The sequence below is a fragment of the Budorcas taxicolor genome, chromosome 4 (assembly GCF_023091745.1).
Source record: "Budorcas taxicolor isolate Tak-1 chromosome 4, Takin1.1, whole genome shotgun sequence".
NCBI lineage: Eukaryota > Metazoa > Chordata > Mammalia > Artiodactyla > Bovidae > Budorcas > Budorcas taxicolor.
In genome coordinates this window covers 72795013-72916908 of record NC_068913.1, presented here as the reverse complement: position 1 = coordinate 72916908, position 121896 = coordinate 72795013, and the positions used below count along the sequence as shown (strand labels likewise).

At 41.6% G+C, this 121896-nt stretch overlaps 1 protein-coding gene and 1 non-coding gene across 2 annotated transcripts; both read right to left on the bottom strand.

Annotated features, from left to right (window-relative positions):
• Nucleotides 1–11719: 11719 nt before the first annotated feature.
• On the bottom strand, nt 11720–107231 carry OSBPL3 (oxysterol binding protein like 3). Its single transcript, XM_052638651.1, has 22 exons — nt 107139–107231; nt 86562–86678; nt 86352–86405; nt 84442–84555; nt 81097–81264; nt 80392–80515; nt 78926–79029; nt 78629–78721; nt 77420–77576; nt 65009–65139; nt 61747–61854; nt 54166–54300; nt 51212–51305; nt 46803–47053; nt 42756–42893; nt 32632–32695; nt 28844–28922; nt 27177–27321; nt 24024–24168; nt 19990–20116; nt 18209–18331; nt 11720–11816 (listed from the first exon to the last, which is right to left on the bottom strand). The coding sequence occupies exons 1-22, from the start codon at nt 107229–107231 to the stop codon at nt 11720–11722; spliced, it is 2661 nt and encodes an 886-aa protein (XP_052494611.1).
• LOC128047097 (U6atac minor spliceosomal RNA) lies at nt 86176–86301 on the bottom strand. The gene has a single exon (XR_008199289.1). It is a non-coding gene; the product is annotated as a U6atac minor spliceosomal RNA (small nuclear RNA).
• Nucleotides 107232–121896: the final 14665 nt, after the last annotated feature.

Below are 121896 nucleotides of genomic sequence, written 5' to 3'. Positions count from 1 at the left end.
TACTCAACCATAAAAAAGAATGAAATAATGACATTTGCAGCAACATGGATGGTGCCAGAGATTATCATACTAAGTGAAGTTAAAGACAAATATCATATGATATTACTCATACACGGAGTCTAATTTTTAAAATGATACACATGAACTTACTTATGAAACAGAAATAGACTCATAGATTAAAAAAAAACCTTATGGTTACCAAAGGGGAAATGTGGTGGGGTGTGGAGAATAAATTAGGAGCTTGGTGTTAGCATGTACACAGTACCATATATACCAACAGGAACCCAGTGTATAGCATAGGGAAGTATACTCAATATTCTGTAATAACCTATGTGGGTAAAGAATCTGAAAATGAATGAATATATGTATAACAGAATCACTTTGCCATATACCTGAAACTATCAACATTATAAATCAACTATACTCCAATAAAATTTTAAAACAAATACAGAGAAAGAAAAAAAGTTTAACAAAAAATCGTATTCTCAGGGAGTGTGATTCAGTAGGTCATGGATGGGGGAAGGAATCTGCATGTTGATATGCACCTCAGCAGGGGATTTGGGCCACGTTTGGGGAAGCATTGGCCTAGGCCATGATCTTTGCAATTATCGTTCTGGTGATGGGAAATGGCTATGTTCCAGGAAGAAGGCCTCTTCCTCAACTGCAGTGAATGGGCAGTAACAAAAATCTTCCTCTTCCAAGGAAATCAGCAAAGTCCCCATGACTTTCTGCTCTAGTCAGTATGTATATTGAAAGGTCCTGGACTGAGAGTTAGGGGTGTAGAACCCAGCTCTAGAACCCAGCTCCAGGCACTTTCTAAAAGGTAGAGATGCCTAAGCTGAGGTTTGAAGGGGAGAAGGTGAGTTTGGTAGATGTGGTGGGAGAGATCCTTCTCAAAGAGGGACAGATTGTGCAAAGCTTGGGAATCTGAGAATATAGGCAATTCAATAAAACAGGGGAGAGGAATGCATGAGGGGAAGTGAAGCACAGAGTAGTCCTGGGCCAGTACACATATTATTCATTTACAGCACCATATAAAATAGTAAAAACAACTTATTGAGCCCTCATTCTCCATCAGACACTATAATTTATATATATTATGTACAGCATACTACTGTGTTTCTTACACTATTTGGTCACAGGTTTAAATATCCTCTTAAAGACTGTATGCTCTTAAAAGACCTTCATGCTCTTAAAAATTAGAGAGAACCCCAGAGAGCTTTTATTTATGTAGGTTATATATATCTATTGATATTTACAGTATTAGTAGTTCAAACTGAGAAACTGAGAAATATTAATTCTGAAAACTATGGATAATATACCATTATATGTTAACATAAAAACATACTTTTAAATACAACCAGAATCTCTAGCACAAAAAATATTAGAGGGAAGAATAGCATTGTTTTATATTTTTCCAAATATCCTGACTGTCTGGCTTAAAAGAAGACAGCTGACTTCTCATCTGCTTCTGCATTAACCTTGCACATTCACATGTCATATAGCCTCTGGAAAATCCCTCTGTACATTCAAGAGGGAAAGTGGAAAGGGAAAATAGTGTCTTAAGGGGATTATGAAAATATTTTAGCCCTTGTGCACCTTGAATGGGTACTGAGAGGTTGCAGGGGCGCCAGATCACTTTCTGGGAACTGCTGTTTTAGAGGCTGAGAACACCTGAACCATGGCTTTTTCAAGTCTGAGACTGCGATTGTAAGCAAGCTCCTCAGCCTAGGTCTCCATTTCCTCCTTAGTGACATGGGGACACTTAGGGAACCTTAAGGGTGGTGATTGGCATGGTGTAAGCCATCAGTAAATGGCAGCAGCGGGTGATCCTTGTAACACCCCTTGGGGGTGAGCTCCAGGGCAGAACAGAGGAAACAGGAGAGCCAGGGGACAAACCCAAGTCTCTGACTTCAAAGGCTGGACTTGTGACCACTGTGTTACACACATGCCATGTTGAGATGTTCTGAGCAAAGATGTACTTTAAAGAGATTAATGTTGTGACCAGAGCTTAGGAAAACCACTCTGGTTGTGGCTTAGAGGATGGGGAGGTGGCGCTGGGACTGCAGACAGGGGCTCCATTAGGCCAGGCAGGAACCATCAAGTTTCCTTTGGGCCATGCTGTATCAGTTTGACCTCTGGGAGGGCTGGCCAGAGACAGTGCTGTCAGTAAGGAAGAGGAACTTCTCAGGTGGTGGACTGGGCAGGACTCAGGCCCATGAATGTGGGCATGAGGGAGGTGGAGGAGTCTTAAATCTCCCTGGTATTTCTCACTTGAGCAATGCTATCAAAAATGTGTGACCACATATTCAGAGTATCGTCAACCAGGGAAGCCTTGGTGTCCAGGGCCAGTCACTTTGGCATGGAGCACCAATGTGGCTGATGATAGTTTCCAGCTCTTCCAGAGGTCAGACTGATACAGTGTGGCCCAAAGTCCCCACCATAACCCCATTTTACCACAAACTATTTAGCATGGTCCAAAGTCCCAGGGATATTCCAAGGGCTTAGAGGGTATCTCACAAGAGATGGTTGAGGTCCAGTCTTTTGTCAAATGTACAGGGTGTCAACAACTCAAGCCTGATGCATTACCCTTTACCGCACTTGTATCCAGCTGCCTACTTAAAAGGACTCTCGAAAAAAGTTACCACCTAATTTTTTCATCAGAGCACCCAAATCTGCTCTGCTCATAGTCTTCCTTATCTCAGTTCACAGAAACTTCATCCTTCTAGTGGCTCAGGCCACAGACCTTGGAGTCATCTTTGACTTCTTTCCTCCCACATCCCAAACTTAACTCTGGCCAATCCTGTTGATTCCATCTTCAGAGCATTTCATTTCTTTCTGCTTCCCTCCCCCTCCACTACTTTCACCCTGGTCCAAACCTTCACTATTTCTCTCTGAATGAGCCCAACAACCTCCAAACTGGCTCCTGTGTTCACCTATGGCCCCTGCAATCTCCGCCACGCAGCCAGATGACCCTTTAAAATTATAAGTCAAATCATATCATTCCTCTTCTCAAAACCCTTTATTGACTTTTAATCCCACTTGGCAGAAAACAAAATCTTCTGACCCCAAGTACCTCCCTGCCCTAATTTGGATTTGCATCCTCTCCCCAGCTCACACTGCTCCACCTGCACTGGCTTCCTTCCTCTCACCAGACACATCCCTGCTTTAGACTTGTATTTGCATTGAAATATTCATCTTCCTTCTCGACTCTTTTTGAGTATTTTCCTCCATAGCACTTTTACATCCGTCACACCACTCATCTGCCTGTTTATGAGCTCAATGTCTCCACCTCCAGCCACCACTCTCTGCCCCCACCAGACTCTATGCTCCACAAGAACAGAAAACTTAATTTTCAAAACCTCTCCTGTATTCCCTGTATTGTTGACTGGATGAATGTGTAGGCAAAGGACCATGTCAATAGACTTTGCAGCCCATTATTCACTCTTGGATTATTTTGATTCTACAAAAGTTTGACGATTCAGAATCTGACAGTTTTCTAAATAAGCAATGTAATTCTTCCACGTGGCCAAATACTTTCCATTTTTAGGATAAAATAGAAAAGAGTAATTTAGGGCAGATTCTCCAATGTGTAGGTAAGTTCCATGAGGGCAGGGGTTATGTCAGGCATGTGTTTGGTGCTCGTGAATATTTATTGATTGACCAAGAACATTCCTACCTATTCTTAAGATCACTATCTGGCAGCACAGAGAGAAATTTAGTAATAATTTGTCCATTTGACGTTGGGGCCATGTGAGATTTGTGGATAAGTGACCTACTCAAGTTTTACCATTAACTAGAATTAAGTTCCCAAGTCTCATCCCAGAGTTCTTTTCCTGTTCAATGAGCTCCCTATGTCAGCTTCAAAGACCTTTGGGACTAAAATTAGAGAATAATGACTTGGAAGGGAAAAGGGTGTTGGGATCTCCCTGTTTCCCTCTTTCTGTAGCAAGAGGAGCTGGATTTTGAAACATGCCAGACAGGCACTCATATCCCCTCACTGCTATTAAGAAGTTGGGAGAGTTTGGTCAAATTGCTTAACTTCTGGTTCTCAATAAACACTTCCATTAAATGGGGATTGCCTAAATAGGGCTGTGGTAATGCTTCCATTGGAGAAGGCAATGGCACCCCACTCCAGTACTCTTGCCTGGAAAATCCCATGGACGGAGGAGGAGCCTGGTGGGCTGCAGTCCATGGGGTTGCTAAGAGTCAGACACGACTGAGCGACTTCCCTTTCACTTTTCACTTTCATGCATTGGAGAAGGAAATGGCAACCCACTCCAGTGTTCTTGCCTGGAGAATCCCAGGGACGGGGGAGCCTGGTGGGCTGCCGTCTATGGGGTCGCACAGAGTCAGACACGACTGAAGCGACTTAGCAGCAGCAGCTGCAGCAGCAGCAATGCTTCCATAGTGAGTCTGCAAAACTGCAACACTATAACTCAGAAGTGAGAAAAATTAATTCTTTCACCTTGTGGGTAACTGATGTGGTCTTCCTCATGAGCCCCTCACCTATTGGTTAGCAAGAAAAACAACTCAAGGTTTAATTTTGTTCAGTCTAGATAGATACAGAATCTCAGTAGGAGATGATGAAAAAGATTCTGGAGATGGAGAATGGTGATGGTCACACAACAGCGTGAATGCACTTAATGCCACTGACTTTTACACTTAAAAATGTACAAACTTTGAGCTGTAACTACTGGAAGTGTAATATCTAACATGACTAGACCCAGCTCTGCTGTATGGTAAACTTGCAAGTTTTTGAGAGAGTAGATCCCAAGAGGTCTCTATCATAAGGAAAAAAACATTTTTTTTTTTTTTGTCTTTTTTTGTACCTATATGAGAAGATGGATGCCAACTAAACTTATGGTAATGATCATGTCACAAGATATGTAAGTCAAGCCATTATGCTCTACACCTTAAACTTACAAGGTGCCATACATCTAACAAAGCTCAGTAAAACTGGGGGAAAATGGTGAAAATGTTAAAACGTTATGTATCAATATGTGTGTGTGCACGTGTGTTGGTCACTCAGCCGTGTCTGACCCTCTGTGACTCCATGAACTGTAGCCAGCCAGGTTTCTCTGTCCACAGGATTCTCCAGGCGAAAATACAGGGATGGGGAACCATTCCCTTCTCCAGGGGATCTTACCGACCCAGGGATTGAACCCAGGTCTCCTGCATTTCAACTGGATTCTTTATCATCTGAACCACCAGGGAAGCCCACGTATCAGTATATTTTACCACAGTAAAAAATTACGGAAAGAAATTAGTCTGATAATTTGGATAGTCTTTTCTGGCAATTCTCAGTCACTTCTGGAAAGATGGTGAAACTCTCAGGTTTCCCAGGCTTGGCCTCCCTTTTCTTCACTAAACTGTGTTTGGATATATATGGCGAGGGGGACATGGAGGCTTATGTGGAAATCCTCTGGGGGGATTTCCTTGGCCCACTCGGGCGCCTAAGCACGGCCTGCCTCCTTCCAACCCTTGTCCCATGGCTCCAGGCTGAGGAAACACCACGTACTGTGACACCTCAAAAATTTCACTGTGACGCTGGTTGGGGAGCGGCGCTGCAGTTCAGCTGGCAGAGAGAGCAGCTGTGAGTCACTCGCGGTTCCTCATCCCCCTGCCCCTGACTTTCGGGCCACCAAGCCCACTCCTTCCTTCACCGGCTCTGAGGTCCGCCCTCCTCTCCATCCACCGCACCACTCCCCTCATTTGGGCGTCTTCTTACCACACCCAGGGGCGTGCTTAAACTCTGTGATTAATCACTGACCACTGGCCTCCCAGCAGACTGGAAGCTTCTCAAGGAGGAAGGCTGTGTATTACCAGTGTCTGGGGCCATTCCTGGATCAGAAAATGTTTTTCAGAGAAAACATCCATCTCAGTGGCTGCCCGCTCCCTGTCTGCAGGCCTTTGCTATAGTACCTGGGAGGTGTCAGGGCCCCTAACATTACATCCCAAAGACAGTACAAAAGGAGTGCAGGAAATGCTGTGAAAAGAAACACACAGTTCTTACCAACGTGCCATTTTCTAACTCCTGGAACAGTCATGACATTAGAAAGTGATGTTCCTGCTTTGTGGTGAGCAAATGCTGGTCAACAGACTATGTGAGGTCTGAACCCTCAGAGGAAGAGGAAAAGAAAGAGAAAGAGAGAGAGAGAGAGAGAGAGAGAGAGAGAGAGAGAGAGAGAGAGAGAGAGTGTGTGTGTGTTTAAAGAAATCACTGCTTTAGCTGACACGTCTTTCCCAGGTTGCTGTTTAAACTATGGCATTTAATAAAGAAGAGAGGCTGCCCTTAACTCATTTTAAGTGTGACAACAACAGTAATATCATGGAGAACCAGTTTTTAAAAAGCACAGTTAATCATAATTCATCCTTGGAAGATAACTGGGAGCCACAACAAATTATATTTTAAAAAAAAAAGAAAGGCTCCAAAGCCTATTTACTTACTGAAAATTCCTCCAAAATCTCATATGAGAAGATGGCGGTAAACATAAGGTCCAGGTGCTTGTTTTTTGTTGGTCCAGGGCCACCTCCTGTCCTGGGCCTGAGCACTGCACTCTGGGGCTCCCTGCCCTGTTGGGTTCAGCCACCAGGGAGAACGGCGGCCGGAGAAGACCACGGTTGGGAGGGTTCTTCCCGACTCTCAGCTGGATTTTCTGGCAGAGACAGAATGCCCCTCCACTACAGCTCCCCCTCTCCTCAGAGCTCCAACTTCTGCAGGGGCGGCTACAACTCTCCAGTGTTGCTAATATGCTTTAATCCTGCAGTCGGACACGACTGAGCGACTGCACTTTCGCTTTTCACTTTCATGCATTGAAGGAAATGGCAACCCATTTCAGTGTTCTTGCCTGGAGAATCCCAGGGATGGGGGAGCCTGGTGGGCAGCCGTCTATGGGGTCGCACAGAGTCGGACACGACTGAAGCGACTTAGCAGCAGCAGCAGCAGCAAACCCTTCATTAAAATCTCCTGAGCTAGAGTTGGCTTCTCTTTCCCGAAGGAACTCCAACTAATTAGTCTGTAATAAGAAACTCCTGACTGGCACCAGCTAGGGCCCTGATGTCCTGATTTGCCCGTCACTGAAGGAAATGGCAACCCACTCCAGTATTCTTGCCTGGAGAATCCCAGGGACAGGGGAGCCTGGTGGGCTGCTGTCCATTGGGTCGCACAGAGTCAGACACGACTGAAGCAACTTAGCAGCAGCAGCAGTAGCAGATGGACATTAATTATGTTAATGCAGATATTTCATCAGTTCTACTAGATAATACAGCTGAGTTCATAAACTAAAGGCCAAGAACTTGTACCTTCAAATTTCATTGCCTTCTTCAAGTTGAAAACTTAGGACACTTTCATGTCTACTCCAACAATGGCCAATGTTAAAATAGTCTAAAGCTGCCTTTTAAGATTTCCTTTAGTGTTGTTATTTGGAATAATGTTGATCCTTCTTTAATGGCAGGTTTGATACAGATCAACAGGCAAATGCCATATACATATATGAAAGTTAGCAATAATTTCATGATGCTTAGATGCAAATGTCACTTACTGTCCTTTAAGCCAGGATCCAATCAAGGTTCACAAGTGGCTTCTGGTTTTCTCTTTAGTGTTTTGGGGGAGGCAAAGACTTTATGTGTGTAACTCCGCGATCCAGTGTATGTGTGACACTGTAAACGTGAACTAAATCAAATGGAACTTCAGGGAAAGCTAAGTGTTCAGGGTATTGCAGAGGATACAACTTGGGTGTAGGAGGAGATGAGTCAGCCATTCATCAGGGCCATTAAATTAGTATAGGTAGTCAGCATTTTCCTTTTTCATGTTAGGACACACAAAAAATAATCATATTTCCATAACATGCTGGGTTGAACAGAGGGGGCTTCTTGGGGGCTGTCTGGAGCTCCAGCTGCCCCCCTCAGGTTCTTGTCCCAGTGGTGGGGGACCTACATTTGCAGTATATCTTGGAAATGTTCAGATCAAAAATATGGCAACTTTTGCCAAAGTTTCCAGGCTTCTTTGGGTCCTGGGGTATTTGTTTATTTCCAACCCCATCACTTTAGTGAATCTTGTGTGTTTCTCCCTCAAGAGTCTCAGCTAGAGTCTTGCTCTGTCCCATCAGCAGCCACATATGCCCATTAACCTGGAAACACAACGACAGGGGCAGCCTTTTTCCATGTTATTTATTCAGTTAACTAGCTACACGTGGGGGAAAAGCAAATTAGTCCAAGCTTTTGGGGGAGGCCTGGGCGGATGGGTGGAAGGCTGGAATTTTAAACAGAAAATAATCTTATAAACAATTAGATGAAAGATTTACAAAATCCATTAAAAAAAATAGTATCCTCTGAGGGTAAGAGACAAAGATAAAATCATCACAAATAAATTAACAACCTCTGATCATTGCATTCCTCAAAACCAAAGTTCCTGAAAATGGTTTGCATTTCAGACTGCTGCAATTTGCAGATACTTATATGGTCTATATTTCCAAAAAAGAAAAATGGAGACAAACACCAAGCAACAGATTAATACAATGTAGGGAAAATTGAGCACATGAAAATAGCTATCATTTGGTAGCAAAAATAGAGTTATGCCAATGTTAATATCAAAATTAAAGACATTTAAATAAATTATGTCAATACAACTGCTTATTGCTCCTATTCATAACTAAAAGGTCTGAGGAAATTCTATGATAGCTGGAAGGCATAATATAACTTACAGAATAAGTATTAGACCTATAACAAGGCTCAACAACCAAACAGAACCTTTATCATTTTTCTTTTAGTGTTCCCATTATTAATGGTAGGACAAGGTCACTCATCATAAATCTGGAAAACACAGGACAGTGCTTGAAGCCCAAGTCAATGATTTACTGGAAGTAATTAAAAATAGTATGTGAGAAAAGCAGCAGCCCAAATGAAGTAAATATTTTTTTTAATAAATGGTTTGTCTATTTTATTCTCCCATAGAGTCCATAGGAAGCACATGAGGCCGTGGGGGCTGTCTGGGCATTCTGTAGGGATAATGACAGTTGTCCTAAGGTGAACTCCGTCTGTTTAGTTAATACCAGAACTAGCCTGGCTTCTAGGAGGTGAATGGCATGGAGAAAGAATCTGCACTGAGACTTCGATTATTACATTTGACTCCAGGAAATACCATCATAGGCTTTGGGACCTGGGGAGGGAGTGATCTGCCTGGCTACACAGGAGACTGTGGCCCCTTCCTGAAAAGCATCTCTTGCAGCTTGGGATGACCAGCAGCACCACATTACCTGCGGTGTAATGTGGGAAACTGGACTGCACACAGTCCCGTTTCCAAGAACAGCAGTGCGGTTCACCAGACATTTGGGATGGGACGACCAGGAATAAAACAGAGGTTACAAGTACCTTCAGTGATGAAGTGACTGGCATTATGTAATTGGGAGATTCAAAGTCCGAAGAGTCAGTTCTGCCTCAGTTCTCAAAACAATGCCATGTTTCTGCTTCCTTCATCTTAAGAATATAAAATGTTTGAGATACAAACTAGTTTGAGAAGGTGCTTTTGAGAGTAGAGACTGAAGGAAAAAAGAAGCTGTTTCCCCCTCAAGAGAATTTGAGGATTATAATAGGATGTATCACCAAGCCATTTAAATGTCAGAAAAACCCTTTATAGAGGTGGGTACTAATAGGTTTTAAAATTGGCATACATATTCAAATTCATCCACACTCCCACCTCAAATGACTACAAAGGTGATGTTTGGTCCCTTGATCCTTGTGATTATAAAATGAAACATAAGATCAATAGAAATAGCAACTGGGCCAATTAAAGACTTGCCAAAGACCTCAAGACAAAGCTACATCCATTCAGGCTGCAAGTTTTGTTCTTGTTTTGAGCCACCCTCTGCCACAGTCAGTGTTACCCAAGTTCTACATTTACCTACACACTGTGAAAATGAGATTTGTTTTCCCCTGGAGTACCCTTAAAATCCACAGGCCTCTTCTTCCTGTCTGTGAGCAGAATGCAGATACAAGCTTGAAAAGAAAAGAACAAAGCCCATACCAAAGAATTTGATCAATTTCATTAGAAATGGAAATGATATTCTCACTGTGTTCATCTTGACGTCTTGATAAAATGGAATGGATGAAAGCAATATTTAATGAATCACATATTATTTTAAAATGCTAGTCACTTGCAGATTCCACAAGGCTACCGATCCACTTTAACTCTATTTTGAAAATGGAACACTCTCTAACTAGTTGTTTGTGTCACGCTGAAAACCAGTGCATCCTTTTTTTGTTACTTATTTGATTTTTCACTCATAGCATTCTTTGATGTTATTTAAATATATAAAAATGTTTTCTGGAGAAATTTTTTTTACCACATCATTTTACTTGATATCCCATAGGATTGTTATGGACTTTAGAGGAAAATGCTTAAAACTCAAGCTTTGGTTTTAAAGTAATATGGGCAGAAATTGGAACTGCTTTGATTACAGAATTCAACTAGTGCACATATTCTATTATTGTAATCAGCACTAACACATTTAAAAAGGCAAAGTTTCTCCTTTTGGTAGTTATAATCTGTATCATTCAAGACTGCTGCAAAACTCACAAATGAGTGATATGAGTTAAGAAGAAAGTGTAGGAAGGGGATAAGAAGACATTTAAAGCTTTATCAGAACACAGCACAAAGGAAGAACTCAATTCTCTACATTTTTTTATAAGGCAGATGGTCAAAATTTTTAATACAAGATCTAATATACATTGCTTATTAAGAGGTAGAAAATACCAAAACAGTATTTAAGGAAAATGTGTTGAGTTACTTAAAACAATCAGCTACTTTATTAAACTTCTGGAAAGTCAAACTGCCATGTGGAATGCCCTGTGTATTTTAACACTAAATTGGGTCATTCCACACTCAACAGAGATGTGGGCAAATAGTGGGGGAGGTTGGGGTAGAGTAGGAAGAGAAAACAGTTTTTTTAACTTGCAATGAATTTAACTCTAAGGAGAAATTTCCTACTGTCTGCCTGGGAATTCATTATGATATTTAATAAATAGGGATTTCTCAAATTATCAACACTTTCTCTGTATGATTTTGCACACAGGCAATGAAACTTTAGGGAGGGATGACTTCAAATGTTTTCCTCTTCGAGAAGGTACCACACCCATCTTATACAAAAACATATCTCACTAATCTTATACCATTCTCTCCAGTCACTGAAATGCAAATACGACTATTCTTCAGACTCCAGCACCAGCAGAATTGTTCTGTGTGAGCAATTTGAAAGCTGTCTGAGGCAAAAAGATACCTGAGCTACCAAAATAAACCTGGGTAGCTTATGCATGGGTGAGTAACCCTAGGTATTCTTTTTTCTTAATGCACCTGGGAGAGATGGATTTTCTTTACAACCTCATTTTATAAGGCATAAATTTAATTAGAATTTTCCTAACCTTTGGAAAATTAAAGTTTCTTTTTTAACCCACACATTAACATTCAATCTTTTATTTTTATTAAATAATTTATATACAAAAAGAAATATCAAGGTGTTCTACATTCATATAAACAATCATGATAACATTTGAAATTGTAAAGAAACCTACTGAAGAAAATATATACTTAAATACTTACAACGCTAAGCTAAGAAACACAAGTGATCATTTTAGATAATATTGTTTAAATATACAGACACAAGATGGTGGCTTCAGAAAGCAAATGTGGGAGAAGCACAAAGATGTCTTGCTCTTTCCTCTTTCACCACAAGACAGGATGGTCCAGTTTGGAAAAACCAAAATCTTTCCTAAGTTCCAAATAGGTGCCGTTGCTCACCCAAGAGTCATCAATGGATTTCCTGTGGAAGTGAAAGAATTTCTTGAAGGCTCCTGCCGAGATTGTCAGAGTCTCTATTTCCCTTTTCAGTTCCTCTCTGCCCCGCCCAGCCCTCCACCCCTCCCCCGCTGCTGCCCGTCCAGATCATCATTTGCATCTGCACACCCTGCCCCTATGGCACAGAACTGGACTGTTCAGCTACTTCTGATTTCGGCTTCTCGAACTTAGGGGCTGTGAGAAATGGTATTTCTGAGACAAATGGGTGAGGGAAGAGTCTGTGGTACAGAAAATATGGCTGGGATGACAGTTACCACCTTGAGTATGACTATGTAAATGCTGCAAGTTAATCAGATTGTTCAAATCAAGTAATAAATTAACAGTGAAAAGGAAAGGAATTGGAAATCATCACAGTCTAGAGTTAACAGCCTTGGTTCACTATTTGACTAGATGTTCAGTTCAGTTCAATTGCTCAGTCGTGTCCGACCTTTTGCAACCCCATGGACTGCAGCATGCCAGGCCTCCCTGTCCATCACCAACTCCCAGAGCTTGCTCAAACTCATGTCCATAGAGTCGATGATGCCATCCAACCATCTCATCCTCTGTCGTTCCCTCCTGCCTTCAATCCTTGCCCAACATCAGCGTCTCTTCTAATAAGGTAGTTCTTCACATCAGGTGGCCAGAGTATTGGAGTTTCAGCCTCAACATCAGTCCTTCCAAAGAATGTTCAGGACTGATCTCCTTTCAGATGGACTGGTTGGATCTCCTTGCAGTCCAAGGGACTCTCAACAGTCTTCTCCAACACCACGGTTCAAAAGCATCAACTCTTCTGCACTCAGCTTTCTTTATAGTCCAATTCACATCCATACATGACCACTGGAAAAACCATAGCCTCGACTAGACGGACCTTTGTTGACAAAATAATGTCTCTGCCTTTTAATATTCTGTCTAGGTTGGTCATAACTTTTCTTCCAAGGAGTAAGTGTCTTTTAATTTCATGGCTGCAATCACCATCTGCAGTGATTTTGAAGCCCAGAAAAATAAAGTCAGCCACTGTTTCCCCATCTATTTGCCATGAAGTGATGGGACCAGATGCCATGATCTTCGTTTTCTGAATGTTGAGCTTTAAGCCAACTTTTTCACTCTCCTCTTTCACTTTCATCAAGAAGCACTTTAGTTCTTCTTTACTTTCTGCCATAAGGGTGGTGTCATCTGCATTTCTGAGGATATCGATATTTCGCCCAGTAATCTTGATTCCACCTTGTGCTTCATCCAGACCAGCATTTCTCATGATGTAGTCTGCATATAAGTTAAATAAGCAGGGTGACAATATACAGCCTTGACGTACTCCTTTCTCGATTTGGAACCAGTCTGTTGTTCCACGTCCAGTTCTAACTGTTGCTTCCTGACCTGCATACAGATTTCTCAAGAGGCAGGTCAGGTGGTCTGGTATTCCCATCTCTTTAAGAACTTTCTACAGTTTATTGTGATCCATACAGTTAAAGGCTTTGATATAGTCAACAAAGCAGAAGTAGATGTTTTTCTGGAATTCTCTTGCTTTTTCCATGATCCAATGGATGTTGGCATTTTGATCTCTGGTTCCTCTGCCTTTTCTAAATCTAGCTTGAGCATCTGGAAGTTCTTGGTTCACATACTGCTAAAGTCTGGCTTGGAGAATTTTGAGAATTACTTTGCTAGTTATGAAATGAATACAATTGTACAAATGCACTAGTTTGAACGTTCTTTGGCATTGCCTTTCTTTGGGATTGGAGTGAAAACTGACCTTTTCCAGTCCTGTGGCCACTGCTGAGTTTTCCACATTGGCTAACATATTGAGTGCAGCACTTTCACAGCATCATCTTTTAGGATTTGAAATAGTTCAACTGGAATTCTATCACCTCCGCTAGTTTTGTTCGTAGTGATGCTTTCTAAGGTCCATTTGACTTCTCATTCCAGGATATCTGGCTCTAAGCGAGTGATCACTCCTTCATGGTTATCTGAGTCATGAAGATCATTTTTTGTATAGGTCTTCTGAGTATTGTTGCACCTCTTAATATATTCTGCTTCTGTTAGGTCCATATTGTTTTTATCCTTTATTGGGCCCATCTTTGCATGAAATGTTCCCTTGGTGTCTCTAATTTTCTTGAAGAGATTTCTAGTCTTTCCCATTCTACTGTTTTCTTTGCACTGATTTCTTTTATTTCTTTGCCTTGACCACTAGGGAAGTCTCTCTTATCTCTTCTTGCTATTCTTTGGAACTCTGCATTCAGATGGATATATATTTCCTTTTCTCCTTTGCCTTTTGACTCTTTTTTTTCCTCAGATATTTGTAAGGCCTCCTCAGACAACCATTTTGCCTTTTTCGTATTTCTTTTTCTTGGGGATGGTCCTGATCACTGCCTCCTGTACAATGTCACAAACCTCTGCCCATAGTTCTTTAGACACTCTCTCAAATCTAATTCCTTTGACTCTATTTGTCACTTTCACTGTATAATCGTATAATACCAAATATTACATAGACCCAAATTCAAAAGGTTCAAAAGAGTGGAGAGCTGAATTTTCCCACCCTACTCCCAGTCTCCTGGTTCTCCTCAGAGACAATAAACTTAGCAGCTTCACTCCTCCAGAGAAATTCCATGTGGGCGAGCTTCCATGCATGCACATGCGTGCTCCACTCCTTTCCTTTTTTTCATACAGTGGTAGCCCTGGATGGTGTCCTACCCCTGAAGTTTTTGCATAACATATACACTTGTAATCCTTTTCCATTGTCAAAATAAGGTCAGCAAACTATAGCTTAATAGCCAAATCCAGCAGTTGGCTTATCTTTGCAATTCCATTTAATCGGAACATACCATGCCTGTTCATTCAAGTATTGACTATTGCTGCGTTTGCATTGCACAGCAGGGTTGAGTCATCACTATTGAGGCCTCACACCCTGCAAAGTTAATATTCACCATTTGTCTTCTGCAGGGAAAGTTTGGTTTCTCTGGCAAAAAGGAATTCCTCATTTCCTTTTTAAACAGTTGCATGATATTCCATTGTGGGGATGGACCACAATTTAACAGGTACTTGACTGGTGGACACTGTGTTGTCAACCTCTAGCTATTATAAACAAAACATATGTTATTTTGTATGTGTGGGAGATTTATTGTATTAAAAATTCCTGTAAATTAAAGCATCTGGGTTAAAGAGTAGGTGCGCTTGTAATGTTGTCACATGTTTTAGAAAAAGTGAGGAGTGCATATTTATCCACATTCTTAGGAACACAGTTTCTGGTTTTTTTTTTTAATTTTGTATTGGGGTATAGCCAATTAACAATGTTGTGATAGTTTCAGGTGGACAGCTAATGGACTCAGGTGACTGAGTCCATTATACACCTATAATCGATTATAGGTGTATAATGGAGCCATATACATGTATCCATTTTCTCTCAAACCCCCCTCCCATCCCATCCAGGCTGCCACAAAACATTGAGCAGAGTTCCCTGTGTTATACAGTAGGTCCTTATTGGTTACCCATTTTAAATATATGTCGATCCCAAACCCCCTAACTATCTCTTTCCCCCAGTCTTATCCCGGCAACCATAAAAGGAACATGGATTTTTATCACAATTGTTTCCCTATTCCAATCAAGGGATGTGTTTAAAATTAGTCAATCTGCATATCAGATATTTTTCTTTGAAACAAAGATGACTAATGCTGCCAGAGCTGTAGTTTCCACTTAGAATTTCCACTGATACTTTGGTGACTTAGTGTCAACAGAAACTTCTAAGTGCCCATACCCCTCCTCTCTGTCATTTCTGCTGCTTCTAACTGGAACAGTTCCAGGACTGCTACTGCTGAACAATTCCCACCTTTTCTCACATTTTCACCTGCCACATCCAATACTCTGATAATTTTATAGACAATCAAAACGAAAAAAAGCTGCCACTGTGTTTGGTCCTTCTCTGTTCCAGACAGAATTCTTACATGGTTGAAGTGACAGCCTAGGTAACATATTATATTTTGCATTTAAATGTTAGTTCATTTCCCATAGAGCTCCATAGACTGCATGAAGATTTTTCAGGTTTTCATATCAGGTCAAGTTGATCAATCTCCTTACCTAGTTCTTGAGACAGGTTGGTTACCCATAATATTTAATGATCTTAAAAATGCTGTAACAAACCTCTTTAACAAATATTAGTAAAATCAATTGATCAGTCTGTTAAGTCTATCCATTTACCTATCCATTGCCTTTCTGAAAAAAATAATTCAAGGAAACTTGAGCCGGCCCGCAGCCGCCTGCGCTTAGGGAGCCGGCCCGCAGCTGCCTGCGCTTAGGGAGCTGGCCCGCAGCCGCCTTCACTTCATGGGAAATAGATGGGGAAACAGTAGAAACAGCGTCAGACTTTATTTTTGGGGGGCTCCAAAATCACTGCAGATGGTGACTACAGCCATGAAATTAAAAAACGCTTACTCCTTGGAAGAAAAGTTATGACCAACCTAGATAGTATATTCAAAAACAGAGACATTACTTTACCGACTAAGGTCCGTCTAGTCAAGGCTATGGTTTTTCCTGTGGTCATGTATGGATGTGAGAGTTGGACTGTGAAGAAGGCTGAGTGCCGAAGAATTGATGCATTTGAACTGTGGTGTTGGAGAAGACTCTTGAGGGTCCCTTGGACTTCAAGGAGAGCCATCCAGTCCATTCTGAAGGAGATCAACCCTGGGATTTCTTTGGAAGGAATGAGGCTAAAGCTGAAGCTCCAGTACTTTGGACACCTCATGTGAAGAATTGACTCATTGGAAAAGACTCTGATGCTGGGAGGGATTGGGGGCAGGAGGAGAAGGGGACGACCCAGGATGAGATGGCTGGATGGCATCACAGACTCGATGGACGTGAGTCTGAGTGAACTCGGGGAGATGGTGATAGACAGGGAGGACTGGCGTGCTGCGATTCATGGGGTTGCAAAGAGTCGGACACGACTGAGCGACTGAACTGAACTGATTCATTACATGTTTAAACTCTACTATCCTGATCTTCAATCACTCATATCCTTAGTGTGTGATCAAAATCCACACCAACTTGAGGGAAAAGAGCATTATATTGGGGGGATAAAACATAACTTGTTGCTATTTTCTGGTTTTGGAAATATATTATTTTATTGCTGCAGCTGATAGATTAGTTGCTAAATCCTCCTAACAGTGTTTCTGTTGCCCATTAGAAAATCATTAACAACAAAAAATTCCTGTGAACAACAACAAAATCAAGACTGAAATGAAAAATGAAAATGAAACCAAGACTGGGGGTAATAGGCAGGGCAGAAATGGCTGCTTTGCTATATGTGCTTGTTTTAATGTTGATATTTAAATAAATTAAAAAATCAAAAAACCCCAGAACCATATTGAGCCCTAGCCTGTAGTCAAGAGAGCCAGAGTCCTGTCTGGGACAGTCCACTGGGTCCCTCCACAGATCACCAGTCCCCTGGCCCTTCACCTCTTCTCAGTTAAAATAAAAGAAGAGGTGAAGGGTGGATGATCTTGGATGTCCCTTCTAAACTTTCAGCCTATTTTTAATAAGAGCCTTCTAGCCAGTTATTTTTAAAATGATAGTAAATGTTCCAAATCTAAGCCCTAGGATATTGGAACTTCTGCAATTCAAGAATTAGTTCTTAGAATTTCTAGTCTGATGATGGCTAATTATCTCCATCACTGTACAGAATATACTTATAAGAAAGTGAAAGTCGCTCAGTCGTGTCTGAGTCTTTGCGACCCCAAGGATTATACAGTCCATGGAATTCTCTAGGTCAGAAGAATTCTCTAGGTCGAGTGGATAGCTGTTCCTTCTCCAGGGGATCTTTCCAACCCAGGGGTCGAACCCAGATCTCCTGCATTGCAGGCCGATTCTTTACCAACTGAGCCACAAGGGAAGCCCATGAATACTGGAGTGGGTAGCCTATCCTTTCTCCAGGGGATCTTCCCAACCCAGGAGATTGAACTGAGGTCTCCTGCACTGCAGTGGATTCTTTACCAACTGAGCTATCAGGGAAGCCCTATACTCATGAGAGGGGATGCAGAGAAACCAATCTTAGACCCAGTCTGAACAAACTTGCCTGGTATTGGGAGCTGGGTTTGGTTGGTCTCTTTGCTTCTCCCATAAACTCTTACTGAGCACCTCTCTGCAAAGTCCTGTGGGAGGTGCTGAGAGGCATAGGGAAAGAGCAAGGGATGCAAAAAAAGCAGGACGACTGAGGGTGGAGGCAGTGTCCACACAAAGACCGGCCCTTGCAAAGGAGAGACGTCACCACTGTGAAACAGGGAAAGTGCTGAGAACACTCTCATGGGGAGGGGATACCCCATCCACTCTCCTCAGTCTAGAAGCAAGAAGTGTCGCCAGTACCTGCCATCAGTAACCCATAGGAGCCCACCACTCACACACCTGAAAAACCTCGGCTGGTGTTCCACCTTATTTTCTTCTAAGACCCGCCGCCTTTCTCTCTGCAGCTGTTCAATCCTCTGCTTTTGTATTTCAGCTTCTTCTACGTTCCCTTCTTCTAGAAACCTGAGACATTAAGGGAAAAGATGAAGGAATACAAATGCCAAGGAAATGGAACCATCATTACTACCAGAACTGCACATGTGCAGACCAGACATTCAGAATACCCTCCTATAAAATAAGATGCCTCCCAATCCTTAAACATCACTTGGAAGTAGTGAGGGATGGCATTGTATTATGAACTGGTGATACAGACATGGTTCAAAAAATTATATCTATAAAAAGGAATTTGGGACAAAATCTCCCTCTCATTCCTGTCTTCAATTCTGTTTCCTTCCTACCCCACCCACCATGGGTAACCCACCATGACTAGTTTCTTGTGCATCCGTCCAGAGATTTCTTATTCATATATAAACAAACATTAACATATATTTTCACCTCCCTTTTAGAATATAAATGGAAGCAGGCGACACATACTGTACATACTTTCTTGGTTTGGTTTCTTTTTTCCTGCATTGTTTTACTTAACAATATATCTTGGAGATCTTTCTTGGTAGTACATAGATCTCTTCATTTTTTAATAGATATATAATATTCAGTTATGTGGATATACCTGAATTTATTTAAACAGTTCTCCATTGATAGATATTTGAGGTGGTCTCAATCTTTTTTACGTTATAATTAATGCTGCAGTGAAGGACTATGTACAATTGCCATTTTGCACATATGTTAGTTTATCTATAAGGAGATGATTCTAGAATTGGAATTGCTGGGTAAAAAGGTGAGTTTGCAATATGTCTATTACTAACTGCCCTTTCCAGGGATTCTAGCAATTTACATTCCCACCAGCAGTGGTACTGGAATGCCTCTTCCCTGTACCCTCAAGAGTGCATCAAACCTTTGAGTCTTTGCCATCTGATGGGTAAAGAAATGGTATAACGGCATGGTTTTTAAATTTTTGCATTTCTCTGAGCAAGAATGAGCATCATTTCGTTTTATAGTTAGGAGATATCTGCACTTCCTAGTTTGTAAAGTGTTCATTTTCCTATGTCTATTTTTTTTTCCCCCAAATGGATTGATCTTGATTTCTAGAACCAAATCATGAAGTAAGCTGCTCAGTCATAAATCTGTTGATTCTGGGTATACATTTTATTTATTTTACCATGAAGAAGGGTGCTGGGTTTTTTTAAAATAAAGTGAAATGTTATCTTTTTTCCCCTTGGTTTTGAGTCTTAAAGAGATAGGCCTTAGGGGAGACATTATGCTTTCCATTTTACAGAGTTGGAAACTGAGACTGAGAAAGGTTAAAAGCCTTAGCATATGTCATACAGCTTGTCAGCCTCAAACCTAGGATCAGAAGTTAGATTTCAATGCACCAAAATAGTTTAAATTCAAGGGCCAAGGAAGTGAATGCTTTTATTCTTTCAAGTACAGAGTAAGTATATTTTTTATTACTATATGTAATAAAACTCTTTAAAAAAAACTTTAAAAAAATGTATTTCAATAGAAATGGGAATCTACTGGTGAATAAAGGTCATGCCACACACTGCTCTAAGCTGGGCTCTGCCCCTTCCACAAGGTTGCTTACAGTCCCCCTAGACTTCTACTCTTGACGACAGAATCTCTCTCTTTTAGGCTCCATCGGTGGCCCAGAAGATGTTACTAAGCCTTTTTATAAAGAGTTTCACACCTCTGGAGGATAAAGACCTGAAAAATATCCTTACCTTTGATCTGGCCTGAATCGAGTGTCGGTAGGTGGTAATAAAGACTTTAACAATGGATCCATTTCATTTAATTCTAGTGCAAACTGTGTGAAGCCATAATATTGCTCATAGCCTTTTGGCATGGGATCTAAAAGAAAGAGAGATTGTTCATCTCTAACTTGAATTGCATTCACATCACATCTTAATTCTTTCACCTTTTTCATCTCAGACCTGCTACAATTTTTCTCTCTCAGCTCTAAACTCTTCCATTTCTGTTAAAACATTCTGGCTTACAAAGAGGTTCTGAATTTTCCTCTATAAATTTTCTTTTCTGTAAGTTTCCTTCTGCCTACAAGGCTAAGGCCTTCTTTGTGCAATCCAAATTTGTTAAATATCAAAATGTTTCTATAGAATTTTAAGTTATAAAAAAATTTGTTACAAAAATAAGCATGCTGCAAAGAACTCCAGGTCCATTTTTACTAATAAGACTCTTACTCTAGATAATCCATGTTTCATTTAAGAGAGGTCAAATTCTTCGGAAACTGTCTAGTACCTGGAATAGTGTTGGATCCATAGCAAGAGGTCAATAAATGTTATACTTTACTTTCATCTCTGCTCCTCCTTTCCTCAATGCGGGGCCTCTCCAAATCTTACATATTTTAATTTTAAACCATCTCAGGAGAAGCCAGGAATAGACATGGGATTACACCAGCAGAAACACTGTCAGCTGGAACCAAAGGGGACAGAGAAAATGGGACTAAATGAAGCAAGGCTGTTGGACTATTGTTATTTTACAGATGGAACCAGAGAGCTGCCCAGCTGCAAACATGCACCACCTTCAAGCAAAGGGAGGAATGACTCTGAAGGTGATTCAGAGACATTAGGCTGCCCCTCCCTCCACAGGCCCAGACTACACAGGCCCAGGGCACAAGGCTGCTTCCGCTTCTCAAAGGGCTGGGCCATTATGCAGCTTCAACATGCCCAGCTGCCACTACCCAGAACCCTGGGGGTCTTGGGAGCTGGGCACTGTCCCAGTGCGCCCAGAGGGTGGGGCTTCAAGCCAAAGAGGAGGTTCCCCAGTATTAAGACCTAATGGCATTTGCCCTGCTAGGTCTTGGACTAACTTAAAACCCATCATCCCTTTCTTCTTTCTTCTATGCCCCTTTGGAATGGGAATGTCTATCCTATGCTCATCCTGTCACTGTATTTTGGAAGCGTATTTTGGTTTCACAGGTTCATAGCTGGAGAGGATGAATCACACCTCCAATCTCACCCATGCCTGATTTAGATGATATTTAAATGAGCCTCTAGAGTTGATGCAGGAATGAGTTAAAATTCTGGGGGCTGTTGAGGTGGAAAACATACATTTTGCACCTAAGAAGGATATGAGTTTGGGGGCCAGAATGTTAGACTTGATGTTTACGTTCTCTCAAAATTCATATGTTAAAGTGCCACCTCCAACATGGCTATATTTGGAAATGAGATCTCTAAGAAACTGATGAAGGTAAAATGAGGTCAGATGGGTGGGCCCTCACCTGCAGTCAAGCCACGAGACTCTGATCAGAGCCCAAATTTGCCTGTACCCAGCCTTCGGAACTGTGAGAAAATGAATTTCCACTGTTTAAACCACCCAGTCTGTGGTTTGTTATAGCAGCCAAAGCAGATCAATGCAGTCATGCTGCCCTAATTTTAATTCCAGCTAAGAATCAAGCTAAATATACCTAAATTTATGCCTTGGATAAATCAAATATAGACTAATCAAATATAGTCTACTCCACGCCTTAGCTCTAGTTATCCACACATACAAATGCTTTCCGTGAACTTTTCTGCAGATCCATTTTTTGAGGCTTCAGAAGTCCATTTTGTCTAATTCTAGTTCTCTGGATCCTAAGCATAAAAATAATAGCAAAGCTTCCTACTGTGCCTTAAAAAACCCATCCTAGTCTCCAGAGTGGAGACAGTGGGTTTGTTTTCTTGCAGACAGGCCAGGGATGCTCACAACCATAAACAGAGACATAAAGTCAATAAATAACAAGAATACCAGCTCACACAGTGTTCTTTTGTCAAGGTACTGCTTTAACACCTGAACCAGGTGGTAACTCTCATCTGTAATACATTCTTTAAGCAAAGGAGAATGAATGTTTCACTCAAAAAACGTCATGTGTGCCTCTGAACCTTTGAAGCCAGGGAGGTGGCGAGTGGTGCCAATTCATTCTAGCTTCATGGCAATCTCTCTAACGGTGGAAGGTGTGGATACTACCCATTGAAAGAGACATTGTTGGCTGCCCACTCTACAGTCATCTCTTTTTCTTGCTAATGGCCAACTCATCTGTTCAGGTGTCCTTGTGCCCTTTCTAGGGGATTAATCTAAGGTCATCGGAATCTCTCCTGCTGACCCAGTTGCACAGGATCAGTTAAGGGATGAATCTCGTTCCACTTCAGGTTGACAAGTTATAAACATACATTTGGGGACTTCCCTGGTGGCACAGCGGATAAGAATCCACCTGCCAATGCAGGGCCTGATCCCGGAAGATCCCACCTGCCTCGGAGCAACTAAGCCCGTGCTCCACAACTACTGAGACTGTGCTCTAGAGCCGACGGGCTGCAACTGCTGAAGCCTGCGGACCCTAGAACCCATGCTCTGCAACAAGGGAAGCCGCCATGATGAGGAGCTGGCCCACCACAATGAACAGTCCCCGCTCGCCACGACTAGAGCAAGCCCACGCAAAGCAGAGAAGACCCAGCGCAGCCAAAAATGAATAACATAATAAATAAATAAATAAATTTTAAAAAAGAGCAGAGCCTTGCGGGAAACTCTGAATCCAGAAGACTAAGATGGAGTAACAAGGACCACATCTGGCCTCCCACGTAAACCACCACCAACAGAAAGGAGACATACAAAGTAGAAAGATACATATGCTGGGGGACACTAGGAAATTCTTCATTCCTGAGAAGAAAAGAGTCACAGCAGAAGAAAGCTCTTCCATCCTGACTTCTCTGCTTACATGAGAACATGATATTGAGCTGAAACAATCATATCGCATCCAGGAGAAGAAATATCACCGCCATATAGGGAGTGGCAGGTGGTGTTATTGGTAAAGAACTCACCTGCCAATGCAGGAGACGTAAGAGATGCAGGTTCAATCCCTGGGTTGGGAAGATACCCTGGAGAAGGGCATGGCAACCCACTCCAGTATTCTTGCCTGGAGAATCCCATGGACAGAGGAGCCTGATGGGCTATGGTCCATAGGGTCGTAGAGTCAGACACGACTGAATCGGCTTAGCATGCACAATGTGTTCTCAATGATCTACGTTCTTGAGACAGGTAAGTTGCCTGTGTAACAAGCCTGGGGCCACCCCCTCCACACTTGTTAAGTAATAGTACATATCCTAATGGTTTAAGCCACTATTAGAATGGCTTTCCTTTTTAGATTTTCTTTTTATTTTGATCAGCCTAAAGCATCTTAAGGGTACTCTCTAAGAGCAATGGTTCTAGAGTATAACCATGCCTCAGGAAGATATTTATCAGATGAAAAGATGGGTAAACTCTTAAAATGTTTTAGGGGACGTGTTATGAAGTTTTGGCCTCCTTACCCTTTCTCCCCCCATTTGCTTAATGCACTTAGCATCTTTCTAGAATTATCGGAAAGATTAGAGTGGCTTATGGTATTGGGAAAATCTAGGGGACCCCCTAACTCTTGTAGGTCACTCTGCTTTTCCAGCAAGTTTTCCCTATCTCTAGAATGACTTCTTGAACTTCACTAATATTATTTCTTGTGTGCCTGGTATAGGCCAGGGAATGATGTGTGACCATGGATAAGCAATGGCTTTGTTCTGGGATTAAGAACCCAGGACTTGACCAGCCCAACAGAGGTACTGTTGATAAGCATGAGGATGAGTCTGAGATATAACTAGGTGAATGACAGAAGAGCCAGTAGCTCTAGCATGGTTCAAAGAGAGGCTGGATATGTTAAACGGACGCTGACGTTCACCCGCAGCGGGGTTCTTCTGGCCTCGCCCTCCCTTTGCTCCGCCTGGCGAACCCAGATACTAACTTGCTCTCCAGATGCAAGCGGATGAGGAGGAGCCGCCACAGTAGATGCTCTCGTGCCATTTCCCAAAGAGCCGATGTACTGCTTTTCCACTCTGGTCAAACACTGTACCTTCAATCTCATGGGCGTTAGTGCTCCAGTATTTCGCCTAGGATTAAAAGGAGAGTCATCTGTTAGTGTTTTGGGGTCAATTTATTATGAATGTTAAGAGAAAAAAGGAAGAGGAAAGAAACCCGCAAGAATGATTCTATGCTGCATATGGTTTCTTGGTTCTGGCTTTTTAAAAAACCATACTTTTAATTATTTAATAAAAATTAGAAGCTAGTAAGCTAGTCCTTTATTTATATTTTGTAACTCAGCCGTCAACATTCGTGTAAGACATAATTGTCTATCTACTTTCATATCATGCACTGCAGGAAGGAAGGGTTCATCCACCAGGTGGGGGTTGACCCTTAAGCCCCCTCCGGAACAGCTGTTCCCTGCCTGTCACTGTGGCTTTATTGCAATTAAAAAGAAATGTAACTCACACAACTTATTCTCTCAAGGAACTAGACAATCCTTTGTAAACAACCAAATTTTTTTTTACCAAGTTTGTAAACCAATCAACTTTCAGTTTCTACTATTAATTTTTTTTCCCCCAAACCAGACCTGCTCATCTAACTTATAGGAACCTTATGCAATCCACATTCCCACTGAGTTGGTCCTGGACTGAGAACAGCTCAGCTAGGCTCAGCCTTGTGGATTTTACATATACAGTACCACAGTGCAGTCAGCAGAGGGAGCGCTAAGTCCCTAGAGTTGAGTTTTTCAATTTGCCTTGCCTGCCTTAAAAATCTGCAAAAGACCAGAAGGCATTACTCCATAAATCAAAAAATTCTACCACTATTTTCAGCCAAAACAGAATCCATATTTGGAAACCAATAAAATAGAGTGAAATTTCCAGGCCATATCTGATGGGCAGGCTTCCGCATTCCAAGTCCAAAGTAAAAATGGGAGGAAGGGCAGAATATAGCAGTACCCCAAAGATTAATCAGAAATGTAACAGTGAGTTCTCTAGTCAGGTAAAAAGGAAAGCAAACACTGTCCAGACTTTTAAGTTTATTCTAAAGCAGGAGTCATATTTTCTCTGTAGAGATATTTGTCAGTAAGTTCAATTTCTTACTAGGAAGCCACAGAAAGGGGCAGTCATGCCCCACATAAAACTGCTGCTTTCAAATTCTTTTTCAACATCAGAGGCACATCCGGTGTTCTAATTCTTTTCATCTCTCATAGCTATGAAAATACGTTCCCTGGTCCTCAGTAGATGAATACCACATGGATGGTATAAACGGGAGTGAAGGACATTTCTTTGGGCAAATTTCTGAGAGCAGGGTACCTTGCACCTGGATCAATCAATCAATCAACCTACTATCTGTCAGTCTCCCAGGTATATATATCCCTTACTCAAGCTTCCTTTGCTTCTGTTTGGAAAGACCTTAGATGAAGCTTTTAAGGCAGGGTCATCTTTGTATGCTGCGTTGCTTCAGTCATGTCCAGCTCTTTTCAACTCCATAGACTATAGCTTGCCAGGCTCCTCTGTCCATGGGATTCTCCAGGCAAGAATACTGGAATGGGTTGCCACGTCCTCCTCCAGGGGATCTTCCCAACCCAGGGATCGAACCTGCATCTGTTACATCTCCTTCATTCACAGGCTGATTCTTTACCACCAGCGCCAGCTTATTTTATGCCAAATCACTACTAATTCTATCTACAACCCAGTTTGACCTACAGGATAATAATAAAGCTTCCAAGCCATCTCTCCATAATGCCCCTCAGTTGCTACAGGTGGTACAGAGAGGTACTGTGCAAAATTCCACAGTTAGAACCTAATCTCTTGGCTTATGATTTTGACCTTAATTAGATGCAAATACTCCTTGAGGAGGGTAATCCTTTAAGGCCACTTGGTATATGTGAGATTTTTACAGGCAAGAGGGAATTTCAGGAGGGAGAGAAGGTGGGGAAACGGACTCAAATCAAGGCAGATGGAAAGCTGGATAGGTAAGCAGATGATTCCAGGCTCTTTGCCTGAGGAAAAGCTGTTCATTTATCCTTGAATGTGCACGAGACTCCGCTGTGTGCTAGGCAAAACTGCCAGGCATTGGCCACAGCAGTGGGCAAGACAGATCCGGCTTCTGCTTTGCTGGAGTCAGGAATAGCAAGGAGGGTGTGGGAAGCAGAAAATAAGCAAGTAAAGCAACAGCGAGCAAGCTACCTGCAGGTGTTAATAAACACTCTGAAGAAAACAGGATATGAAAGAGGGTGACTAACAAGGCTGATGGAAGGATCTGGAGAAAGGATCCCAAGCAGAAGGAAATGGAGAGAGAGAAAGAAGGACAGTGCAGCTAGAGGACGGTGAGGAAGGAAGGGGATGAGGGGTGGCAGGAGTCGAGGTGGGAGAGGAAAGGGGTATGTGTGTGTGAGTGTGTGTGATGGGGGTGGGGAATGCAGACTCTACTAGGTCTCATGGGCAATTGTAAGGATGTAAGCGTTTGTTCTGAAAAAGATGGGACTTGTCAGAGGATTTTGGTCAAATATGATGTGACTTTCATTTTTTAACCTGGGCTAAAACATACATAATATTTACTGTTTCAACCATTTTTTAATGTAAAATTGAGTGGCACTATGTACATTCACAAAGTTGCATAATGATTGCCTTATATATCTCCAGAACTTTTCATTTCCCAAACAGAAACTCCGTGCCCATTAAATAATGACTCCCTATTCCTTCCTCTTCCCAGTCCCTGGAAATCACCGTCCTACTTTCTGTCTTTATGAATCTGGCTGCTGCTCCAGGTATCTCATATAAATGGAATCATTTTTGTCCTTTTGTGTCTGGCTTATTTCACTTAGCATAATGCCTTCCAGGCTCATCCATACTGTATCATGATGACTTGTTTCAACAGGGTCCCTCTGGCAGACTCACTGGAGAGAGACCATAGAGGGGTAAAGGAAGGAAGGAGGCTAGGAGGGACTGTGACCCTGGTCCAAGTGAGACAGGTAAGGCTGAGACCAGGGGGCCCTGGCACAAAAGTGAAGGTGAAAAGTTCCCCAAGACACCCTGTGCCCTGAGGCCCAGTTCTGCCAAGGCCGGTCTGGGGCCACAGGCACCGAGGTTACCTTTATAAAGTTCACTTTGCAGTGGCAGGAATCGTCATTCAGGTTCTTGACGACGATCTCTCCATAGTGCTCGATCCACCTCTGCCCACTTAAGATGTTGTGGATGCAAGAGGTCACTTTGTTCCACTCAAAATGATCTCCAAAACTAAAGGGAGAGAAAGGCAAAGTTACAGCTCCCAGAGGAGTCAGCAGCAAAAGCAAACAAGCATTTCAAAAACAAGTCCTGTGATGAATTTCTTATTCCTTCATTTACAGACCTAACACCAAGAAAGCCATGCTGGATGGTCTAAGAGCCTTCACTCTCCTCCCCATGGGCGCCTCGGGGGTGGCAGCAGTCAGATCCCGGAGCTGCAGAGGCTCCACTGGAAGTGGGGGGCCTCCTGAAACAACCCACTCCGTCCTTTGACAGAGGAAGAAACTGAACCAGAGGAGGTGTGTCTAAAATCATCAAACTATGAAAGGAGAGTAACAAGGGGAGGGTGGAGAGGTTGTCCACAGTGTGCCCCATCTACACACACACACACACACACATACACACGCATATGTACACACAGGCAGACACATGCACTATATATTTATGTATATACATGTGTGGGTACATATATGTAGGCACATATGTATACAGGAAAGACTTTGATCTATTGTAGTTTTTACAGGCTGAAGGTTTGGGGCAATCCTGTGTAGAGCAAGACTATTGGCATTTTTCCAACAGCATTTCCTCACTTCATGTCTCTGAAGTATATAAAAAGTAACTTTCATTAAGCAATAGGAAGCCCCAAAATTCATATTGTAATATTTACTTTATTGCAGTGATCTAAAACCAAATCTGCAATGTCTCTGAGATGTGCCTGTACACACACACACATATATTTTATATATAAATCTTAAGATACAAATATCTTAAATCTTTTACAATGAGAAAGTATTCCAGGTATGACTTACAGAATGAAATAATAATTATGAGGATAATGATATTAAGACCCAAACCAAACACTTCATGGCACATACTATGTGCCGAGTATTATTATTTTTAATTAATTTATTTTAATTGGAGGCTAATAACTTTAGAACATTGTCGTGGTTTTTCCCATTCACTGACATGAATGTGACTATTTTAAGTGTTATTTCAAGTGCTTTCCATATCTGTTTAATCATCACAACAGTCTTATGAAGTAGATGGTTTATTATCCCTATTTCACAGATGAGGGAACTGGTGATCAGAAAGGTTAAGTACCTGCCCAAGGATTTGCAATTAGTAAGTAGCAGTGTGAGCATATGAGCTCCAGCACCAGAGACCACAACCATGACCACTTTGCTTTATGAATAAGTATCAATCATCCCTGAAAGATCAAAGTCATGGCTTTCTTTAAAAAAAAAGTTTTGACAGTGAGGCAGGACAACAATGTTAAAGAAAACTTATCATTCCTAATTGTGTTAGAAAGTAGAAATGAAAATTCTAAAAACTCTATTCAGGGAACTTTGGTGTCCAGGAAGCATTTCCATTAGAGAGAATGAAAATGTGAGACTGTCCAAATGAGGAACCTTTGAAGCCACTGTCAAACGTAGAAAAACACACACTCTCAGCACCACGGGGGACAGTGGGCATCCTGTTTCCAAACCCTGGCCCTAAATTCTATAAAGTTCCTAACCACAGAAGGGGAACTTACACTGGCAGAGTCACATGGGTTGTGCCAATCGGAACGATTTCCATGGATTTGCCCCAGAATTTGTTTTTCCATCTCACATCTGAAATGAAATAATACTGAATATTACATATTTAGCGGGAGAGCTAGGTAGATCAAAGGTTTCTTAGGCTGGATAAATGGTTAATCACAATATAGGATAGTCTCTTCACAATAAAATCTATCATTATTCAATATAAACAGCAAATGAGTACCTGGAACAGAATTAGAGAAACCCTAAATCTACAAAGTATATCACTGCCCCCCAACCCCCTGGAAGAACTCCCAGCATGAAAGGCATACAGAAGTAAGGCCCCCATGAGAGGCTATCATTGAATAAGTTGAAATAAGGTGAAATGGAACCAGAGAAGAAGGAATGAGCACCATGCTTGGGGAAGGCATCAGAAGAGGCTTGTCTGAAAGGGCCACTTAAATTGGGCTTGGAAGAGTAAGTAGGAGTTCACCCGGCAGAGAAAAGGCAGTTTAAGGCCGAAGACATGAGCGATGTGAGAGAACAGGGTGTGGTTCTGTTCTATGGGTCTCAGGTTGTTTAGAGAGAAGAGCAGAAATACAGCTTGAGTACAACAAACAGCAGGCTTGATAAGCTTGGCTAAGAAGCTGATTTGGGTGCACTGGGGGAAACAAGGTGTTTGTTCAGACAGAGAATTGATGTGATTAGATACAGACTTTGCCAAGGTAATTGGCAGCAATGTGGAAAATGGAACAAAAGCAGGTGAGATGAGAAGCAGGTGATCTGTATTTACTCAAAGGATCAATGAGGATGAAGTGAACCAAGACAGTAGTAGTGGATGCAAGGGAAGAAAGTGGTCCCAGAACCATTAAGGAAACAAAAATAGAACTTGGTGACATTATTAGATGCAGGCTGTGACAGCCAGGGAGAATTTGTGGATGATTTCAGATTTCTACAGCAGGCACGAGCGGTGGTGCCATCAGGGAAACAGGGAATAGAAAAAGAAGAGCAGGGACAGATGATCCCTCTGGCTGCCAGGTGACAATACACAGACCACGGGGGAGCAAAGGTGAATGCATGGAGGCCAGCAGCGGGGCAAGGCCTGGTCTAGGAGAGAGACGGGCTGGGACCAGGAAGGCCCTGAGCACATCCTGCAGGATTCTATTTATATGACATGTCCAGAACAGGCATACCTATAGGGACAGAAAGAAGATCAGTGCTCGCATAAGGATGCAAGAGGCTGACAGAAACTGGAAGGTAGGGGGACGGGGGCAGGAGGGTGTGGTGCTGGGGAGCCATTAAAAGGTGGGTACTGGCTGAAGAAGTTTCTTTTTGGAGTGCTGAAAATGTTCTAAAGTTCCTGTAGTGATGATTGTACAACTATGTGAATAAATTAAAAACCACTGACTTGTACCTTTAATTAGGTAAGTTGTACAGTATATATCTCGGCTTCCCTGGTGGTCCAGATGGTAAAGTGTCTGCCTGCAATGCAGGAGACCGGGGTTCGATCCCTGGGTGGGGAAGATCCTCTGGAGAAGGAAATGGCAACCCACTCCAGTATTCTTGCCTAGAGAATTCCATGGACATAGGAGCCTGGTAGGCTATAGTCCATGGGATCACAAAGAGTCGGACATGACTGAGTGACTTCACTTCACATCACTTCACAGTATATATCTTCCAAGTTGTTATCCCCCAAAAGATAACTGGTTGTATAAAGCAAAGTAGTAATAATGTATGACAGGGTTTATAACATTATACGTGAAATGTTTGTCCACAATAGGAAAGGTTGGGGAAGGGAAAATAGAAGTACACTTTTTAAAGTTTCTTTTGCTATAGGTTAATTAGCAAAATATCACTTGAAAAGAGACTGTGGTATGTTAAAGATATATGAATCCTAAAGCAACAACTAAAAAATGGAACAAAGACATATAGCTAATAAAGCAACAAAAAATACACAACGGAATCACATATAACAATACAAAAGAAAGTTAAAAAAAAAGAGAGAGAGAGAGAAAAGGGGAACAAAAAACTGATGCGACAGGCAGAAAACATACAAGAGACCAGATCTAAACCCAACTATGTCGATAATCACAAGATCCCCTGGAGAAGAGCATGGCAAACCACTCCAGTATTCTTGCCTGGAGAATCCCATGGACAGCCTAGCAGGTTATAGTCCATGGGGTCACAAAGAGTCGGACACGACTGAAGTGACCTAGCAGGCATGCATGCACATGTCAATAATCATAATAAGTGTAAATGATCTAAAAAATCTAATTAAGAGGTAGAAAAATGTCAAAATGGATTTTTTTAAAAAAAGCAAGATTTGGACTTATGGAGAGGTGGAATTGCCCAGGAAGAAGCTAATGAGGAAGAAGCAAATGGAGCTGAAGAGAAAACTGTGATTGATTTAAGACCCCTTCCATTAAATAACATATAACTAAAGTAATAATGTGAGAGTTGGACTATAAAGAAAGCTGAGCACTGAAGAATTGATGCTTTTGAACTGTGGTGTTGGAGAAGACTCTTAAGAGTCCCTTGGACTGTAAGGAGATCCAACCAGTCCATCCTAAAGGAGATCAGTCCTGGGTGTTCATTGGAAGGATTGATGTTAAAGCTGAAACTCCAATACTTTGGCCACCTCATGGGAAGAGCTGACTCATTGGAAAAGACCCTGATACTGGGAAAGATTGAGGGCAGGAGGAGAAGGAGACGAGAGAGGATGAGATGGTTGGATGACATCACCGACTCGATGGACATGGGTTTGGGTGGACTCTGGGAGTTGGTGATGGACAGGGAGGCCTGGCGTGCTGTGGTTAATGGGGTCGCAAAGAGTCGGACATGACTGAGCGACTGAACTGAACTGAAAGTAATAATAACAATATAGTCCTTACAAGGTCAATGTCACTGCAATTAGGAGGTTAGAGACATTATGGGAAATTTTTCCAAAGTATTTTAATGAAAAAGAAGTCTTCAGTCAAGCTTCAATTCTAAATTTTAGTAGCAAAGATTCAAAAAGGAAACCATAGTAGTTGTAATCTAAACTAGCAATACCACCTCCAGAGAGAGAAAATGGATGGCTGGGAACTAGGATGGGGGAGGGAAATTTTTCACAAAATACTCTTATCTTTTAAATTATAGATACATTAAAAAAAAAAAAAGGCCATGTGGCAAATCAGGTGTTAACCAGTTAGAATAATCTTTTAAAAAACTGACATGTGCTCATGGTTCAAAACACTGGGATGCTCAAATTTTCTTTTTCATAGCACACTGACTATGGAATAAATAAGTTAACAAAATTAATTAATCCACTTAGGAAATATTAGCAGCAATATTTTGTCTTCAGAGCAACCATCCCTCCCAAATTAAAAGCATAATAAACTGAACATAGGAATAACCACCCCAAATTGAAAAAAAATTGGCAATGTAAAATTTCAGACATAAAATTTAAAGTTTTCAAAAGCAAAAGAACCCTCTGCAGTCTAGAGTCTAATAACTGTAAATATTTAATGTCTCTTGAAATACACGAGGCATTTCAAATGGATGCAGAATAAGATACAGGGAAAAGTTACAGGAATAAACAATGGTGATGGGCCAGACAAAGACTGAGAATTTTTAAAGAAGGAGACAATCAAATTATCCTCCAGAAACTTTAATTATGAAGTCAACAAATGGCAGTTATTGTTCAATGATGAGAGGCAAGAACATCAAATGGTACAGATTGTTCCAATGAGATCCAAGTCCAGGGCCCACTTAACATTTACAGTAAATGATAATGTTACACAAAATGATAGAGGCACATTACCTTGCCAGAAAACAAAATTTGCAGACTCAGCGTGACATGCAGAGATAGGTGGATGGTGGCTGACCTGATGGAAACAAAGGTGAAAAAAAAACAAAAAATTAACTTTTGTGTCTCACAAAATCCTTTCTTTCTCCCTTGCACTGAGATGTAACACAATTGCAGTGTCTAAATGAACGGAAACTTGTTAAGTTTCCCTTCAAAAGTCTGTCCTCAAGAGGGAGCTCCTGACACAGTCAGCTCTGTCTTGTCAGGAAAGAACCTGTGAATGGAAGCCTCCGGAAGCCTGGGGAAAAAGCAGCCAAGTGGTGAGTGATGAGGGTGGAGATATGTTTTGAAAGATGTGAAAATAAAAGCAGAGACACAGGGCTGCCCACTTACAAATCAGCTAACCTGACATTAGCTTCCAAGGTCAAAATCAATGCTATTCTGAAAGTACCTGCAAATGTTTTAATTAAGATGTCAAATAGTACATATTTTAAATGTTAAGTATTTCTAAGCAACACAAAAAAACTCTGGTTCAGCAGATTTTAATCTGCTGAGCCCACTCAGTGAAACAATGCAAGGTATCTTTTTGAAAACTCTGCATCACAAATGTCCAGCTACTTTTTAGATCACTGACAAGAAGACCAATCAACGGCTGAGAAAAAGTTTTTGTTCATTTTTTGTTCATAAAAATATCTTCAGTAAATATGCAATTACATTACAGAAAAGAGAGTCCCCTGTAACAGGGACTGTAGATCATTTCCCTGCCTTTTAGAAGCTAAAGAGAAAATGGCTCCTCAGTTAGATTTCTTCATTATCTCAGTAACATTCAAGGCACAGGAGCAGTACGTGTGCTGTTATCATGATAGCACTATCATGCAATACTAGTAAATGAGTAATAAGCCTGGCATGCTTGCTTGGGATTGCAGAGTCGGACACAACTTAGCAACTAAATAGCTACAATAAAAGAGTAATGCTGCTAGTGATGTTTCCAGAAATTTCTATGACATAGCTGGTTCTTGACTTCCCTGGTGGCTTAGACGGTAAAGCGTCTGCCTACAATGCAGGAGACCCAGGTTCGATCCCTGGATGGTAAGCTGGTTCTAAGCAAACATTATCTTACATTTAGGACATTTACAGATGAGAAAACTGAAACCAGAAAGATTATCTAACAATAACATTTCCCAAACACACCGAGAGGAGTGGAAGTAAAACCCAGCATTTTTGGTTTACAGGTGGCTTTCAAAGTTTCAAAAAAAAAAAAAAAAAGTCCTTTAAGTAGACACACCCTGTTTTCAAACATATCAAGAACTCAGAATACTCAGAGGCCTGCTTCAGGTGAACAGGTGTGGCGGGAAGTTGGGGTGACCAATCTATAACCAGTGGCCTTGCTCTGAACCCTGGACTGCAGAGAGGAACATGTTTGAGAACCTCTTCTGTGGCCCTCTTCCAGGTGGAAAACAGCCGGGATAGGACGGGAGTGCAATGGTATCCACTTGGCTTGAAGAAAAGTAGGGACAAAGATGTCAACAGCATACCTATCTTTCAGGTCTCAATGAACATATAAATCCCAGATCCACTATGAGGTGGGAGGTGCACACGTGCTGTCCCTTGGAGGGTTTTAATTCTCACTGGCCTCTTGAGAACGTGAGCTCCTCTCCATGCTTATGTGCATTTCATCTCAAACACTAAGAAACCTAACTTCTAAAATGCTTTGCTTCACTGTCTTTCAACCCAACCCCCTGAAGATACATTATATCACACAAACTGCTAAATTCTTGCCTTCTCTTCTTTCCCCATTAGGAGAACAGTGGAGTTACTTTTTAAACCTTGGGATCATACAGAAGGGGGCTTCCCTGGTGGCTCAGTGGTAAAGAATTTGCTCGCCAATGCAGGAGACGCAGGTTCTGTCCCTGGACTGGGAAGATTCCCCTGGAGGAGGGCAACCCACTCCAGTATTCTTGCCTCGGGAATCCCATGGACAGAGAGGAGCTTGGCAGGCTACAGTCCACAGGGGTGCAAAGCGTCGGATATGATGTAGCAACTAAACAACAGCATCATATAAAACTAACCCAGGGCAAGACAATACTGACCCCTCACTTCTCCACTCCACTTGCCTCATCCACCCCCAGTGGAGCGGACAGGAGCTGTGGAATAGCCCCGTGCCCCATAACGTAGGCAGATTTTAAGTAGATTATTACAAAGCAGATCATAGTCATTCCCACAGAAATAATGCAGTAAAAAATGTGAAGATCACAGTCTTGGTCAAGAATTTGGCATTTTATAAGTCTGGCAAATATAAGCATCACAGCAAAATACAACACATAAAAACTATAAACTCTTCTGTAATAATTTAAAATCCTATGAAACAAGGATATAAATATACTGTCCATATGAATTAAAAAAGTAACTCTATCATATCATAAAGTATACATATGTGCCATAAAATGCAAAGTTGACCTTTTTAAAATAGTTGTGTCAGATTAATGAATCACTGCATAGCAAAGTGCCTTTAGATGGAGTTGAAGGGCTGTTTTCTGAATGCATAAATCCCATCACTGACATATCAATGATTTGGTTTCTTTCTTTCTGGCTTAAAAACCCCTTTGGGAGTGATTTATTTGATGTACATGACTTTTAAGAAGTTTACAAAGCTTTCCAGGGAAACTAAATTGATGCCTTATTTTTGTTTGATATGTTTCCTTCCTACAGGTATTTATTCATGAAACGTATCTGAAGCCTCTGCCATGTGCTGCATGAGTGTCAGGGAATGAGAGATTGCTCCTGGAGTCCCCCAGATCTAGAAGCTAACTGTGCAGTATCATCAATATCATCTACTGGCTGAGTGACCCTGAGGGTGTTTTTAAACCCTCTGGGCCTCCATTACTTCATCTGTAAAACAGGACTAGTACCACTGACTCTGCAAACTGAAAAAAGATCGCCCAGGGAAAGTGCCAGGATCATCTGCTACTACAGAGTCAGCAGAGATTAAATTTTAATTTTTTGTCATGAGTGGTATTTCCACTTAGCTCTCACAGTAACCTTGTGTCTTCATTACCCTTATCTTATGAATTAGGAAACGGGTTTTTTCCCCAGTCAAGAGCCTGCCCAGTGCTACACAGTTCATCACTGACGAGGGCGGCCCTCTAAATTCGTGAGGGCAGCACTCTAAATTCAGGTCTTCTGACTTCAAATCTAACACTGTTTCCTGAGATGCCCTAGCTGCTCCTTGATGGTTGCTCTCAAAGCTGGGCCCTGGCTCCTGCCCAAAGCCTCGGCACACTGTTAAGTTCCCATCATGGATATTTAGAAAATGAACCTGCTGAGTCTGACCTTTCCAACCCCTCTGAGTCTCACTTACTTCTTTGTAAAATGAGGTCTGAGAATCCCTCTGGCTTCAAGATACTATTGTTCTAACATCTGTTTTCTTTGAATCTCAGTATCAGAGGCAGCAGTGGATGCCAGGCAATTGGAAAAGATTCTATTAAGGCTTTAATTAATTTAAAAACCCATGGTGAGGTGAAGTCTCTCAGTCGTGTCCGACTCTTTGCAACCCCATGTACTGTAGCCTACCAGGCTCTTCCATCCATGGGATTTTCCAGGCAAGAGTACTGGAGTGGGTTGCCATTTCCTTCTCCAGAGGATCTTCCAGACCCAGGGATTGAACCCAGGTCTCCCAGATTGTAGGCAGATGCTTTACCATCTGAGCCACCAGGGAAGTCTAAAACCCATGAAAAGGGGGTAATTACCAGTTAATCGTTTAATTTTTGTTGATGGTAATCTCTCTACTATCTACTGGAGTAAAGAATAATGGGCACCATCTAACCTGTCTTTGCTAGTACAGGATTTAGTTGAGTTTCTCTTTTTATTACATCTTAACCCAGGGACAGAAAGGTATTAGATTTTGAGTTTGAGTCTGAACTGATTTAGCCTCAAAGCAAACACTGTTAACCTGCTGGCTAAACCCACTCTGGACTGTTTTTAGTATCTTTCTCCATCACTTCCTCTCCCCCTTGATCAAAGAGGAGCGACTTTTTACTGGTAAGGACCAAACATTCAGGAAATTAGTATATATGGTTTTTTATTGTGCAAATATTTATATGTATCTTTCTTTCTACAATCTCAAAATCAATGAGTTTCTCTGGCAGTTAAGAATTCTTGTGATTTATTTGTATAGCTGAGGTCTTTCTTCACCATGACCTGATGATTTTTGATTTATGCTTTCAGAATGCACTTTATGTAAGAGGTGGGTGGTAAGGAGACAAGAATATGAGTGTTTCAATATTTGTGTATTATGTAGATTTTCCTTCTTCATATTGAGAAAAATAAAACCTTAAATACATCAGTCCTGCAGCTGTCCAGAACCGTAAAGAGTCCTCCTAGTCTGGACGCATCTCCCACCACGAAGGGATGCTTGTGGAAAAGAGAACAAGCGACCAGTCAAAAATCACCCAGGGAGGGGACCAAGGCATTCATCAAACATTTCCCGATTGTCTGCGATGTGTCAGGCACTGTCTTAGTCACTGTGGATACAATGAGAAACAAAAGAGACAAAAATCTTTACCCTCCCGGAATTTACATTTTAGTGCAGAAATGCAATGGGTGGGACAGATATAAGCACATAATTTGCCAGCGGTAACATGGGAAGGAGAATAAGCAAGAATGAAAATGGGAGATGGTGAGTGGGAACGCCATCCTGGACAGGGTGGTTGGGGCAGGACTCTGTGATGGAAATCCCTGAGGCTAAGAGAAGTAAGACAGCCAATCACATAGATAGCCAGGGGAAGTATGTCCAGGTCAGAGGACGCAGCCACCACACAGGGCTGACAGATGCTCAGAATGTTTTAGGAGGAGCAAAAAAAGGTCAGTGTGGCTGAAGCTGAATGAGTCAAAAGTGGGAAGAGGCATGATATCTAGGGGTGCCATCTTAGAGGGCTCTGTGGGCCACAGCCAGAACTTGGGGTTTGATTCCAAGTGACCACAGAAGTCATTAGAGACATCACTGGTTGCTGAGTGCAGAACTGGCTGTGGGAACAAGGGACCAGATAGTGAGTCTACTGCAACAAGCCCAGTCATTGATGCCGATGGCCTGGGCTTGGCGACCAGCACCAGTGGGGTGGCAGTGAAAACGGCTTTAGAAGGAAGACCCTGGGATTTGCTGATGAACAGGATGTGGATTTTAAAAGAAAGCTACTAAGGAGGCGGCCACGAATACTGGTCTGATTTGGGGGGTGGGGAACAGTTGCCAATTATTTTCTCTTCCCCTGAGTTCAGAGTTAAGTACTTATTTGATAAACACATGGTTTCTTTAAAAAAGAAAAATACAGTAAGTAATAACCTAGAAATGCAGAAGCACTGGTTTGGTCACCTTACAGTTGATTTATTGCTTGTTTTACTTGAACAGCTTTGAATTTACCCTGATAATGACTTTAAATGAGATGCCATTTTAATCAGAAGTAAATAACCCTGCCTACGAGTAGATAAAAGAACCACTCAGATGGGTGATGTGACTGTGCACAGTGGGAAGTGACAGGTATGGTATTTTTAAAGTCCAGCCAAGAATGGTTTTTTTTTCAGAATCTGATGAGTAATAGAAAAGGAAGAAGAGCTGTGTCTGTGAAGCAAAGGAGAAAAGACTCCATCTGAATCTCTTACAGTTTAGTAACTTTCAATAACTCTGCTCAGCTCTTCAATCAAAAATTCAACAGTCATGTCTGGACGTGTAAATGCTGAAAATGACTTGACCTGACAGCTGAAGTTCCTGGTAATCAGGAAAAGCCACATTCAGACAATAGCTTAACTGCATATCCTTTATGGACACCAAACTGTCTCCAAAGGTACAGAAAAAAGAAGCAAAGTGAACTGAAATGACTTTTCTGACCAGTCTAGTCCCTGATGAAACTCCAACCAGGCTGCCCGAGAACCAATGAGGAAGAACCTGCTGGCCGGACCCTTAGTCCCTGAGAAGGGAAAGGAAGTCCTTTCCTCCTGGATTCTCCCTTTTCTGGGCTTATTTAGAAAACCAAAGCTGAATCAGATTTCTTGGCAGAAAGGAAACCGCTCCCCTGAGAAGGTGGAACAGTCAGAGGTTAGCACATGTGACAGGAATGTTTATGACTGATTCCTGAATGTTCCTTGTTCACAAAGGCCACTGCCCAGCCCGCAATGGGAGCTGACAACACACTCCTATGTGAGTTTGCAGGATGAAAGGTTTACTTGACAATGACAGGCAAATCCGACAGTCTGAACAGAGTACAAAAGGCTGTTTTCACATGGGCAACTGATGACTCTGGCAGCTCTGAGCACAGTCACTAAATTTACACAAGGCATACCAAAAAAAGGTCAGGGAGAGAGGATGCTGGAATAGACACAGAGGGTTTCAGCTGAGGACCACTGAAAGGCTCTGATGGGCCAGGCCTTGGTTTTCTCATCTGTAATTGATCCTTGCCTCACTGGCCACACAGGGTTATTGCGAAGATCAAACAAGATCCTGATCAAGTTTGAAAAGCATAAAGTACTTTGCAAGCACCATACTAGTTAATTGTTAGGAAAATTTGAACAGCAAGTGCCTTCTCTCGTTTCTGACTGCATGAGTCATTTTGATACTGCATTTTTGGGCCTTTTACGTGAGAGATGATATAAAGAGGGCAAGCTTCCATGTAGCTGAACTCTGTGAAGTAGCACTTACTTCAACTTCCTTAGCCACTGACAACTCCAAACACTTCCCCATCCCCACCAAAACCACAAGCAAATGAAATCCCAGGGCTTGGAGGAAATGGATAAAAATCACTTTCCAAATCACCCAACTCTGTTGTCTAGAAAACTCAGTAGAAAAGCTGAGTGATCTGTTTTATTCTAGGTCCTTTCACCTGGAGATATCTCCATCAGTGTCCTCCTTAGACTAGAGTTCCACCCCAAAATATTAATTCAGGGGTTCTGTTCAGTTTATTACATCAGTCATTCAGCACCTCTACTCATTGTAGAGAAGTACAAGAAAGCAAAGCAGCCCCCAAACTCCGAAAGCTGCAGTCCATCACCTACAGATACAGACACGGGTGGAGTCATGCTGTCTCCAAAACAGAGCGTCTTCTGGGCTAGAAGCAGAAGGAGCCAGACCGGCAGGTACCAGCATAAAACAGAATAAATGCTCGGGCACTCTCTTTAGATGTGTTAAATTAGAAAGCCTTCACACACAACAGTAGGCTGGTCAATGTAACCAACAAGGGCAAGAGAGGGAATAGAGGAGGCTAAATTGACATATTGCCTGCTGGCTGGGAAAGGAGGACCCTGGTCAAAACCCTTTCCACTCCTGGGGCAGCAGACAGCCTGGCAGATTGAATTAATCAGTTATCTCTCCATCTCACTGTACACTTATGTGATGACCACAATTTTGTCTTCCTTAAGAAATCTGTCTATGGGAAAACATCCCTGGTCAGGCTGACCAAAGCCATCTGGTCCCCATGGCAAGTCTATTTTATATTCTAAAGGCACAGGGTAGTATTCTGATTTATAGAACAGTCTCTTATAAATTTAGCTAGTGTGATTCTGTCCCTGAGAGACTCATTCACACTCAGATGTATTAAAAGACTCAACTACCTATGCTATAAGGCTAAATTCCAGACAGACGAACTGTCTCCCTCGTGATCGGGATGGTGGTATTCCCATGGTGAAGCCAGCTGTTAGGACTCCTGGCAGCCTCCTGGATGGCTTTCTGTCAGAGACTCAGCAGTGACATTATGCTACTTTTGAACCATCTGAATCAGTAGAGTAGATATAGGATATATTACTTCAACAATCTTCTAGCTGTTCATAACACTGGGTATTAAAAAGCATTTTAAAAGTTGCCTTGCCTCTCAGTATAAGAGCAATAATCAAGTACTGAATGTGCTTCACATCAGTTCAGTTCAGTCGCTCAGTCGTGTCTTACTCTTTGCGACCCCATGAACCGCAGCACGCCAGGCCTCCCTGTCCATCTCCAACTCCCGGAGTCCATCCAAACCCATGTCCATCGAGTCAGCGATGTCATCCAACCATCTCATCCTCTGTCGTCCCCTTCTCCTTCTGCCCTCAATCTTTCCCAGCATCAGGGTCTTTTCAAATGAGTCAGCTCTTCGCATCAGGTGGCCAAAGTACTGGAGCTTCAGTTTCAGTGCGTTATTTCACTTATCCTTCCTGCAGCTTATGAACTAAGCATGATCATCCCTATTTCACAGAAAAATAACTGAGGTTTAGAAAGTTTAAGTAGCTTATACAAGGCCACACAGTGGTGGGGTTAGGATGAATACGGTCCATATCACTCCTAGCACGCCCTATGCTACTAAAAATGACCAGATCTCTTTCTTATTTATTTCCTTGGGATCCATTTCATGGAACTAAAGACTAAGCTATGTAACTCTTTCCATCTCTGTGCACACACGTCCAGGGGCTCCCTTTTCTTTCTCCCTGCCACCACAGGGGAGCCACAGATCCCAAATCAGCCCTGCCCTGTCAGGGGCTCGTGGAATTGAAGCTCAGTGTTACACAAGCGTGTGTTACTACTCTTTTCTTCTGCCTATTCATCCTGTCTTGATTGTCTGCTGTAGTCTGGAGCTATTTTTGGCCTTTGTTTTATTCACATGAGCGCACAGAATACCATGGTAACCAAATTATATTTTCATGTATTCACATTCCATTTTAGGTTTAGTGTTTAAATAACCCAGTTGAATTTGAATCACATTATCTTACCCTTTAACTACTGATTTAAACCCCTACTGTTTGAATATCAGTGTTTAAATTCTTGTTTTAACTGCTAACCAGAAAACAATTGACAATGTGCTTTGGGATTGTTGACTAATCATTTTCATTTGAGTTTCAGAGAACGCTGCTCATAATTCACAGTTAAGACCAGCACCATCTTCATAAGACTCTCAGTCACACCACCCTCCCCTTCTTACTTCCATAATACCAGTCCACTTATAAAGAAGCCCACTTATAAAGAAGGCACCAAGATAATAGGAGGAAAATCATGTTTTAGCAACTCATCCTTTTATCCTCAGTTTTCTACGAATTGGGAGGGAACCAATGATGTTTCATGTTCCCAGGATAACATTTAGGGATACACCTGTTGAGGTGCTGCCTTAACGCGATGGGAGAGAAGTGGTCTTTATTTTCAGTCAAGTTGCACTCTATTTCAGCTAAACAATTCCTTATTGACAGATATTGTGGATGTTCCCAACATTCCACTACTGCAAGTTATGCTGTCATACATAGGTCAATAAGGATAGCAAACCCTCATGTAACAATTCCTACTTCAAGGATAAGTGCTCTAAACTTTGTAGAGAATAACTCATTTTATCATTGCAAAACCATCTGAGTCTGCACCATTATCCTCATCGCCACTTTAAAGAGGAAACTGAAGTACAGACAGGTTAAGGAACTTGCCCTGGGTTGCAAACCTAGTGAGAGAGAGAGCTGAGATTGGAATCTAGGCTGGCTGAGTCCAGAGATACAATTCTTGAATATTACCCACTGCTAACAGGTGGGAAGGGTCTTGTGGAACCTCAGGGAACTCGGGCTGTGTGAGCATAAGGTTTGTCCCTCTATTAGCTGAGGGACAGATGTTCTTGTCTGCCTCTGGCCCATCACCCAGTGCAGTACCCCAGCACCTAAAACAATGCTAGGCATGTGGTATAATCTTGAGAAGTATTTATGGATAGAATGAACAAATATATGAATGAATGATTTCTCTTAAATCAAAACCAAGAATAATGCATTTATTTGGTGCTCCTGCTTCTGATGGCAGTGCTCCTGTTTTAGAATGGTGATGTCAGCGAGCTAGGCTGCACACTTTAAATCTCTTAACTTGCAGTTTGGGCAAATGCTTCGTGCTTTAAAAATTCCTCTCTGCTACACGTTTAAACAGAAAAGACTGTGGTGATGCACACAGCCAAGCGAGCCCCAGCCTGGCTAGCACCTTTAAGCCCATGGGTGGTGGCAAGGTTTCAGCGGAAGGAAACCGATCTCTCTCTTTATGTGTAGAAGCACTGTAATTATCTCTGTTACTGGGAAGCCAGTGACAGGTGGGAAATAAATATTCCAAAAGCATGCTTAATGGGAGACATGAGCAACTTCTCCCAACAAACAAAAAAAGGGTGTATACGTACCTGTTCTGAAAAAAACCGGAAGCCCTTGTCCTCACGAATACATTCATATGTTTCTCCAAGGACCGGATTAAAAGGCTTACTCCCGGCACGGAAGTAGCTAGATGCATATGCGGACACGGCAAAGGCTGCCACGTACACCTAGGGAAAGGGCAAGAACCTGGTTATTCCTCCATCACAAAGAAATTTATTTTCACAAAGACATGAACAAAATATAGCTTCTCTTTCTCTCTTTCCTGTTTATTTCAAAAAAAGGCAAAGATTTGTCCCTGGTTTAATGACACCCAAATGGACTTTGGTTTCAAGTTGTGGGTTTAAATAGTGTTCATTTTGGCCCCAGAGGCAAATGAATCAGATTGTCCCTTTGGTTTGATGCCTGCAGGTGGATAAAGGCTTTCAAGATGGTGAGTCAGTCCCTCGAAATCTGCCACTATCTGACAATCCTGACGTTGTCCTAAGGCTCTGGAGGAGGAGAGGGACAAAGAGCATTAAAGCCTAACTTCCCTCAAGATTCAGGAGTAAGTCACAGGGAAATCTGCTCAATACTCTGTAATAACCTAAATGGGCAAAGAACTTGAAAAAGAATCAATACATATACTACGCATATAACTGATTCACTTTGGGGTACACCTGAGACTGACAACACCGTTAATCAACTATACTCCAAGATAAAAAAAAATTTAAGAATAAGCATCCTAAGTTTAACCATTCGCAATTTGGTATTGCAAAAACAAAAAAAAACTCATCTGACCAAAGAAAATCTGTGCAAGTCATTTCCTGAGCCTGGGTAATGAGTCACAGGACAGAACACATTAGCTTTCAAGAAGTTTTGTTTTTCTTGGAGGAAAAATGAGAACTCAAAAAGCAAAAGAAAGGACTTCCCTGGTGGCCCACTGGATAAGACTCCATGCTTCCAATGCATGGGTCATGGGTTCAATCCCTGGTTGGGGGAACTAAGATCTGAAATGCCACATGGCATGGTCCAAAAAAAGTTTTTTTTAAAGGAAAATTATAGGTGAATATGAAATGAAAAGAATCTTATTAGTTCTGGCTGTGAGAGTCTCAGTGTTTTGCACAGCTCCCCTTTCAGGACACTGAAGAGCCACAGTAAAGGCCCACCTCATTTTACTGTGCTTTATTGTGCTTTGCAGAAACTGCGATGTTTATAAATTGAAGGTTTATGGCAACTTTGCAGCAAGTAAGTCTGTTGGTGCCATTTTTCCAACAGCATTTGCCACTTCATGCCTTTGTGTCACATTTTGGCAATTCTCACGATATTTCAAATTTTTCCTTTAGCAGTGAAGCATTTTTAAAACTAAGGTATGTAAGTGAAAGTCGCTCAGTTGTGTCTGACTCTTTGCAACCTCATGGACTATAAAGTTCATGGAATTCTCCAGGCTAAAATACTGGAGTGGGTAGTCTTTTCCTTCTCCAAGGGATCTTCCCAACCCAGGGATCAAACCAGGGTCTCCCACATTGCAGGCAGATTCTTTACCAGCTGAGCCACCAGAGAAGTCCAAGAACATTGGAATGGGCAGCCTATCTCTTCTTCAGAGGATCTTCCCAATCTAAGAATCGAACCGGGGTCTCCTGCATGGGTTAAGAATTTGCCTGCAATGCAGGAGACCCTGGTTTGATTCCTGGGTCGGAAAGATACCCTGGAGAGGGGATAGGCTACCCACTCCAGTATTCTGGCCTGGAGAATTCCGTGGACTGTATAGTCCATCGGGTTGCAAAAAGTTGGACACGACTGGGCAACTTTCACTTCGCTTGATGTTAAAAATTAAGGTATATATATTGTTTTTTAGATACAAAGTTATTGCATACTTAACAGACTAAGTATAGTGTAAACATAAGTTTTATATGCACTGGGAAACCAAAAAACTTATGCAACTCACTTTATTGTGATACTTGCTTTATTGAAGCAGTCTGGAACCAAATACACAATATCTCTGAGGTGTGTCTGAATTCTTTTGGTCTTTTGAGAGGGAGGAGGGCAAAAAAATTAAACCTAAGTAGCAATAGCAAATTTTCCTTTCTAATACTGAGTAATAATCTCAATGTTTCCTCTTCTCTGCCTATTTCATAAAGTTTCTTATATTGGGGAAAAAAGCTGGGTATCTTTCATAAATGTTCACTAGTCATATAATTTTCAATGCCTTTTACAAGCTGGACCCACCTTACCACCTCATACTAGAGTGTATAAACACTCTAGAGTAGCTGGAGAGCTTCTTAAAATCAACTTGTGCTCAGTTCAGTCTGTTCTTGAAACCTGGGTATCTGTTCCTCTCTCTGCTTTCTCAGATGTCTGTTTTCTGATTAGCAGCAAGGTCACATGTCTAAATGGAATGTTGAGTCAACCCTGAATCACCTTCACAATTTAATAGAACACATGTTGAAAAGAACCTGGAATCATTCATGATGCAGGAGGAGAAGGAAGGGAGGAAGCAGGCAAAACAAGGCATCTTCCTTGTGGGCTGCCGACATGAGAGAGAATCTCTGCAGGGGTAGAGTTGACCCTCATACTTGGAGCAGCAAACCTATTACATGGGCTAGGTTTCTCCCTAATGCTTTTCTGAATTTTCCTTTCTTAATGTATTGGCGCCTTTCCTCAAACTACTTCTCAAGGTCAAATGACTCCAATCAATCAGCTGACATCCTAAGGGTCTCTAAATCACTACAAAAATGAAACACCTTTAAAAATGCTTTCATCTTCAAAGTCAACCATGCTCTTTAATGAAAAGCACTGTCCACAAATGATAACTTTTAACGCTTTCCTTGGAATCTATTTACCTCCCTTTGTTCACAGAAATTCTCTGGGGGAAGAGTAACAAAGAAGACAGAAAATAAACAGCTTGTTTTTCTCTGCTACTCCTATTATCATTAGTATCAAGATACAAAATCTCTTTGATGGGCGAAGTCCCTGGAGACAGTATGGGATGAGACGGGATGTCTCTTTCAACCAGAAATTAAGATTTTCCCTTAATCCTCAAATTACTGAAGAAATTTAAGTTTTAACGAGAGTTTAAACTGCAGAATGTGCACAATTTAGAAAACAAAGGCATCCTCCACCAGTAAGAGGGTGATGTCTGGCTGGGTCCCTGGGGCTGGAGGTGAGCCCTCCGATTCAGCCAATCAGCAAATGCCCAGGGCAGAGATGCTGAATGTGGGGGAGGACACTGATGTGCCAGCATCCCACACAATGAGCTTTCTGTTGAGCAGGTAACATATCAGAAGGCAAAAAGAGGAAGAGGCACTCAGTTTTGAAGAGCAAATAGCCACAGTCACAGAAAGGGTTGAGTTGGCCACAGTCTTATCACCAAGGTACCCCTGTCCTCTGTCTCCATAAGACAGGGGAAGAATGAGAAATTCTTGGAGGCCCCTTTATTGGAAGCCCCATTACCCGATTAGAACTGATACTAAGTAAAGGACAGAAGATTAATTTTTCTAGCATGATTTTTATCCTTTAACTTATTCTATAGAAGAAGAAGTGGGGAAGGGGAATCAACTATACTCTGATAAAAACTGATTTTAAAGTAGTGGCAGGGGGAGAAGAATCTTTCTGATGTGAAAACCTCTTCTGTGACTGAATGATATTTTCTAAAAATTCAGGGGCTGACAGGACAATTTCAAAAATAAACCAAAACTTTCTCATGGGAAATTTACCCTGGACAACAAAACAAAAAAGAGCTCAAAAAATTAAATTCTCCCCACTCAGGGTAGTAAAGACAAACACTCAGACAGCCCTCAAGACATGTTTTCCAGCCAGGCAATATCAGAACAATCACATGGAAGGTTCTGGAGAAAGAGGAAGCCCAAAACCACAGAGCAGAACTATCCTCAGGCAGCAGCTGTTACAGGGAAGCTGCTCTCAATGGCCATTCCTGACCAGGTGACTGAAAACAGCCAGGCAGAGATGGGAAGCGGAGGTGGCTGGGAAATGAGCCTCTCTGATGAGCAATCCAGGTGGAAAGCGGAGGGACAGGAGCCCTGCTGTGCCCGCAGCTCAGCTGCGAAGGCAGGTCAGTGAGTGGCAGGATGTGTGCTCACCATCCTCTCCAGGGCGTTGGGCAGCTGGGCGGCCTTGTCCAGGAGCTCGCTGTACTCCAGCTCCTCGCAGAGCCTCTGCAGCGTGTTGAGGGGCTCATTGAGCTCCACCGGCATGGCCACCTTAGACAGGTCCTTCCCGATGTTGTTTCTCAGGATGTTCCATAAGCTGATGTTACTGGACTTGGGGCACGGTGCCGGCAAACACGTCCTTCTTTTGGATTTGGCCTCCCCACCACTATCGATCACTGGCCCTGAAAGGGAAATCAGCCTGGTTGCCTTATACAGATTTTCATTTTAATTTACTACTGAAAAGGAAAAAGAAATCCTCCTTACTGAGCAAGTACACAACGATACTGTTAATCTCAATTGTCCAGATTATAACTGAAAGTCAGACAATAAAAAGAATCTTGAGCAGCTAAATGGAGCACCTGAAACTATAAACACTTTAAAACTCACCGACTTTCTTTGCAGGGAACTCTTCATGCTACTGCTCAAAAGCTAGTTCTTCAGAGTTTATATGCACTGAGGATAATATTGGAAACTGCTATGCCCAGAGTAGGTTACTTCTAATCTCCTTAACTCTGTTTAAAAGCACTTCAAGTTTTGATAAAATTTTTAAAAAATCTTTTAAAAGATCATTTCAAATTCTGATAAAACAATTGCACATATTACAGGAAAATTATAAAGGAAATAAAAGTCATCTATTATCCCACCACCTAGAAATAGTAGCCATTTATATTGGAGTATTTTCATTTATTATTTTCTCCATACAGTTCACAACGTTTGTAGAGTTTAATGCTTTGCTTAATCAGTTAAAATAAATATTTTTCTATGCTACCCAGAATTCTTCTAAAACAGTTTTAATGAATGTAAAACAATTCCATGCTATGAATAAGTCCTAATTTTTTTAATCATTCATCTACTGTTGGACTTCTAGATTTGTTTCAATGTTTTGTTATGATGAAAAAAAAGTAGTTAATGTACATATCCTTATATATTTGATCGCATCTGATTATTTTCTGGGGACATATAGAAGTGGGATTATTATGTCTAAGAACTCAAACATTTCTAGACCTTTGATTCATGTGAGCCTGTGTGTGCTTAGTCGCTCAGTCGTGTCTGACTCTTGCGACTCATAGACTGCCAGGCTCCACTGTCCAGGAGATTCTCCAGGCAAGAATACTGGAGCGGGTTGCCACTTCCTTCTCCAGGGGATCTTCCCGACCCAGGAATCAAACCCAGGTCTCCTGCATTGCAGTCAGACTCGTTACCAACTGAGCTACAAGGAAAGCCCTCATGTGAGCATACTGCTCTTCAAAATTTCCCATTTATCAGCAAGCATGTACCAGTGTCCATGTTCTGAGGTCATTCTAGGCTTGTCAGCATTCATTTTGAATTCTTAAAAAATCATTAGGTGGACAGTGCTATCTCCTTGTTTTAACTTACATTAAAAAAATTCCTATTGTGACTTGGAATGTTTTCATGAATATTCTTTTCTGAATTGTCTGCTTTCCTAATCATATATTAAGACATAATCTTTTGTTTCTATATTTGCTTTACAATTTAATTGCCACTTGACATTTATCTTTAACATTTGGCCTACACAGCTTTTTAAATGAGTGAAACATTTACGTCTTAGATATTTACACCCATCAATTTTTTCATTTCTGATAACTTCCATTGCTTTTTGCTCTGAAATTCTTTTTCCACCCCCATCACAACCTATTTTAAAAAGAAACCTTTTGCATTATACCAACATATGAGAAAATGGTATTTTAAAGTCAACCACTCTGAATATTGAGGCTGCTTTGATGAACAGGAGAATATGAAAGTGAGGTCATACTTTGAAGTCTCATGTTAATCTAAACATGCAATTAAATTCTGAATTTGTTTCAGTTGCTCAACATGGGGAAAAATCAAGTAAACAGCTGCTAACGATAAGAGTCTTTAAAAACTGTGTTCCCTGTAATCTCAAAATACTTTGTTTTAAAGAAAGATTACACTACTACTGGAGAAGACTCTTTGAGAGTCCTTTGGACAGCAAAAAGGTCAAACCATTCAATCCTAAAGGAAATCAACCCTGAATATTCATTGGAAGGACTGATGCTGAAGCTCTAATAGTTTGACCACCTGATGCAAAGCACCTACTTATTGGAAAAGACCCTGAGTCTGGGAAAGATTGAGAGCAGGAGGAGAAGGAGGTGACAGAGGATGAGATGGTTAGATGGCATCACAATCAACAGACATGAGTTTGAGAAAACCCTGGGAGACAGTGAAGGAAAGAGAAGCCTGGCATGCTGCAGTCCATGGGATTGCAAAGAGTCAAACACGACTTAGCAACTGAACAACAATACTACTACTAATAATAATGGCTAATACATGCCTAGCTTTTTACTCTGTGACAGTCTTTCAACCACTTTACATATACTGTTTCACTCAAGCACTTTACATATATTGTTTCACTTATCCTTTGCAACAACCTCTTGAGATAAACAATATTATTAGCCCCATTTTACAGGTGAAGAAAACTGAGGCACAGAGAACTTGAGAAAGTTGCCCTAGAATACATAACCAGTGAGTGGCGGAGCTGGGATTAACTGAGGAAATCCAGTTCCTAAATCTATATTCCTAACCATTGAACCCCCACATAGCACCCAATGCAGTGACAGAACTGAATATGTGCATACTGATTTGGGCAGGTCGGGGAGGGGTATAAATTAATAGGAAACACTCTAAATACCTAGCTTTTACTAAGGATTCAAAGAAATTTTAGTGTGGTAATTTTTCAAGACCTGGATCCAATCCTATTTCCTTCTGTAGGAAATATGTGTCCTAAGATGCAAAGGTTATTTCTACATATAATCCTTTCAGTAGAGTACTGATATGTAGAGATCTAATCTTCCAATTATTGCCGAAGAAGAAAGTTGGGTTTGGACCAGTGTTTGTTCAAGCTAAGAAAACACTGGTCAGTAATCTAGCAACATGGCTGTGGAAAAGAGAGAGAACTGGTCTTCACCTCTTACATGCTTTTCCTGGCTGGTGCCAACTCAGCACAGGTGTGGTCTTAGGTCCCTGGGCAAGTCCTCTGTTCTAACTTTGAGCTCTGAACTGTCTAATCCCTCGGTTCCCCTTGGGATCCTCCTTAAGGCCTCAAATAGAAGGAGACTTTGGTGTTTGTCTGTCTTCGTCATTAACAACGAGGGTTCCCATTTAGTGCGGGTGTTGTTTGCTAAAGAAATAACTGATGCTTTCTCATTTCTCTTTCAGTTCACCTTTTTGTTTTTTTTTCTTTTTTTTACAAAAAACAGCATTATGAACTTGCTTCTATATGACTGGTCTTTACCTTTGAATCACTGGTTCTCAGACTTTTCCACCAAAGGGTTAACCTCTCCAAAAACAATTCAGGAATGACAGAGCATAATGAGCTTCTGACTTCTAGCAGGTATGATGCTGGAAGGATGTTCTTCCAGAAGACAGCAAAATTACCTGTCTTTTTTGTAATCTTCAAAGAGCAGGCTCTTTGGCTTACAGATCACAACTCATCATCATATTTAACATGCACTTACTGAGCTGGGAAACACTGAAACATCAAAACGGACCTGACATGGTCCTTGTCTTCTGTGTAGATATGAAAAGAGGTGGTGTTCTGGCATAGATAAGCCTTCAGACCCCAGGCACACTGAGTACCAAAACTGGGAGTATTTGATGCTACAGGACTCATATAGAAGCCTGTTTTGTGGGCAGATTCTTCTTAAGATAGGTCAGCTTCCTAAACAAGCTTTAGTCTACTTACTCCTAAATCAGAGCTGTTTGGAGACAGCAGACACTCCAGGTACCCCGTGGTTCCAACTCACATTTTCTGGGCATCATTTTCACTCTTGAGAGTAACCAGAAATAAAGGGACATCTTAGGGTACCTGAAGCCCTACCCCCAAGGACATAGCAGTTTGTTACTCTCAAATGAGTTATCTTGAAGAATCTGAAACTAAATTAGCACTCAGACCAGACCTTTTACAATACAAGTCCGACAGCATGCCTAGACTATGAAAGCCACCAGATACCTGAAGGCAAAAAGTTATATTCTAATATGCTTGCAGAAAGTTTAACCACACAAGGAGCATCTGGTATATTAATTTTTGATATTCATACGATGATTCATATGCCCTTACTTTATAAAATAGAAACCTGCATGAGCGGACAAATTTATGTGAATGAATACATTTCTCACACGAGTGCCATGTTTCTACCTAGATTATAAAAAAGTTGAGGGTGGCAACCACGTCTTAAGTTTCTGATGGAGAATTTGCTCCATTCTCTGTCTGCAGCGGGTACTCCATATATACTTATTAGTATTCTGCAAAGATCCAAACACTCAAATAATAGTTTGAGATCAAATAATTTAAATCTTACCCAACGTTTGTCTCTCATTATCCAAGTCATTACTGAGATTGTCCAAGGAAAGGTTGTCACTTATGTCACTGACATATGAATCATCTTCAGAAATCTGTGGGGAAAAAGGAAACAATATACATGAGAGTAAACAAGCCAGATTTCATAAAACCTTCACTTCAAATAATCAAATATCTTTAACCATACATTATAAACCTACAGAAATAATTTTGGGTGCTGTTTTCATTAAGCCCCATACACCAGTCTGCCTAGGAGGTGTTGACAGAAAATATGTTATTAAAATTCGTACACATTCTTGATTCATTCTGACAAGGGCAACACAAGTAAATTCCAGATTTTAGTCATTATAAAAATTCTTATTAATTCAGCCTGCTTTTACAGAATTTGTTAGCATTTGAGTAGAATGAGTTACAATTTGTCTTTTAACTATTTGTGAATAAGAGAATCTTCTATGGATATGAATAGATAAACAATATTAGTACTTATAGTGGTTTTCCCCACTTTTTTAAGTTTAAACCACTAGGCCATTCAGGTATGACCTAAATCAAATCCCTTATGATTTGGAAGTGACAAACAGATTCAAGGGAAGAGGTTTGTAACACTGTACAGGAGGCAGTGACCAAAACCATCACAAAGAAAAAGAAATGCAAGAAGGGAAAATGTCAGAATGGTTTACAAATAGCTGAGAAAAGAAGAGAAGTGAAAAGCAAGGGAGAAAGACAAAGATATACCCAACTGAATGCAGAGTTCCAGGGAACAGCAAGGAGAGATAAGAAGGACTTCTTCAATAAACAATGCAAACAAATAGAGGAAACCAGTAGAATCGGAAAAACTAGAGATCTCTTCAAGAAAACTGGAGGTATCAAAGGAGCATTTCATGCAAGGATGGACACGATAAAGAACAGAAATGGTAAGGACCTCACAGAGATTAAGAAGAGGTAGCAAGAATACACAGAACTATACAAAAGAGGTCTTAATGACTCAGATAACCATCATGGTGTGATCGCTCACCTAGTGCCACACATCTCAGACTATGAAGTCAAGTGGGCCTTAAGAAGCATTACTACGAACAAAGCTAGTGGAGGTGATGGAATTCCAGCTGAACTATTCAAAATCCTAAAAGATGATGCTATTAGAGTGTCACACTCAATAGGTCAGCAAGTTTGGAAAACCCAGCAGTTTCCACAGGACTGGAAAAGGTCTGTCTTCACGCCAATTCCAAAGAAGGCAAGTGCTAAAGAATGTTCAAACTACCAGACACTTCCCATGCTGGTAAGGTTATGCTAAAAACCCTTTAAGCTAGCCTTCAGCAGTACTTGAACTGAGAAATTTCAGATATACAAGCTGCTTTAGAAAAGGCAGAGGAACCAGGAATCAAATTGCCAATATTTGTTAGATCACAGAGAAGGCAAAGGAATTCCAGAAAAACATCTACTTCTGTTTCATTGACTATGCAAAAGCTTTAGATTGTGTGGATCACAACAAACTGTGGAAAATTCTTAAAGAGATGGGAATACCAGACCATCTTACCTGTCTCCTGAGAAACCTGTATGTGGGTCAAGAAGCAACAAGAACCTTACGTGGAACAAATGACTGGTTCAAAATTGGGAAAAGAGTACATCAAGGCTGTATATTGTCACCTTGCTTATTTAACTTATATGCATCGTACATCAATGCAAGATGCAGGGGTTAATGAGTTACAAGCTGAAATCAAGATTGTTGGGAGAAATTATCAATAACTTCTAAAATGCAGATGATACAGTGAAGAGGAACTAAAGAGCCTCTTGATGAGGGTGAAAGAAGACAGTGGAAAAACTGGCTTAAACCTCAACATTCAAAAACCTAAGATAATGGCATCTGGTTATATCACTTCATGGCAAACAGAAGGGGGAAAAGTGGAAACAGTGACAGATTTTCTCTTCTTGGACTCCAAAATCACTGTGGATGGTAACTGAAGCCATGAAATTAGAAGACACTTGCTTCTTGGAAGGAAAGCTACAACAAACCTAGACACTGTATTAAAAAGCAAACACAGCACTTGGCCAACAAAGCTCTGTATAGTCAAAGCTATGGTCTTGCCAGGAGTCATGTATAGATGTGAAAGTTGGACAATAAACAAGGCTGAGCACCAAAGAACCGATGCTTTGGAATTGTGGTGCTTGAGAGTCCCCTGGCCTGCAAAGAGATCAAACCAGTCAATCTTTAGGGAAATAAACCCTGAATATTCATCGGAAGGACTGATGCTGAAGCTGAACTCCAATACTTTGGCCACCTGTTGCGAACAGCTGACTCATTGGAAAAGACACTGATTCTGGGGAAGACTGAAGGCAAAACAAGAATAGGGCAGCAGAGGATGAGATGGTTGGATATCATCACCAAATCAATGAACATGAGCTTAGTCAAACTCTGAGAGATACTGAGGGATAGGGAGGCCTTGCTGCAGACCACGGAATCGCAAAAAGTTGGACACAACTTAGCAACTGGACAACAACAACAAATTAGTCCTCCTATACTGAAGAGCTAAAATGACCAGTACACTCACTCAAAATATAATTATAAATTAATTATAACAATACTTATATATTATAAATTACTATAGATCAAATTCAATACTGAAAAAATATATAAGGGGCTAACTTCTGGCCCTGTATTGCAAATAATACATTATCAAACAGCTTATAATCAAAATCATTAAACTACAATTGAAAAGAGGTATAACAAATCAAGTATCAATAACAGAAACCAGGGTGTGCCCAATACTTCCTTTCACAACCTTTTCCCCCTAAGATTTTTTATCTTTTTATGACTTTTGTGGTGTAACTTATAAGAAGATCCTTAGAAAGTAATGATAAAAAGGGGCCATTGAGTTCAGTGTTTCTAAATTTTGGCTATTTCCCGAATGAGTAAAGCAGCAGGAGATATGGAGGGCAACTAACTGAAAACAGTGCTCGTACCTCATTTTCTGAAGAGCTTGGAGACAACAGAACTTCCTGGGCATCAAAAAACTCTGAGAGAGAGTCAGTGATGGACAGTCTGCTCTCATTGGAAAGCTGATGGACCAGAGCCCGACTGTCATCTCCGGAGTTTTCCTATTGGAAACACAAAACCAAAAATGCACATATTTAGAAACAGTTTCAAGAAAAGCAAAATAAACAATTGATTTTTTACATGATGCACAAGGTCACAGGCCCAGGCTAATAAGCAGCTATAAGCAGAGGGCAGCTTCAGAGCTGAAGAGAGGCAAAGCTCACCAAAACACGGTGAGAAGTGAAGTTCTCCCCCCAAAGGGCCCCTTGTTTACAGGCACCATTACAGCTCAGACACACACAACAAACCTCAAAGCCAAAAAAAAAGACTGTTCAGGCCAGTTTTTATTCCACTTATCTGATTATAGACCAAGGGATCTTTGCAGAAACTAACGCCTGTGGCTGGTGACTTGTTAACGTAAGTGATATTGATATGTCCCCCATTAATAACATTTAGGTAACAAAAGATGTATGAACACATCTCTGGTCAATAATGTGTTAAGAGGGGAAAAATTCCAGTGCTCTCTGAATCCTCTTATTCTCTACCACTGCAGGACGTTTCTTTTCATCCTAAAATTTCCTCTGAATTGTACTAAATGCATGTCCTTGCATGGCTGGTTCAGACCAACACAGCTTTCTCTTGCCCCCATTCTCTCCCAGAGACCAAAGTGCTGCTTCTGAGGCATCCTTTGACAAATAAGCAGTGTGTTTCAGTCCAGAAGTTCCCCTGGTGGCAGATCATCCATTATACATGGATGAATGAGATAAATTCTCTTTGTGTCTTTCCAACCACACTGACTCTGTGGGGGAAGGAAGTCCCCAATCCCATTTATAAGCTTCTCCCTGAACAACATGATAGAATATCAGCATTTTCTCCTCCTGCGTCACTGAGCCTAGACGTTTCCTATGGGAAGTACCTAAATACTTTGGGAATGTGTTTTCTATGCTATTTGCAAGTGAAAATTTAACTCAAGAAATTGAGCAACTGCACTGTGCTGGTCATGGAGGGATACGATGATGAATAAAACAAGGTTTCTGGCCTGAGTGAGCCAGGGTGCACTCAACACAAAAGCGCTAAGGACATGGGCAGGAAGGAGAGACGAGTCCATGAAGGGGCTTTGGTTGGGGAGGGCCTCACAGAAGAGGTGAGGCCTGATACCTTGAGAAAGGAGAATGGATTGACGATGAGATGCTCTGATTCCTTTGAAGCAGAGAAGATTGCTGTCTGAACATCCCAATAGCTCACATTTCTCACAGGGCTGACAAAGGGGCTGCTTCTACATCAAGTATCTGATAAAAGAGTCCCAGAATAACTTGGGAAAGAAATGTTAACACGTAATATATCTTTCCAGAAGTTTTATGAGAGCAGGACACACTCCTCAGTCTCCTAAGATGAGGGTGCTATGACCAGAGGGCCCCCAGCATTTGTTCACAATTGATAATATCAAGTGGGCAAGTGGTTGCTTAATGGAATGTTTACCTCAGGAACACATTTCAACATATATCCCTTTCTCTTTTAGCGGAGGCATTTATTGAAAGAGCCTGCCCATTTTAACATCCCTACAACCTTCCATCCCAACAAAGACTTAAATCACGTGAAGATCTATAAATAAGCATCACGGCTGCCCCCTTTAGAGTACAGGTCTCTCCGCAAAAGAGGAGACACAGTAATGAATAACTGAGCTCCCTTAACATTCACTGAAACAACAGAACTGCCCTCTGCCACCTAAGACTCTAATGATTTATTTACTTGTTCTCATTAATTTATTAACAGTCACTCTGGCTCTTTCTGTATCTCCTTCCTCCTAGGCTGATGGGTCAGAAGGATTTCTTGGCTGGATCAACACTGAAAATAGCACAGCTGGCCCTCGCCCTTTCTGCTGTTCCATTACTCCAGCACCTTCCTGTTGATACCCACCTAAAACGCACAGGACTGCGGGGGGCCCTGCCTGCAAAGCCCAGTACCTCGTGGATTAAAATACTGACCTAGCCAGTGTAACGCCCGCATATCCCCTTAAGCTGGGGAGGCCTGAGTGGTTATCTATTTTTACATCACAAAAAGAGAAATAAACAGAGAAAAGAGAAGGAAAGGAACACATAATTCCACCACACTAAATCAACCACTATAGGCATTTTGATAAATTTCTCTCCAATCCTTTTAATACATATATCTTTGTTGTGAAATAATTATCATCTATCTAATGTTATAAACTTCTCCAAACTACGCTGCACCAGAACTTTTACAATTAACATTTTTTTGGATGTTAAAGGTAGTATGTGTTTAAAACAGCAAATACCAAAAGATGTAAATAAATATCACTTAAAATTCATCACCCAGGGACTTCCTTGGTGGTCCTGTGGTTAAATTCCTGCACTTTCAATGCAAGGAACATGAGTTCAATCCCTGGTTGTGGAATTAAGGTTGCATAAGCCACATGGTGTATGTAACCAAAAATAAATTTTAAAAAATTTTTAAATTTATCACCCAGATGTGGCCCCTATTTAGCCAAACAGTGTACTTTCTGTATTAAAATATTTGTGTATAGATTGTTTTTAAGTTTGAAAACCTGGGGTCACACTGTACATAGTCTTCCAGGTTCCTCTGTCTCTGGAATTCTCCAGGCAAGAATATTGGAATGGGTAGCCCTTCCTGCCCTGCAGAAAGATTCTTTATCATCTGAGCCACCAAGATGATGAACAGGTTTGCAGATGTGTCTTTGCTTGTATGTCATTAGTTCTTAGAATCAGTTCTCAGAGTAGAATTATTAAAAAATGTTTAAGGCAAAATATATATTACCTAATTATATCAAGAAAGAGACACTCTATTTTCTTTCTATCTATATAGCCACCGAATACTATAACTTAGAAAAATGTTGTTTTATTCTTACTGCTTTAATTTGTATTTTTTTGTTAAGAATCAGGTTGAATAGATTTTTTCTTTAAAAAAATAAACAAACTAGCTTTATATGTATAAATGAATCACTGGGCTGTATACCTAGAACTAACAAGATATTGTAAATCAACTGTGTGTGTGTGTGTGTGTGTGTGTGTGTGTGTGTGTGTATGTATACTCAGTCCTAGTCCAACTCTTTGCAACCCTATGAACTGTAGCCACCAGGCTCCTCTGTTCATGAGATTTTCCAGGCAAAAATATTGGAGTGGGTTGCCATTTCCTCCTCTAAGGAATTTTCCCAACCCAGGACTCAAACCCACGCCTCTTGCAGCTCCTGCATTGGCAGGCAGATTCTTTTCCCCTAGTACCACCTGGGAAGCCTGTAAATCAATTATGTGCATGTCATTGTTCAGTTGCCCAGTCATGTCTGGCTGTTTGTGACCCCATGGACTGCTGCACGCCAGACCTCCCTGTCCCTCACCATCTGCCAGAGTTTGCACAAGTTGATGTCCACTCTGTGTGGTAAATCACTAAATCAACTGTGCACTTAGTTGCTCAGTCATGTCCGACTTTTTGCCACCCCATGGACTGTAACCCACCAGTCTCCTCTGTCCATGGGGATTCTCTAGGCGAGAATACTGGAGTGGGTTGCCATGCCCTCCTACAGGGCATCTTCCCAACCCAGGGATCGAACCCAGGTCTCCCACACTGCAAGCAGATTCTTTACTGACTAAGCCACCAGGGAAGCCCAAATCAACTATAATTCAATTAAGAAACAACAACAACAACTAGCAGTAGAGTTGTTTAACACTGGAGGTTAGGTCAGGATACACAGGACCCTCCCTCTGCATTTCTTTGCACCTTCCAGTGAGCTGATAAATATCACAAAATAAAAAAAAATTTTTTTAATTTTCCTTTTGGTATTTTTTTGTGAATAAGGTCTTTTTTCTCATATATTTGAGGACTTAAATTACCTGCTCTTACCTGTTAATTATTTACATATGAAAGTCATTACCACCTATTTAGTATTATCTGTCATTTTTCACTGAAAACATTTGTTCCTAGACTATTATTTGACTAATTTTTTCACACACACAACTTCTTTTCCTTAAAAAAAAAATCCAAATCTCATCAACATGTCTTTTGTAATTTTTTCAGTTGCTCCCACATTTAGGACATCCTCCCTACTCCAGCCATTTGATAAACATTTAAATCAATATTTTTCAGTTTGAATTTAACTCTGATTCACTAGTGATTTATTTTAGAGTGCAATGGAAAGATTTAAACTGCTTTCAAGTTGTGTCAGCCTACTTATTGAAAAATTCATCTCTTTCCTATTGATTTTTGAGCCTTTTCTATCATAGATTTCATTCTTTTTTTATATAAAATTGGTGCTATGCCTGAAATAGTTATTCTGTCCCACTCTTACTCCATCACCACCATATTTTCACTACTGGAGCTTTACCATGTGTTTTACTTGGGGGCTTGGCCTGTCTTTCCTTGCCACACAGCAGTATGGTGCTGGTAAGGAGACAAGTGCTTGGGACACAATAGAACTGGACTTAAATCCCAGCTCTACCCTTTATTCGCTGTGTACCCTGGAAGAAGTCATTTAACCTCTCTGGGCTTTAGTTTCCCTGTCTCTAAAATGAAACCACCATCACCTGTCTCACAGAGTCATGATTAAGATTTTATGAGATAATGCGCTCAAGTGCATGTGGAATACAGGAAGTAGGTGGTTAAAAGAATCGCGTTTCCTCTTGTTTTACATTTTTCTTTCAAGTTCTTGTTTATTTGGTCTCTTAAATAGACTTTAGATATAGTAGGTTATTATCCCCAAAGTCACTTGGCCTTTCATTTGGAATTCAAAATAACATAAAATAACCCAAGAATTCATAACCTGGTAATAGTAAACGTTCACATTCAGAAATTTAAAATAGAAGTACTTGATAGGATATGAGAGCAATTTTTGATAGGAGGGGAGAGTTTAGAATCCAAGTAGATTTTAGAACACCAAAGATGAATAATTTGTGCAGCAAAAAGGTAACAGAAGGGAAGCAAAGAAAGAAAGAGGGCCTAAAAACAGAGTACCCTGGGCTGACCCCACTGTGGGGACTGTCATTCCCATAGTGTTTCAGAAGTGTTTGAGAAGCTACCCAAGAAAAGGACACTGGAGTCTGGCTTTCGGGCTTTGGGCAGCTACTTCTACTCATTCTCTTATTTCCTGAAGGCAACAATGGCTTTTCCTTTACTGGGCAAGTCAGCCTGAGTCACTCTGTGAAAAGCAGGAAAAAACATGGACCACAGAAAATCACTGAAAGAGAACTAGATCAATGAGACAACTGCACCATCAATTCAAGACTCCAGAAGGTCACTGTGGAAGGCATGAGTTTGCGGATGTCATGGCTCCTCCTCAAAGGCAATGAAGAGTGTTTAACCTTTGGATATGTTACTTGTGAGATCAACTTAAAAATAAGCATTTAAAAAGACCTTTGATTCTGGTTTCCTTTCCCAAATGCAAATAGCCCCAGGTGTATACATGGAATATAAATTAATAAAGCCATAAATTAAGGGTCAACTTGCCATTTATCTCTTTAACAGCTTGTTAAATAAATTAATGTATCCAATCCCATCACTTCGTGGCAAATAGATGGGGAAACAGTGGACACATTGGCTGACTTTATTTTTTTGGGCTCCAAAATCACTGCAGATGGTGATTGCAGCCATGAAATTAAAAGACGCTTACTCCTTGGAAGGAAACTTATGACCGACTTGGATAGCATATTAAAAAGCAGAGACATTACTTTGTCCGCAATGGTCCGTCTAGTCAAGGCTATGGTTTTTTCAGTGGTCATGTATGGATGTGAGAGTTGGACTATAAAGAAAGCTGTGTGCCGAAGAATTGATGCTTTTAACTGTGGTGTTGGAGAAGACTCTTGAGAGTCCCTTAGACTGCAAGGAGATCCAACCTGTCCATCCTAAAGGAGATCAGTCCTGGGTGTTCATCGGAAGGACTGATGTTGAAGCTGAAACTCCAGTACTTCGGCCACCTGATGCGAAGAGCTGACTCATTTGAAAAGACCCTGATGCTGGGAGGGATTGGGGGCAGAAGGAGAGGGGACGACAGAGGATGAGATGGTTGGATGGTATCACTGACTCAATGGACATGGGTTTGGGTAGATTCCAGCAGTTGGTAATGAACAGGGAGGCCTGGCGTGCTGCGGTTCATGGGGTCACAAAGAGTTGGACACGACTGAGCAACTGAACTGAACTGAACTGAACTGATGCTGCCTGGAAACAGGCACCAACCACCAGAGTGCCATGGTGTTTGGCAGCAAGCCACGTGCAGTGACAGTGAGCCACCATCACTGAGCCCTGCTTCAGCCAATCCACAGATTCATTCAGAAGAGAACCTAACTGGTGAGCATGTTTCTTTGCCCAGGCCTGAAATGAAGGTCCCTGCAGATAACATTTCAGTGCTCTGTCCTGCCGGGGACTCAATTTAGGCCTGGGCTAAAAAGTGATTGAAAAGATCTCTTGGGGGCAGTGAAGATGTAGAGGAATTTCATGGTCAATCACTGATGTGTATCTCAGAAGATTTGTAACTCAGAAGTAATAAGAAGCCTGCCAGCCCTGAGGAGAGAGGGTACCACCCTCATGAGAAGGGGTTCCCATTAGGTCAGGGCATAGCCTGTGCTTCACATGGAGGTAGATGTCTGAGCTTCTTGGTCTGATTGATTCCAGCATCTTATCTGCCCATCACCCAACTCAACAACGTTGCAAGAAGTAAAGGTATTGTGTCAGGGTTTGTTTTCTTTGAGAACAGAAAAAGGAGGAAGATATATTAAACATAGAAACTCCTTTAAAAAAATTTACAACCCTTGTATCTGAACTTCCTTATTTTTTATGGGCTCAGTCTAATCCACTTGTTAATGAAAAATTTAGCACAACTGAGGCAGGCATATGAGAGATGGCGAAAAACTATTTTGACTTTCACTACCCTTTCGTACTAATTTTTTTTTCAAGTCATCCACTTGGATTTTTCTGAACTTTCTCATTTTAAGCATATTCAAAGAATATTTTGGATAAACATCCCGAGACTTGAGAAAACATATTTTTAACATACTATAAACTGACCAAGACACTTCAATTGTAATATTTCCCCTCACCAAAGGGTACAGCTATATTAAAAAAAAAAAAAAAACCACAGGAAATGGAGAAGGAAACAGTCATAAAGAAAGCAGAGAGAGATTCTCAGAGGGGGCGCTAGGATTCTATCGTAGGAGAAAGTGAGGCTTATTCAGAAGTAACAGGAGAAAATAAATATTTGTCTCTTAGTCCCCACTCCAGGGGGACTCCCACTCCCACCCCTATCAAGAGAAAACGGTGACCCTGAGGAGGATAACGGGGTAAAGAAATAGAAAGGGAAGAAACATCCTGGGGGAAAAGCAGTTTAGAAATGCAGTTTGCAGCATACGTTCAAGGAGGCCTTGGGAACTGCAGCTGTCATGGTGAGGGGAGCACCCTCCCAGGGCAGCAGGGAGGCTTCAAGGAGAGACAGATGGCATTGTGTGGGAGCAGGGCGGGCAACATTACCGGAGGAGAACCTTACCCACCTCTGCCAGACCGTCACCCGACTTGGCAGCAGCAGGGAGGTCGAGGAGCAGAGACTCGGCATGGATTCTGCATAAGCGTTCTTTAAGATCAGTGTTTTGTGCTAGGGCCTGGAACACGTTAAAAATAGTGGGGCTCTGTTAATCAATGGATGTTTCCAAAAGCACAGCGGTAAGCCCAGTGTGGAGGAGCCCTCAGGGGGGCACCTCCTCGACTTCTTTCTTGAACGTTATCCAACAGGATACTGGTGCTTGGCAAATACAAGCTATTAAACACTGGGAATGCAGACCCTTCTCGACTCTCATTTCCAGGGACGAAAGTAAGGGTTAGTAAGGCTTTCCCTTAGTGGGGAAGGAAATCACACACACCTATAAGCCCTCATTGTTCTTGGTTTCTTGGCCCCTCCTCCTCCTCAGCTGCCTTCAGTCTCTTTGAACAGCTCCCCAAAGATTCCAAGCTCCTTTCTCATCTGTAATAAAAACACTGCTCTCACCTCCATGTGACTGGCTATATTTTAATGTTCTGTCACACTGGTGGAATAGGGTCTTAGAAAGTATGCTGAGAAATAAGATTCTGCAGAGGATTAACTTTACTGTTTTACAACAGTAAAACTGTATTGATTGTTTTATGTTCATTCTTCATGACTAAGATTGTCTATTCAAAAAAAAAATAAAAGAGAGAGAGCTCACTTACCTGGATAGGGGCTAAGCACCAGGGCCCTGGGGAGGGGTTGTGAGCTCCTGTCAGCCCACCTGGACCTCTTTACTTTTTCTCCCTGGGCAGGTCTGAGCCCCCTGCCCATGCTCCCAACTAGGAGGGTAAAGAAAGGTGTTTGCCTTCATGCTGGTTTCCCCTGTGCTTCATGACCAGCGTCCTTCAAATGATCTTTGAAAGGGACAACGTCACCTGACTGTCTCCTACCCACTCCCACAATCAGTATCCCAGGTGCATCCCAGGTGCCTGTACACAGATCCATCCTGTCCGTCGGTCTTCCTGACTTTCTTCTGAGAAGCTCAGAGCCTTTTCCCATCCATCAGGGCCCATAGGTTACACCTATGAGAGCACAGAAGGATGTTCATATCTCACCCACTGCCTGGATCTCAAAAAAGAGTTTTGGCTTTATTTTTTAGTATCCACAGTTGGAATGAACTATTTGGAAATTCTGAAGGGTCATTTAAGAAACACTGAGTAAATGTGCCTTAAAGCACACAACTACATTTAAAAACCTCTATGGGGCACTCACTTTGGCCAATATATTGCTGGCATCTTACACAGTGGCTAGAATCTCCAGATAGCCTGAAAAACATGCTATTTTAGTAGCTTCTCTTTCCTTTGTGAGCCACAGGCAGGAAAAACAAAAAACAAAAAACACAAAGGTTGTACATTCAACACAGATTCATTCTGATAGCCCTGAGATAACTCTCCAATTTTTATTTTTAAAAAACAAGCCTTGAATCTAACCAGGAATCCAAGACAAAAAAGAAGTAGATGATCATTCCATTTTATCTCAACTTTCTAATGACTGCGGCCAGGGACACCATGGCCAAGTGGGTCTCATGGCCTCTACCAGGACAGCAGATTAACAAAATGAAGCTGGACCTCACACAGGAGGAGGGCAGGGATGAGGAAGACCACAGTGAAAGGGACGTTGGGAAGCCCGTCAGCGGTACCTTCTAAATGCACTAAAAGCCAACCTGCTTGGAACAATAAGAAATGCTTTCCCTCCTGCCCTGGCAACCAGTAATCTGTTTATTATCTCTGTATGTTTGCTTTTCCAGAATATCCTATGAATGGATCAGTATACAGTCTTTTCAGGCTGGCTTATTCCAGTGAGCAATATCCATTTATGATTCACCCATATCTTGCATGGCTTGAGAGCTCATTTCTTTTTATTGATGAATAATATTCCATTGGGTGGCTGGGCCACAAAGAAATTACACAAATGAATAAAGAAATGCTTTTTACCACTAAAAAATAAACTTAAAAAAAAAGTAAAGAACCACCCTGCTTCTCTCAAACCAAAGTAGCAGACTGTGTGTGACTGACTGTCCATTACAATCCAAAAGGGGATGTTTCTACCTCTCAGCTGACAACATTAAGACTCTTAACATGGAGTCAATCCATGTTATTTTCTATTTCTTTCAAAGATAACATACTGGGAATGTTCAACTGAGTGAATATAGCTTTAAGTACCTTACAATGACAGTATGTATCAATGTTAATGTATTAACAATTAACATTATACCAAAAGCATCACTTTACTTCTCTCGGTAACATGATGAGTAGAAAGCATTAGTGGTTAGCTTCTTGAGTTAGCTTCTGAAAACAAGACCCTAAAATTCATCTCCCCTACCTGACTCTACATAGAAAGGTCAGTATCACTTCAGAAGGTAATTGTGTATGCACACACTCTCTCTTTTCATAGTAAGGATTCTACATAGAAGTAAAGCATAGAAGCAAATAAGTATGTTCTTTTAAAAGTTCTCCAGCTTTTGAAAGATTTAGAGTGAACAATCAGATACTGTCAGCTATTCAAAATAGAATACTAGGACACTGCACTGCAGTGGAGCCCAGTTCTGAGGAATAAAACTGCAACTAATGGGGAAAAAAGGAGAGAGCGTGAATGACAGGCTGGCTCACTGAAAAACATGTGAGGCAGTGATTTTTCTGTTATTAAGAAGGCACAGTGACTGCCTGATACTCCTTATGACTCATCTCTTTGTGCCCAAGGCAGGGGGGGAGAAGGTGGGAGCTAAATGTTTGTACTATCAAATCAAATCACTTGCCTGTCTTTGAAAGAGATAGGCTGTAAATAGGTAAACAGGATTAACCCTGGGCGGTAGAGAAGAGTGTGAATTCAAAGTTTCACTCTGCTGCCTGTATCTATCAATTTGGAAAATCAGTCAAAGCTTGTGAAATCTTAGGTATGGAAATCTGCAAACCATCAGACTTCGTAAGCATTGACAAACAAATGTCTGTAAGACAAACACGTAACAAAAGCTTTACAAAAACATAAAATTCAAGATAAATAGGAGGAAACCAAACAGAGTATCTAATGCTCTATGAAATATTTGCTACTAAGATTTGAGGTAGGCTCAGCTTTGTTTAGAATAGGCAGAGCTGATGAAAGGTTAGAATATAATTTGGATAATGTATTTGGTTTTCTCATGAATTTTCAACACAACCATGTTGATGGAAAACATAAAAAGTTCATGAGCCCAGACACACTGTCAGGCATTGCTGTGACTCAGAGATGTAACTTACGGATGACAAGGCATGCTTCAGACCAAGGACTTGGGCAGAGGGGGAGGCAGAAACATCTTGCTCCATCAGTTGCTTCAGTTTCTCTCTCTCCGTTGATATGGTATTAAAAGCTGACCTTAAAGTGAAGTAGACTATAAAGATATAATCATTATAAAAAAGAACAGAGGAAGAGGCATAATTAAAAACAAGAAACAGAGAATTCTTATAAAAGAATTTAGAAAAGTGACAATCATGAATATTTCCCATTCAGCAAATGTACCCTACTGTGACTTTAAAAAATATATCTGAAATGTACAACACCAAACGTGAACCCTAATGTAAACCATGGGCTTATGGTGATAATGATGTTTCAGTGCAGGTTTACTGATGCTCAAGAAATGGGCAGCTCTGGTGGGATGTTGATAGTGGACAAGGTTGTGTATGTGTGTATGGGGGAGTGGGTATGGGAACACCAAACTTCTTGCTCAGTTTGCTGTGAACCTAAAACTACTCTAGAAAATACAATCTATTAAAATTTTGAAAATTACACACATTTGTAAATCCCAAAGTCCCTATGCACTATAAAATTCCATTATGACCTGTTACCAATATATTTTGACACTTGAAAGGACTATACTTTTCAATTATCAACATTTAGTTTTGTTTGTATCCCTAATGACTGGACATGTCTGCAAACACAACTTACTGGGATGTCAGAAGGAATATAGTAACAAGGCACAGGAGAAACTAGATAGCACCTTAATTTGCTGTCCAAAATTAATCACTAGTGACAGTCAGATAGACTTTGTGTACCTTGGGACTTTCTGTGAAAGTCACACACCGTATTAACAGTAAACTGCAGGGTCTTGTTTTCAGAAGCGAAAAAGACACACTATTATTTTTGTTGAACACCAGCCAAGGATAGGCCATCTGAATCTGATCATGAGGAAACATCAGACAACCCTAGAATGAGGACCATTCTATTTTTAAAAATTGGCCTGTATTCTTCAAAAGTGTCATTTCATCAGAGAAAAGACAGACTCAGGAACTGTTCCCAATTAAAGAAGCCTAAAGAGGTGTGATAGTTAAATGCAATCTGTGACTACAGACTAGATTCTGTACTGAAGGGGAAAGGGATATTGCTATAATTGACATTTGAATATGAAAGGCAGAATAGGAAAAAGTACTATTTCGATGCTAAATTTCCTGAGTTTCATAACTAAACTGTGGTTAAGGAACAGAATATCCTTATTCTTATGAAATATACATGATAGTATAAATGTATAAAAAGAGACGACGTATGAATCCTATTTTCACATGGATCAAAAAAATAAACAAACACACACATATCTGCAAGTGTATGCATGTATGTGTATGTTTGTGTGTGTGTGTGCATGTGTGTGTAGAAAGAGATGAACATGGCACAATATTAAAAATGGTGAACTTGGGTAAAGACACCTGAGTTTTTAAATTATTCTTGCACCTTGTCTGTAAGTTTGAGATTATTTCCCAAAAGGTGTTAACTACTCTCTTCCTTATTAGTCTTTTCACCTGCCTGACCCAGAATTCCCTGCCTCTCAACCTGGCAGTCGGCACTTGGTTCACCTGAGTGAGCGTTTAGGTCCAATGAGAGCTCAGTGTCATTAGGCACTAAGATGCCTGAACTAAAGTTTTAAAAACTGTTCTCAGGTACAGTAAAAAATACATCAAGTTTTGATCATATAATATACAAGTTACCTCCAAGGAATAACGCAACTGTCATCTGAATTATTGATCATGGAAATCACATTTGAATATTATCTTTCCAATCTCCTTTATTCTATACTGTTTTAGAAAGGCAGGAAGAGGGAAGAGGCTGATATATACTTCTTCTCTAATGGCCTGGCATACTACTGAATTCCCCAGGGGCTGCATTTTTAGAGGCACTGCTATTTAGGAGTGGCCAATTCAGTATCACAGAAATTAAACATGCATGACTGACTTGCTCCCTTCACTCCACAGCCACGCAGACAAGTGAACCTCTCTCAGTAGGCCATCCCTGAACTTATCTGAGGTTGTGGTGTTTACCCAGACTCAGAACTTCTTCACAAAATCACAGGACAAATAAGGAATTTACTTAAATGCAAACATATTATTAATATGATGCTTCTGGTGACCAAAGATGGGGTCAATAGGTACTGATTTTTCTAATAGTGTCTATGGAACAAGTTTAAATCTCCGATTTATACAATTCCATGGAGCAAAATAATGGCCAGCACAATAGAGCCACCAATAGTGTGGGCGCCAGCAGCAGCACTGGGTTCTTCCCAGCTCCAACACTTATTCACTGTAAGCCTTCAGACAAGGATATGATGCACCTGAACCCCAGTTTTTTTTTTTGTAAATAGGGACAATAATTGCATTTACTTCATAAGATCATTATGGGGATTAAGTAAGCTAAAGCACTGAACCTAAAGCATCAGATATAATACATAATAAATGCTATTGAAATAATAATAGTGATGGTAATAAAAGAAACATACACAGATGAAAGTGATGATGACTGCAGTCTTTTGAAGTAAGGGCAGCAGTTTTCAGATATCTGAGTCTCTTGCTGGGACATCATTTATAAATAAATGCACACAGGATATAAGTTCTATGAATGAGAGACTGACTAGAATTGGTTGAGCATTAGGAGCAGTGGACGCTCTTAGCTGGCGAGCAACCAGCCCAGCAGCTAACTCACAAACTGCACTTTGGGTTCTATTAGATGGGCATCCCATCCCTGGCAACCCCACAGGATCCCCATGACCATCTGAGTGGGTCCTTGGGGAAACATCTCTTCACTGTTATTTCTTGGTAAGTTTCCTTAGTTTATTATCATAATTCTTTTCATAAAACATTATACTGGTTTCAGTATACAACATAATGATTCAATATTTGTATACATTTCTAAATGATCAACAGAATTGTTAACATCTATCACTTTACATAAGTACAAAAAAAATTTTTTTTCACCATTATGTTTATTGGATAGACGTGGCACTCAGATGGTTGCCACTTTAACAAATCAATTTCTCTGGCTTTCAGATGGCCTGCATAAAGCAAGGTATTCAACCAAGCTAGAAGATTGGGGCTTCCCTGGTGGCTCAGATGGTAAAGAATCTGCCTGCAATGCAGGAGACCCAGGTTGAATCCCTGGGTGGGAAGATCCCCTGGAGAAGGGAATGACTACCCACTCCAGTATTCTTGCCTGCAGAATCCCATGGACAGATGAGCCTGGTGGGCTACACTCCGTGGGGTTGCAGAATCAGACATGATCGAGTGACTTTCACTTACTTACAGAAGATTACTATTAAAAATTTTAAATCAGAATATACACTTTGGCTCAAAATGTACAGCTGACAAGACTGTTGAGGGCATAAGACAAGTAGAAAATAACTCACAAAGTCACTATATTTAAAGTATTAAGTGCTTTCTAAACCACCTGAAAAGGGGCCTCAGGGGACCAAACCAGGCACTAAATTTCTTAAATGACTGTTTAGACCCACTCAGAGGACAATAAAATAGTCCTTTACAGAAGTCTAATGATCCACCACACACAGAGCAACGGTTAGAGGCTGATCATGGGAGACCATATTTACATTAACTACTAATGACACAGGATCCCAGAGGTCAGAAATATCTTCTGTGGCAGAAGTGTTAATTTCTAACATGATACTATAGAAAAATCAAGAGTTAAAAAAAATAGATCTAATGAGTGGATCATATCCATGGGTATCTGATCATAAACAAAGCCATATATAAAGTTTTAGATGCTCAGAGCTACAAAGAACCTCAAAGAACACTAAGGCCACCTGCTGCATAGAAGGACCAGCTCCTCTCACCTCTAAACCTTCTTGCCAAATAGCCTTTGGGCTCATGTTTAGAGCATCTGCTGTCCCCTAAAGCCATCCACTTTTTTGTTTTTAGACTCTTCTTGTGTTAAGAAAGTCCATCCTTTTCCTAAGTTAATGTTCACCTCAGTGTCTCTTTGGCAAACAGAACTAGTTCCTCTTTCATGGAGTGTCTGAATGTCGAAAGGAATTATGATACCTCTTTTCCAGACTGTCTTTAGCCATTTTCTCAAACACTCTCTCTGTACTAAGAGAGCGGGACATAGGCTGAGCTTTGGACAGATTGGAGCACCATAAGCATCATATGATCGTCACGTCCGACTCTTTGCAACCCTATGGACTTCAGCCCACCAGGCTCCTCTGTCCATGGAATTCTCCAGGCAAGAATACCAGAGTGGGTGGCCATGCCTTCCTCCAGGGGTTCTTCCCAACCCAGGGATCGAACCCAGGTCTCCTGCATTGCAGGCGGATTCTTTACCATCCAAGCTACCAGGGAAGCCCCCTATGATTGCTCTCTTTCCCATTTCCACGGGCTTCCATGCGGTTCTTTTATTGACTTGGACAATGAGACCAGAGCTGGCATGTTTGGATGGTGAAAGGTGGTGCTAAAGGACCCCTATACTCCTAATTGCCCATGCTCTATTTAATATGCTCCAGTTTCTCTACACTAGAAAAGAAAATGCTCTCGAAGAAGACAGTTATGAATACCATGGACATGGCTCTATGGAAGCAGTGTGGTACAAGGGAAAGATATTGTGCAATGAAAGAAAGGTGAACTGAAATCCTACCACTTATCACATAGTTGTTATTTAGAGTTTGGACAAATCCTTGGTTTGCACATCTGTGTGTGTAGATAATGCCCGTATCTCAAAAGGGCTTTGAGGAAAATGAGAAAACACATTATTATATAGCACCCAACCTATAGTAGGACTCCTCCTTTTTCTTTCTTTCTAAAGAAAACTACATTTTGGTGACTTCCTCTTTGTTTTTCTTTTGGCTGCATCATGTAGCATGTGGGAGATGTTAACATCTAAAATATCTAAGATGATCTCATCTGTAATCTTGTTGCTCTTAATTCTCAAACTACACAGGACATCTATAGTTTTAAAACACTTCCGAGTCCATATTCTACACAAATAGTTCTTTCATTTAGTTATATTAGGTAATTTGATTACTTATTTGCTGATAATTTACATGACTGCAGTTGCTTGGCAGATTTTTATGCTAAATTCTAAATTATGCTTGATAAGTGACCTGGCTTCGTGCATACTTTTTAGCTTTTAATCTTTGAAAATTATATCATTTTGACATATTTGGCTTTTAGTCAATGCTTCCATAAGCTCAAAGCAGTTAACAAATGACCTCTCAATGAAAACTCAACACAGGAAAAGAATTCAGGAACAAAAGAACAGCAAATAATCTAACAGAGTTTCATTTTGTTCTACTTTTAGCCTTTATATTTGTAAATGAAGATTTCTCTCATTGCAAACACCTTTCACAGGTTTCAAGAGACATATTTTAAAAATCTCATTTTTTTTCCTTGCCAAAGCAGAATGTGATTACCTTCTTCTGTTTGGAGCACCCTGACCCCAGTCCTATACTAGTTTTTACTTTCCCATCCTAAATCTGCTCACCATTTCTGCTTCTGCTGCTAGTAGAACACTTTTTCATAAAATCCCATTGTAACAATAAGCAATAATAGTAAGAATAATTTCCATTCAGTGAAAAACAATTATTCATAGAAGACAATTATAGAATTTTTGAGAGCCCAAAGAGTCAGGATGACTATTTCAGGACATTTAACAAATGAGGCAACTGAGACCCAGAGAGGTTAATCAGTGAGGTGAAAGTCCCATAGCTAGTCAGTAACAGAGGTGGCTTAGTCTAATACAAGTTTTCTGACTTAGCTGGTATAGAGGGTTAGCTCCAAAGAGGCTTACTATTTGCATTGTTTGCTGATGTATGTCTCCCAGGAAGTTTAGTTCCACACTGGCAATAGCTGATAGCAGTTTGGGGAGGAGGGAGAATTTCCATAATAACATTGAAAATCTTTAAACCATTAAGTTAAACAAAGCTGACCGATTTCCCTGCTGCAGGACTTATCAGACTCTTTAATATTTACTGTTTCTGGTGTAAATGCAAAGCAGATTATAGTCAGCAATGTTTTGCAAATATTTTAAACCATGGAATTTTGTTTTTTAAAGTGTTTTATGAGCAATGTGTTCCATGATATACATTTTGGTATATGTAAAATTCCAAGGACAGAGAAGCCTGGTGGGCTACAGTCCATGGAATCACAAAGAGTCAGACACAACTGAGTGCGTATGCACACACACACACACACAAGCTAATATTAGTAAGGCAAATTATTTACACTTTTAGATTTTAGTACATTTTGTTCTCTGTTTGCTTGTGTGTGTGTGAACACAGACACAAAGCCAGACACATGAACCAATGACACAGCATAAAATCAAACTTATAGTCTACAATATACTACAAACACTTTTTAGGATGGGTGTATATTGATTTTCTACCACCTGATCCAACTTCTATGAAACAGGGAGAATTCAGATGTATTTAACATGTTGCAGAAAAAGTAGGTAATACAGACTATTTACAATACCAGTGGAATTCTTGCCTTGAGTTCAGCTGTTTTGAAATCACAGTCAATAGATTAGTGATACAGTTTAAAAAGTACAATAAAAACTGTCAGTAACAAAACCAGGCTTACAAAGGAAGAAAGGTCAAGATGCTTCAAAAGTATGAATGGAAGTGAGAAAGAAAGCAAGGTCACAGGACATAGAGGGAACCTGAGAACTGTCTTTATTTTGTGAGGCCTCTGAGTTACAACCTGTGTAAATGTAACTCCCTGAGATCTTCCAGTCTGGGCAAGAACACGAAAACCACAGGAATGAAACCACACTTGCTGGGCTGCTTGTAGAATTTGCTATCTGCAAGGCTGGGGGGCTCAGGTTGAAGTTGAAAAGGTGCTCCTGGACCTTTTCTCGGAACAGAAATCGTGCAGCCAGCTGGTTTTCACAAAGCCCGAAAGACAGAGCAGCTGGCTGATGCCCATGACCTTGCATGAGGTCGGGCCCATGGGTCGGAGGATGGGACCAGTGTATCCAGTCAGTATAGCAACCGCTGTCCTGCTGAGGAAACAGCTTCTTCAAGGTAGGTAAAATTAAGCTAGTTCTCTTCTGCAGGGAGGCATTATCCTCATTTTTAAAAGGACAGCTCATATTAGTAAAAAGTAACGGCATTATGTATACAAATTCCCTCCCACACAACCTAAAATGAAACAACCTGATTACAAGGAGTCCAGAGAACAAAAAGTGGGATGTATGAGGATCTTTAAAGGGGTTGGGGCAGGTAATTCTTCCCATTTTATAGATAAATCGTACAACTGCACCGCAAAACATGGATAAAGTTCTAATGGTCGCATGGACAAGAGTTTGAGGTGGGAATTTGTAAAGAGCATAAAATGGTTTCCTCATAACCAACACATTTTAGATTTAGAAGGTAAGGAAAGAGGGAAAGGAATCAGCGATATAAAGGGAGGAAAATTCTGGGCGATAAGAGGAAACAGGAAATGTCTTCTCTTATTTCAAGCACTGTCCTCCCATTTAATTAATTTTTAACTCATTTTCTCCTTTAAAAAATGATAATACATGAAAAAATTTTTAAAAAGCAGAAAGAAGATAATACAAAGAATGCTCAAACTACTGCACAATTGCACTCATCTCACACGCTAGTAAAGTAATGCTCAAAATTCTCCAATTCCAAAATTCTCCACAGTTCACAATACATGAACTGTGAACTTCCAGATGTTCAAGCTGGTTTTAAAAAAGGCAGAGGAACCAGAGATCAAATTGCCAACATCTGCTAGATCATCGAAAAACCAAGAGAGTTCCAGAAAAACATCTATTTCTGCTTCACTGACTATGCCAAAGCCTTTGACTGTGTGGATCACAATAAACTGTGGAAAATTCTGAAAGAGATGGGAATACCAGACCACCTGACCTGCCTCGTGAGAAACCTATACGTAGGTCAGGAAGCAATAGTTAGAGCTGGACATAGAACAACAGACTGGTTCCAAATAGGAAAAGGAGTACATCAAGGCTGTATATTGTCACCCTGCTTATTTAACTGATATGCAGAGTACATCATGAGAAATGCTGGGCTGGAAGAAGCACAAGCTGGAATTGAGATTGCCGGGAGAAATATCAATAACCTCAGATATGCAGATGACACCACCCTTATGGCAGAAAGTGAAGAGGAACTAAAAGGCCTCTTGATGAAAGTAAAAGGAGAGTGAAAAAGTTGGCTTACAGTTCAACATTCAGAAAACTAAGGTCATGGCATCTGATCCCATCACTTCATGGCAGATAGATGGGGAAACAGTGGAAACAGTGTCAGACTTTATTTTGAGGGGCTCCAAAATCACTGCAGATGGTGACTGCAGCCATGAAATTAAAAGACGCTCACTCCTTGGAAGGAAAGTTATGATCAACCCAAATAGCATATTCAAAAGCAGAGACATTACTTTGCCAACAAAGGTCCATCTAGTCAAGGCTATGGTTTTTCCAGTGGTCGTGTATGGATGTGAGAGTTGGACTGTGAAGAAAGCTTAGCACCGAAGAATTGATGCTTTTGAACTGTGGTGTTGGAGAAGACTCTTGAGAGTCCCTTGGACTGCAAGGAGATCCAACCAGTCCATCCTAAAGGACATCAGTTCTGGGTATTCTTTGGAAGGACTGATGCTAAAGCTGAAACTCCAATACTTTGGCCACCTCATGTGAAGAGTTGATTCATTGGAAAAGACTCTGATGCTGGGAGGGATTGGGGGCAGGAGGAGATGGCCACCTGACCTGCCTCTTGAGAAACCTATATGCAGGTCAGGAAGCAACAGTTAGAACTGGACATGGAACATCACCGACTCGATGGACATGAGTCTGAGTGAACTCTGGGAGTTGGTGAAGGACAGGGAGGCTTGGCGTGCTGCAATTCATGGGGTCGCAAAGAGTTGGACACGACTGAGCAACTGAACTAAACTGAGTCTCCATCACTAAAACACTGGTATATATCCTTCTAGATTTTTTAATATGCCTATATATATATCAGATTAATATATTTTCCCCAAAAAACAGGATCATGCCTTGTATCTTTTGCTACTGTAGTCCATGGGGTCACAAAGAGTCAGACACAACTGAATGACTGAACTGTGTGTATCTTCCAATACCTATAAAAATAACCCTGGCTAATTCTGTCTGTAAGGGCACTGGGACACCAGGTGAGAAGCACAGACTCTGGGGTCAGGCAAGTTAGGATTCAAGTCTGTTTGGCTACTTTCTACCCTGGAACCCTCACAAAGTTCTTTGGCTTCCCTAAGTCTCAGATTTCTTATCTGCACTGATAAGCGGTTACAGTCATACCTACTCCATGGTATGAATTCAAGAAACACTGCATGTTAAGTTTTTATTAGCAAACACCTGGCATGACACTATGTGTTCAATGTAAGGTAGATGATATTATTATTAATGTAGCTGTTAAGTATTCCATTATATGATTACACTGCAGTTTAAAAATCTAATCTCTTTATTGTCAGGCATTTAGGTTATTTCCAATTAAAAAAAAAACACAAAACTTTCTATTCTGAAATTTCACAGTAAGTTGCAACAACAGTACAGAGAAGCCCTGGGTGCCCTACCTCCAGTTTCCCACAGTGGTAACATCTTACATAACTTTGGTACTACATTTAAGCCACGAAATGAACGTTGGTATAACCTATGGCTCTGATTCTGATTTCACAAGTTTGACAGGCTCTTGCTTGTGAATATAGGTATAAGTATCAGGCAATGCAATTATATCATATGTGTAGATTCACGGACTCGCCACCAAAATAAGGATAGAGAGTTTTCTATCACCACCAAGATTCCTCTTACTACCAGCCTTCGTAATCATACTTTCCCTCTTTTTCTCTTCCTTGTCCCTGACTCCTATAACCACCAGTCACTTTTCCATTTCTACACATGGATCAATTCAACAGTGTTCATAAGTGTAAGCACACACTATGACACCTTTTGAGATTGGCGATTTTAGATCAGCATGTTGTGCTTGAGAACCCGTCCAGAGTGGCCTGTATCCACAGTTGATTCCTTTTTATTGCTGAGTAGTGATGAATAGTGTTCTGTTGTATGGATATAGCACCTTTGGTTTAACCATTCATCTGCTGAAGGATATTTGGGTTTCAGTCTTTTGCTAATACATCTGCTGTGAACATTTGTGTATAGGATTTTGTGTGGACTTAAGTCTACATTTCTTTGGGATAAATGCCTAGGAATGTGAACATTGGGTTGTATTTGAAGTGCATGTTGGTTTTATAGAAAACTGCCAAACTATTCTCCAGAGTGGCTGTATCATCTTGCATTGTCACTAGCAATATATGAGAGATCCAGTTTCTCTGTATCCTCATCAGCTGTCTGTACTTTTTTTAAAATTTTAGCTATTCTAATGGTGCATAATAATGTCTCATCATGGTTTGGATTTGCATTTTCCTAATGATATTGAAGGGCTTCCCTGATGGCTCAGTGGTAAAGAATCTGTCAAATGCGAGAGACATGGGTTCAATCCCTGGGTAGGGAAGATCCCCTGAAGAAGGAAATGGCAACCTGCTCTAGTATTCTTGCCTGGGAAATCCCATGGACAGAGAAATCTGGTGGGCTACAGTCCATGGGGTCACAAAAAAGTTGGACACTACTTAGCGACTAAACAACAAATGATATTGAAAAATCTAATTTTTGATATGAACAATGCTACAATGGACATCTTCGGATAATTTTAATTTAATTTAATTTATGTATTTTTGGCTGTGCTGGGTCTTCATTGCTATGTGGGCTTTTCTGTCTTTGTGATGAGCAAGGGCTGCCCTTCACTGCAGTGCACAGGCTGCTCATGGGAGTGGCTTCTCTTGTTGCAGAGCACACGCTCAAGGGCGCTCCGGCTTCAGTTGTTGCAGCACGGGGGCTCAACAGTTGCAGTTCCTGGGCTCTAGAGCACAGGCTCGGTAGTTGTGGTGCGTGGGCTTAGCTGCACTGCGGCATATGAGATCTTCTCAGACTAGGGATCAAACCTGGGTCTCCTGCATTGCCAGGTGGATTCTTTACCACTGAGCCACCATGCGAGCACATGTCTTTGGATAACTTTTAAGTTAATTCCTGTGAATGAATTCTTGAAAGTAGAACTGCTGAACAGATAGATTTTCTTTAAAAGTTGAAACATGATGTCACATGGCCCTCCAGAAAAGTACCAATTTACATTCTCATCACTCTCATATAAATTGCTCAGCCTTTAAATTATTCCTAAGGCTCTCACCTTCTTCCGTACAAGTTAAAGAGAGACTTTTGCCAATGCACTCCCTATTACCAATAAAATAAACAAAAAATAAAAATTAGATTGCCTGAAATCCTAACTGGACATGGAACAACAGACTGGTTCCAAATACGAAAAGGAGTACGTCAAGGCTGTATACTGTCACCTTGCTTATTTAACTTCTATGCAGAGTACATCATGAGAAACACTGGGCTGGAAGAAGCACAAGCTGGAATCGAGATTGCCGGGAGAAATATCAATAACCTCAGATATGCAGATGACACCACCCTTATGGCAGAAAGTGAAGAGGAACTAAAAAGCCTCGTGATAAAAGTGAAAGAGGAGAGTGAAAAAGTTGGCTTACAGTTCAACATTCAGAAAACTAAGGTCATGGCATCTGGTCCCATCACTTCATGGCAAATAGATGGAGAAACAGTGGAAACAGTGGCAGACTTTATTTTGAGGGGCTCCAAAATCACTACAGATGGTGACTGCAGCCATGAAATTAAAAGATGATTACTCCTTGAAAGGAAAGTTATGAGCAACCTAGGAAACATATTTAAAAGCAGAGACATTAGTTTGCTAACAAAGGTCAGTCTAGTCAAGGCTATGGTTTTTCCAGTGGTCATGTATGGATGTGAGAGTTGGACTATGAAGAAAGCTGAGCGCCGAAGAATTAATGCTTCTGAACTGTGGTGCTGGAGAAGACTCTTTGAGAGTCCCCTGGACTGCAAGGAGAGCCAACCAGTCCATTCTGAAGGAGATCAGCCCTGGGTATTCTTTGGAAGGACTAATGCTAAAGCTGAAACTCCAATACTTTGGCCACCTCATGTGAAGAGTTGACTCATTGGAAAAGACTCTGATGCTGGGAGGGATTGGGGGCAGGAGGAGAAGGGGACGACAGAGGATGAGATGGCTGGATGGCATCACTGACTCAATGGACATGAGTTTGGGTGAACTCCAGGAGTTAGTGATGGACAGGGAGGCCTGGCGTGCTGCAATTCATGGGGTCGCAAAGAGTCGACACGACTGAGCAACTGAACTGAACTGAAATCCTAATAGAGCAGAAAATGAACCAACTAAGAGTCCCTTCTCCAAGGACTTTCCCACATTCAGACAAGCACATAATACTTTCATCAAACACACTGGAAGAAAGAAACACAAAAAAGAAAGAAAACTCATTTACCTTTATGGGCAATATGACACAGATCCTCTTGCATTTTAGAAAACTCTGATGAGGTTTCAGAGCCATCAGAATAATTTTTCTCTTCTCCAAAATCTAGTGTAGACAAATTAGGATTGGAGGAATGCAGTCTTATTGGGCCAGAAAAAGGCTTAGGTACCTGAAGTGACACCAAAGGCGGATATTACATTTTAGATGTGAGTTGCTTAGACTATTCACTTGTTTCTAAGATTGGAAAGTAGAGAAAAAGAACATTCTACAGAACATTTTTTTTTATTGAGTGATAACTTTCAATAGGAAAACACTTGCCATGGCAACTTCCACTGGCTTCTTATGAAATACAATTGAGTGAGAAATCACATTTTTAATTGGAGATGATCATAACTTTAAAGCTATAGGTTTAAAATGACAGCTAAAGTGGCCAGGCTCGTTCTCATTTATATTCAATTCCTTCCTCCTTGCAATAATCACCCAGGATCTAGGTTGCTAATATTCATAGTTAATGGAGTAGGTTTAAAAATGTTTTCTTTATTACCACCTGGTGCTTCTACAAAACAAATCACTTTCTCAGATGTTTTGAACACAAATCTCTCTTTGCTTTGAAAGTATTTCAATTCAATCCATAAAGTGCTTTAAACCAGAGTAACATAAGAGTATAACAGTTTCTGTAAGTTCCTGATTTATTTTGACCCTAATAATGCTGAAATTTAATATATAATGACTGAGCTGCAAATCTTGGCTTAGCTGTGCATTGGAAAAGTCAGCAGTTAGTGTTATGCAGTGAACTTCTGATGGAAGGTGGGAAGGTTGGAGAGAAGAGACAGTCTATACAATGCCCTGCTCCCGAAGACTCCGGCCAGTGGGCTCGGAGGGATGGTGAGTCCACTGAACCACAGAAAAGGTGGGACAGAGCACACAAGCACAGCAGCCAGAAATCAAGGTGCACACCCCAGTGGGGAAGAGAGCAGGCAGGCTAAGCAGTAAAGAAGGGAAAACCAAAACCCTAGAAATGACTGCAGTCGCTCCAACTGCATCCCATTTTCCCCTTACTCAATATGCATGACATGCTTATTTTAGTATTCAGAAAACCCAAGTGACTGAATTCCTGTCTCTGCACAGGGTATCTGAGAGTAACTACAACAGAGTCACTTTTCTATGGACCCCAGCTTGTGTCCCTGAGGAAACCAGCCTGGAGGGGGAAGCAAGGGTTACCTGCAGCATTCCTTTAGCGTCTTTGCCAAGAGCTCTGGACCGCCACCTCCTGTGTGATCTTTTTTCCTTTTTGGGACTTTCAAAAGCTCCACCCTTTGTTTTAAAACAGGAAAGAGAGCACAGACAGTAAGATGCACCAAACCAACAGGGAAAGACACACACCAGAGTGACCAACTCCATCCCCTTGAATTTGGCTGAAGCAACCAGCCAGAGAAACTTCCCTGTTAGTGAAAGCCTGGGAGGAGAGAGGAAAGCCTAAGAGTGCCAGCAGGCAAACAGAAATGGGCTCTGGCTGACCTGGATGGCATTGATAGCTGGTGCCGAATATGTCCGATGCAGGATGTCCATACTTTGCAGGAGCTGGCTCATCTCCAGCAGGTAGGAGTGACAGTGTGCCAGTTCTGCAGGGGGAAACAAGAGGAGAAATAGGAGCCACTTGTCTTGCGTTCAACCTTCACTGTACTAGTGCCAGCCATTTTTCTCATGTATCTGTATTTGCTTTTACATATGTAAAGCTAGGAAATTTTACTTCCATTTTTATAGGAGAGGCAGTAGACTTGTGGTTAAGGGCATAGATCTAGAGAACCAGGCTGCCTCAGTCTGAATGTACTTAATGAACTGAACCGTAGCCAAATTACCCTTCTCTGGGTCTCAGTTTCCTCAGAGGCTTCTCTGGTGGCACTAGTGCCAAAGGATCCACCTGCCAATGCAGGAGATGGGGGTTCAATACTTGGGTGGGGAAGACCCCCTGGAGTAGGAAATGGCAACTCACTCTGCTATTCTTGCCTGAAAAATCCCACAGACTGGCAGGCTACAGTCCATGAGGCGATCATGATATTCTGAGCTCACAGGACATTTGAGTCAAATAAGTTGATAAAGGCAGAGTACTTTTATTGCTCATATTTATTGAGAGCGCAACATTTTATGGCCCCAGATGTGATCCTATCTGCATTCAACAGAGAAAAATGCAATTTTCAGGCATCTTTCTCTGACAGTGGTTCTTAATCGTGGCTACATTTTAAAAATCAACTGGTAAAAATAAATAAATAAATAAAAATAAAAATCAACTGGTGAGGTTCTTAAAATAACCTATGTCAAAGTCTCATCCCTGGTCAATTAAATTAGAATACTCCCAACCTCACTGGTGACTTCTTTTTTAGTTCCATAGGTGATTCTTAACTAAGGTTGAGAACACTGAGCTTCCGTATATCAAGAGTGGCTCCTTACCAGAATCAGTTTGGAAACTGTGAAAAACTAGTGATGCCAGGGCCCCACCCTGCACTAATTTAAAGGGATTCTCTGGGAGAGGGGCCTAAGCATGGGTATCCTGGCATTTTAAAAGCTCTCTTGCAATTCTAATGTGCAGCCAGGGTAGAGAGCACCTGTTTGGCAAGGAATTTCCATTTGATTCACCCACTCACCTCTGGACAGTGATTTATAAGTTCTTGGATGTGCATCAGAATCATTTTTGGCACTTAAACCCTGGATTCTGTGATTTAGCAGTCTATGTGGAAATTGGGCATTGCTGCTTAAAGAACAGAAAAGGAAACCTACTCACACACACACCCAAGGGAAGACATAAAACTCTAAAAGAGAGTGTCTTTTGTTTATCATGAGTGCAGTTCTTCATAAGCAAAATCTGACAGGGAACATAGACCAGTCTAGAGGGAGAATATAAATTCACCTGGAGTATAAACGAAATCAGGAAAATCTAAGAGCAGAGGTTTTCGACAAAAAGAAGCAGAGGTTTTGAGTCACTCTACCTTTGGAGCATTTTTCCATGTCCTCTGAAGACTGTAACCATAATGGAACTCGAGTCTCACCACCACAAGAAAATGATAAATTGCTTCCGGTTTGAAACGAATTCTGCTTTGATATACTGCTACGCTGTTCCACAGATGACAAAAGCACATTATAAATGAAAACAGAGCCTGGTGGGAACACTTTAGGGGAAAGGATAATAAAGTGGGCCAGTTGCTAATGGAAGCTGTCTGCCCATAATGAGGAAGAAGCTTCTAGCAAAGCACTCCATCAGAGACCCTGAGGGCTCCAGCTGTCACCCATGTGGCCACACCGTGTTACAGGCCCCTGAATTCTCCTCCTGCCCAATGATAACCATATGAAAAGATGACACAAATGTTGGGAAAGACTGTGTGGTTCTGTATGACTATAAATGTATCTCCTGCAGTTTACAGCCAGAAAGCAAACTAAAGTCAAAGTGATCAAGGGAGGGTTAGGATGTTAAATCCCTCTGTACATGCTCTTCTTCAGTTATGATTGCTGCATTAATAGATGCTCCTCTGGCCCTGGCTCTGACTGAGGGGACACCCAGACAAATAAAATCCTAGATCAAACTCATTCTGCTCCTCCCTGTAAACCTCTTCTTCCTCAGACACTGCCCCCAAGAGCAGACTCCCCGCCACAAAGCCACCTAATTTCCCTTAGATTCATGATAGGCAAATCATTACCTTCCTACTTGAAACGGTGTCCATGACCCCAGGACCAGAGTCTGTGACTGCAGATCCTGGGAAAAAATGATTAACTTCATGCGGAAACATGGCGATTTCATTCTGACGGTACACTCTGTGGTGGCGGAGTTTGGATACCCACTCATCAAAGACGTCCTCTGACTTTACCTAGATTGTGTGGGGTCGAAAGGACACAAGAGTATCACTCATCTAAGAAACAGTTAGTCATGCCATTGAGGTCATTCCTGGCACCTCTTCACGCTGACACATGCAGAAGTGTGGAAGTACCGATTTGTTTACTTCGTTACATTCGTCTAGTCTATGGAACAAGTCTATGGAGTAGGAGATGGAAAGCAAGAATGGTCTTCATAAACTCCATATTTAAGCATTCTATGAAAGAGCCAACTGTTATGCTATTATTATGTCTTACATTAAGCCACAAACAAGTTGAAATTTATATTTATCCATCTCTTACAAGAAGAAAAAAGAATTAGAAAAAAGGGTATTTATCCATCTCTTAAAGCAGTTCCAAGTTCTCCTGTCCCCATTTCTCATATCCCCACTGAAAACATTACACCATTTTTTAATTAATAAAAAACCTCTTTTCTAATTCAGACTTTTCAGATCAATCTTCTCTGAACTGGAGAGAATGAATAAATTCTTCTTGAAATATTTAACCTTGTTCATCTTCTCTGATAACGAAATGCTACTGAGGAATAGATGTTAATGAATGTGAAGGTTATTTACAAGAACATTTCTCCCACTCTTAGAAAACAAAAAAGGGATAAAGTATTATCAGTGATTTCCAGGATTTTTCAAACACACAAACACAAACTTTTAGCCATTCTCTCCATGATTGACTATCAATGTATACTTTCTATGAAGAGTAATGTTTGTATGTAGTAACTCTTATTATAAAATACATCAAATGTGCATTAAAGTACTAAAAAGAATATATGAAGCACCTATGCACCATAAATATCTCTTAATAGTCAATACTTCTATGTATGCATGATGGTGCATTAATACTTTCAAAATGAAAAGTGATAGACATCTATATATGAGAAAACAGAGACTCATGAAAAGGCAATATAAATGACTCTAAAAGAATACTCAGTAGGTTAACTTCCAAGAAGAAAAATCCAGGTCAATTCAGTTAAAATCTTTACTAAAGCTGTTACTGAGAGCAAGGACGTGGAAATAAATGTCAGCAACATCCTTCATTTAGGAAGTGTTTGGTTGACATCTATATTTGTTGTGTTGGTTAGAAATACACAGAAGACTTGAAACCCCACCAGGTTCTACTGGACATGCCATTTACAGGTAGAAGCAACACAGACTCACATCTATTTGTCTCCTTTAAATTATGTTCTTGAAATGTACTTCATTTCCCAGACCTTGCTACTGGGCATTTTATAGGAATCCTGTGTCATTCTTTGTACTAGTCTACTATCAGAGGCCATTAAAAATCAGTGCCCAGAGCATTCCTCTTGACCCATTTTTTAACTGGGTTAAATGAGGCAGAAGAACAAAAGCGCTTTCTTAAATAACTGACCAGGGTTCTGCGTTAGCCCCTTAGATAGTCACAGGACTGCGGGTGCACAGCTACGAAACTCTCTGCTGCCCAGACCCCCTTTCTGTGATAAAGGGAGAGACTGGGACTGGATGGGTCACATTAGAAACCGTCCAACTCTGAGACCATCAGCCAGGACGTCAGATGAGTCCACACACCCGCTCTCACAGGCATAACTGATGGTCAGAGTGGACAGGAAACACAAACAGAACTGGAAGTGAATCAACACAGAGAAATATTAACCAGCGTTTATCACGATATTAGTATTTGATGTATGTCGAGGCATTCTAGTTCTTTAAAAATTAGGAATTAATCATTGCTTTTACTCTGTTAACTAGAATAGAGAAATTATTTGAGAGGAGGTTTACCACTGAAGTGGTAAACCTTCAAAGATTTTTTTTAAAATCTTTTTTAAAAAAAGATTACAGGTCTCTCCCTCCTTTGATTCACATTAGTTATTCTTAGTCAAGGGTATTGTGACCACCCCAGGGGATGTTTGATGACATCTGCAGACATACGGGGGTTGTGATAATTACAAGAGGGCTGTTACTGACATCTACTGGGGGTAGGCCAGGGCATCCTACAATGCACAAGCCAGGCCCCCATGGCAGAGAAGTTTCCAGCCCACCCTCCAGATGTGCTGAAGGTTAGAAACCCTGCTCTAAACAATTATTACACCCATAAGCACAGGGGCTTAGGCTTAAAAAACAGTATAGATTTGACTGTCCTGGGCAGTCCCTCAACTACATGTATGTGCTAAACATGTATTTGCCCAAGTACCACAGACATGTCATGGGGAGGACAGGGATACACTAAGATGTGAAGATCTCAATCTCATGCTTTTATTTTCCTAACTCTCAGCCCCCATTCCCAATATTCCAAGTAATTTGTCCAAGTAAGAAAGGACTCCTACGTTTTCTCAATTAATTTCTAATCCTCGGGTAACATCTAATAATTATATATAATAAATGAACCTATTGAGCTTACAGTGGGTCAGGAATTACATCAAGTTTTCAACATTCAGCTCCACAAGATGAGCAAAGTAGTTCCCACTGTGGGGGCGGGAAGTGGTGAGAAAACTAAGACTTTCAGAGATTCAATAATTTGTCACAGGCCGAGAGCAAGTAAGTAGTCAGGTGCTTAAGATCTGAACCACATCTGGATCTCCAAAGCTCTTGCTTCATGCTTTTAATTATCTATACAACCTGCAGCAGAGGGGGCAGAAGAATGGAGTGAAACACTCCATTTCAGAGACACTATTTAGAGACCCGTCCTTTAGGGGAAATTTTTTTAACATCACTGTGGTATGAGAATTTTAATCCCTATAAAGTTAGTTGACGTTGTAAGCCAGAGCTTCACAGACTAAAGATCATATTATATTTCAGGAAACATATTTTATTCTATGGCAAATGGCTCTTCACTAAAGATGGTACTGCCTGGGAGTAGAGAGCGTTTATATTTGAAAACATGAAGTTATTTTTTTGGTTACTGATGTCACAGTCACAATGGAGGCCAGATATGAGGGAGAAGAGACAAGGATGTGGAATTTATTTTATTGAGTCCCAGTGTGAGAGACTCTCCTGCACAATGAAGAACGGTCCCATCCAGATAGCAATAGCATCCTTAGAAATACTTCCCTAATGAAGATCTTCTACACATTGGCTGGATGTTCTGAAATTCACCAGGCATCACCAACGGTACTGTAACTGACGATTCCTTCGCAACATGAAGGATCTGTGCAAAGGGCGACAGCGCCTGGGCAGCAGTCTCACCTTCAGATGGTAAATGTGCTCCTCGGTATCCAGGTCTATGCACTTGGATGACTTCTTCACAGACATCACCGAGAGCCCGACGTCGATGCAGCCATGCAGCTTCTCTCTCTCTATCTGCAGGGGCACGCAGGGGCCCCCATGAGAACCACAGTGTTAAAAACCACCCGAACATCCTTGACACTCCTTTCCCTCTTCCTCCCCTTCCACACCCGCTGATAGTAAACACAACAGCCACACTTCTCCAGCACTTAGTGTGAGCCAGCGCTGAGCTGAGTGCTATGCATGCGTCATCCTGCTTAACCTAAAGGGAAGACCGGATTGCAGAGGATTAAGTAACAAGCAGAAGGTGAGGAAAGCGGACTGACTCCCACAGCAGTGAATTCACCTGTTAATGGCACTGCTTCCTGCAGGATTTCTGGGGTCTAAATTCATTTGGAAGTGATTTTAGAAGAGGAGCAACTTTGTTTTCTACCTCTGTGACTCTATTTCTGTTTTGTATTAGTTTCATCTGTACTAATTTTTAGATTCCACATATAAGCAATATCATACGATCATGATATTTGTCTTCGTCTATCTGACTTACTTCACTCAGTATGACCATCTCTAGGTCCATTCATTGGCCGCAAATGGCATTATTCCTTTCTTTTTTCATGGCTGAGTAATATGGTTACAAGGGGGAAGCGTGGGGGGATGGGAAATTGGGAGGTTGGGACTGACATATACACTATATATAAATAACTAGAAAGAACCTACTGTACAGCCAGGGAACTCAATACTCTGTAATGACCTATGTGGGAATAGAATCTAAAACAGTATGGGTGCATGTCTAACTGATTCACTGTGCTGTACAGCAGAAACACGGCATTATAAATCGACTATACTCCAATAAAAATTAATTAAACAAAAAATTTTTAAAGCTGAGTAAAACATAAAAATTAAAAGAGGAGTAAGGAAGCTAAGACAGGCCACTGTGGGTCAGGCACTATGGCACATTTCTGCAGGTACCCCTACAGGGTGAGCACCGTGAAAGAGGAAGGCAGGAGGAGAGAAGTGCTGGGTGAGAGAGGGACTCTCGTGCAGGTAGGACCAGCAGTTATCCTGAGCCCCGGTGGGCCATTTGCCTGGTGTCCACACACACGGGAATCTCCTGTCACCTTCACCAAGGACTTTCCCCACTAAACCCCTCAGTCCCCATAATAGTGGGAGGACACGTCCTGTGTTTTGTTCCTGTTACCTCACTGGGAAGAGATCTGTCCCCACTCAGAGAACCCCATAGTGCAACCCTAAGACCAGAACCCAGAGCTGGATGCCCAGTAGAGTATTGAGAGGGGCCCTCACGCCTCCACTTGGTGGGTGAACTGAGCCCATGCAGAACCTAGAGAGGAGACAGAAGGGAACAGGCACCTCTGTTCCCTGAGAGAGAAACACCACCACCCTCATGGTTTCCAGCTAGGGAAATGCAGTCCCAAATGTACAGTCTCATCCTACAACCACTGTGTGCATGCTCAGCCGCTCAGTTGGGTCTGACTCTCTGCAGCCCCATGGACTGTAGCCCTCCAGGCTTCTCTGTCCATGAGGATTCTCCAGGCAAGAATGCTGGAATGAGCTGCCATTTCCTCCTCCAGGGATCTTCCTGACAGGGATAGAACCTGGGTCTCCGGCACTGCGGGCAGATTCTTTACCGATTGAGCCACTATATTGTTGTGCAGTTGCCCAGTCGCATCCGACTCTTTGCGACACCAGTGGTTAGATGCCATGAAGTAGGTGGCAATGCCTTAATCATATGCATGTTGTCGGGCTCAAGAGCCTCTTCCGTCCTCATCAAGGGGAGTGCTAACCTTCTCTCCTTTCATACAACATGACTAGCCCTGGAGAATTCTTCAATAGCATGCTGGATTAAGACCACTTACGTCAGTTTGGTTCTTGGCATACTTCAAGATTCCTTTGTCCAGATAGAAGAATCTCTGTGGGGAACAAAGTAGAATTCATTAAAATATTCTATTTAAATATCCTTCTCTTGGTCTCCTTGCTTGGCCTCAAATTAAATATACACGTCTAAGAACAGGGCCTGAGTAGGGAATGTGGGTGCAAACAAAGGTGAGTCCCAATCCAGTTCTTACCTTATGCCAGCCTTTCAAGGGCCATTTTCTCTTTTTCAGCAAAAATCCTTTCTGTATTGGTGGCTCTTGGGTGTAATTCATCTCTCCTCTCAGTCCTTCCACCACTTCCCAGCTGTCCTGTTCCAATGAAAGAGTTCGGGCTCAATGACTATCTTTAAATGAGTATCAGGCTCAATATATACATATATATCCAATAGAAACATTAAGAAGCACTTGATCCCATTTGTAAATCCATCCAAGATGATGAGATTGGCTGGGTGTGCTGGGGAAAAGAAATCCAGGCTTAATTTACATAGTTCTTAGACTTTATAGATTTAATGCTACAACTTAGTGGCATCAAATTTGTCTGTTTTTCAGGAGCTCTCTCTCAGAAAGGAATGTCTCTTCCTCTTCTGGTGCTTGAACCTTGATAACCACAGCTAAAGGTAAGGATTTTGCTATAAATTCTATTTTTGTTCCCTTGGCATCATCAGTTATTTTCACTCACTACTAGACTTCAGTCTAAATTTGAACCCAAAGCTATAGACATCAAGATGAAAACTGGGCAGGAGGGATGGGGTGGCTGAGAAAATTGGCCCCAAAGCGTGAGACTGCGTCGTGTTGGTAAACATGACAAGTTGTTTGAAATAATGATTTGGGCACACTATCCCCAAATTCTAGGTATTTAAATTGTTGGAAATCTAGAAGCGTCAAAAAGGTGGTTCTGCAACACATATTTGCATCCTCTTTTCCCAGAAATTTTGTTTTCTCTTCTTTTGTTTAAAAAACTTGGGGTGGGGGCAGTGTGGAGGAGGGTACAATTATTGCTCTACTAAGCTGTTTGCAATTTGGGGGGACAAATAGTTATTATAATAAATCTGTCACTGTCAGCTGTTTAGGTTATTTCAACTAATTGGCTAAAAAATAATTTTTAAAGGAATACTAAAGAAAAACACTAAAAGTTCTAAAAAGTTATTTTCAAATGCTTGAAAATGCACATATTCATTGCAAAATTATCCCAAGGTAGACCAAAATTGGCAACACTTCAGTGGTTTTTAAATTTTTTATTGTTATCTTTTGTTGAGATATACATGAAATGCACAAATCTTAAGACCACAATTTGAAGAATTTATAAACCTATACCTACCATCCAGATCAGAGAGAAAACATTTCCAACACAGGATATTTTAATTTTGACAAACATGCCTTTCCCCTCCTCAGGTTTACTGAGCTATTACTGACCTATAATATATGAAGCTTTAAGAGGTACAATAAGGTGATTTGATACACTTCTATTCCCTCACATAATTACTGTTTGTGTGTGTGTGTGTGTGTGTGTGTGTGGTGATAACATTTAAGATCTACTCTCTTAATGACTTTCAAGTATATGGTACTGTTAATTATAGTCACCAAGCTATACATTGGCTCCTCAGAGCATATTCATCTTATGGCTGGGAATTTGTACCATTAACCAATATCTCCCCATTCCCTCCGCCCTCCACCCCATCCTGACAGCCACCATTCTACTCTCTCCTTCTATGAGCTCCACATCTTTAGATTCTGAATATAAGTGAAAACATGCAGTATTTGTCTTTCTCTGATTTATTTCCCTTAGCATAATGCCCTCAAGCTCCATTCATGTTGTCATGAAAGGCAGGCCTTTTTAATGGCTGAATAACATCCCATTGTATGTGTATGTATGTACATATATGGAATATATGGATGCTTACATTTCCATGGGACACATATACATCTCACATTTTCTTTATCCACTCACTCATCCAGTGAGCACTTAGACTGTTTCCATGCCATGTCTATTGTAAATAATGCTGCAATAAAAACTGGGGCACAGATAGCTCTTCAAGAGACAAATGTGTCACCTGGCCAAATTTCATGTTGAATAACTTGCTCTTAGTCAAATCTCCAGCCCACAGGAAAGTGGTACAGACAGAGGCCAGAGGGGTTGAGAGATGGACCTTAATAACCTGGGAGCAGAAGCAATTGGACCCAAGTCCTAGGAGAATGACGGGGAGGGCGTGGAACCACAGGCAGTCCTGGGTGCTCCGGCTCAGTTTCTGTGTTGTCCTCAAGTTCAATACACGAAAAACCCCCGGTGGCCAGAACACTCTCCTACTTTAGTGGCTGAACTCCCTTTGTATAACCGTCCCCAAAGATCTGCCTTATGTCTGATTGCATTTTACTATGAATAAGGCTAAAGCTACACCCCAGAATTTTGAAACACAGCATTAGTATTCCAGTATCTGGAGTTGTAAAAGTTGAATTCTTCAACGGAAAAAGCAAAACTTAGACTCAACTCTTAAATTAGTGGACTTTTTCAGAAAGGTAGCAATTTCAAATGAGATTCTTTATAGCAATTATTACTAATTATTTCAAGTCACTTAAATTTTTAAAAAGTCATTCATACTTACATTCAGACAATCAATAGAGAAGAATGCATAATATTAAGTAATGAGGAGCCACACACACACAAATATTCTGCTCACATTTATTTCAGCTCAAAAAACCAGTCCTCAAAAAGTGTCTTGCCTGTCAAGATTTTAATAAATCTTCAAAATCATCAAGTTAAAAATTTAACCTCTTCTAGGAAGCCTCTTCAGAAGAAAGAACTATTTCATCCCTAGAAACTCCACAAGTATTTCATCTTACCTTTCGCCTACTTATGATAGTATATGCAAGGTTTTATCATCCCTAGATGGATAATAGACTCTTTGAGGGTGTGAAGTGTCTAGTTTAGTTTTTATTTCCTCATATGCCTAATCTGCTTCCAGTGAATACCATGCATCTGATTGACAAACGGATAAACCTGGTCCTGGAATAAGGCTGCAAACAGATTAATGTTGTTGGAACATCATTCACTGGCTTGCATCTGAAGTGTACCAACAAAGGTCTGTAGAGTCAAATCTATGATTTTTCCAGTAGTCATGTATGGATGTGAGAGTTGGACCATAAAGAAGGCTGAGCACTGATGAAAATTGATGCTTTTGATCTGTGGTGTTGGAGAAGACTCTTGAGAGTCCCTTGGACTGCGAGGAGATCAAACCAGTGAATCCTAAAGGAAATCAATCCTGAATATTCATCGGAAGGACTGATGCTGAAGGAGCTGAAGTTCCAATACTTGGCCACCTGATGCAAAGAGCTGACTCATTAGAAAAGGCCATGATGCTGGGAAAGCTTGAAGGCAGGATGAGAAGGGGATGACAGAGGACAAGATGGTTGAATGGCATCACTGACTCAACGGACATGAGTTTGACCAAGCTCCAGGAGAGAGTGAAGGACAGGAAGCCTGGCATGCTGCACTCCATGCAGCTGCAAAGAGTCAGACACGACTGAGCAACCAAACAGCAACAACAATACCTCTGGGCCAAATGACTCTTTACAAGTCAAATACAGCACAATCACACTTGAGAAGGAAACTTGAGAAAGAAGGTGTCATTGTTAAAGGAAACCTAAGGCTCAAAATTCTCTGAAAAGTACTCCAAAGAAATCAAGCTCCTCTGCTTTGCTTAAGACTCCCAGGCAGCACGCAGAGTGCTAATACTGAGATGTGCTTAGACCACCATGCACATCTGCTCAAGACCTTCAATTGTGCAAAATGTGAATGCCGAGAGGGATTAGATGCTACTTCATACTTCACAAAACTGGAAAAGAAAAAAAATGGAATGAGATCATGCTTGTTTAAAAGATAACAAGAATTAAATTTCAAAAAATGTTTCAAGGATTCATGTTAGAACTAGATTTCTCCTGAACTGAGACACAGTATACATCTAACAATGAGCATGTGTGGAGGGCAGGGGATCAGATTTGATTTGTTGACTCTTGAATAAGCCAGACAGGGTTCACATTTATTACTGCGAAACATCATCTTTTTCCCCTCACTTCATCTTCTATCTGGGCTCAGGACATGAAACTCTTCCCAGGCTGGAAGAGGCAGATCTAAAGAATTTAGGAAAGTGAAGGCTCTCCTTGACAGAGGGAGACAGCACTGCAGCCAGCACCTTTTCTGGCTCAACCTCCCAATCCTCCCCCTTCAGCTTCCTTATCTTTCACCATCCTGAAGTCATGAGGCTGAAATCTGACAGCCAGCATCCAGCCAGTGGTTCTCAGTAGAGGCAGTACTGTTCCCTTAGGCTGTGAAACCTTGGGGGCATTTTTAATTGTCAAAGTGATGGGGTGGGGGTGGAGTCTCTAGCAACTGATGGCTGGGGACCTGGGATGTTAGATGTCCTGAGATGCCTCAGTCTTGCACAATAAAACAAGTTGTCCCAACATCTGCAAGAGTTTCCAAAGTGCACAGTGACATTTTCATAGGTGAAACCTGTTTATACTTGCCAAAGTATTTTTGCATGCTTTTTAGCACACTCTGAATTCTTGGGAATGCAACTACTAAGTAACAGATAAGATTGTACTTTCTCCTGTTTGGAACTTTACCAACAGTCACCCACCTTTTTGCAGAATCACTGACATCAGTGACAGTCGTGTCACTTGTGTTATATGAGTTATCAATGCATCTCTGGGACGGGGGAGCCTGGTGGGCTGCCGTCTACGGGGTCGCACAGAGTCGGACACGACTGAAGTGACTCAGCAGCAATGCATCTCTATGGGTCTGTATTAGTAGCTGTCACGCCATGTACAGGGATACCTGACTACTCCATCACATCTTCTAGTGTAGCCATGTCTGGGCTTTTACACATTGTAACGTACACCTTAACATTAACCACTTTCTCTGCAGTTGCCTTTATTTATAACAAAGCACTTTGTTAACATTTTCAAAATTATGTGTGCAAATACATTAGGTGAAAAATCAGTTTCACTTGAGTGTTAAAGGTTCATTGAAACATTGATCACAAAAGGGGACATTAGTATGATGGGGTTAAAGATCACTGCTGATCTTGACACCAATTCTGTGAGAAGGAATGCCAGGCCAGGGAACAATGTAGCAAAATCACTTTGAAACTATAAGGGCTTGATCATTTTTACAAGTCTGTCCTTTTGGTTTCATCTTCAAAGTGTATATCTTCCATGTCCCTTTCCCTGTTTCTACCACTCCATCAAACCTCACTTTCTAAGACTCCCCACTTCTATGATACCCCATTAGGTCCTATCCTCCATGCAATGAAAAAATGAATACAACATATCTGTCATTTTCACTTCTGTGGCTTACTCGTATTATTCCAGCCTCCCAGAATCTTCTCATGCTCTTTTCCACCCATACAAAAGCTTCAAGATTTTAGCTCAGTGTCTATCTCTTTCCATGAAATTCCTAAATTACCCAAACTACATCAATCATGTATTACTGTAAATTATAGCAGTGTTGCTGTCCATGGGTTCCCCTGATAGCTCAGCTGGTAAAGAATCCGCCTGCAATGCAGGAGACCGCGGTTCAATTCCTGGGTCGGGAAGATCCCCTGGAGAAGGGATAAGCTACCCACTCCAGTATTCTTGAGCTTCCCTGGTGGCTCAGCTGGTAAAGAATCTGCCAGCAATGCGGGAGTCCTGGTTCTATCCCTGGGTTGGGAAGATTCCCTGGAGAAAGGAAAGGCTACCCACTCCAGTATTCTGGCCTGGAGAATTCCATGGACTGTATAGCCTATGGGGTCACAAAGAGTAGGACACGACTGAGCGACTTTCACTCACTTTCCCAAACACAGTTTTCTCCGTTATTAACGTCTTATATTGGTGTGGCACACTTTTTATAAGTAGATGAACTACATCATTATTAACGAAAGTCCATAGTTTATACTAGGGAGTCACTCTTTGTGGCATACAGTTCTAAGAGTTCTGTCAAACACATAATGTTCATACGATTATATCCACCATTAAAATAACAAAATAGTTTCACTTCCCTAAAAATCCACTTGCCTTAACTTTCATCTCCTCTCTTAACCTTCCTTGGAAACCAGTATTTATTGAATGTGGAAACCAAGGAAGAGAGAATTAGGTAACTTCCCCAATGTTGTAGAGTCAATGGACTGCAAAAACTATATTTTCAATCATTCTGCTCCATATTGTTGCACACTGTACATTCTACTGTAATTTAAATATGCATATTCTAATAATTAATCAGGAGTAAATGCCATGGGGCGGCAGCTGGGGAGGGAGTGGGGTTGGAGTGGGGGAAAGTGAAAGTGAAGTCGCTCAGTTGTGTCCGACTCTTTGCTACCCTGTGGACCGAAGCCTACCAGGCTCCTCCGTCCATGGGATTTTCCAGGCAAGAGTACTGGAGTGAGTTGCCATTTCCTTCTCCAGGGCATCTTCCTGACCCAGGGATCAAACCCGGGTCCCCAGCATTATAGGCAGACGCTTTTACTGTCTAAGCCACCAGGGAAGTGGTGGCTAAATTCAAGATCCAAAGGCATCTGAAAGAGTTATAAAGCCGTGCCCTTTGGGTAGAGACAAGTGGGGCTGGGATCCTCAGCAGAGCTGCCATGTCACCCATCCTGCGTCCTCCTGAATGGGGTGGGAAATCAGCCTGTGGGATTTAACGCTGTCATCAAGGCTTTGCTCAATCCCTTGCTTGTATCTGGAATGCCTGCCCCACCTGCATCTCAGCCCGATGCTTTCTCACTTAGCCCATACCACCTCCTCCTCGGGACAGAAACTGTCTCCCTTCTCAGCACTTGCACTTGTCTGTCTCCCTGGCTAGAATGTGAATACCATGAGGACCGAAAATGGGGCTTATTTCTTACAGTCTCACTACCTGTGACACAGAGCCCCTAAATAAATATCTGCTGAACCAATGAGTGTGAGGAGCAAGGGGCTATAATAACATGAACTGGATGGGAGTGAATTGGAGCCCAGGACAGAAAAAGCAGAGATAGCATATTGAAAAGCAGAGACATTACTTCGCCAACAAAGGTCCATCTAGTCAAGGCTATGGTTTTCCTGTGGTCATGTATGGATGTGAGAACTGGACTGTGAAGAAGGCTGAGCGCCGAAGAATTGATGCTTTTGAACTGTGGTGTTGGAGAAGACTCTTGAGAGTCCCTTGGACTGCAAGGAGAGCCAACCAGTCCATTCTGAAGGAGATCAACCCTGGGATTTCTTTGGAAGGATTGATGCTAAAGCTGAAACTCCAATACTTTGGCCACCTCATGCGAAGAGTTGACTCATTGGAAAAGACTCTGATGCTGGGAGGGATTGGGGTCAGGAGGAGAAGGGGACGACAGAGGATGAGATGGCTGGTTGGCATCACCGACTCAATGGACGTGAGTGTGAGTGAACTTCGGGAGTTGGTGATGGACAGGGAGGCCTGGTGTGCTGTGATTCATGGGGTCGCAAAGAGTCGGACATGACTGAGAGACTGAACTGAACTGAACTGAAAGGCTCCAGGAGGTAGGGTGTGGCTTTCCCCACGCCTCACGCCCTCTGTGACCCAGAAAGAGGCTGCACACCTTGAGCTGAGTGCCCTGAGATGAATGGCGCGGGTGGACCCATGCCCCCAGGGATCACAGCCCTGCTGACTTAGCCACCGCAGCTGGGCTGATGTCCTGCCCTCGGGTTGTTGGGCTTAGAGCTCCCTGTGACTATCAGGTGGAGAGAGAAACAGGACAGGCTGGGGGAAGCAGCTTCTTAAGGTCTTTGCTTAAGTTTAACTGAAGTCAGTCTGGCACTGTCATCTGGCGTTAAATTCAGTCTGTTACACTGAACATCTGAAAGTACCAAATATAGAAAGCTGCTTTGTGGTGGGAAAGGCACCTAAGCGTTTATTCGTGCTCATTAGCTGGCAAAGTTCATTTCCATACTGCTGAGTACACGGACTGAAAGCGTTTCCCTCTAGCACAGCTGTTTCCACAGCGCACACATCCTTTCAAATGCTGGCTTCTCAGTCACTGCCCTTGCAGTGATGTCAGAAATAGAAAACCATTGACAACCTTCATTCTTCCTGCAGCTGAAGAGTGTTGTGGAGGGAAGTTTTGTGGTTGCCTCTATCTGGCGTGACTGGAAAGTGGGTTGTTTTGATTAGTCTGTTAATCAGGTTTTTAAAATCACAAGGCAATCCCCAGTCTTAAACCATGTGGCGCATACTTTAACATGACTTGAAAGGCATGAGTAATCTTCTAAAGCCTCAGGATCATATATTTTACGACTGTACTATGAACACCTGGAAATCCTTGGCAATAGATTTCCAGTTAATATAGTAAGAGCTTCAACTGACGTCAGACCAATTCTGGACTTGTATTTCTATCCCTGAGACTTGGAGTTGTTGTTGCTTCTTGTCACTTGTTTCTTCCTCAACTAAGATTTTTCGAACACCAACAGGCCTGATGGAGTAATTAAAAGAACAGAGTTGGGAGGTCAGGTGGGGGTATGTGATCTAGTGCAGTGCTTCTCAACTATAGCGAGTATACCAATCACCGAAGACCTTGTCGAAACATAAGAGTCCAGGTTTGCAGAGCTGGATCGAGGCCTGACCTTCTGCACCTGCACAGGTGAGGCTGTTGTTGCTGCTGTTGCATGACAGGTCCCCTCTCATACTCTAGACCAGCACACTTACACAGTGCTGTATGTCAATTATGTCTCATTAAAATTAAAGGGAAAAATGCTCCATGGTAGATATTACTATGTTAACCAAACCAATGAAGCAAGTACAGTAATTAACATTAATAATGTTACTATTTATTATCTGTCAGGAAGTGTGCTAAACCACCGTATGTGCATTACTGCGCTTAATCTTTGCACAATCTTGCAAGGTTGGATTTATTCATTTCCAACTTGAAGAATTGAAATTTGACTCGATAGGCTCTGAGTATAAAACCAGGACCTATGGTAAGAATGATAAGGCCCTGGATTCCAGCTCTGCATAAAGGATGACTGTCTGATTATCTCATAGTTAATGCTATGAAAAATAATGGAAACAAGGACTATGAAAGAGTAAATTCCTCAGTCACCGGGGAGTTTCGTCAAAGGCTGGCAGAGGTGCTACCGAGGGACTCGACCACACACAGAGCTTCTCTGCTCAAGATCCATTCTGGACAAGATGACCTACAAGTGTATTAGAGTTCATCCGAAGCCATTGCCTCCCCTAAACTCAGCACTACTTTCTTCCCAAGCAGAGTCTGTCTCTGACAGCGCATTCCAGCACTTAGCACCCATGTGTGTTGACCAAGATGACAGGACAACTCTGTCCACCCACGGGACTCAAGTCTCTGCTGAGTTTTTTCCAGGGAGTACAGTAATGATTTGTTATTCCCTATAGAGTCATGAAATATTTCTTTTTAAACCCCAGAGTTTAAAGGAGAAATGTGGAAGTTATCTACCTGGGTCTCATTTTAGAGACGAGGAATCTAAGAGAAATGATCTTCTCAGGACCACGAAAATGAGTAAAGGACTTCTGAGGACCAGAACTCAGCCCACTGACTCTGACTCATTACCTTTCCTCTACCCCTTCTGAGGAATGAGCTTGTTTGCACAGTCACAGTCAGCCTAGTGTAGGAGATGCTGCGGGAGCTCACCATGAGGACATGTGATACCAGGGAAAATCTCTAAGGGGACTCTTCTGTGAGTGGGGCTGGACCAGAGGCACAAAGGTGGGAAGACTTCTACATGGTTTTATTTGAAATACCTCCTAGAACTGTTCAATATTTTATCTTTAAATTTTTTTTAAAAAATCATACTTTTTTGGACTTAGCAAAGAGATCTCCACTTTGATGTCTGAGCCCTGGAGAGAAACACAGACATTTTGTATTCAGATAGAACACTTCTGTACTCTAAAGACAGGGTAACCACGCTCCTTCAGAAAACTCACTCCGTTGCTGGATGGCACTAGCTGATAACTGTGTTTTCTCCTCCAGCTCACCCAAAGCTATTTTTTTCAGAGCTAATTGAACTTAATCAAAGTAGAAGTACATTCTGACTAATTAATGCATACATGATTTAAAAATCATAGGAGAAGGTGCCATATGTTTAGCACAAGAAACATCCTTATCCTTGATCCAAATCATTAGTGACTTTCTTTCATTGTTCTGTATAAACAACTGACTCTCATCATGAGAACCTGGCGTCAGGTTAAGATCCTGGAGAGCCTTATGAATCAAAGAAGGAACGGCATTTTTGTTAAGTAGGTTATATTCTACTTACAACTGAGCTTCTTTTTAACAGGGGAGTCTCAAAGGTCTAAGGTTAGCACCAGGTACTAAGATGCAAAAATGTGAAACCAAGTGCTAGCCTCCAAAAAGTTAATAGACATTACAAATGAAGAAACACCACAAGGTCGAAGCCTTGTAAATGCCAAATGGGAGACACATATAAACCCGCTACAGATTCCTGTTCCCAGGCAGACATGATCTCATGTGGGGCTGGATCCACCTGAGTGGAATGACTTGAGCTGGAACATGAAGAAACATTGATAAAGAGTGAGAAGCAGGGTTTCTGAGGCTACCCTGACAAAGTACCACAACCTGGGTGTCTTAAAACAACAGAAATTTGTCCTCTCACAGTTCTGGAGGCTGGAAGTCCAAAATTAAGGTGTTAGCAGGGCTATGCTCCCTCCAGAGGCTCTGTGGAGAATGTGTGTCTTAACGTGAGCAACTGCGACAAAACGGCACAGACTGCGAGGGGAGCCCAGGTCAAGGGGCTAGCAGATTCGGCTCCTGTGAGAACCCGCTCCCTGTCCTGGAGACAGCTGCCTTCTTGCTGTCTGCTCCCATGGCAAGAGGCTCTGTGTCACTCCTTTCTCATAACGGTATTAATCCCAGCGTGAAGGCACCACCCTCATCCAAGCCTAATTACCCCCCACTTGAAAATGCCGTCATGTTGAGGGTTAGGGCTTCAACATATGAACTGGGGGCAGGGGAGTGGGGAGACACAGATATAAACACTGTAAGAGTGTTTCCTGGCTCTTCCAGGCTCCAGGAGAATCAGAATTCTTTGACTGGTAGCCCCATCACTCCAATCTCTGCCTCCATCTTCTTACACCTGCCCCCACATGCCTATCTTTTCTCTGTGTGTTTCCTATGAGGACGCTGGTCATTGAATTTGGGTCATTAAGCCAGGATGCTCATCTCAAGATTCTTAAGTTATGTCTTTTATGAAATAAGATAACACTGACAGGTTCCAAGGACTAGGATGTAGATATATCTTTGGGGGAAGAGGGAGAGACCATTTAGCCTATTACTCAGGGCAAGAGGGACCACTCTGCTAGAGACTGCCAGGAAGTGACTCATCTGGGGTGAGAATAGAGAGGTGATTTTGGTTGTGGTGGGAGCTTAGGTAAGGTGTAGAGGGAGATAAACTGGACTCGATGGTAGGGCCAGGGTATGTGGGACCATAGAGAGATATGAGATTATTCCAAGGAAATCTATCTTGCCTCTGTCCCATTTATTACATGCTTACTTCTGGACCTTTAGTATTTTAATAGCATCACAGACTCAGACTTTCCCCTCTCTAGGGGAAAAAAAAACGGTTGAGTCAGTTTGTGTCACATTTGCCTCTATAGCTCTCAGAGATAAGTCCAGTAACTGCAAAACTAGTAAGCTGTGCTCTCAGCAAAAGCATCTGAGGCAGGTTCTGCCTTCCTGTAACTTGCACTATGACCAGGGCCAGTTGTGAATAAACACATCGATTCTCTTAAGGTTCCCCTTGTGGTTTCTACCAAACTCGTGGTTCTAAAACCCACCAAAATACATTTGCTCTGCTACTCTAGAATTACAGATCAGTTTGCATGGTTCAGCAACCTCCAGAAGTGTTTGAATATGCAGTTTGGTTTCTTGCGCTCTTCAATGTGTGGAAGGCAGCTACCTGGCATAGGCAGGGATGCAAAGTGACAAGGAAATCCTGATTATTTAAATACATCATTTTAGCCAAAGTTTTCATTTCTTCCTATATCAAATGTTTGCTTTAACTTTACAAGACTTAGGGTAGAAATATAGAGAACTGAGTCTTGTATCTTTGCCTTTCCTATTTTCAGTGCATAATGTCACAACTATGGGTATGACCAAAGCCTAGGCTGTAAGGAAAAGTAAAATGCTCAGAAGGTGGGAAGGGGGGGATTCCAAAAAACTAAGATGGAACTGTATAGGTAATTATTTTTCTCTGTTGGAACCACCAGAAAAATAACAGCTCTAGACAAACAGACCTGGAGGATCCTTTTGATTGCTTCCCGCATCCGTGTTATTCTTGCCACTGCATGTACAGAGGTTTTGGCTTCTGGAGGTTTGTTTAAACAATAATCATTTGTACACAGGACACAAGGAACTGGAGTTAACTTCTAAAGAAGCCTTGCAGCATCAAAACAAACCCAGTGTTCTTCAAATATATAGTTGCCTGACCCTCTACCACTTATTAGCTGTGTAACTCTAAATCAGCAGTTAATTGGGCCATACTTTCTCTCTGAAGTGTAGAAAAATACAGACCTCATTGGATTGTTTTGAGATTCCAAAGGAGAGTAGGAAAGGATGTTGTGAGCTCGAATGATGCTATCAGTTGCTTATTAACTTCTAGCGTCCCTGGCTGATTTTTCTTCTCAGAGCAGCCTAGACAGAAGCCAGACTGCCTCGCAGCTCAAGGATGAGACAGGGAAGCAGTTGCTGCGGCAGTACTGCTTGAGGGCTCCTGGAACTCCTGCTTCTGGAAGGTGAATCTGTATCAAACACTTACATAGCACTTACTATGTGCAGACTCTCTTCTAACTTAAACAACTGGCACAGCCTTATAAGAAACCTAGATACAGAGGGGTCAAGGACCTTGCCCAAGGTCAAACAGCTTACAAACAGTCCATGATTTAAACTCAGGCTATTTGCTCTCAAGCAACTTCATGCTCTTTGCCTTTTATTTTCTGTGACCATCACAGAACAGTGTGATGCAATCATGCCACTCCCAAGCCACTCTTCCTTGAGGAGTCTTTCTCGTGGTATTTATTCAGTCTATACTTATAAAAGACAGCAGGTAAATTTCAGCATCTAAAGACAATACAAATTAAAAGAAACAAATGGGACTACATATTTTCAGTACCCAGATAGCTGAAATTACAAACACCTAAACATTATAGCTTTAATTCACTCTTCTTGGCAAATTCTCTCCCATTCAACTCCTGTAGTTTTAAGGGTTCTGGCACCAAACCCAGCCAGTATGGGCTCCCCGGAGTGCAGCATAATCTAAGAGCTTGCATAAATAAATCCTCATCAGGTGACCCTGGGAGAGCTCAAAGTTCCACTTCAGATTACCCCAAGGACAAGAGGGCAACAAGAATAAATTGCATAATTGTATGGAGATTTATGTAGCAATAGACCTCTGCATTTCAAATCTCCTGCAATAATGAGTGAAGCACTTGTTAAATTATTTTGGAAGGATTCATTTCCTGATTTCTTACACAGCAAATGCTACAACGCATTAAAAAAAAAAATAAGGAAGCTATGTTGTCTCTATAATTCACAGTCTTCCCAATCAGAGCGATCTCACATTTGTAGTGGTCTGTTCAGCTGTCCTGTCTTTAGTAGCTTCACATCCCCTGCTCATGGTCTTTTAATAATAGGTTCTCAATGGATAATGAAGAAATAAAACTTAGGACATATAGAACTCTTTCAAAAAGGACCAAAAAAATTATAATAACAAAGGAGAAAGAGAGAGAAAAAAAAACCTATTCATTCAACTCTAGCACAATCTGGCTTCTGAAATGTGTTACTTTGAAAGTTCTAGGAAGGAAATGTAAGGGGGCAGTGGGAAAAAGACAAGAGGAAATTACTCATGTTTTACAAGTTTCAAAATAGCAATTCTCTCTCCCACTTAGACATCTCTTAATATATGTACAGAGCTTTGTGAATTGCAGTCTTTCTACCTAGTAACCACATGCTTATTTAATCCACCCTTATCAAATGTCTAGCATGTGCTAGCTTAGGTACTTCGTATTTATTATTTCACTTAGATCTCAAAAGGAAGCAAAATTACCTATATATCACAGCTGAAAAAAATCAAGGCTCAGAAGTTTTCTATTACATGACAAGGTCATCCAGCTAGCAAAAAGCAGAGCCAATGTGAACACAAGTCAGTTTCAACAAAGACAGTCTTCCGTTCCATACTTTCTAATAGAGCAGGTTGTTCGGAGAAAACATTTAGAGATTTCATCACTTGCCATAAAAAAAGAAAAACTCAACACAGAGATCTTTGTTCATTTTTTGAAATCTTTGTTAAGATGTCTGTCACTGGAAGGAGGGAGCTTGGGAACGTGTAATTTTTTGCTCCTGTTCCCCACGTGTCCCTGGCCATACATTCCAATCTGCCCTTGAGACAGGGCTATTTGCTGCTGGTGTTCAGTAAATTCAGCCCAGTAATTTGCAGTTGCTATGTACAAAGCCCTGTGCTGGTGCCATGAGAGCTCAAAAGATGTGTAAATAAGACCCAGGACTCAAAGAACCATATACTCATTCAACCAGTGAATTAACCAAAGGAGAGGAGAGAACAGGACTGTGTTAAGCATGGCATTAGCCAAACCGAAGGTTCTCAAACAGAACATTTGTAAAGGCTTCTCTCAACTCCTGTCTGTAGGCCTGACAGAACTGGGGTACCCTTTTTCTCTGTTCCTCTTTTCTCATGAACAGACTTGAACCAGCCTTTCACACCCCCCACTCCAAGGAAACCTCCTGGCAATGTCACCAATGATCTCCATCATCAACGGTCATTCTCAGCTTCACTTTGACCTATCAAACAGCCACATTAAAGTATTGCAATTCACATAAATTGCACGTATGTTGGCAATTATGTACAGTGAGCATATAGCATTAATTTTCTAAAAATTATTTTTAAAGAGATAAAGCAATAAATGATTCAAGAAAAATCACAAAATTCTAAAAAGCAGAACAGTTTCACATGAATCAGTCTAGCTAAAGGGGAGAGCTGAGCCAAAGTCTGGGATGAGAAGCAGAGTGAAGCAAAGACTGACTTTGAACACTACAAGGAATGGGGTATGAAGACAACAGTCAGAAGGGACCAACAATCTACTCTTCGTATAAACTGAGTTCCTTTAGTTGGGGATTTCCTGCAAGGAGAATAGAGTCCTACTGAGTTAAGATGCTATATCTGAAAGACGGTCTACTTCAAAGAGATCCACTTCTTATGCAGAGTATCAGGGTCCTTAAAACGAGAGTATTTCAGTTCTGGGTCTGTAATTGGCCAAAGTGAAGGGAGCTCATTAATAATTGTTTCTAAAATTTACAGACGACCTTTCTCCAGTGAGTTTCACTGGCTTTTAGCCAGTGAAAATACTAAATATTCTCTTTTATCCCTATAGAGGAAATGGGATGTGAGTTTTGTCTCCATTTAATAGATGGAGAACTGAGGTGAACCTCACTTGCCAGAAGTTCCTCCAATGGCAGAATATAAAGACTGTAGCAGTCATCTCTTGACTTCAACCTGCTAATATCATTAAGGGGTGAAAATGTGGCACTCACACTACCATTCACCCTGCCTGTGCCCACAGCCATAGCTGAAAATAGGGCATTCTCTCCCACTGAACCCAGACTCAACCGCAGAATACTTCTCAACACAATGCTCTAAGCAGCAACTACCGATAGCTAGGTGCTGGCATGGGGAAAAGTGAAAAACACACACCCATGTAAGGACAAGGCCGAGCAAAACAGAATGGAGTCAGAATTTAATTCCTGTTTTCTCTTGTTTTGCTAAGTCGCATCAGTCGTGTCTGACTCTGTGCGACCCCATAGACGGCAGCCCACCAGGCTCCCCCGTCCCTGGGATTCTCCAGGCAAGAACACTGGAGTGGGTTGCCATTTCCTTCTCCAATGCATGAAAGTGAAAAGTGAAAGTAAAGTCGCTCAGTTGTGTCCAACCCTCAGTGACCCCATGGACTGCAGCCTACCAGGCTCCTCCGTCCATGGGATTTTCCAGGCAAGAGTACTGGAGTGGGGTGCCAATGCCTTCTCCCTTTCTCTTGTTTTAGGTACAGGTTATGCCAGATGTTCAATATATCAAATATAGCTCATATATTTTAAATTCTGTTACATTATTCTCTAAAAGTACTTTGTTAATGTGTATAAAATAAGATACATTTTAAAAGTACACATTCATATACACATTGTATACTTCCATGGACTTCTCCACAATACTACAGAGGTATGGGTAGGTACATGTATGATAGCTGCAAAAGTTTCTGGGACACAAAGTAGAACTCTTCACTATGAAATTTTAGGTTTTCTACAAATAGGAATGAAATTCAAAGTAATGTCAACTATAATAAAAATAAATGTTAATATGAATTCAGCACCTACTATGAATCTAACCCTAGATTAAATGCTTTAGTTCTAATCCTCACAATAATCTTATGAGAAAAGAATGATTTTTCTAATTTCATTGATGAGAAAACTGAAGTTTTAGAGAATCTAAGGTTGCAGAAACAAAATATCAAGTGGAACCAAGATTGGAGAGTTCAAGTTCTAATCACTAGGCATAACTTCCTAAAATTATCTTGATAAAATTATATTTATGGACTGTTCCCACTGACAAAACGAGGCATTCTGTATATGAAATTTTAAGAGTCCTAGTATTCAAGTTGAAAGATCACAGAACTCTTTGCTTGGGTTTTCAAGGCTGTAAGTTGTAAACTACATCTTCGATTCAATTTGTAGAAGTGAAAAACACAGATCACATTTAACACCCAGATCTCATCATTTTATCCTTTAAGGAAGCAAACTCCTCTAACAGATATTTAGAAAGGAGAGTATCCACACATAAATGAGGGCTCCTTGAGATTTTATGTGAGGGGGTTCTCGGAGAGGAAAAACAAGTTCAAGTTCAGTTCAAGAAACAAGGACAAGGGCAAATTCAGTGGGAGGAACTGAGAGAGAGCCAGGTGGCTGGCATATAGAGACCTAATGTCACCTGGTGATAGTGGTGAGAATTTATATGAAAATGACTCTAGAAGACCACGTCTTTCAGCCAAGGTTGTACTGAAAGTTTATACATTTAATGCCGCTTCCCTGTCACCATATGAGCTCCAAACATGAAAAATTTACAAAGATATAAAAATGTAGGGTTTTTTCCCTTTGGTATGTCTGTGTGATTTAAAAAAAAAGAAAGAAAGATTAATTATCTCATGGATAAGACACAAAATAGAAATGCAAAGAATACTGCAGACAGATGTGTCCAGGAGTTCTATTCCTGTGTGCTCATAAAGCTAAAAATATCCCCAGAAAAAGGCTGAGACCTGAGCTAGCTTACTGCTGGAAATCAGAGAATGTGGAGGGGGAAGCTGTACACCATGATGAAAGACTTTACAATCTGCCTATCCAGGGAGATGGCAGGAGGCAGACAGCCTCACCACCCAGATCTGACCATGCTGCATGCTGGCCTGGCGGTGGTTCTTAGATAGTCATAGTTGCTGTGAACAGACGTCCCAGCTAGAAACAGAAGATTTCACTCTGGACTGGGGTCATCAGAGATAAGAAGTAGGTAACAGGAAATTCTGAGCTAGGGCAGGATGAGTACAGAGAGAGGGATGGGGGAAAGCAAGTGCAAAATCACACCCTAAACTGTAATTCCAAAGCACATGAGAAACACTAGCATTAATGCAGATGGCCAGTAAATTTAACATCTGACTTATCTCCTCCAGATGGAATTAACAGAACCTAGAAGTGACTTTAATCTGGAGCTTTAAAAACAAGTAGGTTGTTACACAGATTATCTTCATTGGCTGTATTTTAAAATTCCTCAAATAAAATTTCTTATTATATCTAAATCTTCAAGCTTTAAATGTTGAACTTGAACTATCCAGAGATTGGAAACACAGCGTGGTCATTATATTTAGCATCTGAAAGACGCCTGGATAAGGCTGTGTTCCCTAAGAGGCATGAAGTAAGAACTTCCATGGTCCCTGCATTTCTGCAGCATGTTCAGAGACTAAAAGACCATCGTGGGATGGTGTGTGATGGAGAAATGGACATGAATTGCCAAGGTGGACAACACAGAGGGAAAAGCTGAGCCAATCCTATAACAGAACATTTATTTTGACAGAAGGATGGAAAAATGGACATAATAAGAAAAGATCCCTAAAAAATAAACACGGCTTTATAACCAGATTCTGGAGAAGGAAATGGCGGCCCCCTCCAGTATTCTTGCCTGGAGGATCCAATGGACAGAGGAGCCTGGCGGGCTACAGTCCATGGGGTCGCCAGAGTCGAACACAACTTAGCAGCCACACCACCACCACCACCGTAACTAGATCCAGGTTAAAGCTGGAACCTTTGCAACCTCATGGACTGTAGCCTGCAAGCCTCCTCAGTCCGTGGGATTTTTTTTCAGGCAAGAATACTGGAGTGGGCTGCCACTCCCTCCTCCAGGGGGTCTTCTTGACCCAGGAATTAAACCTGTGTCTCCTGGTTGCAGGTGGATTCTTTACCGCTGAGCCACCAGGGAAGACCCAGAGTTGGAATAAACTTATTAAAGTCTCCATCTTCTCTGCCACAGAGCAAAAGTAAGTATTGATATTTATAAAGCAAAATTACATGCACATTAAATTGAGAGATCCTAAATATAAATGATGACCATTTGATGAATGAATGGCTGAATGATCAACCCATTCTAAGTCAGAAAAAAACGGTGAGGCATCACGCATATTCTTCTTACTCTTTATGCTGCAACTCAAAAATAAAAGCTCTGTGAAAAACCAAATCAATCAGTTTCCAGTAACACATCAAAAACATGTTTCTGTGGTATCCAGTCCTAGAATTTCATTTCCCTGCTCCAACTGCTATGCTGTTATATATAAGCACTGGCTGCTTGAATGAATCACATGCTATCCCTTTATCCAAGGAAGATACAGGAATAGATGCTACTAAGTGCAAAACACTGGGGGAAAATAATACACTTTGCTTTAATCCCAACCAGATTTGTGGCTGACGGAAAGAAACGCTCCCATGCAAAGCTGACAAACAGGGTGAGATTAGCCACCCTCATGAAACTAGAATTTCTAGGGAGCCATGATGTATTCTGGAGGAGGGCATGGCAACCCACTCCAGTAATCTTGCCTGGAGAATTCCACGGACAGAGGAGCCTGGAGGGCCACAGTCCATGGGGTCACAAAGAGTTGGACACGACTGAGCAACTAAGCATAGCACAGCCCAGCGTAGCACCTGATGCATTCGACAAGGAATAATTATCATCATTTGTTTTTAACCCCAGAAGGAGGTGATGACAGTAAGGGGTGAAAAAATTATTCTTCCTAACCTCTCAGGGGAGACCTTGGAGAACTCCCCAGATGCCCCTATGGGAAAATCTCATTTGTCTGGAATTATAGATTCTAATGCTACAAAGCAGTATTGAGAGGTGACAAGCTCCCTATCTGAGGCAGTGTTGGAATGGAAAGACCCATGATGACGTGTCATAAATGTGTGGATGTGCCAGAGTTGGGTGGTTGCTGGATTGTTGCTTCCAAATCTGGAATCAAAGACTCAGGGTCAATTTAGGTCAGTGCGTCCCATGGAGGAAAGGCAAGGCCAGCACAGACTACAGATGTTGAAAAGGCTCTGAGACCACTTTGGCTGTTAAACCCACAGCTTTTGGACAGCTCACTCTCTACTTAACTTAAGGTGAAAGAATTATAATGATTAATGTGCATTTACTGTCATGGATCTAAAACCAGCAAATTCTGCCAACAGGGATTTTTTAAGAAAGGAAACCAAGGAACGACATATAATTAGCTGACAGTTATTTAGGAGTTAATTATTCAATCCTTTGTTTCACTTCTTCCTACTTAATTCCTTTTGACCACTTCTCTGTTGACTTGCTTCCCTTGCCCATTAGAGAAGTGAAGCAGGTGAGACTCTAAGTTATAAGGGGGCATTCTGTGGTTGGAAGCAGTCATAAAAAGTTTGGTAAAGGGAAGGAAAGAAGGGCAGGAGGATATTATAATTATTGGAAAAGTGATTGTTTGCTTTTTTGTTTTGGTTAGCGGGGTATAAAGGAAAGTGTGGGCTCTGAAGTCAAACAGAATGAGCTTTGGTTTCTTGTTTCTGCCACTGAATACACAATCTGTGTGTCCTCAGGCAGAATAACTTCATTGGTCTGACTCAGCTTCCTTACAGAGAAAACAGGAATATCAATATCTGTGTTGGAAGACAGTGGCAACAATTGAATAAAATAATGCAAAGAGCCAAATACAAATTTTCCCATCCAGCAGACTCTCAAGCTACATTATGAAAATTATCTAAAATTTACTCCTCTCAGATAACTGCTGCTGCTGCTGCTAAGTCGCTTCAGTCATGTCCGACTTTGTGCGACCCCATAGACAGCAGCCCACCAGGCTCCCCTGTCCCTGGGATTCTTCAGGCAAGAACACTGGAGTGGGTTGCCATTTCCTTCTCCAATGCATGAAAGTGAAAAGTGAAAGTGAAGTTGCTCAGCTGTGTCCGACTCTTTAGCGACCTCATGGACTGCAGCCCACCAGGCTCCTCCGTCCATGGGATTTTCCAGGCAAGAGTACTGGAGTGGGGTGCCATTGCCTTCTCAGATAACTAAGATATGACTACAAGCAAGTGTTCCTAAAATGAGAAGTAGGAGTTCCCAAGTAAATGTACACATTTTAATCTGCAAACTTCTTGATTTAAATTTGCTCTTGAAATTTCCATTAAACTTTACCTGTCGACTTCCTTGCTTGGAAGAGCAGCTGCTTGTGCTCCTTGAAGGTGAGACCAATTTTTGGGATACCGCAAGGCCCTTCTCATCACTCATCTTGAATGGCGTGTCACTAGGCCTCAGTGTAGTCAGAATGCCATCAGAAGACAGTGGAGCAGGGAGTATAGATATGGAAGTCCCACACAGGCAGGTGGCTCAGCTTTATCCAATATGTTTTAAAACCATTTTGGATGCCCTAGAGAAAATCCCTAAAACCAAAATAAAAGAATTAGCAAAAAAGTCCCAGGCATCAGACATCATCTATAATTAGCCACTGAATGTCTGAAAGTTGTTTATCCACACTACAGATTACAGAGCCATGATGGTTAGTCATATCAGGGGCTGGAAAGGAAAAGATGCTTTATACCTATCTCTTATTGAAAATTATGGTGGTGGTTTTTCATATATGTGGTTTTTCATGTAGCTTTGCAATATGACAGGCTCAAGAACACTAGTAGAAAATCTGAGTCCAGACACATAGAAAATCTGTACCATAAAAAACATCCCAAATCACAGTGAGATACCACTTCACACCCATGATGATAGATATAATCAAAAACCTGAAAAATAATAAGTGTTGGAAGAAACTGGAACTTCCAGGTAATCTTTCAAGAAATTCAAAATGGTGCAGCTATAATTGACAACAGTCTGGCAGATTTTTAGAAGTTAAACATAGAATTATCCTATGATTCAGCACTTACACTCCTAGGTATATACCAAAAGAATTGAAAAAAGTATTTTAACAAAAATTTGTACAAGAAGGTTCACAGCAACGCTATTTACTCACAATAGCCAAAGGTAGAAATAACCCAAATGTCCATCAACTGATGAACGAATAAATTACATACTGTAAGTGTTAGGGGTCTGGATGTTTGTGCCTCCCCCCAACCCCACCATCCAAATTCATATGTTGAAATCCTAATGCCCAACGAGACTGTATTAGAAGGTAGGGGTTTGGGGAGGTGTTAGGTCCTGAGGGAAGAGCCCTCATGAATGGAATTACTGCCCTTATGAAAGAGACCCCAGAAGTCCCCAGCCCCTTCTACCATGTGAGGCTACCATGATAAGCCTGCCACCCAAAGAGGGTACTCTGACCATACTGACATCTTCATCTTGGACTTCCAGCCTCTAGTCCTGTGAGGAATAAATTTTTATTGCTTATATGCCATCTAGTCTGCAACATTTTGTTAGAACAGCCCAAACAGACTAAAACAGTATATTCACACAATGGAATTATTTATTCAGGAATTAAAAGGAATGAAGTACTGACACATGCTATAACGTAAATGAGCCCTAAAAACATTATGCTAAATGAAACAGCCGGACATAAAAAACCCCCACATAGTACATGTTTCTATTTATACGAAACATCCAAAGCAGGCAAATCCATAGAGACAGAAAGCCAATTAGTGGTTGTCAGGGGCTGGGGGATTTGAGGAATAGAGTTCAGCTACAGGGTTTCCCTTAATGGTGATTAAAATGTTCTGGAACTAGTATATTGTGAAAGTACTAAATGTCACTGAATTATATACTTGAAAATGGTTAAAAAGTTAATTTTATGTTATGTATATTTTACAACAATTTTTTTAAATCCCGTTCTGTTTTTTTGAGGGGATGTGGTTGGGGAATTTGTTCTACCAAAGGTTTCTGGAGACATCTTCTAAAAAAAAACTACAACATGGTATAACAAAAACCATGGGGAAAGCAGAATTTTCCATATCATCTATTAGCATATTAGTACGGGCTTCCCTGGTAGCTCAGCTGGTAAAGAATTCACCTGCAATGCAGGAGACCCCAGTTTGATTCCTGGACAGAGGAGCCTGGTGGGCACAACTGAGCAACTAAGCACAAAACCAAAACAATGGTCATTTGGTGAGTCCATACTACTTACTGCCAAGCACTTTAGTATGGGTTCCCCATACAGTGTCTCATTTCATCAAAGTCTGATGGGAAAAAGCCAAGTTTCTAAGACGTTAGGTCACTTGACCAATCACACAGCTGGCAAGTGACTGAATCCAGGCTAGATGCCGGACCTATAACCTTGGTGCTGGAAATGAGCATGCCTGAGTAGCCAGGGCTGGTGAGAACAGCTACTGCCCCATCTCTGGGACCTAAGAGAACTGAGGAGCTCAGCTAGGAAGACTCAGGAGCGAGCGCATCAGAAGCCAGCTCTGAAGAGGCAACGCTCCATCTTTTCCACGGCACCGATCTCCAAGATGGTGGTATCTCTGGTGGGGAAGGGGACGGACCAGGACAGACGCAGAGACCCCTTTATGAAACCAAGTCCCCTGAAACTGAGTTCCATGCTGAACTGGTGATTAATCTCCCTATCCAAAACTTTATTCCCTCTCTTGTTTCACAACTGTTCCTCCTCAGGATTGAAGAGTATCAAAGTAAAAGGCAGGAGCCTGTGGAGCCTTCCCAGGACAGACCAAATTTCTGAGACTGTTGCGTCACCTGACCAATCCCCATCCCCATGTCCTCCGCCTGCCTCTTGTTTATAGAAAAGCTTTAGTTTCCTAGGTCTCCCCGGAGTCTCAAAAGGCTGGCTCAAGAGTTAATGATTAGGAAATGTGATGATGTAGAAACAAAGAATGGCTTTTGGGCCAGGAAACTGGTAACAATTTAGACCATAAACCAGCAGAGCCACTGAACTCCCAGTTCCATGAAAGATATAAAGGTTTGACTCAGACCTGCTTTTGCTGAAATCAGGACCCCACCAGATGAAAACTGCTGACTACAAGCATGGAGACCCCCAGCTAGGTTGAAACTAGAAGTGATGCTCGAAACTTCATGCCATCATGATGCCAATCAGTATGAGGACTGTGCACAAGCTGATCACACACCCCGCAGCCCCCTCACTCTCACTGTCTTTAAAACCTTTGTCTCCCAACTGGCAACTTGGAGATGGTCTTAGGACATTAGTCCACCATCTTCCCAGGTTGCTGGCCTCCTGAATAAAGCAATTTTACCTTTTCCACCAACTCTTGTCTCTTGAGTACCGGCCTTCTGAGCAGGGAGCAGTTGAACCTGGGTTTGGTTCCAGCCTCATTTGGTTACATTCACAAGTGGTTGGCTGTGCTGCCCCCAGCCAACCCTTCAGCTCTCTAGAGGGCCTTCATCCACAGCCCTGAGTTAAGGATGACTAACATGTTTAGGTTTTGCCTTCAGACTTTTATTTAACACACTAAGTGCAAAAAAATTCTACAACATTCCCAAGCACATTAACAATAATTGAAATTTTTTAATATTTAATTCATTTGGTTCTTAGTAAATTATAAAGAATTATATAGCTGTCCAGGAACAAGCTTGTTAAATATTATACCAAACTTCTGGTTAATTGTTAAATACTCAAGTCTACTAACCCTTTCACTAATACTTCTAAAATAATGCGTATGCCAAGGTCATAAAATAAAACCAAGACAACAACAACAAAAAACATCAAAATCTCAGAAAATAAAATAAAGGTAGCTGTAAGTCATAGAACTCAATTCCCATGTTGCTTTTATAGATCTTCCCTACAAATCTATGTATTCATCATATATCGAATCCAACAATAAATAAGACTAAAAACAAACCAACCAATACCAGCCTCCTGGGAAGTTAGCTTTACTTACGGGGCATGACTAATTGTACCTAAAGTTAAAAGCAAATGCAGCCCAGTTAAAAATGACAAGAGAGGCTGTTAAGATATATCAATAGTGTGTTTAAAAGCAGTGTTGGCTGTTGCTATTTAAGAAAGAAAGAAAAAGAAAAACCTGATGGGAACCCCAAATGATGAAATGTCTGTGGGGGGCGGGCAGCCATTGCTATGACAACCGGTTTCACAGTGGATGAGAAATGCCAACAAAGGGATTCCACTTTTGTGTGTTTTTTTTGTTTTGTTTTGTTCTGTTTCAAGGCTGAGATTCTAACAGTGAGAGCACGGGACAAAGTGAAGTGTGACATGTGCAGAGGGACAGAAAAGAGCACTTAGTCCATAAAATAAGAGTCACAATTCTGAAACTGTGCCAAATCAGAAACACCATAATCCTGTCCTAGAGTAGAGGCATCTGATTAAAAGAGTCATCTCTATCTTTTAACCCTGTCAAATTTCACCTTGCAGGCAACAGCTACTAAGGCCAGAGCTGTGAGTAAGCTAAATCCTATACTCATTGAAATTGGAACTTTGAGTAAAGACCTCCGAAGGCACCAACTGCTGTGGCCCCCATCCCTGCCTCCTCCTCCTCCTCCTCCTCTTCTGGGTAAAATAAAAGGTGGGAATCCACAACCCTGCCCAGATCCACCCCTGGGTGAGCTTGAGATGATGTCTAAGGAAATAAATGTTTCATCCCCCCGCCCCTTCCTATCTAACCTCATCAGAAACGCAGTCAAAATTACTAAGGGCAACTTAAAGGTCAAAAGAAGTCAAATTCTGGGGAAAGGATATGCTTAAATCAGGGCAGAATAAAGAATGAAGGCAGTAGTAGCCCCAGACTAAGGTACCAGAGGAGTAAGCTGGTTGCATGGAATGAGGCAGCTATTGCCTCCAACTTATGGGACCCTGCAGGCTGGCCTGGGTTTGGCCCGGGCAGCGGGGAGGGCGCAGAGGTGGGTCACCAGAGGAAAGACCTCGATGAGAGTCCTTACACAGAGGACCTTGACAAAGGGGAGTCACATGAAAGTCTGGTGTCATCTACTCCAACTAGCTAAATCAAAGGGCAAAGAGAAAGCCCTGTAGGGAGACAGACACTGGCCAGCGGCCAGGCCACAGATCCAGTGGTGTAAGTCTTGAAGAGGCAGGTACACATGAAAAACACTGGTGCTTTCAATCCCCCCATGGACAACCTCTAACTCAAGAAGAGTATTGGTTTGAACAAAATACAAGAGTTTCCTTGCTCGTAGACTGAGAACAACCTGTATTTCCCCCTTATTATTCACTGAGTCAACTTACATATAGTAAAGTGAACAAATCTTAAGTGCACAGACAACCCTGAGAGCTTACATTTTATATTTGCAAATACTGACATAACCACCACCTGGATCAAGAAACAGAGCATATGCAGCCTCCCCACAAGGTTTCTGCACCCTCTGGCCCTTGATCTGCCTGGTGAGGAGCTGGTTCTTCTGCTCCTGCAGGTACCTGTCAACATACCCCAGGGACAGACAGCTGGGACCTCCCAAGCTTGCTAGAACAGGAAATATGACGGCTCTTGTGCCTTCTGGCTAATGCAAGTGTTTGCTGTGCAACAGAACTCACTCTGAGACTCACTCTCATTTCAACAAATCACCTAGTAGCCAAATCCAATAGAGATAAGAAGCTCAGTGCATTTACATCGATTCAAAAATGCTTCTCTTGGGCCTCTGAGATGAGCTTGGGTCCTCTCTCACCACTGCCACCCATCTGGACAAGCAGCAGGGTCAGGTCCAAGAGAAAATGGAGCTCTGGTTACAAGCCCACTGGGCATAACAGGTGCAAACATATGCCGTCCAGAGGCTCAATTAGGGAAGAGAGAACTCCTATTTCTACCAAGAAAGGGGAAGAATAAAAGACCAAAGCACTGTCAAGCAATTTGGCAACAAAGGCTATTTTAAGACCTATTTTAGAAATTTTCACTAAGAAAAGAATGTACAGTTTGGGAAAAGACACAAAGAGAGATTCACATCAAGACCTATGCACCTTCATGAAAAGATGCTCAATATCACTAATTATTAGAGACATGTAAATCAAAACTAAAATGAGGCATCACCTCACAACTGTCAGAATGGCTATCATCAAAAAGAACACAAATAACAAAAGTCAGTAAGGATGTGGAGAAAAGGGAACCTTCATGCACTGCTTGTGGGAATGTAAGTTGGTACATGCTAAGTTGCTTCAGTCATGTCCAACTCTTTGCAACCGTATGGTCTGTAGCCTGCCAGTTTGGTGCAGCCATTATGGAAAACAGTATGGAGGTTCCTAAGAAAACTAAAAAATAAAATTACCATGTAATCCAGCAATCCCACTCCTGGGCATATATCTACACAAAAACATAATTTTAAAAGATACATGTACCCCTATGTTCATAGCAGCATTATTCACAATAGCAAGACATGGAAATAACCTAAATGTCCACCGAAAGATGAATGAGTAAAGAAGACGACATACACAAAAGAATACTACTCATCCACAAAAGAATGAGATAATGCCATTTGCAGCAACGAGGATGCAACTAGAGATTATCATACTAAGTGAAGTCAGAAAGAAAAAGACAAATACCACGTATCACTTATATGTGGAATCTAAAATATGGCACAAATGATCTTCTTGTTCAGTCACTTAGTCGTGTCCAACTCTTTGCGACCCCATGGTCTGCAGCACGCCAGGCTTCCCTGTCCTTCACCATCTCCCAGAGCCTGCTCAAACTCATGTCCATTGAACCTACCTGTGAAACAAAAACACTCACAGACATACAGAACAGAGTTGTGGTTGCCGAGGGGATGGAGGAGAGACTGACTGGGAGTTTGGGGTTTGCAGATGCAAACTACTACGTTCAGAATGGATGGGAGCTATATTCAATATCCTGGGATAAACCATAGTGAAAAGAATGTAAAAAAGAATGTATATATGTGTATAACTGAGTCAATTTGCTGTACAGCAGAAATTAACACAACATTGTAAATCAACTATGTGTGTGTGTGTTCAGTCATGTCTGACTCTTTGCAACCCCATGGACGATAGCCCCCCAGGCTTCTCTATCTGTGGGATTCCCCAGGCAAGGAAACTGGAGTAGGCTGCTATTTTGCACCCCAGGAGGTCTTCCTGACCCAGGGCACAAACCCGCATCTCGTGCGTCTCTTGGATTGGCAGGCAGTTTCTTTATCACTGCGTCGCCCGGGAAGCACTTCAGTTAAAAAAAATTTTTTTAAAGACTTATGTGCCTTGAAAGGAGCTAGACTTGGGTTTAAATTGGTGCTCCCTTATTACAAACTCTGTTCACCTTGATCAATGTATTAACCTCTCTGATCTTCAGGGTTTCTTTATGCAGGAAATGGGGAACTGTGAGGATTAAATGAGAAAATGAGGATAAAGAGCCTGCCCTGAATGCAATAGACACTTAACAGAAGCTGGTTTCACATCCTCCTTACTTGACTTCCTGGAAGTGGCATATGCACCAAAGATACAATCCTATACTCCTCTTGCAACCAAAAACAAATAAGTACTCTACAGAATGTTGAAACGTTTTTGTCTTTCAATATATTAACATTTCCCCAAATCTGTAACACGAGTGTGAACAGATTTTTTAACTGTCAAAGCAGCATGCTTACTTTGAGACAAGCCATACATGCAGAAAGATTAAAGCCACACAGTTCATCACCACTGGCTGCCCCCAAAAGCAGCTAAACTGGTAGATCTGGAATGGCAGCATATAACAGCCATTTATTGATCTATTAGACCTGAGGGTCTGCACTCACACATTTGGTTATGTTCTGCTTGAAAAACACAGGGTTTGCTTCCAGCCTTGGAAACAACTCCTATGAACACCAGATGGCATACAGTTTCAGTTAATTTAAAATTTCCCAGTAAGATATGCCAACTAAAGAAGGTCCTTTACCACCCAGTTCAAGGATTAGCTACCGCAGTCATTGACCTTCAACATACCATGAAAGGATTTCCGGGTGGAATCAGGAATGAGGCACTTTGTGCTCTGGGAAAACTGGCAGAACAGGCCTTTAGATAGCTAGATATTTTCAGAAGAAATTTTATGCAGGCAGTTTCTTGCATCTTTCCATACTTAGAAAAGTATTAAAACCATTAACTAAGATATTTGTTCATCATGACTGGCAGCAACCCCCTGTCAAGATGTGTGCTTGATTGCATGTACCCCTTCTCCAAAATCACATACCTATTGAGCTATTCTCCCAACTTCTTCGAAGCAGTCTTCAGGGCGATCTGAGAGACTGTCTCTCAAGCTACAGCCCTCAGTAAGCCCCCAAATAAAACTAGAACTCACAGCTTTCATGTTGTATGTTTGTATTTCAGTTGACAAATATATGGATAAATTATATACTGAATGGAATGTCCATTTCTGGTCTTCTTTGGTAAAAGAAAATTATTCAAATCCTGGATATGCATCTTTTTGGAAATGATACCTTCTGAAACATCTTGATTCCCAAAAATGTTACATGATCAAAAGTAGGGCTTTCATTATTTGACTGTAAGCTCCAAAAGGATCAGAGCTTTCCAGAAGCTAGTTCTAACCACAATGCCCTTGGACAGCTGGCCCTGGCTTTCTGTGTGCAATGCTGGCCAATCTGTGTTAACTATCTGGACTCTGGATGGCTGGACTGATTCAGGGACGCTGATATCTGACTGTCCCTGGGGGATGAGTCCTGCAGCTCAGAGGCAAAGGACTTGCCACCCCCTCTACCCTAATGGCAGACAGCCCCTCCACAAACCTTCTGTCCTTGTATTTTCTCTATCCTAGACCTGCCGGGAGGACAGGGGTCTAGAGGTCTAAAGATTCAAATGCTTACTTTGTCACATTAAAACAGAATATCCATTTCCACCCCCTCCCAATCCATGAAAAGCACATTATCTGCCCTTTGTGTTCCACTTCTTCAGAGAGGAACATGTTATTGTGCAGGTCTCAATCCAGCAACAGAAATGCATGGGAACACAGATTTGAAGTGTGGCAGCTTCCATGAGACAAAAACCTTGACAGGGACACCAGGTTTAAGTTTTGTTCAAACCATTTATCTTCCACCATTGAATAAAAAGAATGAAAAGTCTCAAAATACTAGTCAGTCGCTACACAGAATCCTGGAACCTAAGAGTGAATTCTAGCCCAACTTTTCACGCGAAGCAAGAATTCTCTCAGTAACATTGCTAGATCATTTCTTCTTGACCATTTCCCATAACAGAAACAGGGCATCCCATGTTACTTTTTGTTAAAAATGCCTTTTCACTTAGAGTTGAACTTTGTCTCACTAGGACACATGGGTCCTCCATCTGCACTCCATCACTAAAGACAAGATGAACCACTTCTATAACCATAACATACATTGGAACTACCATCACTTCCACTCCCCACCCAGCAAATCTTTTCTTCCCCAAACCAGTCACATTCGCATCAGCCACTTCTTACTGATCTTCATAATCACAGATATCCAACTCTGATTACACTTTGTCTGTGCTTCCCTGAAAATGATTCCCAGAGGTAAAGACAACTTCCAGGCATGGTCTGCTGAGAGCACGACAGAAGGAAACAATCACCTCCCTTGCCTTATACACACCACAACTGTTAATACTGCCTCACTTCATCCTAGCTGGGGACTCCCACCCTCTTCCTAGCATGCACTGTCCTTGCAGTTCTCTAGGACTGTGATGTGATAGGAACTGTGGAGAAGCTGGCCTGCCTTCTTTCTGAGCAGGATTCCTTACTTCCTTTAGCTGAAATTCAGGACTTGATGGTTCTTTATTATGATTAATTACCCCATATTAGTTTTATCTCATCATCCCAGCCTATCAAGATATTTCTGGGCAGCAACTGTCATTCTGTGTGTTTGGCCAACTTTTCCTTTGTTGTGCCATTCAGAGATTGCACAGGCATGTGAATTCTGTCCTCACCCAAGTAAACCACATGGGAGATTTAATAAGAAGAGTGTCAAGGGCACTGAGGTTTTCTCCATAGCTTGATGTTAATTTGTTCATTAATTAACGTTTTGGGGACCAACTGTGCCAACCCACTGCAAATCCCCATAACTGTAGAGTCATTTCTCAAAATGCCCAGATCTATCTACCTTCTTCAAAATCTCATGGATCGTTGTTTTTAAAAGCCAAATTTTGGAAGCTCCAAAACCTTCTTTTATTATCCAAAGCTTGTGGGTTTTCAAAAATTGAGCTCAGACCAGGAGCATCAACATTACCTGGGAGCTTGTGAGAAATGCAAATTCCCAGGCCCCATCACAGACCTGCAGATTTGGGAACTGAGGGTGGGGCTGAGCCATCTGTTTTCAGCAAGTTCTCCAAGAGATTCTGACACACAGGTATAAGGATCACTGCTGTAGTTGAATACTGCATCTCTGGCATAGAACCTTGGGACATCCAGTATACTTTCATCAGGAGATTGGAGGAGACCCTGAGCTCTTTTCCGAGGAAGATTCTGTCCTGTTTCTTAGCTTCTCCTTTAAGCCAAGGACAGCAAAAGCCAGGTATATGTGTTTCCTGTCCCCGCTCCCATGCTTAAAACACTCCCATCATGGTGAGTTTTCTCCAACAGATCTCCAAAAACCTGGAAGACAGTTGGCTGGAAAAATCCTATCCTGCCAAGGTCCACATGGGTACAGTGGGACAGGCAGAGGTCTGTGAATCCCTTTGTCCTGATCAGGAGCCTGAATTTCACAAGACAATCACCGTGGTCTGGTCACAAGAGTCACCACCCACCGACTTATCCTTCTCAACACAAAGCATCTAACCCTCCAGGCTCTTGCCAAACATTATGACCTTGAATACTGTACTGTCTAGACTTTATAGGCAATGAATCTCAACTCTGACTGCATATTAGAATTACGTAGGGAACTTTCTAAAATGCTGATGGCCAGGCCCAGATCTATCATATTGCAACCTGGGGTGGGGGTCAGGCTTTTATATTCTAAAACCTCCATAAGTGATTCTGATATGGAAAAAGGGTTGAGGGCCACCAGCAAATAATCCAGAAATATAATTTGTACACCAGCTCAAGCCAGATCATCAAATGGATGAGCTGATGGAACTGTACTATTCTGATCTGTAAAGAATTGCTTTCCCTGCACTATCCTCTAAACTTAAGCCTCTGACCTACAATGAAAGAGATCATATCTGTGAAAACAAAGAGCTAAGCTAACAACCCACCCAAGGATACCGGGAAATTCTATAGAGTAGTGTAACAATTAAGACTAGAAGCTCTGGGGCTTCCCTGCTGGCTCAGTGGTAAAGAATCCATCTGCCAATGCAAGAGACCCGGGTTCGATCCCTGGTCCAGAGAGATCCCACATACCGAGGAGCAACTAGGCCCTTGTGCCACAGCTATTGAGCCTGTGCCCTGGAGCCCAGGGATCGCAACTACTGAAGCCACATACCCTAGAGCCCACTCTCTGCAATAAAAGAAGCCACTGAAATGCGAAGCCTGCGCACCACAGCCACCGAGTAGCCCCCACTTACCTCAACCAGAGAGAAGCCAGAGCAGCAAGGAAGACCCCGCACAGCCCCAAACGAACAAACAGATAAATAAAATTAGGGCGAAAAAGACTACAAGTTCTGCATTCAAACTGCCTGGGTTCAAATCCAGTCTTCGTAGGTGGCTTTAGGCAAGTTTTCAGCCTCTCAAATCCTATGTTTCATCTGACAGTTGGAAATAAAGCATTGTCCCGAAAGGGATGTTGGGGTGATTCGATGAGTTAGTCCATATAAAAGCACAGAAAAGGTAAGGGGGCAGCCATCTCTGGATGAGTTACTACAGGATGTTGTGGTCACTGTTGTGACAACACCACGGTGGCTGCTTTTCTCTTTCCATGAGGAAAATAAAAAGGATATATACAAATATCTATATTCCTAGCACCCCAAATTAATAGGTCTCCATCCTTATTTGCATAAACATATCTATCATTTTTCTTTTAAAAATTGTGCATAATAAATACTATCATACCATACATTTCTTTCTGCAGCTGGTGTATTTTCACTCAAAATTATCACACACATACACATACGGTGGGCTTCCCTGGTGGCTCAGATGGTAAAGAATCTGCCTGCGATGCAGGAGACGGGGGTTCAATCCCTGGGTTGGGAAGATCCCCTGTAAAAGGGAATGGCCGAGCCCCTGCTGGTCACATGTCTCCCAGTTAGGCAGCCGTCCGCGCGCTCTGCTGTTCCCACCCTTAGCCCACAGCCTGGCAGACACACCTGGATTTATCATCGGAACAGGAGGCCTACCGCTTACTTCACAAGCAAACTCATCATTCCCTTATGCCGATACCTGTGCTGACTCCCCTGATTCTGATTAAGACAACCACCCTCTCCTGGTTCAACCCCAACTTTCTCTCCCAGATCCCCCAATTCTGCAGATTCTAGCTGTGCCGTGACCCTCACCTCCTCACCCCAAAACTTGTTTTCCATTCTTTCATCCCTATAACCACCAATCCATTTTAGACCCCCATTAGGGGGGTCTCCACTTTTTCTTTTCCAACACTTCGATCTACCTCATGTTTTCCTGGCCCAGTTCATCTTTCCAGAAAGACTCCAGTGTCTCTTCTCTACACCAAATTCCCACTGGTCACTGAACTTGGTTAAAAATCCTAAGCCCTTCACAAGGCAGTGAAATTTATGTGACTTCAGACTCTGGTTCTATCTACCACCTACTCTGTGTTACTAAACTACTGAGTTGTTTTCTCATCTGAAAAAAGGGCCAAATAATCATACTAAGTCTTTCTGAAGACTGTCTGAAATAGTACATGTCATGCACTAAGCACAGTACTTGGCAGACATCACTCAGTTATATTTTAGTTGTATTAACCAAACCTCAACTATAAAATCTCACACCTGCATACCTAACATTGTATACTCTCCTGCAGTTACACCACTCTGCCTTGGTTCTTAGGCTAGTTCTTCTCTGCAAAGCATACTTCTAATCTGATGTCTCTTAGGCTAGTTCTTCTCTGCAAAGCATACTTCTAATCTGATGTCTCTCTTCCATCTATGGACATTCTCCCCACCCTCCAAAGGGCACTGCAAGCATCATCTGCTCCACGAAACCTTTTCCGAAAGCACCCCCACCCTGGTTTTGTTTCTCTTTTGAACTCCTACCTTACTTTTGTGCCTTCAAGTATGTCATAAGTTGCCCACATTTTGAGATAACTCTTTGCAACCTGACCACTAGATGGTAGATCTACATTGCGATCAATGACTGAACTTTACTCATCTTTACATTCTGGGGGAAAGCAACTTAAAGATGAGCGGCCATGACAATCAAGCTAGACTGAATATCCTTCCTTAATTTTAGTTAAGAGGGAAACAGTCCTCTGTGTAAGCATATTGATCTGTTTCCAAGGAACCACTCTCCTTCCCTCTTCACTAGACTTATTTGGGATTACATATATATTTCAGAACATTTTAGCTATCCCTTTCTTTTTGAAGTCTCTTTACCATTTTCTTTGGCCACAGGAGAGATTCTTTCTTTCTTTGAACTGTTTGAAATGTTTGTAGCGTACAGAGCTCTGCCCAAAGCAGGCTTCTTTGGTGATTTCATCTCCTGGTTCCTGTCACTTTATATCACTGGCCAATTCTGTTTATGGGTCAGAAAAGAAATCCGAAGATATTCTTCCTTGCATTATTTTCTCAGGCTTCTTAAAAATTAGATTACCAGAACAAGTCAAGAGTTTATAAGAAGTTAGCAGAATAAAACTTCCAGTGGGTTTTACCAACATGTTTGGCATCCCCTCTAGAGTTGGGCTTCCCTGGTAACTCAAATGATAAAGAATCTGCCTACAATGCAGGAGACCCACGTTCGATACCTGGATTGGAAGATACCCTGGAGAAGGGAATTGCAACTCAATCCAGTATTCTTGCCTGGAGAATTCCATGGACAGAGCAGCCTGGTGGGCTACAGTCCATGGAGCCACAAAGAGTTGGACATGACTGAGTGACTAACACTAAGAGTAATAATCTGTGAGGAGAAAGCACCATCCATAACCTGTCTGGCAATCCATAATATTGACCCCACTACAAAAAACTTTCTGTGGTTTCTCTATTCCCATTGCCCTCACCTAGAAATCTACCTTTAGGGCCTGGATTTCCAGAGGCCTGCTTCTTAAAGCAAAATATTCCCTTCCAAAATCCTATCTTCATCATTAGAAACATCCTAACCTTCCTGGTGAGACAAATTAGATGATCAAATCAAGGCCCAACTTTTAATGTTCACTTTGCTTAGTCCTGGTGGCTTAGATGGTAAAGCATCTGTCTACAATGCGGGAGACCTGGGTTTCATCCCTGGGTTGGGAAGATCCCCTGGAGAAGGAAATGGCAATCCACTCCAGTACTATTGCTTGGAAAATCCCATGGACAGAGGAGCCTGGTAGGCTGCAGTCCATGGGGTCGCAAAGAGTCAGACACGACTGAGCGACTTCACTTTCACTTTTGCTTAGTCCTCAGAGGCTGCATCCTGGCAAACAGCTAAAGGTATGACAACCACCCTGCTTTCTGGTGTTCTTTTAGCGAATTACTGAAGTTCTCTTCCTTGGCCACTGGTCTTCCCTTTGCTATGCCTATTGTTCTCTACTCAGTCAGATTTCAATCCTTTTTTTCTTCCCATTAAACTTCAGTTGAACTCTCTTGATCAGGTTAGCAAATCTCTTACCAAACACACACACTGATCCTCACAGATGCCAAAATCTTTCCCAGCATACCAGACTTTGTTTATCAACACTATCTGTGTGACAGCTACTTGCACACTTTCTGCATCCTTTTCCAGCTCGTGGTCTATCCTCCTCAAAATGTAGGAATACCACACACCCCGCTGCAAACCTTCTGCTTTCTACCATGACTTCAAGGCATCAAGGATACATTTGTGGTTTCTTTGGACAATGTAGTGTATTTTCTTAAAACCCTTTTTCTTTTGTATTGGAGTATAGCCAATTAACAATGTTGAGATGGTTTCAGGTGCACAGCACAGGGACTCGGTCATACATATACATGTATCCATTCTCCCCCAAACTCCCCTCCCATCCAGGA

What these genes read in the sequence shown, in the direction of transcription:
- OSBPL3 (XM_052638651.1), bottom strand. Translation starts at nt 107,231, where the DNA reads ATGAGTGATGAGAAGGGCCTTGCGGTATCCCAAAAATTGGTCTCACCT. An exon ending in ATGCCAAGAACCAAACTGAC is followed by an intron (nt 84,556 to 86,351) that starts GTAAGTGGTCTT and finishes GTGCCCCTGCAG; the next exon opens with ATAGAGAGAGAGAAGCTGCA. An exon ending in CGCTTGCATCTGGAGAGCAA is followed by an intron (nt 20,117 to 24,023) that starts GTTAGTATCTGG and finishes TCTTTCTTTTAG; the next exon opens with ATCCCATGCCAAAAGGCTAT.